Source organism: Nicotiana sylvestris, chromosome 9 (assembly GCF_000393655.2).
Source record: "Nicotiana sylvestris chromosome 9, ASM39365v2, whole genome shotgun sequence".
NCBI classification, from domain to species: Eukaryota; Viridiplantae; Streptophyta; class Magnoliopsida; order Solanales; family Solanaceae; genus Nicotiana; species Nicotiana sylvestris.
This window is the reverse complement of record NC_091065.1, coordinates 31,773,262-31,917,440: the sequence shown is the minus strand read 5'-3', so window position 1 is coordinate 31,917,440 and position 144,179 is coordinate 31,773,262. Positions and strand designations below refer to the sequence as shown.

Sequence of the window (144,179 nt, the reverse complement as noted above, 5' to 3'; positions counted from 1 at the left end):
AAAGACAACTAGATTTCATTTTTTTGGGTGAGCTAGTTCTTGGATGGGTAGGTAATACAACGAAACCCATAGGAAAGTTTATTTTCTATCTGGAGGCGAGGAAAATGATAATAAAAGGGTGTATTTATCATATTGTGCGAGTTAAAGATGCAGATGCTGAGATACCTACACTTCAGTCTATTCCAGTAGTAAAGGAGTATGAGGATGTATTTCCATATGAACTTACAAGTATTCCTCTAGAGTGAGATTGATTTTGGCATCGATTTACTTCCGGGAACGTAACCAATATCCATCCCTCCGTATAGAATGGCACCTACCGAATTGAAGGAGTTGAAGGAGCAATTAAAAGATTTACTGGAGAAAGATTTCATCGGACCTAGTACCTCACTGTGGGGGGCACCAATACTATTTGTACGGAAGAAAGATGGCTCGTTGAGGATGTGTATCGATTATAGGCAACTGAACTAGGTAACTATTAAGAATAAATATCCACTTCAAAGGATAGACGACTTGTTTGATCTGTTGCATGGAGCTAGATACTTTTAAAAAATAGATTTGAGGTCAGGGTACCACCAGGTTAGAGTTTGGGAGAAAGATATTCCGAAGACAGCCTTCGGGACCCGCTATGGCCACTTCGAGTTCCTTGTCACGTCTTTCGGGTTGACGAATGCACCTACCATATTTATGGACTTGATGAATAGTTTATTATGGCCATATTTGGATCTATTTGTGATAGTCTTTATTGATGATATTCTGGTTTATTCACATTCAGAGGATAAGCATGTGGGTCACCTGGGAGCGATGCTCCAAACTCTCCATGATAATAAATTGAATGCTAAGTTTTCTAAGTGTGAGTTCTGGTTGAAGTCCGTATCATTCTTGGGGCACATTGTATCCGAAAGAGGTATAAAGGTAGACACTCAGAAGATTGAGGATGTGAAATTCTAGCCTAGACCTACCACTCAGACAAAGATTTGTCGCTTTCTAGGCTTAGCAGGATATTACCAAAGGTTTGTAGGGGGGTTTTCTTCTCTTTCAGCACAATTAACAAAGCTGACATAGAAAGTGACTAAGTTTCAGTGGACAGAGGCCTGTGATCAGAGTTTCTAAGAGCTTAAGAACAGGTTGACCTCAATGCCAGTTCTAGCACTTCTAGAAGGTCCAAATAGTTATGCCATGCATTGTGATGCCTCAGGTGTCGGGTTAGGATATGTCTTGATGCAATATGGGAAAGTAATTGCGTATGCTTCAAGGCAGTTAAAAAAACATGAGCAGAATTATCAGAACCACGACCATGCACTTAAGATATGGCGGTATTATTTATATTGTGTTCATGTTGATGTGTTCATATATCATAAAAGCCTTCAATATATCTTCAAGCAAAAAGAGTTGAATTTGCGACAAAGGTGATTGCTTGATTTATTGAATGATTACGATGTTAACATTTTCTACCATCCAGGGAAAGCTAATATTGTAGCAGATGCCTTAAGTCGTCGATCTATGGGTAGCTTAGCACATATTGAGGCCGAGAAAAGACAATTAACAAGAGAGATTCATCAATTGGCTTGGTTGGGGGTTCGGTTAATAGACTCTGGCAATGGAGGACTTGTACTCCAAAATAGTGCTAAATTATCTCTCATAGCTAAAGAAAAGGAGAGGCAGTACGAGGATCCAGAGTTAGTCAAGTTGAGAGAGCGGGTTCCACAATAGAAGAAGTCGTTGTTAGAACTCAAAGGAGATGGGTTTCTCAAATACAGGGGTCATTTGTGTGTTCTAGATGTAGCAGGGCTACGAGACAGGATTATGTCAGAGGCACATTATTCATGGTATTCCATTCACCCTGGGTCGACAAAGATGTATCATGGCATTAAGGATGTGTATTGGTGGAACGATGTGAAGAAGAACATCGCTGAGTATGACGCTCAATGCCCTAGTTGCCAGTAGGTGAAAATAGAGCACCAGAAGCTCGGAGGGCTAATGCAGACTATAGATATCCCGACATAGAAATGGGAGGCGATAAACATGGACTTTATCGCAAGTTTACCTCGTTCCTATCGCATATGGGTGATAGTCGATAGGCTCACAAAATCAGCTCATTTCCTACCGGTTAGATCTACATATACATTAGAGGATTATGCAAAATTATATATTAAGGAGATAGTGAGACTACACGGAGTAACTGTATCTATTATATCTGATTGTGGGGCCCAGTTTATAGCACATTTTTGGTGGTCATTTCAGAAAGGTATATGGACTAAAGTAAATCTCAGCACAACTTTTCATCCACAAATGGATGGACAAGCCGAGTGCATGATTCAAATGCTCGAGGATATGTTGCGAGCATGTGCTGGATTTTAAAAGAAGTTGGGATGAACATCTACCCTTTATCGAGTTTGCATATAATAACAGTTACCACTCCAGTATCAAGATGGCTCCGTACGAGGCTTTGTATAGGCGCAGGTGCAGATCTCTTATAGGGTGGTTTGATGTTGGAGAAACTGGGTTACATGGGCCAGACCTAGTTCAGCAGGCCATAGAAAAAGTAAAGCATATCCGAGAGCGAGCCTAGTTGGTCGAGATACAAAGCCTAGTATAGCCGAGCGTCTATGAGCAAGCCTACTACGGCAGAGCAGATATATAAATATATACCAAGCCTTATAGGACCAGACAACTATTTTACTCACTATATTGAGAGAGTTGAGTCAGTATCAGCTGATGAGCATATCCTCAGATTATCTTTGATCCCCAGTTTCTTTCAGTTATTATATTATCGGTTCAGTTTTAGCTTTAGTATATTGCCTTACATACTCGGTACATTATTTCGTACTAACGTCCCTTTCTGGGGGTGCTGCATTTCATGCATGCAGGTTCGGACAGATAGACGAGTAGACCTCCCCAGTAGGTGTTTGCTAGAGTTTAGCTTTATCGGTAAGCTCCCCGTCCTTCGGATTACCGGGTCTAGAAGTTTAGGTATGCATCTTGTGTGTATATATATATATATGATATGTGTAGGTCGGGGCCCTGTTCCGATCACAGTACATCTATCAGTACAGGCTTGTAGACATATCCTTTCAGTTAGTGCAGTTTGTTGGGCCTGTAGGCCATGTATGTATATTTTGTTGGCTTGTCAGTTGTAGTAATTATGACAGCCTTGCCGGCCCAGCCTTATGTTGACATTTAGTCAGCGTTATTCTCTATTCAGTTTTTATATTTTGCATCGCACATTATTTTGTAATGTTGCCCATGGCCAAGGTGTGACATTACATGTTCAAAGACTTTTAGTCGCAAGTGATACGCAAGGATAGGTGAGGCACTGAGTGGCGGTCTCGCCCCTAGGCTTTGGGCGTGACATGTGAAATTTGGTGAGAAACGGAATTGGTTTGACCTGATACGGACATCCAGTTGAGAATTTGAAGTTTCAAAGTGTTGTTGAAAATTTTATTCGATTTGGTCCTAAATTCGTAGTTCTAGGTGTTTATTTTGGTGATTTGATCATGCGAGCAAGTTCATATGATGTTTTAAGACTTGTGTGCATGTTTGGTTTGGAGCCCCGAGGGCTCGGGTGAGTTTCGAATAAGCTTCGGAGTGGTTTTAGACTTAGGATCACAGCTGGTGCAAGCTTTATCTGGTACTAGATTACAGACTTTGCAAATGCGAGGTCTGGCTCGCAAATGCGAGCCTCACTTTTGCGAAGGACACTTCACATTTGCGAGTATGGGATAAGATTAGGATTCTTGCATTTGCGTGGTTTCTACCGCATTTGCGAAGGCTGCAGAGATGTGAGGAGTTTGCATTTGCGATACTTTTCTCGCATTTGCGAAGCCAATGTCACATTTGCGACATCTGCAGCTGTGTAAAAATGACTTAGATGGGAATTTTCTCCCATTCTTCAAATTTTCAAAACCTAAATCACAAGAGGAGATTTTCCAAATAACTTTTCTTCTCCAAATTGTCGCGCCCCCTTTTTCCTTTCGTAGAATCGAGTTTATGACATTTTGGGACAACTCTTTCCTTATGGGAAATGGTTTTGCAATTTTTAAGAGTCGACACCTAATGATTTTAAGGCGCGTTAGGGGACCGATAGGGTTCATTTCTAACTATGTTTGATAACCATAGATAGGGTAAGAGCTTGAAATTATCCTAAGGGGAATGTGCTATGCACCCCTCAGGATCCACTAGTGTGGTTCCCGACCAGACAGTTTTTGTGTATTTGTGCAATTAGCAAATAGACAAGTAGGGCTCAAATAATAGGCAATTTAAGTTCACATACACAAATGTTTGAAAACAAGTAGTGAAAAGCGAAAAGAATTACAATCTAGGTAAGCTTATGAATTTAAACGGGGTATCCCAGGTTTGTTTGTAAAATGGATCATATCAATGCAATACCCGGTATGACACTCCTCAAAAGAGGGTCTACACATGGTATTATCGCATTGGTCATCATATCCATATCTACCCTTTTCCGGCCGTGAAGGTAATTAAAGCGAGGGTTGGTCTCGACCCCTATTGCATGCTATTACACGTCCCTTCCTATCATTCTTGGAGAAATTTAGGACTCCTATCCTAAAAGAAGGAGGTTCTAGGTAGACCCTCAGATTTAAAGGCAAAATACTAAGGTGACATACAAAACAGGTAGGACTGCATTTAAAAGAGGAAAACACATAAACGAGTAGTAGGCTTAGATATACCTCTACAAATAATGCACATAGACAACATGACTTATACACAATTAAGGTCTGAATTTGAAATCCTAAAGCAGGGTGTTTAAGTGATAACATCAGAACCAAATTTATCACATGACTCAGAAAAAAAGTCTGAATCAAGTTTTCCTACTGATTTTAACAATTGATAATTAAACAAAGGCAATTCTAGTTTTATTCAAGTTATTACCTAAGGCTTCCCTAGGTATAAGTAATGTGCAGTAGTTATCCCAAGTTATTAAAACAGTTTGGAAATTATTTTACCCTAAGAGCATGTTGTTCTAGTTGATACGAATGCAGAGACTATTACCAGTTATTTTAAACGGGATAATCAAGTGTGAAGTTGTTTTTACCCTTTTTATAATCAGTAGTTTACACTGAGTGTGAATGTAAGTACAAATGATATCCTAAAAACATGGTATCTAATATGTATGTATAGAACTCATGATGCGGAATTCCTAAAGCAGGATTTCTAAAAGCATATGGTAGGATTGTAGAATTTTCTAAGAGCAGGATTTGTAAATGAATATGGCAGGATAGCAGAATTTCCCAAGAGCAGGATTTCTAAATGCATATGACAAGATTGCAGAATTTCCGAGTAGGATTTGTAAATGCATATGATAGCGTAGAACATAATAGTAAAGTGTTGATTATTAGCAGATTTTAACACATGATTTTTGTAAAGGTGCAAATGCTGAAACAATAAACACGAGACCTAAGAGCATGGTTTCTAAATGCACAATTAGGAAAGGGTCCCAAGGCAAGGCTCACACAAAAGGGGCAGAACCTAGTGATCTAAAAGTATATGTGAGAATGCTTGACATAGATTTGAAATAGTGTAGTTGGAAAACAGTTTGAATAGCATGTTTGAAATAAGCTTGCAAAAGTACAGAAGATTTTGCCTTAGGGAGAATTGGTTTTGGAAGGAGAAGGGAATAGGAGTAACAGTAACTTAGAACAAACCAGCACAAACAAGTCAAATTCAAAGAAATAGGATCATTTCATCATTCACAAGCGGGGAAGTAAGGGTTGGGGACATAGAGGGACCAAATCAGAAACACATAATCATGGCTGAGAGGAGAAGCACATAGACCAACGAACACAAGGGGTGATTAGGGGGGTTGATTGGTCTTCAGATTACAAACAACTACTTCAAGGGAATCATGAGTAACCTAGTGCTCTGATACCAACTTGTCACGACCCGGATTTCCCACCATCGGGTGTCGTGATGGCGCCTACTATCGGAGCTAGGCAAGCCAAATATTTAAAACACCTTTCCTGCTTTCTTTCAAACAATATAATAAACGAGACAAAATTTAAGCGGAAGACTTTAAATCTAAAGCAACTGAAAACCAAAAGTGCGGAAGTTTAATACACATCACTACCCAAGGTCTGGTGTCACTAGCTCACGGACTACTAAAGAATACTACAAACAATGTTTGAAAGGAAATACATCATGTTTGTCTGATACAAGATAAACAAACGAAAAACATGGAATGGGACTTCGGCCTGCGAACGCCAGCTAGGCTACCTCGAGAGTCCCTGGACTGAAGATAGCTCCCAGAAATCCTACTGCTGAGGTCCGTAAGCTGCTCCCTGATATGTGCACAAAAACAATGCATAAAGTGTAGCATCAGCACAACCGACCCCATGTGCTGGTAAGTGCCTGGCCTAACCCCGGCGAAGTAGTGACGAGGCTAGACAGTACCTACCACAATTAACCTGTACAGATATACATACAACAAGTGCAAGAAAACAATAACAGGATAACACAAAGTAAAACTGAGAGGGGACATGCTACCGGGGAGTAACAGATAAAAATGAAATATCGGAAATAAGCAGAAGAGACTCCGGTTCCCATGATGTATATATATATATAAGTGGACGGCGTGCCACACGATCCCATAATATCATATATAAGTGGACGGCGTGCCACACGTTCCCATAATATCATATATATAAGTGGACGGCGTGCCACACGATCCCATAATATCATATATAAGTGGACAGCGTGCCACACGATCCCATAATATCATATATTAGTGGACGGCGTGCCACACGATCCCAATTCATCTTTATCACAGTGCATAATATGTCACCGGCAACAGAGGCCAATAACCAAGTGGACGGCGTGCCACACAATCCCATAATAACATATATAAATGGACGGCGTGCCACACGATCCCAATTCATCTTTATCACAGTGCACAATATGTCACCGGCAACAGAGGCCAATAACCAAGTGGACGGCGTGCCACACGATCCCATAATAACATATATAAGTGGATGGCGTGCCACATGATCCCAATTCATCTTTATCACTGTGCACAATATGTCACCGGCAAAAGAGGCCAATAACCAAGTGGACGGCGTGCCACACGATCCCATAATAACATATATAAGTGGACGGCGTGCCACACGATCCCAATTTATCTTTATCACTGTGCACAATATGTCACCGGCAACAGAGTCCAATAACCAAGTAGACGGCATGCCACACGATCCTATAATAACATATATAAGTGGACGGCGTGCCACACAATCCCATAATATCATATATAATATCTGACTTCATATAGTAGACCCTTTCAGGGAAGAATAACAACTCAATACCTTTAACCCGGCAAGGGTACAGCTAACAACCCAAAATATCCCGACAAGGGAGAATATATATATATATCAGTCTACACATCCCGACAAGGGAGTATTCATAACACATTCTCCTTTTAAATCATTCTTCCTCAACCATTCACATTATATGAAACTTATCAAATAAACAAGGAGCTTGTGTCACATTATTCGAATTAAAAACAATCAAGACTCACGGTCATGCTAGACTCTGGTGCATAGATAACCGTCACCATGCCTATACACCATACTCCATACTAGCAAGTAGCAAATATCATCCTAATCCTATTCCCTCATGCCAAAGTTAGAACAAACATTTACCTCGAATGCTCCAAACTCAACTCACGCTTCTAGTACGGCTTTACCTCTTGATTCCACGACCAAACCGCTCGAGGGAATAGGATTAGGATACAAGAACGATGAACTTACGATACAAGAATGATGAACTTGGTCGACCACAATAGAATCACCCACCGGTGTTGACACATAAATAGGAATACTCAACGAGTCACTAGTCATAATCGAATACGGTGCAAAATAGGACGACACATATGAATACATAGATCCGGGATCAAATAGCATAGAAGCATACCTATCACAGACCAGAATAGTACCTGTAATCACAGTATCTGATGACTCAGCCTCTGGCCTGGCTGGCAAAGCATAACAACAGGGCTGGGCCCCACCTCCTTGAATCATATCCCTGGGCGATCTGCTGCTGGTTGACCCCTACCTCTAGCGGTCTGAGCTCTACCTCTAAGACCTCTACCTCCACCTCTATGTCCTCTACCCCTGCATCTAGCTGGCTGGACAGGCTGTGGGGCAACTGGTGCCTAGATCATCGGGCGAGGTCCCTTCTACTGAGAGATGCCGGAAGCTCGAGGGCAATACATAGGATCAAGCCTCAAACACATGATTTTCTTTCTTCAACTTTCATAACTCAAACTCTCCATTTTTAGTCCGAAACACGTCATATGATGTCCGGTTTTAGCCAAACTTTACAGATAGTGCTTAACACATATTTAAGACTTGTACCGGGCGTCGGAACAAAAATACGAGCCCGATACCTATATTTTCTAACCCCTTTTTCATTTCAAATTTTCATATCAAATTTCAGAAAAATAATTTCTTTCAAAAATTCATTTCTCGGGCTTGGGACCTTAGAATTTGATTCCGGGCACACGCCCAAGTCCCATATTTTTCTAAGGACCCTCCGGGACCGTCGAATCACAGGTCCGGGTCCGTTTACCTAAAATGTTGACCGAAGTCAACATTATGCATATTAATACCAAAATTCATCAAATGTTTCACATGATTCACATATTCTAACATAAAAACTTTCCGGCTACGCGCCCGAACTGTGCACGCCAATCGAGGCAACTAAAAGCGAGGTTTTCAAGGCCTCAAAAGTGCGGAACAAGGAAGAACTACGGTGATGACCCTTTGGGTCGTCACAATAGGGACAAGGTATGTGAGCAGTCATGCAGGGGAGCAATTACACATAGTCAGTCATGGATGAGTGATAATCCAGTACATTAGGAGACATACTAGTTGTGGGACATAAACAGTAACAAGTAAACATGCTGATTACATTTAAACAAGGGAGGCAGAATTTTATGCATGCAGAGTAAAGTAGTAAACAAGAAGTGCAATTTAACAACATGAGTCATTAAGTCAGTGCAGAAAGAGACAGGGATTGGCAAATAAGGGATTACATAGGGTTGACTTTCAGAATTTGAACTAGGAACATACCAGTTGAAGAAGCAAAGTGCAGAAAAAGTAAAGCAATCAGAGTTCCACAGTCTAGCCTTGGCCTTCAGCCGGCAAGACAAGCGGTAGCATAAGTAGTAAAGAAAGAAGAGAGAGTTTGAGTGTGTGTATGTGTGTTCTGAACTAATTCTTCGTCTATATAAAGAAGCCAGAATGAGAGTTTATATAGCACTTTAGAAGTAGAACTAATAAGGTAAAGAGAATCTGAGTTCAATCAATTAAGGACAATCACAAAAATTGCAAAATCAAATCACCTAAAGGGGTTCTGAATAGACCCCATTATTTGGGGTAATTGATTAACGGTACTAGTAGGGATCTAATTAAGGAAAGAATCCCAATAAAACCATGCAAAGGAATCAGTAAGAAACCACAATTATACAGGCAATCAAATAAGGCCAGTGTGACCAATTATGGTCATAAACAAGGAACCACACAAGATTCACGCATATGGACTTTTAACAGGTTAAATCAATCAGCCAAAACCTTTTTTAAAAAAGTAACACTGATTTTCAAAAATAAATGCTCAACTTCCATAAACAAAAATTATGCTAAGTAAAATCTCACAAAGATGCAGAAATTAGCCGGATTCGAACCCTAATAGATATTAATTAGTGAAAAACCTCAAAAGTACTGTACTTAACAAGGAAAATACTTAATAATACTTCAATCATCTCAGATATATAATTATTTATGAAGAATCGAGCAGTAACAAGCAAGCTTTTTAGGATATAGTAGAGATTAAGAGAATCAATTAAAAACTCATGGATTCAAATGAAAAACAAGAGAAGATCCTTAATAGAAATCACTTAGTATGTTGGGTTGACAAAAAAAAATAACGGAAAAATATTTGAAGAAAATCATTGCAACAAATAGATACATCTAGGTTTCAAGTATATACACGAGAATCAATCAAGATAGTGAAGAAACAAAGTACTGAAAAGTTAGAAAGAACCTTTTGAAAACACTTAGGGCGAACCCTAATTTTAGAAGAGAGTGAATGGAGTTGAAATAGTTAACAAGAATAGGAGAACTTCGAGAGAAAGTGACAGATAATACTCGAACCCTTTTAGATTTACAAAGATCTGAATGAATTCGAGTAGTTGTGAAACTAGGGTTTTCAAAAACAACTGAGATAAAAGAAACTCGATTAAAACCCATAGATTCGAACTAAAACGGAAGGAAATCAGTAATCACAACCACAACCAGACTCTTGGAGAGTTTTGAACAAGGGGAGTTAGGCTTGAATTAGGTTTCAGAGAGAATTGGAGAGGAAAGAGGATTCAAGGGTGGCGGATTGTAACAAATGAGTTAGGCTAGGGGTCGTTTGGGTTAAAAATGGTAAGAAGACATATGGACCGTTGATCTGGGAGATCAACGATCGAGATTAGAAAGGCTAGGCGAGGATCCGGGTTTGAGTATGGGTTAAAAGGGTGTGGGTCGTATTTTAATTGAAATTGGGCTGGGAAATTGGGGTCCAATTTTGGCCATAATTAAAAGCCAAATTTGACTAAAATTTAAATAGCTAGTTTTTCCTATTTTATTTATAAAAAAATAATAAATAGTTTCTGAAAAACTAATTTAAAGGGATAATATTATTTATAATACCTAATTAACAATTTAAAAACACAAGGTCCAATTTTATGCATATAAAACATAATTAAACCGTAGAATGACTAATATTGTAATTATGTGCATTTTAGCCTTAAAAATACTAAATGTAACTGTAAAAATATGTAAAAATTACTTCAGCCATATTTTGTCATAAATATAGAAATCCAATAGAATACTTATCAAAAATAATAGTCTTGAAAATAATTATTGGGAATTTTATGGATTAAAAGGGAGAAAATAAATCAATTGAAACCTTTAAAATAATGGAAAAAATAATAAAACACTTGGACATGCTTACATATGCATATATATGCTATTTTGAAGGTATTTTGCATATTGATAATATATAGGGAATATTAGGTATAACAACTGTCCCTCTTTACCCGGGAAAGATGAAAGAGTTTTCGGGTAAAGAAATGATGGCCAATTTTGACCGAGCGAAATGATTTGGGAAGATTTAGGCCGCACCTCGGCTTCTGAGCTACCTACATATCTCTGGTTTTACAGGAATCAGGTCATATGTAGTTCAGGATTTACCTGCAGAGTATACTGATGAGGCAATTTCAAGAACGGACGCAACATCTAGGGCTGGGTGAGTGGACGGTTTACGGGAATGGTTAGGTGTAGTATGAGGCGATCTTTCAACCATGCAGGTGTAATATGTGGCGATCTTTCATTCTTGCAGATGCAGTATGGGGTGATCTTTTAGCCGTGCAATGCAGTATGCGGCGATCTTTTATCCGTGCAGATGTAGTATGTGGCGATCTTTCAGCCATGTAGATGTAATATGAGGCAATCTTTCAGCCATGAAGGATGCAGTATGTGGTGATCTTTCAGCCATGCAATGCAGATGGAGACAACTTTTAGTCTCGGAAGGTAGAATGGTAGCCTTATGCATATTGGAAGGCAGAATGGTAGCCTTATGCAATGCAGAGGTTGTTGGAGGTAGAGCTTAACCTCGGGAGGCAAAATAGTAGCCTTATGAAAATTGGAAGGAAAAATGATAGCCTTATGCAATGCAGATGCAGTTGGAGGTAGAGCTTAACCTCGGAAGGCAGAATAGTAGCCTTATGCAAATTGGAAGGCACAATGGTAGCCTTATGCAATGCAGATGCAGACGGAGACATCGCTTAATCTTGGAAGGCAGGATGGTAGCCTTATGCAGATTGAATGGCAGAATAGTAGCCTTATGCAAGAAATAAAATAGGAAATGATAGTAGACTTTTCTTAGCTGATAGCAGATTGTTGCGTTATGATTACTGGGAGCATTGTGACATAAAACATTACTGGTGCGTGTTGATAGCAAACATTGGCCAGTGCAATGGTTTGTAGAGTCGTATTCTTGAATAATGTTTGTTCCATAGGCGTACAATATGTTTTAATGATTTCGCAGTCCTATTTCCTGCATCTAAAGACAAATCGTGAGTTTTGTAAAGGGGGAAGCTTAGTTCCCATCCCCGCTGGCTTTACTTGACTCGTTCAGTTTTGATCTGGCGATACCATTTGTATCATTGGTGTAGCATTGCTAAATAAAGCGGTTTCATTAATAGACATACATGATTTTTAAAAGTATGACATAAATGTATAATTAAAAATAGTTTTTAGATGAACCGACAACTGTGACATAGTTCAGGAGATTGCAACCTCTCCTACTGCGGAATTTTGACGGTCCTCCTCAAAATTCTGCCCTAGTTTGATGTGTTGACACTTCTGATTGTTGCTCGTACGACAATCGACTGAAATTACTTCGGAATTTTGAGGGTCTTCCTCAAAATTCTGCCCCAGTTTCCAATTTCGGGGGGAAATGAAATTTTTATTGAATTGTGATCGAACCCATAGGGCTGCTACGTATCCCCTCTTAAACGGGAATCATGTCAGGCATAGTTCAATTTACATCATATGAGGAAAGCATAAAGATTACACATACTAACGCTTGACTGCATCTGAATTTATCGGCTTTGGCCAGACTTCTCCGTCCATTTCTGCAAGTATGAGGGCTCTTCCCGTCAAAACCCGGTAAACCATGTATGGACCCTATCAGTTGGAAGAGAATTTCCCTTTGGTTTCATTTTGATGCGGAAAATTTTTCTTTAACACCAGCTATCCCGGTGTGAATTGTCTTGGCTTGACTCTTTTGTTGAAGGCTCTGGACATTCTGTTCTGATAGAGTTGACCATGGAAAACTGCATTTATTCTCATTCCGTCTATGAGGGCTAGTTGCTCATATCGACATTTTACCCATTCTACGTCGTCGAGCTCAGCTTTTTGTATGATCCTTAGTGAAGGAATTTCTACCTCAGCGAAAATGACAGCCTCTGTACCGTAAACCAGCATACAGGGGGTTGCCCCAGTTGATGTGCGGACTATGGTGCGATATCCCAGTAGAGCAAATGATAACTTCTCATGCCACTATTTATGTTTCTCTATTATTTTCCTCAGTATCTTCTTGATATTCTTGTTGGTGGCTTCTACAACTCCATTCATTTGAGGCCTATAGGTTGTTGAATTCTTGTGCTTGATTTTGAAAATTTTGCATATAGCTTTCATCATGTCGCTATTGATATTGGAGCCATTATCAGTAATGATTGACTCTAGAATACTGAATCGACAAACAATGCGGTCGCAGATAAAGTCTGCCATGACTTACTTAGTCACCGCTTTGTAGGATGCTTCTTTGACCTATTTAGTGAAATAGTTTATGGCTACTAAGATAAACCTATGTATGTTGGAAGCAGCAGGCTCGATTAGTCCAATAACATCCATTCCCCAGGTGGTGAACGGCCATGGTGAGCTTGTTGTGTTGATATCGCTTGGAGGTACCTTTATCGGTGGCATTTTTGGACATACTGGATGCAGTCTGTTTCCATAGTCATCCAAAAGTAACCAGCCCGGAGTATCTTCTTTGCTAGGACAAAACCGTTCATATGTGGACCACAAGTCCCAGTATGAATTTCTTCTAGTAGCCTAGATGCTTCCTTTGCGTCGACACATCTCAATAATCCTAAATCAAGAGTCCTCCTATACAGGATTCCTCCGCTGTAGAAGAAGTAGTTGGACAATCTTCGAAGTGTGCATTTCTGAGTATGATTGGCAAACTCAGGGTACTCTCCTTTTGCCAAATATTCCTTGATATCATGAAACCAAGGCTTTCCGTCTGCTTCTTCTTCAATATGGGCACACTAAGCTGGCTGATTATGGATCTTTACTAGAATGGGATCAATGAAATTCTTATCGGGATGTTGTATCATAGATGATACGGTTGCCAATGCATCTACAAACTCATTCTGGACTCTAGGAACATGCTAGATTGAACCTCTTTCTTAACTCCTGTACGTGATGAAGATATGGGAGTATCTTGGAGTTCTTGGTTGCCCATTCCTCTCGTACCTGATGTATAAGTTTGAATCTCCAATCACTAGTAGCTATTGAACATTCATGCCAATGGCCATTTTGAGTCCTAAGATGCAAGCTTCATACTCGGCCATAATAGTAGTGCAAGGAAGCTTGAGTTTGGCAGACACTAGATAATGCTGACCGGTTTCTAATATAAAGACTGCTCCTATTCCAACTCCTTTGAAGTTTGCTACTCCATCGAAGAACATTCTCCAACCGTCATAGGATTTTGCAATATATTCTCCTATGAATGATACCTCTTCATCAGGAAAATATGTTTTCAGCGGTTTGTATCCCTCATCCACGGGGTTTTCAGCAAGGTGGTCTGCCAATGCCTGTCCCTTGACCGCTTTCTAGGTCACATAAACAATGTCGAATTCACTCAACAGGATTTGCCATTCGGCTAGCTTGCCAGTGGGCATGGGCTTTTGAGAGATTTACTTCAAAGGATCCATTCTCGATATGAGATATGTAGTATAGGCACAGAAGTAATGTCTCTACTTTTGAGCTACCCAAGTCAAAGCACAATAGGTGCATTCCAATAGAGAATATCGGGCCTCGTATGAGGTGAACTTCTTACTGAAATAATAAATGGCTTGTTCCTTTCTCCCTGTTTCATCATGCTGCCCCGGAACGCAGCCAAAAGCTCCATCTAACACTGCAAGGTAGAGTAATAAGGGTCTACCTAGCTCGGGCGAAACTATGACTGGTGGTGTTGACAAGTACTCCTTGATTCTATCGAAGGCCTTCTAGCAACTATCAGTCCATTTGGTAGCGGCGTCCTTCTTTAATATCTTAAAGATTGGATTACAGATAACTATAGAATGTGCTATAAATTGGCTGGTGTAGTTCAGCCTTCCTAAGAAACTCATCACATCTTTCTTGTTATTTGGCGGTGGTAGTTCTTGAATGGCTTTGACCTTCTATAGATCCAGTTCTATTCCTCGGCAGCTCATAATGAACCCATGCAATTTCCCAACAGTAACCCCAAATGCACACTTTGCGGGGTTTAGTTTCAAGTTGTATCTTCGCAACATATTGAAGAACTTCCTCAGATCTTCAATGTGGTCAGTGGCTTTCTTAGACTTGATAATAACATCATCCATATATACATCTATCTCCTTGAGTATCATATCATGAAACATGGTAGTCATGGCCCTCATGTAGGTAGCCCCTGCATTCTTCAAGCCGAATGGCATCATCTTGTAACAATACACTCCCCACAGTGTAATGAAAGCTGTTTTCTCGGCATCTTCCTCATCCATCCAGATCTGATGATAACTAGTGAAGCAATCTACGAATGACTGTAGTTCAAGCTTGACGCAATTGTCAATCAGGATGTGTATATTTGGCAAAGGGAAGTCGTCTTTCGGATTGGCCCGGTTGAGATCCTAATAGTCGACACAGACTCTGACCTTCCCGTCTTTCTTTGGTACGGGCACAATGTTGGCAAACAATATCAGGTATTCTACTACCCTGAGAACCTTAGCTTTGATCTACTTGGTGACTTCTTCCTTGATTTTCAAACTCATATCAGGCTTGAACTTTTTGAGCTTTTATTTTACCGGTGGACACATTGGATCGGTTGGCAGTTTGTGGGCCACAATAGATGTACTCAGACCAGTCATGTCATCATACGACCAGGTCAATATGTCCTCATACTCCTTTAGAAATTTAGTGTATTCTTTCTTCTCCGATGGCGATAGGTGTATGCTGATTCGTGTTTCCTTGACATTTTCTGCATCTCCCAGGTTGACAATTTTGGTCTCGTCCAGGTTGGACTTAGGTATGTTCTCAACTTCTTTGATAATCTTGTCAGGTGTGTCATCTTCCTCTGAATCAATGTTTGTTTATTGCTTTATCTCATTGCATGTCACAGTCATTAGTTCATCAAGATAAGTAATAGTAATGTTGTATGGGTAAAGTGAGGAGGAAAACGATGGCAATAAATATTAATTCATAAGAAAAATAAAACATGCTTTTGATAGATTGAATAATCATTTTGAACATTAAAGATCTTATTGCGGAAATTGAAAAAAATGTGAAAAAGAAAATCATTTAGTAAATAAAACAGTGAATAATGCTTGTTTTAGCCTTGCTACCCCGAGGCTCGTCGGGCTCTGGTTATTTTGATGGTTTAATTCTTGAGATGTAACCTTTTCTCACAGCCTGTATGGAAAGGGCCTTCCTCCCCCTGCTCCTCGAGAATAACACAACAATCCATATCAGTACCCTCTAGAAACAGGTTCTTCACTGCTGCGAGTGCTTCTTCTTCATCTGACCCATAAATAATGTCGGCCTATTGGAAGGTCTACTCCAGATGCGGTATTGGCTTCTCTAATTGGTAGTAAGGACCGTGCCATGGTGGCGACCAGCTATTGAATTCTTCCCAAGTGTATTCATATCCCAAACCGAATGTAGTGCTATGTTTCTTGAGTTTTATGGGTTTAGAGATCCCTTGGAGGTTCTTGTCGAGCCCTTTGCCAGGTTTGTACCCACTCTAATTCAGTATACTCTTGATTTTGTTATCCCACCATTTGTCTTTGTCAACATTATTGACCCGCTTGATGTGGTGGTAAGTTTCTCCACCCAGCCTCCTTCTTCCCCCAATCATCGGAATAGTTTGGCGACTGTATATAAGGTTGCTGTCGTCGCCGTGAATGATCACTTCCTGGTGATTCCATTCAAATTTTACTATTTGATGCATTGTTGATGCTATGGCCCCAGCGGCATGAATCCATGGCCGTCCCAGTAGCATGTTGTAAGATGATGGTACATCTATCACCTGGAAATCGATCTCGAACCAAGCTGGTCCTATCTAGAGGCATAGACTAATCTCACCAATGGTGGATCTCTGAGAACCATCAAAGGCTTTCACATTGATTGCTCCATCCTTTATCTCATACAACCCTTTAACCAACTTTTTGAGTGTTACCAATGGACATATGTTAAAACTGGAACCTGTATCGATTAGGATTCAGGTGATGAAATAATCTTCGTATTACACAGTGATATACAGTACTTTGTTGTGACCTAGCCCTTCAGGTGGCAACTCGTCCTCATAAAAGGTGATCTTATGGCTTTCCATCACTTGTCCCACCATATTAGCCATTTCCCCGCCAGTGATGTTACTTGGTACGTGCACTTCACTTAGCACCTTCAACAGAGCATTCTTGTGTGTCTTGGAATTCTGCAACAAAGAGAGGACAGATATTTGTGTTGCCGTCTTGTTTAACTGGTCGATGATCGAATATTCCTTGGCATGTATTTTCCTCCAAAGCTCGTCTGGACCTGTCTCAATGAGGGTGGACAATTGGAGGCCTGCTTTATTGATTCAGCTAGATGTTCAGGGGTATAGACTCTACCAGTTCTTGTCATACCCTATGCTGCGACAGTTTCTTCAATTCTGACCTTGCCTTTCCTTTTTGCCTCGGCTGTATAATCCCAGGGTACAACATTTGTATAGAATGGTGGCATGGTTGAAATCGCCATTCGGATTGGTGCAGCTATCCTCGCTTTGAATGAAACATGTGGCTCGGGTGGCAAGACTACAACCTCAAATGGTGCGGGTGCATTATTCGGAGATGTGAATTTAGCCTCTATTGGTGTCGGTGCCTTTGCGGATGGTGCTACATCAAACTCAAGAGGTATTTACATATTTACCTCAGCATCCTCAGACAGTTAGATCTGGACTATGATCGGATTGAGAGTAACTGTTGGTTTCTTTGGATCATCACCTTCTGCGATTAACCTGATGGATCCCTCGGAATCCCAGTCATCTTCTACTTCAATCATGTGATTACCTCCACCCTTATGGTCTAGCAGAGGGTTGTTGTGGACGTTTGGAATGGGTTCCATTGCCACAATGATTTTGTTATCAATCAAAGACTGTACCTCATCTTTCAAGGAGCGACATTCATCGATGGTGTACCATTACATGCCGGAGTGGTATGGACAGGACTTATTGGGTTAACCCACTGAGAAGGATTCTCAGGGGTTGTAGAAAGGATGGGGGTGACATAACAAGTAGCTTTGAGCCTCTCATACAGCTGGTCGATGGGTTTAGCGATGGTTATATATTGTTTTGGAGGTCTGCGATCAATATTAGGTCAGGGTCTAGGGAAATTTTGGCGTGCATGGGGTGATTGATAATGGGATGGTTGATCATTGTAAGTTTGGTAGATATGAGCAGGTTGGGAGAATCTAGTTAAGGTAGGTTGGTATGTAGGAGGTGGGGGAGGCTTATAAGTTGGCGGTGGAGCTTGGTATGAGAGTGCTTAGTAATTTGGGGTTGGCTGGTATATGAGTGGAGGTGTTGGATAGGCTTGGTATTTAAGGGGAGATTTGATCCTTTGTGAAACCATCACGGCCCTTACATCCCTTTTCTTGGACACACCATCGGACTATAAAGCCTTATTTTTAGCTTTCAAGGCCTCAAAGTTTGTCCATATCGCTTTTAATACCTTCTTCAATTCTTTCACCCAGTTTGATAATGTCGGAAAACTTGTGGTTCTCAATCATCATCAGTCGTTCAGAGTACTGTGGGTCTTGAGCCCGGATAAAGAACTTGTTCATTTTCTCCTCTTCTAAGGCGGGTCTGACCTTAGCAGCTTTAGACCTCCAGCGAGTAGCATACTCACGAAATGTCTCCATGGGATTCTTCTTTAGATTCTAGATACTGAACATGTCTGCCGCATTTTCTGTATTAAACTTGAACCTGTCCATAAAGTCAGATTCCATACCTACCCAGCTCTACCACTTCTTGGTATCTTGGCTGATGTACCAAGATAACACATCTTCTTTCAAACTCATCATGAACAGCTTCATACGGATCCTTTCATCTTTTCCTACTCCGACTAGCTTGTCGCAATATGTCCTCAGATGGGCCCTTGGATCACCCGTACCATCAAACATTTCGGACTTAGGAGGTTTGTACCCCTTAGGAAGTTCGACATCAAGCTGTATGCAAAGATCTTCATAGTTCAACCCATCGATTCCTTTGCTTCCCTCAACGCCTTGAATCCGACTAGTTAGTTTATTAAGTTCCTCAGGTAAACTCCTAATAAGAAGATCCATTTCATCAGACTTACGTGTGCAAGATGTAGGTTTGGTGGAGTGTGGCATGGTCTCCACGTAGATGGGATTGTTATGGTGGCCTGGTGTATGGGCGTGGAAATGGTCGTTTATGGAGTTTTTAGGTTCTATATGAGTAGTGGAGTGTTGTTTGGGGGTATGGAAGGTGTTACATTGGTTCTTTGGTTGAGAAACGGGATAATTTTGTTGTTATGGGATATTTTGAGGAGGTGTAGGGTTTTAAACATTGGGGAAATTGGTATCTGGGTTGCTGAGTAAAAATGACAGGTTTGCAGATATCGAACCTGATCGAGATCTTCCTGGAAGTTCAACAATTTTTGTTCAAGTTGTGACACATTCTCGTTAGGAACCCGAATACCATGGTCATCAGTGACCTCTACCCGTTCCGCAGTGTTCTCTTTCCTGATGTTGTTCAAATCTTCCATCTTGCCTTTGTTCTTGCTTTTAACAGGACTAAGAGGAGAAGTGGGTGGAAGGCGCCTGGATCTCGTGGAATAAGATGATGATGCTAGAGTGCACGAACTAACCTTTGGGGAGGAGAATAATAAAAACAAAAATAAAACAAAAGGTAATCAAGTTAGTGACGATTATAAAAAGTATTCTGATATTTAAACACATAGTGTAGGAATGTAGAGCGTGCCCTAATTTGGGAACCTCTTTATGCCCGAGGTAGGCCTAGTGACAAATTGATTTGGAGAACTTAGAATGCTAAATGCCTCATTTTATTGATAAAATAGGCGCATCCCAAAATGACACTAAATAAATAAGAAATAAAAGTCACTAATGACCGTTGGCATTATTACATTTATAAAGGTGAAAAAGTAAATTCCTATCTATTTGGTCCCAGAAGGACCTTCAGCAGATCCAGCATCCTTGGCTCCGTCGAACAGCTTCCCCAATTCACGAAGTCCCAACAGCAGGTATGCTCTGGCTAGATGTCCACCTTCGGTCCCTATAGCATTTTGACAGTCTTCAACCCTCTTGAGAAATTTTCCCTCCAGTTCTACTATGCCTCACTCCAAGTATCCTAGCTTTTTATTGGCACTGATAGCCATGTATTTCCATTCCTCGATCAGCTTCTGGTTGGATTCTTTATCTTGCGGTGTTCACTCTCGCACTCACGGATCCTTTTGCGCAGCTGGTTGTACTTGACTTGCACCTCGGCCTTTTCATCTATAATTCTGTGACCCTGAACAAACCCTGGCTAGCCCAGACCATCCTAATTGTCTTCCAACCAACCTAAGTAGAAAGGGGTACAACCGACATGATATCTGTCTGACTCGATGGTGTCATTCCCCATTACGATCTTGTAATGCCACATGTGTTGGGCTTGGTATTTGTAGGGACTATCACCATTTTGGAAGTTAGCTCGAAAATGGATCATCTTGTTGACCCTGGGTATGACTTGTTTCCTACCTGCTTGCCTCATAACTCGAAGAGGGACGTAAGGGTATGTTCCCCTTAGACCAATCAGTATCAGGAAAGGTGCATCTCTGGATCGGGTGATGAACTCCTCTGTCGGAAACCACTCGAACATCCATTGAACTTGTTCTTCAGTCAGATTATCAAAGAGCTCAACCCATTCCTTGGCATACTCAAGCTGAGCGAACATGTCAGGGATGTAATTCATTCGCTTTGGGTGGTGGAAATCGATGTGATCGTCCCAGTCCCTTCGCTGAATTTCTTATCGGTATTCGCCCTTTTAGAGATGCTCCATGAGCCAAAGTTGAAGTAGTAGGTTGCAGCCTTCGAAGTGTTTCGCTCCTCGTTGTCACTTCTCTAAGGCTCGTTATATGTCTGCAATGATCATGGGTACAATGTTGAATGCCTGCTAACCAATCCCCTCCATTAGGGTCCTAGTTACCATAGCCAGCCAAGTATGGATTCTCCCTTTCTTCATTGGAAACACGATCAGACCCAGGAAGCAACATATGAAGATGAAAACCCTACGATGGATATGTCCCAAGGATATGATGGCAAACTCACCATGGTAGGTACGGTATAATTTACTATGACCATACCTTTCGTACAAGTAGTCAAAAGGGATATATGATTTTTTTAGGCATACCAATTCTGAATTTTTCTTCAAACCCGTCATTTTAAGGATACCTTTACCTGTGCGGTTCGCGGGCATTAGCAAACACGGAGTTCCCACACTAGACCAGCAAGTCCTCCTATCTCCTCTAGAAAAGGTGTCATCTCGATGTTCCCAAAGTGGAACACGGCCCTTTCACAATCCCAAAATAAGGTAGCAGCTTCTACTATCCTTTTATTGGGCTGGATCTCTAGGAGAGATGATATATTACGTAGATGTTTTCTAATGAGGGTTTTGCCACTAGAATGTAAATCTTCCCACCAACTTAGCAATCTTGGGTGGATGTTGGTGACCATGCCGAATTTGGGGACTTCATGCCTCATCTCTATGCAAGGCAAACAAGGTTAGGCCCTTACCCCCACCAGACTCAACTATTTAACATCAACAATTAGCATGAAGTATTTAGTTCTCTAAATAAATGCACAGAACGTGATGATGTCAGTTTGGGTTTGGGAAACCCAATGGACTTTGGACAAGGTTATCTTAAAGGATCATTATGTGGACAACATAACTGACCCGGCTAGGTTTGACCATAATGCATGCACAATTTAAACAGAGTAAGGTTTCTATGGGGTTTTAGACGAGTACACTTGAGCGGAAAACTCAAGGGGTAAGGCACAGAACTGTCGACTGCACCGTTAATCGACTAGTTTTACCGCAAATAAGCCTTTCCGAATTTAATGGGTAATAATATAGGAAGAGCGCAACCGCTCATCAAATGTTTCTATAGTATTTGTTTGGCACAAGTGGAGTATGATATTGAGCATGATTATGCAATAATTAAAAGCATGTTGACACATATTTGCACATTAAGAAAGTGATAAATACAGCAGTTTCATAATTTGAAGCAGCAGTTAAAAGACAGAAACAAGGAAGATATGTCAGTTTTTATTTTGAAGAAGAAATTAAATGCTTAAAGAAATTAAACAAATAATTACACATAGGAAGGGTAAAAATTCACAAGAACAATCTGAAATGGTAAAAGCCTAAAAATCCCCAACGGAGTCGCCATGATGTCGCGCCCCCTTTTTCCTTCTACGAAATCGAGTTTATGACATTTTGGGACAACTCTTTCCTTTTGGGAAAGGGGTTTTGCAATTTTGAAGAGTCGCCACCTAACGATTTTAAGGCGCGTTAGGACACCTATAGGGTTCATTTCTAACTATGTTTGATAACCAGAGATAGGGTAATGGGCTTGAAATTATCTTAATGGGAAGGTGTTAGGCACCCCTCAGGATCCACTAATGTGGTTCCCGGCCAGACATTTTTTGTGAATTTGTGCAATTGGCAAATAGACAAGTAGGGCTCAAATAATAGGGGATTTAAGTTCACATACACAAGTGTTTGAAAATAAGTAGTGAAAAGCGAAAGGAATTACAATCTAGGTAAGCTTATGAATGTAAAGGGGGTGTCCTAGGTTTTTTTGTAATATTGATCACATCAATGCAATACTCGATATGACACTCCTCAAAAGAGGGGCTACACGTGATATAAGCGCACCGGTCATCATATCCATATCTTCCCTTTCCCGCCCGTGAAGGTAATTAAAGCGAGGGTTGGTCTCGACCCCTATTGCATGTTGTTACTTGTCCCTTCCTATAAGTACCTAAGGAATTTAGGACTCCTATCCTATAAGAAGGAGGTTCTAGGAAGACCCTCAAGTTTAAAGGCAAAATGCTAAAGCCACATACAAAACAGGTAGGACTGCATTTAAAAGGGGAAAACACAGAAACGAGTAGAAGACTTAGATATACCTCCACAAATAATGCACATAGACAACATGACTTATACACAATTAAGATCTGAATTTAAAATCCTAAAGCAGGGTGTTTACATGATAACATCAGAACTAGATTTATCACATGACTCAGAAAAGAAGTCCGAATCAGGTTTGCCTAGTGATTTTAACAGTTGATAATTAAACAAAGGCAATTATAGTTTTATTCAAGTTATTACCTAAGGCTTGCCTAGGCGTAAGTAATGTACAGTAGTTATCCCAAGTTATTAAAATATTTTGGAAATTATTTTACCCTAAGAGCATGTTGTTCTAGTTTATACGAATGCAGAAACTATTACCAGTTATTTTAAATGGGATATTCAAGTATGAAGTTGTTTTTACCCTTTTTAGAATCAGCAGTTTACACTAAGTGTGAATGTACTTAGTACAAATGAGATCCTAAAAACATGGTATCTAGTATGGATGTATAAAACCCATGATGCAGAATTCCTAGAGCAGGATTTCTAAATGCATATGGCAGGATTGCAGAATTTTCTAAGAGCAGGATTTCTAAATGCATATGGTAGGATCGTAGAATTTCCTAAGAGTAGGATTTCTAAATGCATATGACAGGATTCCAGAATTTCCTAAGAGCAGGATTTCTAAATGCATATAACAACGTAGAACATAATAGTAAAGTGCTGATTATTAGTAGATTTTAACACATGATTTTTGTAAAGGTGCACATGCTGAAACAATAAACACGAGACCTAAGAGCATGGTTTCTAAATGCACAATTAGGAATATAAACCTAATAACATGTTTTCTGCCCTTAACAATTATTGCATGCATATTCTCCCATCCCTTTTCACTAGCCACCACAATTCTTGTTTACAAATTATTACAGAACATGTGATTGAATTACATAAGCAGAAATGAAAAATAAGAAGTTACAACTATAGGAATCCGGTTTCGGACTTCGTTTATGAGTTATGTAATAAACCACCTCAAATGCCAATATTGTTCATAGCTTTCCCTCATATCTAGGTGTGTCACAGTTCTCTGAGGACCTCAAGGGATCCCGAGCAGTGCTCACACCCAGATTATATAGCCAAGATAGAATAAGTGCAGTGTGGAAAGGCCAACTTTCATATGTCCAAGTTTAGAGGGAGCTCAAGAGTCCCAAGGAAAGGCTCACATAAAAGAGGCAAAACCTAATGATCTGAGAATATATGTCATAGTGCTTGACATAGATTTAAAAGAGTTGAGTTGGAAAATAGTTTGAACAGTATGTTTGAAATAAGCTAGCAAAACAACAGAAGATTTTGCCTTAGGGAAAATCAGTTTTGGAAGGAGGAGGGAATAGGAGTAACAACAACTTAGAACAAATCAGCACACACAAGTCAAATTCAAAGAAATAGGATCATTTCATCATTCACACGCAGGGAAGTAAGGGTTAGGGACATAGAGGGACCAAATCAGAAACGCATAATCATGGCTGAGAAGAGATGCACATAGACCAACAAACACAAGGGGTGATTAAGGGGGGTTGATTGGTCTTCAGAACACAAACAACTACTTCAAAGAAAACATGCTTGAAATAATGACAGTAATAAAACATAGGGACAAGGTATGGGAGTAGTCACGCAGGGGACCTATTACACATAGTCAGTCATGGATGAGTGTTAATCAAGTACATTAGGAGACATACTAGTTGTGGGACATAAACAGGAACAAGTAAACATGCTGATTACATTTAAACAAGGGGGGAAGAATTTTAAGCATGCTGAGTAAAGTAGTAAACAAGAAGTGCAATTTAATAGCATGAACCATTAAGTTAGTGCAGAAAGAGACAGGGATTGGCAAACAAGGGAACACATAGGGTTGAATTTCAGAAGTTGAACTAGGAACATACCAGTTGTAAAAGCAAAGTGCAGAAAAAGTAAAGCAATCAGAGTTCCACAGTCTAGCCTTGTCCTTCAACCGGCTAGACAAGCAGTAGCACAAGTAGTAGAGAAAGAAAATAGAGTTTGAGTGTGTATGTGTGTTTTCTGAACTAATTGTTCATCTATTTAAAGAAGTCATAATGAGAGTTTATATAGCACTTTAGAAGTAGAACTAATAAGGTAAAGAGAATCAGAGTTCAATCAATTAAGGACAATCACAAAAATTGCAGAATCAAATCACCTAAAGGGGTTCGGAATAGACCCCCTTATTTGGGTAATTGATTAACGGTATTAGCAGGGATCTAATTAAGGAAAGAATCCCAATCATACCATGCAAAGTAATCAATAAGAAAACACAATTATACGGGCAATCAAATAAGGTCAGTGTGACAAATTATGGTCATAAACAAGGAAACACACAAGATTCACGCATATGGACTTTTAACAGGGCAACTGAATCAGCCAAAATCTTTTTTTTTTAAAAATAACACTAATTTTCAAAAATAAATGCTCAACTTCCATAAACAAAAATTAGGCTAAGTAAAATCTCACAAAGATGCAGAAATTAGCCAGAGACATAGATTCAAACCCTAATAGAGATTAGTTAGAGCAAAACATCAAATGTACTGTACTTAAATAGGAATATGCTTAATAATACTTGAATCATCTCAGATCTATAAAGATCTGAGAAGAATCAATCAGTAGCAAGCTAGGTTTTCAGAAAATAGTAGAGATAAAGAAAATCAGTTAAAAACTCATGGATTCAAACGAAAAACAAGAGAAAATCCTTAATAGAAATCACTAAATATGTTGGGTTGACAGAAATAAAAAAATAACGGAAAAAGATCGGAAGAAAATCATTTCAACAAATAGATACATCTCGGTTTCAAGTATATACAAGAGAATCAGTCAAGATAGTGAAGAAACAAAGCACTGAAAAGTTAGAAAGACCCTTTTGAAAACACTTAGGGCGAACCCTAATTTCAGAAGAGAGTGAATGGAGTTGAAATAGTTAACCAGAATAGGAGATCTTTGAGAGAAAGTGACATATAATACTCGAACCCTTTCAGATCTACAAAGATCTGAATGAATTCGAGTAGCTGTGAAACTAGGGTTTTCAAAAATAGCCGAGATGAAAGAAACTCAATTAAAACCCATATCTTCAAACTAAAACGGAAGGAAATCAGTACTCACAACCACAACCAGACTTTTGAAGAGTTTCAAACAAGATCTGGACTCGATCTATTCGAGTTCTTTCCACGAAATCACAACAACGAGCAACCAGGAGACATAAGAGACGAGTACACGTATCAAACAGCCATGGGAGCCCATGGATCGAGTGAGGATTGAAGGGATTAGGGTTAGTTTGGGTGGCAGCAGCTTGGGTATGAGTTAGTTTTCATAGAGAATTGGAGAGGAAAAGGGATTCAAGGGCGGTGGATTGTAACAAATGAGTTAGGTTAGGGAGTCATTTGGGATAAAAATGGTAAGAAACAATGTGGACTGTTGATCTGGTAGATCAAAGGTCGATACTAGAGACAGTAGGTGGGGATCTGGGTTTGGGTATGGGTTAAAAGGGTGTAGGTCGGATTTTAATTGAAATTGGGGTCCAATTTTGGCCATAATTAAAAGCCAAATTTGGTTAAAATTTAAATTGCCAGTTTCCCTATTTTATTTATAAAAGTTAGTAAATAGTTTATGAAAACTAATTTAAAGGGCTAAAATGATTTATAATACTTAATCAACTATTTAAAAACACAGGATCCAATTTTATGTGTATAAAACATAATTAAACCTTAGTGTTACATAAAACTTAAACCTAGGCAGAGATTCTCTCTCTAGGCAATTTTGGCAATACAAGAGAGACCACCGGCAATTTGCCAATAATGGCCAATCTGGCCGGCGACCAGCCTTCAACTATGGCTAGTCAGCCCTCCCAACCTTCCCCCATCGATTCCCAGCCTCAAACACAAACAAAAACACCCATAGATTACTCAACGCTGCTTAAACCTAGTACCATTAATGTGCCCATGCACGTAAATAAGACTGTGCATGATACTGTTAACCCCATTCCAATGAGGCGACCTTCGTTTGTCAATGGGTAGCCCTTAATCAAGTTCACAGAAGCAGAAGTGGATCACATGAATATAATTGAAGGATTGCAGTATGCTGTGGTGCGTAAATTTGCATATGGATGGCTTGAGTTGCAGGAAATTCGTCGCATTGTTCCATCTCAATATGGAATAAAGGGTGAATGCAACATTGGGTGGCTTCTTAGATACATGCATGTTCTTATTCATATGACATTATGGTAGGATTACGTGGAATTTGTGTCGAAGGGTGCATAGTATGTTAAAGATAAATATGGCAGTGAATATCAGTTGCATCCTCTAATTTCTGATGCAAAATTTAAAGCTGGAGAAGACACTCCAATGGCCATGGCATGGATTTCATTCCCAGGTTTGTTACCTACATACTTTGTGAATGAAGTGTTGTTTTCACTAGCTTCAACTATTGGGAAACCAATTCATCTTGATTTGGCTACAATAAAGAAGACCAGGCCTAGTTGTGCAAGGGTTAAGGTGCTTGTTGATTTACTAGTTGATCATCCTAAGATGGTGAGGATGGATATTGACAATGAAATTACCAGAGAAATAAGGACTGAATGGGTTAATATAAAGTATGATATGATGCCTAAATACTGTAAAGAATGTAGGTTGCAAGGTCATGACATGTTTGAATGTTGGAGATTACATCCTGAATTGTTGCCTAATGATCAAGGTAAGAAAGTTATAGAAACTAATAAGGAGAAGAACAAGGAACAACAAAATCAACCTTTGATGATATTGTCAAGTGGAAGGGTAGTTGGGAACGTGAATCCTACTGGTGAACAATGGAGGGAAGTCAGGCACAATTGTGTTAGAAAGAATGTGCAGCAAGTTGATTTTCAGCCAACTAATGGGAAAGAATTGGTGCCTATTGATAATTCTAATGTGCAGCAGGTTCCAGGTGCTACCAGTATTAATAATGATACTGTAGGAAAGGAAATTGTTCAAACTAATGCTAATAGGCAACATAATAAAGGGGCTACAAGGGTAGAAAGATTAGATACTGGTGTCGATCAACAAATTCAAACTGCCAATAAATTTGTTGCGTTGCAGGAAGTTGATGGTGAAGCAAATAAAGAAAATCAACTGGCTATTGTGGTAGAACAGGAGAAGAGGAGTCCTATACAAACTATTAAGGAGGCTGGTTTTTTAAATTCTGATACAACTCTTTTCACTCCTAGGTCTGGGGTGGCCTCATACAAGAAAGGAAAGGGTATTGAGACTACTGGGATAAAAGATGCAGTCAATGTAATACCAAAGGAGTCAACAACACAATGGGTGAGCAGGACATTTGCAGATAATGTGGCAACCAACCAGTCTTGTCAGGAAATCCCTTCTCAGTCAATAGAGTTTGATCCTGTAGAATGGGTGTCTAAAGATGAGAGATTACAAATAAGTGGAAACAAATTGTGGCTTGAACAAACTGAAGAGGACTCAGAAGAAGGGGAGTTACCAATTGGTGCCATTGGAGAAGGAGAATCAGAAGATGAGGAGAATGATCAAGAGGAACAAAGTTTTAACAAAGGAAAAAATCAACAATCACAGGAAGATAGCAGAGTCAATGAAGAAGCGGTGCATCAAGGTGAAGGGGGCCAGATGGTTGCAAAAGTTGAAGGTGATCAACAAATGTTGAGTCCTGATCCTAATAAGACTTTACCTTCAGCAAAGCACAATATACCTCCTGAAAAACCAGTAGGAGGAACTGATGTGTCAGGTGGTGTGTCAAGAACATGGGAGAATGCAGCCGAACAGATTACAATATCAGGAACAAAACAGCAGGAAAAGAAGAATGCAACATTGGTAAACACTATAACCCAACAATATCTTTCAGAACCAAGGGATCAACTGGGAGCAGACGATGTAGCAGGTGATGTAGGCATAGGTAAGGATTATAATGAAGAAGCTACAACATAGAATTTCAAGAATGTGGCAATACAAGGAGACCTGTCACCTAGACACCTGGATACAATAAAATCGGCTGGTAGGGGGAAAAAGAAAAATTCAAAAGACTCACAAAGTATAGTACCTGGGGTCCAAACAAGGAGGACTCTATCTAAATCTCACAATTAATGATGAATGCTATAATTTGGAATGTGAGGTCAGTAAAGACAATGCAAGCTTTTGAGAGACTAATCTTAATGCAAAGACAACATCATTTCCAATTCATAGGAATTATGGAGCCAAAGCAAAAGAGGAAGAAGCTGGAAAGATATAGAAGAAGGATAGGTATGCTGCAAGCTTTCTCTAATGTTTCCAACAAAATTTGGGTATTTGTGGATGATGATCATAGAGTGGAAATAGTATATGACCTGGAACATCAACTAACTTTGAAGTTTACAAAGTTGGACACACAGCTATCTTTTATTGTCACTTTTATATATGCAAAATGTGACTCAATAGAACGTATTGAATTGTGGGATAGTCTGTACAATTTGGAAAAGGATATGTCTTATCCTTGGATAGTAGGGGGGACTTCAATGTTATTTGGGAAGAAAAGGAAAAATTTGGAGGTTTGCATGTGTCATTGAATGAGATCAATGATTTTAGGCATTGTATCAACATCTACAATCTCAGTGACCAAGGATTCAAAGGTAGTATTTATACTTGGTGGAATGGGAGAGGTGGATAGGATTGTATTTTTAAGAGGCTTGATAGATGTTTGGGGAATTTGGAGCTTCAGCAGTTGTATCCTACTATAGAAGTATCACATTTATCAAAAATAGGGTCTGACCATAGCCCTATGATGATAACCTGTAATACAGATGAGGTCACAATCAAAAAAGCTTTCAAATTTCTCAACTTCTCGACAAAACACAAAGCTTTCATGGAAGTGGTTAAGGAAAATTGGAAATCAGATTTTGTAGGGGACCCTTTCTTTGTGTTCAATCAGAAGCTAAAGAGACTGAAGAAGGCTTTAACTGTTGGGAGTAGGGCTACTTATGGGGATATTTTTCAGAAGATAGCAAGTTTGGAAGAAGTGGTCCTAGCAAAATGAAGTAGAATTTGAAAGGAACCCAACATTTTAGAATAGAGAGAGATTGCAGAAAATTCAAGCTAAATTGATCAGATACTTAGCTTTGGAAGAAATATTCTGGAAGCAAAAAGCTGGTATGAACTGGTTCAAGGATGGTGATAAAAACACAAAATTTTTCCATGCACAAGTGAATGGTAGAAGGAAGAGGCTACAACTGAAAAGGATACAGAACAATGCTGGCAACTGGTTGGAAAATAATGCAGACATGGCTGTTGAGGCAATCAGATTTTACCAAGCTTAATTCCACGAGGAGTCAGTCCCTATAGCATTTGGAATATTGGATTATGTCTCTTCCATGGTGGATAATTTTCAGAATGCACAACTGGTGTAACAACCTACTAGAGAGGAGGTTAAATTTGCAGTTTTTGGCCTAAATGGAGAAAGTGCAGGAGGGCCAGATGGGTTTTCAAGCTGCTTTTTTCAGACATGTTGTGATGTAATTGGAGATGACATAGTAGAGATGGTAAAGGCCTTTTTCAATAGACATGAACTGCCCAGATACATTACACATACAAACGTGGTTCTGTTACCTAAAAAAAGGAAGTTGTATCATTCTCTGATATGCGACCTATTATCCTAAGTAATTTCATCAATAAGGTTTTTTCCAGAGTAATTCATGAGAGGCTAGTAGGTTTACTACCTAACCTAATATCAGATGAGCAAGCAGGTTTTGTAAAAGGGAGAAGTATGGTTGAAAATATCTTGCTAACTCAGTAGATAATCACAAACATTCGTTTGAGAACCAAGGCAGGACCAAATGTTGTCATAAAGCTTGATATGACAAAAGCTTATGATCGATTGTCATGGTTATTTCTAACAAAGGTACTGAGGAAGATGGGATTTGGTGAGAGGTTCATAGGCTTGGTATTTGGGATAATATCAAACAACTGGTATTCTGTTCTTTTGAATGGACAGCCCCATGGTTTTTTTAGATCAACCAGAGGTGTGAAACAAGGTGACCCATTGTCTCCTATACTGTTCATTCTCGCAGCTAAAGCAATGTCTAGAGGATTGAATGCCCTACACAAAAATCTATACTTTTGTGGTTTTGGGATGCCTAAGTGGAGTCCAAAGATAAATCATCTTGCTTATGCAGATGATACAATTATATTTTCCTCATCTGATGCCACTTCATTGCAGCTTATAATGGAGGTGTTAGCAGTGTATGAAGCAGCGTCTGGTCAGTTTATCAATAAGAGTAAATCAATTGTCTATTTGCATCATTCTTCTAGTGATGAGGTAGTGGACAAGGTTCAGAGAATTACTGGTATTCTTAGGAAAGATTTACCATTTACATACTTAGGTTGTCCAATATTTTATACTAAAAGGAGAATGGATTACTACTAAGGGCTCATAACAAAGGTGATGGATAAATTACAGAACTGGAAAATGAAGCTACTATCTATTGGAGGGAGATCTGTTATTATATCGCATGTTCTTCAGAGCATGCCCATTCATTTACTGTCTGCAGTAAATCCCCCGGCAAATGTGATTAACATGTTACATAAAATCTTTGCACAATTTTTTTGGGGCAATTCAATTGGTGTTGCAAGTAGACATTGGGCATCCTGGAATACACTATGCTTAACATGTGAAGAGGGGGGGGTGTTGGTTTCAGATCACTACATGATATGTCCACAGCTTTATTCTGCAAGCTGTGGTGGAATTTCAGAACAAAGCCAAGTTTATGGAGCTCCTTTATGAGCCAAAAATATTCCAAAAAATCAATCCAATGGTGGTGCCTTGGAGATATGGATCACATGTTTGGAGAAAGATGTTGAAATGTAGGGAGATCATTGAACACCAGATCTTTTGGCAACCTAAAATGGGGTCTTCTTTGTTTTGGTTTGAGAATTGGACAGGTCTAGGTGCTTTGTACTTTGTAAAACCACCATATTTTGTGTGCGATGAAACAATTAATAACATATATGATGTGGTCTATGATGGGCAGTGGGATGAAGATAAGATCAGGGAAATTTTGCCAAAAGATCTTGCTTCACACATTCTGGACAACATACAACCACCTGTGTCAAATGGGAATCTGGACAAACCTGTTTGGATGCTAGAAACTAGGGGTGAATTCTCTGTTAAGTCAAGCTGGGAATATTTAAGAAGAAGACAAGAACCATGCAATGCATACAGCAATATTTGGGTCAAAGGTTTTCCTTTCAAGATTGGTTTTTTTATGTGGAATCTATGGAAGAATAAATTGCTTTTTGATGATTTTTTCAGAAGACTAGGATACCTGATGGCATCCAAATGTTGGTGTTGTAGTGAGCCAAGGGAAGAGACTACGCAACACCTTTTTTACATTCTATGTTGCTAATAGAGTATGGAAGTTTTTTCTGGGACATGCAGGTATTGCTGTGGAAGGAATCACTTTGCATCAAGCAATTGTTAGATATTGGACTGCAGATGTTACTCATAGACTGAAGCCTATTATGCAAGCTCTACCATCTGTGATCGTATGGGAATTATGGAAAAGAAGGAATAGTTATAAATATGGGGATGCAGTCACAATTAATAGAGTAATATACCAGGTATTTTCTACCATTCAATCTCTAATCAAGCTAAGGAAGCCAGGAATTCAAAATGTTCCCCCTCGATGGCTAGATATGCTTAAGATGATGGAGGATTACACTCCTATCTTGAAGTATACTAAAGTTTTGTGGGAACTACCTAGCCAAGGGTGGATCAAAGTTAACACAAATGGAGCAGCTAGAGGCAATCCAGGTAGAAGTTCTATTAGATATGTGTTGAGGAATGAAGAAGGAGATGTGGTGTACGCCTGTGGTAAGGAGATCCCTGAAAGTTCGAATACAGTTGTAGAAGCAAAAGCTGTATATGAAGATCTGAAGTTTTTTCTAGACAATGACTATGTCCTAATTGACTTACACACTGACTCAATGCTTCTAAAGAATGTAATAACTGGAGAGTGAAAGCCTCCTTGGGCTATAGGGGTAATTGTAGAGGAGATTAGGGATCTCATGAGTAGAGGCAATGTAACAGTATCATACACCTTTGGAGAAGGCAATAGGTTAGCTGATCATATGGCAAATTATGCACTGGATGTTGGGCCTGTAGAGTGTCATTATTTTGAGGATCTGGATACACAAGGAAAGAGGTTGGTAAATAGTGATAAATTATAATGTCCATATATCAGAGCTTCAGTTGCAAGAAATTAAGAAAAGGGGAATAGGAGAAGACAAGTAATAAGGGGCTGACAGGAGAATATTTATATGATCATCATGTTCAAAATTTGTTGGTGGAGAGCATGATGAGATCCTTTTTTACTAACATAGTTTTCTGTTTTGCAGGTGAAAAGTCTACATCTATGCTCTACTCTCTAATGGATATTCAATTGGTGGTATTAGTGCAATGCACTCATTCCACTGGGGGAAATTAGAGGTAGGCAAAAGCATAGAATCAAGGTTGACTACTCGTTTTGCACTATTCAGGTGTGAGCAGGTACTCTTGGTAAGAAACACAAGAACTACTGGGGTGTTTTTGACCAACTGAACACCTCAAGAACAGCTGGCAAAGAGAACACAATGTAATGGCATCAGGTAAAATCAATGAGGTGCATAGCTAGTACAGACCAAGCTAGTGGAACAATGCAAGATTGCAAGACGATTTTAGCCCTACATACAGGGAGCCAAGCAAATGTGACTGCAGAAGAAGTGGATGCTGCAGAACATCATATCCAAATCCTTAGGGAGAAGGATGTGATGACCACTCTTATTGCTAACTCTATCTTCTTTTTTGCAGGAAAAGCTACTGTGTCCATAACCTATTATTGGTTACAAATTCTAAGGGTGGTATTAGCATTTAATGCTCATTCCCTGGAAGGAGTACTAATAGTAGGCATGAGTATGGAAGCTAAGAGGAGTATGCTCAGAACTTGGAAGTATGTTTCTTTGTGGTTATTTCTGGGCGTAATGGGAGCATTTTATAGTAAAAAACTAATTCTTCCCAGTAGATTTGCATCACAAGAATGGAGTATATCAGTGGTGGTAACACAACTCGGCTGGAATTCATACGAGATCAACAGCAAACTGGGCATGAACAGTTTTCTACCCAGTTTTTGGGTCACTCATCTGCGCGAATGGTACTCTTGGATCAGTGATGTATCATCTCAAGAAGAGAGTCAACTGATGGTTTCAACACAAGAATGCTAGAATTCAAGCGATTATGTCGTACAACAGTACAGTCTCTCACATGATCGACAAGGTTGGAACTTATCTATATTAAGGAAAGCGGGCAACTGGCTAGGAGGTTCATGTAAGACAGTTGAATTGCTGGAGCATATACATTTGATACATTGCTAGAAAAAGGTTCAAGGTGTTACTAAAGCAAAAATTTAGAAGCTTATCAAGTTGGAAGATATCACATGGCTAGTTTTTATATCTTAGTTACTGTTTCTTATTAGACTACATAAGGTGATATCAATGTTGAATACACTCAACATTGATAATATGATATATGTACTTGTCAAAGTTTATTTCTTTCATCGTGTAAGACCTCCAGACATGGTGTTTTATCTTTGATTTAGATATATATAAAATAGCCCTAGGCAATATGCCTAGTGGATTCTGCTAAAAAAAACCTTAATGTTTACCGTAAAAATGGTAACGACAATTAAATTTGTAAAATGGGACTCAAAATATACGTGATCTGTTCCCGAGCTAGTTGTTAGAGCAGATGATGCTATTAATATGAAACTTAATAATGGATCACGAGCTAAAACGAGATAATGATCGAACCGAAGGGCCTGCTACCCGGATGTAGGCTTGGCCGATGGGGACTTCGAGGTCGACTTCGAGGTCAAATTTGAGCTATCGGGTATAGTCGAGGATGGGATAATAGTTAAAGATATAATCAAACAAGGCTCTTTATAGCCAAAACTAAGTTATACGATGAATTACACCTATAAAAGCGAACGATATCGAGGTATCCTCAGGCCAATATCAAATAAAGAATAGATAAGGAGACAAGTAAGCTAAAATGACTTCGAGGCAATAAAGATAAATGGGTTAGAGAAAAGAAAGAGAGAGAATATATTATTGCACTTTGAGTAGAATGTTTTGAGCTCTGCCTTTATACGGTATTAATGACTCCCCTTTTATAAGAATGGGGGAGCCCAAACTTAGTACAAGATAAGTTGCGTTATAAAGGAAATGGGATGGGATAGCCAACTAGTTTTATGATGTGTGCGTGGGCCGCCGTTGAGTTGCTCAAGTAGACTTAGTGGACCTCGGATACGTTCTTCGGGAACTTCCTACGTTCGTTGGGGTTTCGGTCGATGTTACCTTCGACTGGGTGTCGATAGATCTTTGAGGGAAGTGGCCGGCTCGAGGTCTCGGGCCTCCGAAGTGATCTTTCAACTCATTCTGCCAATGAGAAATCGGCCCTCTAATTTCACCGTGCACAGATAGTCTCCGCATTTCTTAGAGGGAATCAATAAGAAATGTTTGTGACACCCCATTTCGTGAGCTCTTGAAATGACATCGTGCTGATGGCGCAGCCCCCTTTCACAAGTGTCGAGGCGTTCCACCTTTTCGCTTCTCCAGGGTCATTAGAAATATCATGACTCCTCGCTCCTCGAGGTCATACTGCTGCTATCGATTCAGCTTCCATGAACGCATTAATTGCGCCTGCTGTTACGCTTTTCGAGGGCAGTAATGGCGCCATCGGTTACTTTGGCCTCCCCCTATATATGGGGGCTTCTTATGATCAGCTTTTCATTCAAAACTTCCTTCGATGCACATACTTCTCTCCTTTCCTTCCATTTTTTAGGCTTTGTTGTCTCGCTATGTTTGATGCCCACGGCCTCAAGATCTTACGTCATGTGTGCCATGGCCCAACTCTCGATCCTTCTCTGGTTGGATGAATTTGTGTCGGTGTGATGCTACTGTTGTTGTTGTTGTTGTTATTGCTGTCCCCATTGGCTCGAGGCGATGAAGTAGGGGGTCGATTTCCTCCGAGCCAGTGAAAGACTCGGATTATGCACTGCTGCTCAAGAGGGGGCTCAAATTATACACCGTTGCTCACCCTCCTTCCTTGGCTTGGCGTGTTACACCCCCTTTGGATTCCTTGGGGGTATGGTGATAGTCTTCGCTGGCTGTTGCCTCCCGGGCCGAGGCAACGTCTCAAGAAGTGGCTTCTAGATGGGAGTGCTGGCGGAGTTCGTACTAGCAAAATTTTTCACCCAGCCATTTCTCGTTTTCTTCCGGCATCTCCTTCATCATTTTGCTCTTCTCCCCTGCCTTCCTCTTCTATATCATCCCTTTTGAAGATGCCATTCTGGGAGGATTGGGATGAGGTCCCCGAGGGGATCGGTCTTGAAAGATATTGTCTTTGAGGTCAAACGCCTAAGAGGATGATTATGGAAGCGCAACATAAATAGGCTAGACCATTAGGCTTGCATATTACTTGTATTTCTTTGACCCCCCTCCCCCTCTTTCTTTTTGTAAAGGTTTCCTGGGGGCTTTTGTAACCGTGTATAATGTAATCATATGTAAGAATCTCTCGAGGGTCACCGTAAGCGAATACTTGTGCAAATATAAAAGACATTTTCTTTGTTTCTTCATTCGATATTTTCCGTGTTCCTTTATATTTTTCGTAGCTTCGAGTGCATGGTCCTGTTTTGTCACCTACGATATTGGCCTCGGGCGCGAGTATTGCTCACAACATTTTGTTGTCGAACTGGCTTCACGCAGGGTCTTTTTGTGACCTTTCAAATCGGGCCCAAATTGGGCCAACAACCTCGGGCCGCCAGGACCTTTTATCCATGTGAAATTGTGGTCGAGGTCTTTGGGCCTCATAATGGACGTTAAGAAGAGACTCGCATGAGGATTCGTGGTCTCGGAACGCCGGTAACTTCCTGGAGGTAATCTCTGAATGGAGGTCGAGCTGGGCCATCTTGGCCATTACCCGGAGTCTGTTTTGTACGGCGTTTGTTAAGGACGCCCCTTCCTTTGTAAATTAGCCTTCTATAGCAAAGGCATCCTAGGGTTGTACACCAATTTGGTGGAGACATTGTTGGTTTGCCTTGGGCATTGTCTCGCTATGGCGGAGATCCTCGGGGTCGAGCATTACCTCGGGGTCGGAGTTGATGCCGAAGGTCAGTGCCTTTGATTGGCGCTGGCTCGTTCTGGCCTTTTCATATGTGCTTGTGAAGTTACTTCCATCTCCCGGGGATCCTCGGAGGTTGCTAATTTTACGGTGCTTGGCGGATCATGCCCTTAGCAGCTATTTATTCGGGGTATAGAGAAAACCGGACACGACAATAGATGAGATATGTGTTGCATACTTGTGATGGAGTTTTCATTGAGGTGAGACTGGCCCGTTCCTCCGAGGAGAGTGCATCATCTGAACCTGATGTTTTTTGGAGCGGTTGTTCTTTTGGGCCAACAAGGGTTGGGCCACTAGGAGGGTGTTTGGTCGTTGAGTAAGCTTTGCCGGCTTCACTTCGTGGCAGGTTTTGGCATGATCCCTCCGCACATTGGATCTTTGAGCTTCGATCCGAGTGGATATGGTTGTGGAGCTATAGCTTGATTCTTCGAAGAGTCCAAATCGGGAACAGCCGGTGCCTGGACTGGCATAGCACTAAGCTTAACCGAGGATGATGAAGGAGTGGTGATTTATCACTGATGATTTGAGCTAGGTCGGAACGGACCTTCGAGGGGAGTGTTTGCTCGCAGGGACTCATGTAGGGGGTACCGTTTTCCCGGAAGGATTTGCTTGAGCGAGGGTAGCTGGGCATGGTGCCTAATTTGTTTACTGCTGATGCCACGAAGAACGAGGTTGGGCCGATAGGCCACCATTTTTTGGAGCGTCGAACTTGCCACTTTGTATTTTGCTTTTTACAGACTATGCTTGTAGATGGAGAGCGTATCTTTTGCGCATATATATATATATATACATAAAAAATGAGAGAAGTCATGAAGTTTTACCTCATTTGTATTGCTTTTGATCTGGCGAACTGGTTTCTATGTTTCAGTGGGACCCTGTGGGTTCGGAACCGATCTGTTAGGCCAAGGAACTTTTAAGTGCGATTGCTGACGTGAGCAAGCATCAGAACCTTCATGTTTTGTCCCGCTATTTCAGGCTTTGAGTAAGGCTTTTATCGAGCCTGCCTGTCCTTCTGTCTTTGTGTGCCGGTGCGGGTGATTGGCGACTGTTCTCCTTTGTTGCCCTTAAGTATCTTGTCATACAAATTATCTTGGGTTTAGTCTTTGAGTTGTGTCGTGCTTCAAGAATTAGCTACCCCTTAAGCTTCTTCCTGCCTGCTTGGGCGGATGGCGATGGCCTCTCATACTTTGGGTCGCAATGACCTTGTAAGTGGGTGTCCCGGAGGCTCACTTGTATGAAGGTCGTAGTGTTTATGCCATGCCCTTAGGCATACTGTAGTTTTGTGCTTATTGTGGGTCCAGTCTTCGAGTCACTTTGAAATTCGAGCTATAATTGACCCTTAAGCTCTTCCCTGCCCACACGAGCGGGTGATGGGTGCCATCTTTGCCTCGGGTTGAAGTGACCTCATAGGCGGGTGAACCGGAGGCTCACTCGGCTGGCGATCATGGCGTCTATGTCGTGCCCTTAGGCATACTATAGTTTTATGCTTATTGTGGGTCCAGTCTCCGAGTCACTTTGTGATTCGAGCTGTAATTGACCCTTAAGCTCTTCCCTGCCCGCAAGGGGTGGGTGATGGTGGCCTTCTTTGACTCGGGTCGAAGTGACCTTATAGGCAGGTGACCCAGAGGCTCACTCGGCTGGCGATCATGGCGTCTATGTCGTGTCCTTAGGCATACTGTAGTTTTGTGCTTACTGTGGGTCCAGTCTCCGAGTCGCTTTGCGATTCGAGTTGTAATTGACCCTTAAGCGCCTTCGATTTCCCGAATGGTGGTAGTGCTTCGTATGATGTTTCGGTCGTAGAGACCTTTCCATATGTGGCCCGGAGGCTTGCTTAGTTAACTATTTTAGATCCGGTCTCTGAATTGGGTTATGATTTGAGCTCACTTTAATCCTCAAGTTGTCAATTTTGGCTGGCGACAATGGCTCTTACGTTGTTTGGTCGTAGATATCTTTTGATGTGTAGCCCGTAGGCTTGCTTATCTAGCGACAATAGCTCTTACGTTGCTTTTTCCCGTGGGTTTTTTGTAGGCTTTGTTTTCCGCTCGTTAAGGTCTTTTGAAAGATTTTTGCCTGACCCGTCGTCTGTTCTGGAGGAACCTCGATTTCAAGTCGTTATTGGCGATATTTCGATCACCTCGAAAGGTTCATAGCTCGGAGGCTGAGTAGATCGAAGCCTTTTTGATTTGGAGCTGACATGGTTGAAGCTCGATTTTGCCTGTTGAGGGAAGCATGTTTTAACCGGTTCTTTCCAAAGTATATTCGAAGTAGTGGCCTGTAATTTTGTTTAGTAATGGTCGGGCGTCCCCGAGTCACATTATTTTGACCGTAATCATGTGCATTTGGCCGTATCCATTTTCGATCCTGAGTGATATTATAGGCTTCTACACCGAGGGTATGCCCTTTCGGGCTTCTTACAAATGCGACGTGTAGCCTAAATTTCGTGATTTTCATACCTGTTGAGGTCTTACAGTTTGTCATGCCTATTGAGGTCTTACAGTTTGTCATTCCTATTGAGGTCTTACAGATTTTTAGGTGATGTAAAATGGATCTGGTTATGCCGAGTCTGCCCGCTAAGGGTCTTACAGTTTTGGATTTTTCGGTGTATGGCGATTGTCGTCAGTCTTCGAGTCATCAAGTTGTTTAAGCGTGAAGACTGCTTCTTGTGAACTCGGAGCTGCGTTGTATGGCCTTTATGAGCCGGAGTTTCGACCATGGGGTCATGCGAGTGCCAAGTTGTTGTCACTAAGTCTCCGAGTGTTTCGGGATGCATTTGTTAAAGAGACCCCTACCGGGAATATATTGTGACTTCCCCGTTAAGAGAACAGAGTGCTAGAAGACGTCCTTTAATCCGTTGCCACAATATACCTGGTTGTGTTGGTTCGACCTATATCGGGCGAAAGCTGATCGCTTGCGGGTTTGCCCCGCCTGGAGAATCTTGTGGTTTCATAGCCTCGACCCGGAGGCCGTTTGGGGTGTTTTGAACTGCTGGCACCTGTTCCTGCATTTTTTGAGGTGTTTCCGGGGATAAGATTTGTTACCTTACTCTGAGAAGGAGTTCCCTCCTCCCTTTTGACAAAAGGTATTTTCTGATTGCTTGATACAATAGTACATGTTTTTGCCGACGGGGCCTAATTACACTGGTGTTTCGATGCAACGTTTTCTTACAGGGAACCTTATCTGGCATTTTCCAAAATTCCTACGAGCGGGTCGCTTTCCGGGGGGAATGCCCTCTCGCTTTTTAAAAGCCAGCTGTGGGGTTTGTTTTAAATATTTTGCGGAGCTCCCTTTCCAGTGTCTTGCAAATGTTGCCTCGTTAAAAACCTTGCCGGTAAAAACCTTTAGGATAAAAACTCGTTCGAAGCAAAAGAGTGCAACGGTTGCGCCTTTGGGGCTTCAAGGTTCTGTAGCAGTACTAACGTCCCGGCAGCTTCCGGTTGGGTGCCTGCGCAAAGGTTGATGCTGGATTTAAAAAATAACATAAGAAAAGAAATGATGGTACCTTAAAGTTAGATATGCAGGCGATGTCTTGGTTTTGGCCTATTATATTTGCCCAAGAGCGGAGATGCGGCGTGAATCTTTACTTTGTTTTGTTAAGTTCAACCAGGGGCGAGACCTGGTCTGCTCGTGATTTCATTCAGGGGCGGAGGTGTGAGAGGTAGTACCACATCGCGTATAGCAAACATTTCTCTTGCCGCGTGCTGTTCCTCGTAGATGGATTTGATCTCGTCCTTTTTCTAGAATTTTATCACCTGATGGAGGGTGGATGGTACTGCTCTTATGTAGTGTATCCAAGGCCATCCAAATGAGGCATTATATCTCATATCTCCATCGATGACATGGAACTTGGTGTCTTGAGTTGTTCCGGCCAAGGTAACCGGAAGGATTATTTCTCCCTTCGTTCTTTTGCTAGCCATGTTGAAACCGTTGAGGACCCGAGTGGCGGGCATGATTCGTTTGAGCAGCCCGAGTCGTTCTATCACCTTCGACCTGATGATATTGGCGGAGCTACTTGGATCTACGAGTACACGTTTTATCTGAAATGAATTTACGAGAAAGGAGATTACCAGGTAATCGTTGTGGAGTTAAGACAGGGCCTCAGTGTCTTCTTCGCTGAACGTGAGGGCGTCTTCGGGGATAAATCCCCGTGTCCATTTTTCTTTGGTGATGGATATCTTTATTCTTCTTACTAGGGGTTCCTGCAGTGCATCCGCGCCCCTCATGATCATGTGGATGACATGTTGCGACTCGTTTACCTCATTTTTCTTGGTCGCCTCCCTCTCACGGAATTGAGTTTTGGTCCGATCACTGAGAAATTCCCCGAGATGACCTTTGTTGAGTAGTCGAGCCACTTCTTCTAGTAGCTAATGGCAATCCTTGGTCCTGTGACCGTGCGTGTTGTGGAACTCACATACTAGGTTGTAATTTCTCTGCGAATGGTCTGACTGTATCGGTTTGGGCCACTTGGCGTCCTTGATTTTGCCGATAGCGAACATGATATCTGAAACATCGACGCAGAAGTTGTATTCCGATAGGTTGGGTACGTTTGCTGGTGCTATGCTTCGATCGAACCTGGTTCTGTTGACGAGTCCTCGAGGGTCATGTCCTCGATCGTTCTTTCGATCGTTGTGAGGTAGGTTGCGTCTTGCGACGTTCCTCCTGTCTTTGAGGTACGGCTAGTACCTTTCTTTGTTTGGTCTTGATTATTTTACCAGGAGTTTGCTTGGGTATACTAAGCTCGAAGGGGCTTCCCATTTGGTCGTCCTCGGCTCTTATCTTTAACTGGTACTAGTTGTGGACGTTCGACCAGGTCACGGCTGGATATTTGATCAGGTTTTGCTTTAGCTGTTTCGAGGCCAGTGAACTTCATTCTTTTAGGCCTTAGGTTAAGGCCTGTACCGCCCAATCATTGGAGATGGGTAGCAGCTCCATTCGTTCCATCTGGAAGTGGGTCATGAATTCCCGTAGCATCTCGTTCTCTCTTTGCTTGATTTTGAAAATGTCGGACTTCCTCGTTTGTACCTTGATGTCTCTCGCATGTGCCTTTATGAAGGAGTCTGCTACCATAGCGAATGAATCTATGAAGACAGGAGCCAAGTTCTGATACCACATCATGGCCCCCTTAGAGAGTGTTTCTCCGAATTTTTTCAGCAACACGGGCTCGATTTCATCATTTTTTATATCGTTGCCTTTTACAGTGCAGGTATAGGCGGTGAAGTGCTCATTGGGATCGGTGGTACCATTGTATTTGGGGAGTTATGGCATCCTGAATTTTTTAGGAATGGGCTTCGGGGCAGCTTCCTCGGGGAGCGGCCTCTGTATGAATTTCTTCAAATCTATACCTTTTAGAACCGGGGGCGCCCGGGATATGATCCACTCGAGAGTTGTAGGTCTTAACTTTTTTATCGTTGGCTGCAATCATTTTTTCACCTGATTCGGTCCTTTTGGTGAGATCCTCCAGCATCTTCACTATGGTAGGGTCAGCTACTGACCTGTTATTACTTGATCTTTCGGGTATTTTCATGGCGGGGGGAGCTGTCTCCGGTGCTAGTGTGCTTGGAGTTCTTGGATGGCTTTGCAACTGAGCAATGGCCAGTTGTTATGCCTGATACATTTCAAAAATAATATGAAGACTAACTTCCTGTTCTTCTCGGGCTGGGGTTTTTGAACTTCCTATTGGTCGTTGTGTAGCACATTTCTGTCGGTGTGAGAAGTTTCGTTGACTTGTTGTGCGTCCTGTGAGTCCGCGTTTGCTAGAACAGGTCCAGGCAAGTTATCGGGAATCTGTAGTGGTTCTCCGGCGGTCGGGATAGCTACACCATTTTCCCCGTGATCTTTGAGGTGATCGTTCTCGGCTCGGTTTACTGAGCCAGACATTTTGACCTGAAATCAAAGGATCTTTGACAAGAAAAAGTGTGAAGGATAATATGCGTTTTTGTAATACAACTAGAAGAAAATAATCACTATTATTTTTATCCCCACGGTGGGCGCCAAACTGTTTACCGTGAAAATGGTAACTATAATTAAATTTGTAAAATGGGACTCTAAAAATACGTGATCTATTCCCGAGCTAGTTGTTAGAGCAGATGATGCTAGTAATATGAAACTTAACAATGGAGCGCGAGCTAAAACGAGATAATGATCGAACAGAAGGGCCTGCTACCCGGATGTAGGCCTGGCCGATGGGGACTTCCGGGTCGACTTCGAGGTCGAATTCGAGTTATCGGGTATAGTCGAGGATGGGATAAAAGTTAAAGATATAATCAAACAAGGCTCTTTATAGCCAAAACTAAGTTATACGATGAAGAACACCTATAAAAGCGAAGGATATCGAGGTATCCTTGGGACGATATCAAATAAAGAACATATAAGAAGACAAGTAAGCTAAAATGACTTCTAGGCAATAATGACAAAGGAGTTAGAGAAGAGAAAGAGAGAGAATATATTATTGCACTTTTAGTAGAATGGTTGGAGCTCTGCCTTTATAGGGTATTAATGACTCCCCTTTTATAAGAGGGGGGATCCCAAACTTAGTACAAGATACGTTGCGTGATAAAGCAAACGGGATGGGACAACCAACTAGCTTTATCACGTGTGCTTAGGCCGACATTGAGCTGCTCAAGTAGACTCAGTCGACCCTGGATACGTTCTTCGAGAACTTCCTGCGTTCGTCGGGGTTTCGGTTGATGTTACCTTTGACTGGGTGTCGACAGATCTTTGAGGGAAGTGGCCGGCTCGAGGCCCCGGGCCTCCGGAATAATCTTTCGAAGCATTCTGCCAATGAGAATTCGGCCCTCTGATTTCACCGAGCACACTTAGAATGGATAATATTGCAATTATGTGCAATTTAGCCTTAAAAATACTAAATGTAATTGTAAAAATTACTTCGGCTATATTTTGGCATAAATATAGAAATCCAATAGAAGACTTGTCAAAAATAATAGTCTTGGAAATAATTATTGGGAATTTTATAGATAAAAAGAGAGAAAATAAATTAATTTAAACCTTTAAAATTATGGAAAAAATAATAAAACACTTGGACATACTTACATATGCATATATATGCAATTTTGAAGGTATTTTGCATATTGAAAATATATAGGAAAAAATTAGGCATCAATACAAATAATATGTAAGTAATTCTAAACTAGTTTCTTTCAATCTTTCACGACATTTTACAAGATTTCAACCTAGAATCTAAGGTTTTCATCGTGGAATTGGAGATTTTTGGGTAGAAACTAGGGATTTTAAAATTTGGGGTTTTAGACCTCAAATTGATGTCGGATACCAAAACCAATTATATATCCGTGCTCGGGGGTGAATATGTAATCAGGTTTAGGTCCAAATTTTGGGTTTGGACCAAGCAAGCCCGGTTGTTGACTTTTGTTGACTTTTACAAAAATGGCCTAAATTGAACCCTTTGCTATCGTGGGTAGTTCCTAAGGATTTAATTGAATCATTTGGTTGGTAATTTGCTAGCATCTATTGGTCTAGAGGCTTGTGTGAAGGGAAAAGTGGTGGCTGAGCTTTGAGTTGGCCGTTTGAGCAAGGTAAGTGTCGTGGTTAACCTTGGCTTTAGAGATTAGGTCTTAATTGCCTATTTGCTACGTGTTTGAATGCTGAGTACAACGTATAGGTGAGGTGATGAGTACCTATGAGTTGTTGTCGAGTTAATAGCATGCGAGTGGGTCCTATTCTTGTGGTTGTTGCTTTTCTTGATCATACTATCCATGTTTAGACTTGCTACTTGTTATGTTGAGCACTCTTATCATGTTTATGAACCTTGGAATTGAACGAGTATTGACTCAAAGTTAAGGTTGATATTGTGGAACCAAATGTTGAAATAAGACTTGTTATTGTCATTTCTATCTCCCTATCATTATTGTTCCTTGTTTTGGTGAGGGAGAATGTTAAAGTACGAAGTATGATGCCATGCCATGTTTTTGTGAGTGATAATGCATGGAGGGTGATGATGTGCTAGATTGTGAGTGTTAATGCACAAATGGTGATGTCGTGCCGTGTTATGAGATAGGTATGCACAAATGGTGATGTCGTGCCGTTTCTATTGTTTCATATGGTGTGGTTGAGAGTAAAAGCATGAAGGGTGATGTCGTGCAGTTTCCTTTATCACTTACTTGTTCTATCTCTTTAAGGCATATTGATTGGTCAAGTCTTTATCACTGCTTTGATTCCTTATTGTTTACCTTGAAAATGGTAATAACAATTAGATTTGATTTTGTGGTTCTAAAAATATGTGATCTATTTTTATGCTAGTTGTAAGGCAATAGATGCTAAGTGAGAGATTAGAAAATAGGATAATAGCTTGTAGATAGTGTAATAATCAAATCGAATGGCTGGAAATTTGGGCCTCGAGCATACGTTTATGGGGCCTCGAGTTCGAGTCAGATGCCCGGCTAAGGGTAGTCGATGGAGGATTAACAGTTTCCATAAATTTGATGGCGGCTCTTTATGACCAATAATGAGAAATAAACGAAGAAGAATAAATAGAACACAATGAATATAAACAACAAATGTACGTATTAGAATCAAGATAGTACGTTTAAGTTAGAGAGCAGAGAGAATGTTCTTGTATTGAATGTTGTGAGTTATATATCTCCTTACAAAATGACAAGGGTCCCCTTTATATATGAGAGGGAATCCCAACATAGTACAAATGCATTTATTACAAAGATATATGGTCGATACAACCATTTAATGCCACGGAACAGGCTAGAACTAGCCTAATAGACTTGATCAGCTTTAATAATGTGCCTTGGGAATCTCCAACTCGTCCATCATAGCCATTGATTTATTCTGTTCCGAGGTCAAGAATATAGGATCCTCGGGTTTGAACCTCAAACTGGACTCGAGCACTTTTGAAATGGGTTGTGGAATATCGTAATAATCCTAAAATCAGGCTCTCCAATTTTAGCCATTTACAAATAGTCCCCGCGTTTCTTTGATTAAAATGATAAAAACTATTTTGATGCTGATCTCCTCAGGCCTCTTCTGTTGACATCACGCTTATGACATGATCCTTTGTGATAACCAAGATATCCCATCGGTACATCTTTCCAGAAGCATTCAATGTCGTGCCGGTTTATTCTCTCAAAGCAATAATATCGTTACCAATCCGTCTCCCAAAAAATCATTGATTGTGATTGCCGATACATTTCCCAAAGGCATTGATTACGCCATCGGTTACGCTGCCACCTTCCTATAAATGGAATCTTTCTTGAATCAAACTTCATTCAATCATCCTTCTATAGCCTTAAACTCCTCTCTTTTCTTCATCCTTATCCGACTCTATTTCCCATGTTTAAAGCCCGTGGCCAAAAGGTCACACGGCATGCCTTTGCCAGTTACGTTATGGCTCTTCATCAGAGCTTTCCCCTACTGAATGGGATCACACTGGTTTTTTGTTGTTGTTATTATTGTTTTTTTTTGCCCGAAATAATGAGAGAGGAATCTCAAATTATCTTTGTTTTAGAGGATATGTGGACCGTGAATTGCTGCTCATCTCTCTTAACTTCCACCTGGTGGGGCACTTTACTCTTTTTGCTTTCCATGGAGTAAGGTGGTGCCATCTACTAACTGTTGCATCCCACACCTGTTTTATGTCTCAAGAAGTGGATCCCCAATAGTAGTGTTGGCGAGACCCATACTTGCCAAATTTTTCACTCAGTCACTTCTTCATCTTTTAATCTTTTTCTACTTCTTCATTTTTTTCTGCTTCCTCTTCATCGTTTTCTGCTTCTTCTTCAATCTTGAAGATGTAGTTTGAAAGACCGAGATGAGGCCCCCAAGGAAATGGTTCTCGAAGAGTCCCCGAGGGTGTACCCCTGAGAGCAGATAAGACTTTTAGCTATTATATATATATATATATATATATATATATATATATATATATATATATATGTATGTATGTATATTTTTGCTTCTTTGTTCCTTTGTAAGGACCCTTCATGGGCTTTTGTAATCATGTGTAAGGACCCTCTATGGGCTTTTGTAATCATCATTTGTTAATACAAAATGCTTCTTCAATTTGTCTCTGATTTGTGCTGAATTTCCCTTTATTTATGTTTGTGAAGAATCTGAGCACATGACTCCACCGATTGTTCCGAATACCGGGCCAGGGCATAGGTATTCACTCGGTTCCTGATGATTAGTATGATATTCCCTGGAACCCTTTACCATTCCTTGTACTGAGCTTGAATTAAATTGATGCGAACTTAGGCCGCTGGGACCCCCAAATTTGGATTGAGAGAGAATATGGCTTCGAATTTTAGAACGAAACTTAGCCTTTTAGGCTCTGGTGATAGTCTTCGAGGGGGATTAGCACAAACATAGCCCTAAGACTTTCACAGACAGTCCCTGATTGAGAGTTAGCTCGGGCTCGAGCGGCCTAGAAAACCTTATTTGAACTTGGAGTGAAGATAGCCTTAAGGCATTGTTGATAGACCCCGGATGAGGATATGCCTGGACTCAGATGGCCCATAGGCTAAAGTAACCGAGAGGGTGTTTGACTTTACTGAAGGATAAAATAGCTCTAAGTCTTTATTAGCAATTCTCGAGTAAGAACTGGCTCGAGCTCAGGTTGCCCAAGGGCTAAAGAATCGGGTGAACAATAAGCGATCATAATAGCAGAGGCCCCTTATATGGGGTACCACCTCGGGGTCAGATTTATATGGATAGCTCCTTAGAGCTTATCTTTTTTTGTGACAGAGATCCTCGAGATCGGGCACCATCTCAAGGCATAGAATGATTTGATGGCTCCTTAGAGCCTACCTTTGTTTTGATAGAGATCCTCGAGATCGAACACCATCTCGAGGATTAGAATGGTTTTGATGGATCCTTAAAGCCTACTTTTGTTTTGATAGAGATCCTCAAGATCAGGCACCATCTTGAGGCTTAGAATGTTTTTGATGGTTCCTTAGAGCCTACTTTGTTTTGACAGAGATCCTCGAGATATGGCACCATCTCAAGGATTGGTTGATATGGGGTCTTTTGATCCCTCGAACATTGTTTGTCAGTTTTTATCTGATGATATGATTGAGGTGATCCTAGTGTACATCTTCCCCAAGTGATAATGGCTTAGTCAGTATTTTTAATTGTCCTTTGAGGCAGGCGGACAGTCACCGCTTGCTCTACATATTGGTTTATCTTCCCTCCTTTGGCTTAGTCAGTATTGATGATGAGATTCTTTGCGGAGGAAGCAGGGCTTGAGTTCACCCTTAGTCATCTCATCAGGTTGTACCGACCTTTTCACCACCGAGGCTTGCTAACCCTATGATGTCGATCCACCAGGCTCTTTGTTGTCGATGATAAAGAAGATGGGGATCGGGGATGGATGATCCGATTTGTCCGAGTACGGACTATTGACATTATCTCCGCGGAGTTTCTGCCATTTGCCGAGGAATGGAATTTTATACGTAAGTGGTACACTTGAGCCTTCGTTGTTTTGCTTGTGGCGGAGGCGGGCTCCGTAAATGCGCCTTTCTTTCTCTTTCTACACTGATTCCATGAATTCCATACGAGGTCCCCGACCTGAAAGATTGGGCTTGAAAGTTGGCGACCCACTCGACTTACGATGTACGTAAGTGGCGAGACTTGTCTAAGGGTAGATGGGAGGCAAAACACCACAGTACGTGCTATGTGTTTTGCTCCTTTTTTGAAAGCCACTTTCTTTTTATGAGTACTAACTTCGTCGTCATAGGCATTGGGGAGTTCTTTGAGGCGAGATCGTGCCCTCTTGGAGAGGGAAAAGGATCGACAACTATGGGGCTGAGGAATAATAATAAGAAGAAGAAAAAAGGGCCTTCGTAGGGCGACGATGCTTATAGCAAGATGAGTCCAGCCCGGAGGCCCAGAGAGGATGTATCAGCTGAGTCTGCAGCGCCTGAGATCTCTGGCTTTAGAAAAACGGTCCCTCCTCTGCTGCCATCTTCTTTTCTCGTCGAAGGTACCTCGAGGAACGAGGGTTCTCTACCGCCAACTTCTTCTCTTGTCGAAGGAACTTCGAGGGATGTTCGAAGATAGAGGCCGCATATATCAAGCGACTATATCCCAACCGGGATCAGTTCTACTGGGGTTGATGGAGCCAAACTAGTAGATGTGCGCTCGAATTTTGAGGAAGCTTAGCGGCTCTACTCCTTGGTGAGTTTTGGCCGATTGTACTAGTTTTATAGTTTTTGCAATTTTTACTTTCACATTGAGTTTCTCCTTCAAGGGCTTCTAACAAGCTCAAGTCTGAGATGCTTCATCGTGAGGCCAGGATGTGAAAAGTCGTGGATGGGGAGAAGTCCCTCAGGCTTCTTTATGATTAATGGGAAGACGAGTTGGAATACTTGCGGTATAAGTCGAGTCAAAGTCTGAACTACAAAAGCTACCTCGAGGAGCAAGTAATTTTTGCACCAAGGGAGTGCATGTTTCTTCTTCTATCTTCAGAGGCTAATGTTTCATTTATTTCAGTTGCAGAAAAAGACGGAGGATGTGGAATGCCTTTAGAGCAAAGTTGGTCAAGCCAAGTGTGAGTGTGATAAGCTGAAGGCTCGGGTGGATGCCCAGGTTGCATCTAAGAAGGATGCTTTGGGCAAGGCTTCTGCCCTTAAAGTAAAACTTCGCAACGCTCGTGAGAACAGCTCGGTCCGAACGTACAAGATTACAAGGCTCGAGTCTGAGCTTCTGAAGATGAAGGCTGAAGTTGAGGATGCCCGGGATGAAGCCAAAGCGGTCCGAACTAAGGCTGATAAGAAAGTGGTCATTTATTTGAAGGACACTGCTGATGCTCGAGCTGAGCTGAGAGGGGCTCTTTGTTACATCACGTACTTTAATATTAAGGTAGATTGTATAGAACTCCCAAAAAATTAAATTTCTACAAAGATTCTTATAGTGACAACACTTTCAGATTACATAGAAAGGAAAATGACTGATGGAATATCTTTTATTAGATCTTATATTCCTTTTAGGACTTTTTCCAATCCAATTATTGATTTCAAAAGTGTGTTATTATTAGTTTAGGAATTCTCGCCAAAGCTTAAAGGAAAAAGGGAATTATGGACTACTAATTTTTGGGGTGTGGGGTGAGCTTAGGTTTTGTTTTTCTTCCCGAAATAATTTAACAATAAATATATATAGTGTAAGTCAAAGGTAGTGGGTGCGGCTATGATCATATATAATGCCTACCCAAAAGGGGTCGGATTGGTGAGTGGTGTCAATTTAAGTGTTTAAGATAAGTATTTTAAAATCAATTAATGTATATAAGCTTTTCTTTTTAATGACGATTAAGGATATAAAACTTCTTTTTGTATTCGCTTGAGTTTGATAAAGATCATATTCTTCTATGCCAGTTAAGATGCAGAGTCACTATAGTGCATTTGTTAGTTTGAACAGAGTAAAAGAAAGTTACCATTATTTTTAAACTTTAAATAAAATGGAGCGACATGGTATGAAATTTAACAAAATACTTGTGTCAAAAATTGAGATTTTTATTTGTGATTATGTTATTATAAAACACCATAAGTTTAACAACCTTGATGTCTTCATATACATTTGATATGATATTTTGAGTGGAATATTTTTGTAAAAAGTTTGAAAAATATGATTTTATATAGTTATTAATATTACTACTTTCAAATATGCTTTAAATTTTACACATATATATTATGAGAAAGCTTATGAGATTTTATTTATTGTAAAGATAGAAATTATTTTATCACGAGAAAAGAAGGTTAAATTTTTACCATTTCAAGAATTAAGCGTATGAAAATTTGTACTCTTTATATGAAATTAGGGAAAATAGAAATTGAGAAAATATATGTATTTTTACATGGATGTTTTAATAAAATAATACTGTATGTATTTATTTTATTTGGTACCACATGACCATTATAGTAGGGTATATAAAGCATGTTAAAAGTGGATAGTATATTAAGTAATTGAAGATAATTTTTAATTATGTGGATAATTGGGTAATTAATGAACTTTAGTGGAAAATTAATTAAAACTCTTCGGATAAAGATAAATACTCTCACATGTCAACGTTGCCATAGAAATATTGTGACTCTTATATTCATTAAGCTAGGTGGCATGAAGTAAGATAAGACTTGGAAAAGGGATAATAGGTGGAAGCAACTATTTGGGACTTTTTTAGTTTATTTATTATTCTTTATAATTGGTTATGTTTGTTAACATTTTATCCACCAGATTTCTCCTTCTAAGGTATTACGGTTAATTTTTGCATGGCTGACTTGCTATTCCATTGAAAAGATCGTTCCTTTTCCGGTAGTGAAGATCTTTCCTTTTATTTTTATACAATTGTTGAAACAATAGCATTAGGAGTTCCACTATAGTCAAATTCTAGTGAATATGTTTACAAAGGGATGCCAAGAAATGATTCAGTTTGATATGATGCAAAGTGAGTACTTATGAAATAAGAGCTTCCTGTTTAAATGACTTTGGTGGTTTGAGAATTATCAAGGTTATTTGCGGGAGGAGGCGATCAATATTAAATATGGAATGAAGGGTTTTCGACTCAATAATTATCCTTAAGGGTTTGCAGTTAGAAGGTTAATGAACAAATGGGATTTACTTACAAAGTGAAATAAAATTCTGTGAGGACAGCAGAAAAATCAGGTATTTTAAGGCTAAGCTTTTCCTTCATTTTGGCATGATCTCATAATTACACAAGTTTGATAACAAGGTATAAAGAGAAATTCATATTCCTGAATTTATATATATTTTTCTAGTCTCATAAGTTACAGTATTCTCCCTTATCATATTCAATTGAGTATTGTCTGCTTCCAGTCAAGAGAGCATAGAGCCTATATATATATAGTATTAAAAGTATTTTCATTACCATCGAGATATAATCGATGGGCAGGCCTCTATTGGGCAATCTCTAATCAGATGGTAAGTTATATACCGAGCCTACTGTGGCGAGCACTTATGAGCGAGCCCAATTGGTCGAGATATAGAGCCTAGTATGGCCGAGCGCATATGAGCAAGCCTACTATGGCGGAGTAGTTATATATACACCGATCCTACTATGGCCGAGCGCCTATGAGCAAGCCTAGTTGGTCGAGATACAGAGCCGAGTATGGACGAGCGCCTATGAGAGAGCCTACTATGGCAGAGTAGTTATATATATATATATATATATATATATATATACCGAGCCTTATAGGATTGGGCACCTATTTTACTTACTATATTGAGAGAGTTGAGTCAGTATCAGCAGGTAAGCATATCTTCAGATTATCTTTAACTTCCAACTACATGCAGTTATTATATTATCAGTTTAGTTTCAGCTTTCAGTATATTTCCTTACATACTCGGTACATTATTTCGTACTGATGTCCTTTTATTGGGGACACTGCTTTTCATGCCCGCATGTATAGACAATCACTTTGACGATCCCTCATAGTAGACGAGATTGGCATTCAACAAAGGATCGGTAAGACTCCACCTCATTAGGAGTGTAGTCGAGTCTATGAGTTGTCATGTCAGAGCTTTACTACATACTTATGGCTCAACCGGTACCCTGTTCCATTTGATGTCAAATACTCTTAGAGGCTTTGTAGACATATAGAGGTTCATTTTGTACAGTATGTCAGAGACCTTGATGGTCCATATGTAATAATGTTTTATGAACGATGGTTCATTAATATAACATTTGCCAACTTACTATTGTACATTGCGACTTGTGGCAATATTGGCCCATGATAGTTAGAAGAAAAATGAGTTATAGGGTGGTTCTCTCGAGACAGTACGGCACCAGGTGTCAGCCACGCTTGCCCAGGTTTGGGGCGTGATAAAGTGGTATCAGAGCAGTTCGTGTCCTAGGGAGTCTACAAAGCTGTGCCTAGTAGAGTCTCACTTATGGGTGTGTTGCGCGCCACATTTATAATTGAGATGCTATAAGGCCTTTAGGAAATGTTACGCTTCTTTTAATTCCGGATCGTGCCATAGAGCTGAGTCGTAAGAAGTCAGTATGAAGCTTTCGCCAAGTTTCGTATGCACCAAAGGTACAGGTATTACAATAGAGCCTTCAGGCTTAATTCCCACTTATATGGAAGGAAAGTTATGAAAGAAATAGAAGATACGACTCTTTGAAAGATAAATAATGTAAAGGTGAAGAATATACGAGATACTCAACTACAAAAGGTTGTACATATTCGAAACTTAAGATGGAGGTTGAGTTTTAGTTTAGTTTACACAGAGGGCCCTAGTGAAAAAAATTGTAAATCCCTAAGAGTTAACACTCGAGGACGAATGTTTTTAAAGGGGGAGAGGATGTTACATCCCGTACTTTAATATCAAGTTGTATAGAACTCCAAAAAAATTTGAATTTCTACAAAGATTCTTATAGTGACAACACTTTAGGATTACACGGAAAGGTAAATGACTGATGGAGTATCTTTTATTAGATCTTATATTGCTTTTAGGACATTTCCGGTCCAATTATTGATTTCAAAAGTCTATTATTATTAGTTTAGGAATTCTCACCAAAGCTTAAAAGAAAAAGGGAATTATGGACTACTAATTTTTGAGGTTTTGCTTGAGCTTAAGTTTTGTTTTTCTTACCGAAATCGTTTAACAGTATATATATATATATATATGGTGTATATCAAAGGTAGTGGGTGCGGCTATGATTATATATAATGCCTACCCAAAAGAGGTCGGATTGGTGAGTGGTATCAATTTAAGTGTTTAAGATAAGTACTTTAAAATCAATGAATGTATGGAAGCTTTTCTTTTAATGACAATTAAAGATTTAAAACTTCTTGTTGTATTCGCTTGAGTTTGATAAAGATCATATTCTTCTGTGCCAGTTAAGATTCAGAGTCACTATAGTGCATTTGTTAGTTTGAACAGGGTGAAAGAAAGTTACCATTATTTTTAAACATTAAACAAAATGGAGCGACATGGTCAGAAATTTAACTAAATACTTGTGTCAAAAATAGAGATTTTTATTCGTGATTATGTTATTGTAAGAACCCATAAGTTTAACAACCTTGATGTCATCATATACATTTGATATAATTTTTTGAGTGGAATATTTTGGTAAAAAAGTTTGAAAATTATGATTTTATATAGTTATTAATATTACTACTTTCAAATATGCTTTAAATTTTACACATATATATTATGAGAAATTTTATGAGATTTTATTTATTGTAAAGATAGAAATTATTTTCTCACAAGAAAAGAAGGTTAAATTTTTACCATTTCAAGAATTAAGCGTATGAAAATTTTGTATCTTTATATGAAATTAGGAAAAATAGAAATTGAGAAAATATATGTATTTTTACAAGGATGTTTTAATAAAATAATAGTGTATGTATTTATTTTATATGGTACCACATGACCATGATAGTAGGGTATATAAAGCGTGTTAAAAGTGAATAGTATATTAAGTAATTGAAGATAATTCTTAATTATGTGGATAATTGGGTAATTAATGAACTTTAGTAGGAAATTAGTTAAAACTCTTCGGATAAAGATAAATACCCTCATGTGTCAACGTTTGCCTTAGTAATATTGTGACTCTTATATTCATTAAGCTAGGTGGCATGAAATAAGATAAGACTTGGAAAAAGGGATAATAGGTGAAAGCAACTATTTGGGACTTCTTTAGTTTATTTATTATTCTTTATAATTGGTTATGTTTTGTTAACATTTTATCCACCAGATTTCTCCTTATAAGCTATTAAGGTTAACTTTTGCATGATTGACTTGTTGTTCCATTAAAAGATCGTTCCTTTTCCGATAGTGAAGATCTTTCCTTTTATTTTTATACAACTGCTGAAACACTTGCATTAGGAGTTCCACTATAATCAAGTTCTAGTGAAGATGTTTACAAAGGGATGCCAAGAAAGGATTCAATTTGATCTGATGCAAAGTGAGTACTTATGAAATAAGATCTTCTTGTTTAAATGACTTTGGTGGTTTGAGAATTATCAAGGTTATTTGTGGGAGGAGGCGATCAATATTAAATATGGAATGAAGGGTTTTCGACTCAATAATTATCCTTAAGGGTTTGCAGTTAGAAGGTTAATGAACAAATGGGATTTACTTATAAAGTGAAATAAAATTCTGTTAGGACAGCAGAAAAATTAGGTATTTTAATGCTAAGTTTTTCCTTCATTTTGGCATAATCTCGTAATTACACAAGTTTGGTAACGAGGTATAAATAGAAATTCATATTCCTAAATTTATGTACATTTTTCTAGTTTCATAAGTTACAGTATTCTCCTTTATCATATTCAGTTGAGTATTGTCTTATTCCAGTTAAGAGAGCATAGAGCCTATATATATACAGTATTAAAAGTATTTTTATTACCATCAAGCTATAATTAATGGGCAGGCCTCTATTGGGCAACCTCTGATCAGATGGTAAGTTATATACTGAGCCTACTGTGGCCGAGCGCTTATGAGCGAGCCTAGTTGGTCGAGATACAGAGCCTAGTATGGTCGAACGCCTATGAGCGAACCTACTATGGTAGAGCAGTTATATATACACTGATTCTACAGTGGTCGAGCACCTATGAGCGAGCCCAATTGGTCGAGATACAGAGCCGAGTATGGTCGAGCGCCTATGAGCGCGCCTACTACGGCAGAGCAATTTTATATATTTATATATACCGAGCCTTATAGGACCGCACACCTATTTACATACTATATTGAGAGAGTTGAGTCAGTATCAGCATGTAAGTATATCTTCAGATTATCTTTGACTTCCAGCTACTTGCAGTTATTATATTATCAAATCAGTTTCAGCTTTCAGTATATTGCCTTACATACTCGGTACATTATTTCGTACTGACGTCATTTTATTGGGGACGCTGCGTTCATGCCTGCAGGTATAGACAATCAGTTTGATGATCCCTCATAGTAGACGAAATTGACATTCAGCAAAGGATCGGTAAGATTCCATCTCATTCAGAGTGCAACTGAGTCTATAAGTTATCATGTCAGAGTTTTACTACATACTTATGGATCAGCCGGTACCCTGTCCCATTTGATGTCAAATACTCTTAAAGGCTTTGTAGACACATAGAGGTTCATTTTGTACAGTATGTCAGAGTCCTTGATGGCATATATGTATTAATGTTTTATGAACGATGGTTCATTAATATAACATTTTCCAACTTACAATTGTACATTGCGAGTTGTGGCCATGTTAGACCGTGATAGTTAGAAGAAAAATGAATTACAGGGAGGTTCTCTCGGGCCAGTATAGCACTAGGTGCTAGCCACACCAACCCTAGTTTGGGGCATGACACTCTTGACCATGAGAGAAGAATCAAGGAGTATGCTCAGTGCAAATCTCGAAGGGAAACCCTCGAGGAGATCTATGCTAGGGGCGTTGATCTCTCGGAAGAGATAAAGTAGGCAAAGGCGGATGAATATGATTCCAAGTTCCTTCTGCCCGATGTCGAAGACAATAGGGAGGAGGCCGGTGGGCCACAGTCCCTGAAGGGAACGTAGGCTTAGGCTTTTTTCTTTTCAATCTTGTGTATTGTGTTCCTAGAAGACTTTGTAAATGAAGCCTTACATAATTACAAAAGGAAACCCTTTGGTTCCTTTTTTCTTTGCATGTTTATGTCTTTCTTTGCTTTCAATTTCGATGCTTTGTCAATGATTGGTCGGGTAGTTGAGCCTTGGGGTAAAAAACCCTTAGGCTTTCAATATGACCTCGAGACTCGTCGAGCTTGCCCATAGGCTCTTACGCGTTTTCCTTTAGGCATTTTTTACTGTGTTTGGGTTTGGTCTTCAAGTCGGGTTTCGACTTTAGTTTATTGATCTTCAAGTTTTTGAATTTTAAGCTGGCACTTAGGCTTTTTTGCATTGGGTCGGTACGACCTTTTAATATAATTCGGCGTTTTAAGATCATATGCTTTTGCTCTTAGGCATATTCAGTTAACTGTTTCGGGTTCAGTCTCCTAGTCAGGTTTTGACTCGAACTCATTTACCCTTGAGTTTTTGAATTTAAAGTTGGCCCTTAGGCTCTTACGGGTTAGGTCGGCGCGACCTCTAATATGAGCTGGCGGCAGTGGCTCTTATGCATTAGGTCGGTACGACCCTTATATAGGCTGGCGGCAGTGGCTCTTACGCATTGGGTTGGTACGACCCTTTATATGGGCTAGCGGCAGTGGCTCTTACGCATTGGGTCAGCAAGACCCTTTATATGGGCTGGCGATAGTGGCTCTTACGCATTGGATCGGTGCAACCTCTAATATAGGCTTTATTATTCCCTCATTAAGGACTTTTTTTAAATTGTGTTTGCATGAATTTTCGACTGTTCGATAAAAAACCTCGATTGTGAGTCATTATGTGGCGATGAACGAGCACCTCGGGAGGTTTTTCTCGGTGGCTGAGTGTTTTGAAGCCTATAGTTTGGAGTTGACATGGTCGAAGCTCTTTTGCCTATATCGAGGGTAGCCTGTTTAACAGGTTCTTTTCGAAGTACTTTCAAAGTAATTGAAGGCTTGTGATTTTATAGCGACAGTCGGGCATCCTCGAGTCGCATTAGTTTGGCCGAAGCCTTATGAGCATAGCTATTTATGTTTGGATGTAGCATTTTAGTTCTCGAATGAAGTACTTTTGGCGTCTATATCGAGGGTATGCCTTTTTAGGGGTCTTAAGTGTTCGAATATATAGCCTTAACTTTAAGATTGGGGTAATGCCTTTTTTGTAAGGTCTTATAATTTTTACATGCCTTGCTTGAGGTCTTACAATTTTGGTTACTTGGTACAAGTATGATTCATGCCTTGTTTGAGGTCTTACAGTTTTGGTTACTTGGCACAAGTATGGTTCATGCCATGCTTGAGGTCTTACAATTTTTGGTGTTGCCTTATAAAGGTCTTACGAGGTCGAGGTTGCCATATGGGGTCTTATGGACTTAGGTTTTGATAAGTCGATGGGATGGAAATTGGCGGCAGTCCCCGAGACATTGAAATTTTTCATGGCTCTGGAGCCATTTTTGTAGACTTGACGTTGCCTTATTGAGGGCTTATGAGTTTGAGTCTTCCGACGCGGGGGTCATACGGTTTTGAGTTTTTGACATTAGTCCCCGAGTTTTCGGGACGTTTTTGGCTTCTGGAGCCACTTTTGTAACCTTGGTGTTGCCTCATTGAGGGCTTTACATGTTCGAAGCTTCCGACCCGGAGGCCATTCGGCTTCGAGTTTTTGATGTCAGTCCCCGAGTGTTCAGGACATTTTTGGCTTTGGAGCCATTTTTCTAATAAATACTGGACTTCTTTAAAACGTGAAATGCTTTGATGGAGGGAAAGGTATTCTTTGATTACTTGGTACAAGTATACACGTTTTTGCTGTCAAGGGCTCGGTTATTCTATACGGACATGGTTCGTTCAACCGTTTCGCCCAGTACATCATTTTCCTATCGAGACCCCATTTAGCATTTATTGGCTTCTTTGAGGGGGTGACCATCCGGGGGGATGCCCCCCCCCAGTATTCGAGGTTGATTGAAGATAAGCCTTGAATACTTGTTGAGTCTTTCTTAGGTAGCATATGGATGTTGCCTCATTAAAAACCTTGGTAGTAAAACCCTTCTTTAAATAAAAACCCAGTCGAAGGAAAACAGTGCAACGTATGCTTTTGGAACCTAAAGCCTTCAAGTTGGAAAGCACTTCGGCTATTTCAATCGGATACCTGCACACAGGTTAGTGTAAAATGTAACTAAAGAGGGAGATGACTATACCTTAGTGCCGATGGCACCTTGGGCCTCGATATGCTTCGATGGTTTGTTCTAGGGACGCGGTGTGGTCCTTTACTTCCTTAGTTGGGTGTAACCGAGAATACAGCTTGTTATTGTTATTTTGCTATTTGCTTATCCTTTGGCTCCTTTGATGGTGGAGGTATTGGCCCCTATGCCACATCGTGCAGCTCAAATATCTCTTTTGCTGCATGTTGTTCCCCGTAGATGGTTTTTATCCCATCCTTAGTCTGGAATTTCATCATTTGATGGAGGGTGGATGGTGTCGCTCTCAAGTAGTGTATCCACTGCCTTCCGAGCAATGTGTTGTACCTCATGTCTCCTTCGATGACATGAAACTTGACATTTTGGGTTGTGCTAGCCACATTGACCGGGAGGTTGATTTCACCTTTCGTTATTTTGCTTGCCATGTTGAATCCGTTGAGGGGTCGAGAGGCGAGCACAATCTGGCCGAGCAGTCCGAGCTGCTCCACCACCCTCGACCTGATAATATTGGCCGAGCTACCTGGATCTACAAGCACATGCTTAATTTAAAATGTATTTACAAGGAAATAAATTACCAATGCATCGTTATGAGGCTGAGATAGAGGCTCGGCGTCTTTGTCGTTGAATGTGAGGGCATCCTCGGGTATGTAACCTCGAGTTCACTTTTCCCTGGTGTTGGATTTTTTTGTTCTCTTGACCATGGGTTATTGTGGAGAATCGATGACTCCAAAGATCATGTGGATGACATGTTGTGGCTCATCTATTTCATTCTTCTTGGTCGCCTCTCTTTCTCGGAACTGATTTTTGGCTCGGTCGCTAAGGAATTCTCGGAGGTGACCTTTGCTGAGTAGTCGGGCTACTTCTTCCCGGAGTTGTCGGCAATCCTCGGTCTGGTGACCGTGTGTGCCGTGAAATTCACACACTAAGTTATGGTTCCTTTGCAAAGGATCTGATTGTACAGGCCTTGGCCACCTGGTATCTCTTATTTTACTGATGGATAATATGATATCTGAAATGTCGACGTTGAAGTTGTATTCCGACAAGTAGGGTACCTCTGTCGGCCCTGTGTACTTATCTATTTACTGTGAAAATGGTAATAACAATTAAATTTGTTGATGGGACTCTAAAAATATGTGATCTATTTTTATGCTAGTTTGTTAAGCAGTTGGTGCTAAGTGTGTGAGGTTTAGAAACGAAATAGAGTTAAGGAGAGAGCTATAATCAGACCGGTGGGTCAAGTATCGGGGCCTCAAGCGTGTCAATTCGTGGCCTTGAGGTAGACTCTGCAGTCCGACTGCGAGCTATCAAGGGGGTCGAAATATGACTAATAGTTAGAATAAGATTGATGGAGTCTCTTTATGGCCAATGACAAACAATAAATGATGAACAAGTGTGAAGATAATAAATGAAAGCAACAATATCAAGAGAGTATGCTAGAGAACAAAGAGAATGTTCATGTATATTTCATATGGGATAGTTGGAGCAACAAAGTTTACAAAATGAGAAGGATCCTCTTTATGTAGGAGGGGGATCCCCCGTAGTACAACAAACATTAATTAACAAGGGTACGGAGATGTGACAACTAGATGACACCCTGACTCGGGTCTTAGAGTAGCTCTCTAGGCTTCGTCTGTCCTTGCCGCGCGCCTTATGAGCTTCCCCGTTTCTTCCGTGGTCGTGGTTGACACTATCACAAGATCGAGTGCTGTGAACCTCAAGGGAGGAGTCTCGATCGCAGCCTTGTAGCCTCGGAACTTCGAGACACTCTTTTCAGGTGCTTTGATAATGAGAAATAGGAACCTCTAATTTCACTGTATACAGATAGTCCCTACATTTCTTAGAAAGGAGTGATAAGAAATGATTTTGACACCCAACTCTTCGGACTTCCTGTAGTGATGTCATGCTGACGATATCATACTTACGATGTAAGTCTCCCCGATAATCGGTGCATCCCATAGACTTGTCTTTTTTGCATCATTCAATGGGTTGTCGGTTCTAATTCTTCAAGGTGACCGTATTGCCGTCGATCCAGTTTCCAATGGCGCATTGATTGCTTCTGTCGATACGTATTCCGAAGGCATTGATGGCATTGTAGGCCACACTATCATCCCCTGTAAATGGGCCTTTCCATGCTAACTTTTCATTCAAGTGTTTTTCAACATCTTTCCATTCCTCTTTTTTCATTCTCATTATCCTTCTCTTATTTCTATCCTCCATGTTTGTGGTTTCCTACCTTAAGATTTTACGGCGGCATTCTTACCAGCTGCGCCATGGCCTCCTACCTGGACTCCCCTGTGTTGAGCGAGATTATACTGTCTCGTTGTTGTTGTTGTTGTTATGGCTATCGTTTTTGTCATCGTTGGACCGAGGTGATGAGTTAAATGGAGTTGGAATGTTTCAACTTAGGAGGACATTCAAACTCTACACTGCTTCTTGGGAGAGTGTTCGGATTATACATTGTTGCTCACTCTCCTACCCTGGCATGGTGTGTCACTTCATCCCTCGAGGTTTTTTCCCAAGGGATAAAATGGTGCAACCGGCGGTGAAGCTCGCACGGCATGATGTCCCGGAAGGTGGACTCGAAGCGGCCATGCGAGTAGGGTTGAGGCCCACCTAATCTTCAACCTTTGGCTTCGGTGTGTTGTGTCTCTTTTTTCTGCCTCTTCTGCTTCACCTTCCCCTTCTTTGCCTTTCCTCTTTCCTCTTCTTCATCTTCTCCCTCGGAGATATTGCTCTTTGGGATTGAGTTGGGAACCTAGAGGAGGTGGCAGTCGAAGATATTACCGCCGAGAGTGCATGCTCTAGGAGGCGGTGCTCAAAGATGCTGCTACCGGAAATGAACCTTTGATAGTAGGCTTAGTTCTAGGATTTTATTACATATGTACCTTCTTGCTTCTTTGTGTTTGTGTAAGGACCCCTCGTGGGCTTTTGTAATCATATGTAAGGACCCCTTGCAGGCTTTTATAACTGAATTTTCATGAATACAGAGATAATTCCTCAAATTTGATCTTTGATGCTTGATGTATTCTATTGCGTTTGTGGAGATTCTGCGTGCATGACTCTGTCTATTGTTGCTAATACCGAACCCGAATGCAAGTATTCTTTCCAGCCTTTGGTTGATAAAAATGGCTTCTCGGGGGATCTTTTTCCGTTCCTCAAGCCAAACCCGGATTGATCCGATAACCTTGGGACGTCGAGAACCCTACTTTGAGTAGAAAAGAAGTAGAGCTTCGAACCCCTAAACTGAGACTCAGCCTTTAGACCTTCGAGAACAGTCCACAAGTGAGGGTTGATCTGGGGCATTTGGAGACTTGTCTTAAACTTAATGTATGCAATCTTAAGGCATTGCAGATAGGTCACGGATGAGGGACTGCCCGGTTTAGGATGATATCTGTAATGTTGTTTATGGATTCATGGAGCTTAAAACTTTTTGGGTGGAGATCCTCGAGGTAAAATAGTACCTCGATGTTGGCGATGATGTCGTTGGCCTTTTAAAGCCTGGCTTCTTTTTCTGATGGAGGTCCTCGAGGTTGGGTACCACCTCGGGACTAGAGAAGGTGTTATTGGCTTCCTAGAGCCTAACCTTGTTCTGATGGAGGTCCTCGAGGTCGGGTACCACCTTGGGACTGGAAAAAGTGTTATTGGCTTCCTGGAGCCTAACCTTATTCTGATGGAGGTCCTCGAGGTCGGGTACCACCTCGGGACTGGAGAAGGTGTTATTGGCTTCTTCGAGCCTAACCTTGGTCTGATGGAGGTCCTCGAGATGGGGTACCACCTAGGGACTGGAGAAGGAGTTATTGGCTTCTTGGAGACTAACCTTGGTCTGATGGAGGTCCTTGAGGTCGGGTACCACCTCGGGACTAGAGAAGGAGTTATTGGCTTCTCGGAGTCTAACCTTGTTTTGATGGAGGTCCTCGAGGTCAGGTACCACCTCGAGACTGGAGAAGGTGTTATCAATATACAAATAGGGTTGTTTCTGCTTTTTTGAGGGTTTCCCCACTTTGAGCAGTTGCCCTTCTTTTTATGCGCCAGCCTTTCAGCACTTCAGCACTAACGCATCTGCACATACTCCTACTTTTTAGTTCTCTAATTTCGCCACCATCATGACCGATATGTCAGGGCAAGTCCGACAGGGAAAGGAGAGCTCCGCCTTCGGTCTTCAGGATCAATGAGAGTACGCCTTGAAGACCACTTCATTGATAGGAGAAGAGCATCTTGAGTTAGTGAGAAAATACTGTGGATGGGGGGGAGAAAGTGATGTTATAGGCATTTTCCCCAGGTGAGGGCATCACGGATCATACCGATGGTTTTTTTAACAAGTACATGTATCCTTTCACACTGGGCCCCCTTGATATAGTTGTGTTCGACTTCTGCTTAGAGTATCGGGTTGCCTTGGCACAGGTCCATCCATCGTTTTGGAGAACAGTGTTGAAGGTGAGATTTTTCGTGGAGAAAGCGGGGCTTGAATTTTCACTTAGTCATCTTATTAGGTTGTACCGGCCCTTTTACTATCGAGGTATACTAACCTTGCGATGTCGATCGACCACACCCTTCATTGTTGATGACAAGGAGGATGAAGATCGGGGATGGATGGGTCGTTTCATCTGAGTGTGGACCGCTGACATTATCCCCATGGGGCTTATGCCATTTCCTGAGGAATGGAATTACTCATGTAAGTGGTGCATTTTGCGCTTTCTCGATTTTGCTTATAGCCAGAACTGGTTTCAGAACCGTACCTTCCCTTCTTTATTAAGTTTTCTTTTATAGGCATTAGACAAGCTTAAGTCCGAGCTGCTTCGTTGTGAAGCCAGGTTACAGAAAGCTCTAGATGAGGAGAGGTCCCTAAGGCTCCTTTGTGATAAAAAAAAAGTCAAGTTGGTACATTTGCAGTACGAGGCTGGCCAAGCTTGAATTACGAACACCACCTGAAGGAGCAGGTAGTTTTCTGTCCCGGGTGAGTGTGCATTCCGCCTCCTGGATCCTGGAGCTAAACTTAGTTTATTTCAGTTGTAGAAAAGGATGGAGTCCCTGGAACGCCTTCGAGATAAAGTTGGTCGGGCCAGGCGTGAACTTGATGAGTTGAAAGCTCAGGCGGAGGCTCGGGCTTTATAGGGGAAGGATGCTCTGGCCAACATTCCTACTTTTGAAATTCAGCTTCGCCTAGCTCATGACAATGTTTTGGTTCAGATAAAAATGATTGCAATGCTCGAGTCTGAGCTTTCGAAAGTCAGGGCTGAGATCGTTGATGCACGGGTAGAAGCTACAATGAGTCGGGTCAAGGCTGACCATGAGATGGCGATCTATTCAAAGGATGTTGTTGATGCTCAAGCCGAGCCAAGAAGGATCCTCGACTGTGAAGAGAGGATTGAAGGATATGCTTGTTTCAAGTCTCAGAGAAAGACCCTCGAGAAGATCCATGATAGGGGTTTTACCCTCTCGAAAGAATTGGCACTAGCAAGGGCGGATGAGCATGATGGTCGGTTGATTTTGCCCGATGCCGAGGAAAGCAAGGATGAGACCGGCAGGCCGTAACCCCCAGAGGGAGGGCATAGATTTTGTCATCTGTATGTAGCATTTTCAAAGCAAGTTTGTAGCTGGAGGTTGTTTTTCTTGCATGTGTATGAAAGAAAACCTAGCGGCTTTACTCCTTTAGTATCTTTTTCCATCTTGATTTTGACCAGGGGAGCTGGTTTTTGCATTGGTAGGAATCCTAAGAGTCGTGATGTGGCCCTGGGGCTCACTTAAACCGGCCCGCAAGCTCTCACGTACTTTCGCTCTTGGGCATATATTAGGCCACCAGTTCTGGGCTCAGTCCCCGAGTCGAGCATCGACTCAGGCTTATTTGACTTTTGAATGGAAGAATTTTAAGCTGCCGACAGTGGCTCTTACGCTTTTGGTCGATGCGACCTTTTAGTGTTTAAGGCCTTGAGGCTCATTAGGCGACGACAATGGCTCTTACACTTTGGGCTGGTGCGGTCTTTCAATGTAAGCTGGTGATAATGGCTCTTACGCTTTTCCCTTAGGCATATATAGTTAACTATTTTGGGTCCAGTCTCCAAAATGGGTTACGACTCTAGCTCGTTTTGACCCTCAAGTTTTTAGATTTTAGGCTGGCGACAGTGGCTCTTACGCGCTTGGTCGATGCGACCTTTTGTGTGTGAGTCCCTGAGGCTTATTAGGCTGGGGACTATGGCTCTTACGCGCTTGTTGTATGCGACCTTTTATGTAAGCTTTGTTTTCCTCTCGTTAAGGGCTTTTGAAGTGAATTTTTCCTGCCTCGTCATCGGTTCGGGAAGAACCTCAATTTCGAGCAACTTACGGTGCGAGCACCTTTGGAGGTTTGTCTTGGAGGCTGAGTAGCTCGAAGCCTTGTGATTTAGAGATGACATGGTTGAAGCTCTTTTGCCTGTGATGAGGACAGCCTGTCTAACCGGTTCTTTCCGAAGTAGATTCGGAGTAAATGAAGTCCTATATGGGTTGGCGACAATGGCTCTTATGCTTTATAGCAACGGTTGGGCATCCCTGAGTCGTGTTATTTCGTGATTTCCGTGTTGCCTTATCTGAGGGCTTATGATTCTGTAGTCTCGACCCAGAGGTCGTTTAGGTGTTGAATTGTTGACGCCAATCCCTGAGTATTCGCGACATTTTCAGCAGAGGACTTATTTTTGCGAAGGTGCATAGCCTCTTTTGGAGCATGAGATACTTTCATAAAAAATATTCTTCAATTGTTTGGTGCAATTGTACACGTTTTCGTCATCGGGAGCCCAGCTATACGGACATGGTTCATTCGATCATTTGGCCCGGTACATCATTTTCCTATAGGGACCCAATTCGGCGTCTTTTGGCATTTTCGAGCGGATGACCGTCGGGGGGTGCCCCTTAGTGTTCGAAGCTGATTGCAAAAGACGCCTCAGACACTTGTTGAGTCTCCCTTAGTAGCATGCAGATGTTGCCTCGTTAAAAACCTTGCCGGTAAAACCCTTATTGGGACAAAAACTCGGTCGAAGGAAAAGAGTGCAATGAACACTTTAAAACCCTAACGTCTTCGAGCGTAGGTTAACGCTTTGACTGATAGATTAATGCTCTGACTGCTTCGATCGGGCGTTGCATAAGGGTTAGTCTGAAATATGAAATAAAAAGGGAGATGGTTATACCTTAGTGCAAGATGCACTGACGATGTTTCGAGGACCAATATGTCCTAATCATTCGATAAGAGGATGCGGTACGGTCCTCCACTTTGCTTACTTGGGCTTAATCGAAGGTGTGGCTTGATTACCCTTTGGGCTCTTTTGCGAGTGGAGGGGTGAGTTCCGGTGTCACTCGTGTACCGCGAGCATTTCTCTTGCCGCATGTTGTTCCCCGTAGATAGTTTTAATCCTATATTTTGTTGGGAATTCCATCATTTGGTGTAGAGTGGATGGTACTACCCTCATACAGTGTATCCACGGCCGTCCTAATAAGGCATTATATCTCATGTCTTATTCGATGACATGGAATTTGGCGTTTTGGGTCGTGCCGGCCACGGTGACTGGGAGGGTGATTTCTCCTTTTGTTGTTTCACTTGCCATGTTGAATCCGTTGAGGACTCGAGTGGAGGGAACGATTTGGTCAAGCAGTCTGAGCTGCTCTGTCATCCTTGACCTGATAATGTTTGTCGAGCTACCTGGATCCACGATTACACGTTTTATTTGGAAAGAATTTACAAGGAACGAGATTACCAGTGCATCGTTGTGAGGTTGAGACAAGGTCTCGGTGTCCTCTTTGCTGAATGTGAGGGCGTCCTCGGGTATATAACCCCGGGTTCGCTTTTCTCTGGTGATGGATATTTTTGTCTTTCCCATCATGGGTTCCTACGAGGCGTCGACACCTTCTAAGATCATGTGGATGATATGTTGTGGCTCGTTGTGTCACGCCCCAAACTTGGGGGGCAAGACCGGCACCAAGTCCCTCACCTATCCTTGCATACCAACTTGTAACTAAGGGACTCTGAACATATGATATCATACTTTTGGCCATGGGCCACATTGCAAGACGACAGCGAATGCAGACTAAATATCAATATAAAACTTGGCCGACAAGGTCGTCATATTTATTACAGCTGACAAACCAACCATATATACATATAAGGCTTGAAAGCCCAACGTACTGCACTAACTGACAAGATATGTCCACAAGCCTCTACTAATGGATATACTGTGATCGGAACAGCTCTCCGACCTACTCATGACATATATATGTTTATATACAAGATATACATAAAGCTCTAGACCCGGAAACTCTGAAAGGCGTGGAGCTTACTGATCAAGCTGAACTCGGGCAACACTTATTGAAGAGGCCTACTCGTCAGTCTGTCTGTCTGACCTGCACGCATGAAATGCAGAGCCCCCAGAAAAAGGACGTCAGTACGAAATAATATACTGAGTATGTAAGGCAATATACTGTTATTGAAACCAAACTGATAATATAATAACTGCAAGTAGCTGGAAGTCAAAGATAATCTGAAGATATGCTTACCTGCTGGTACTGACTCAATTTTCTCAGTATAGTAAGTAAAATAGTTGTCTGGCCCTATAAGGCTCGGTATACATATATATCTGCTCTTCCGTAGTAGGCTCGCTCATAAGCACTCGGCCATACTAGGCTCTGTATCTCGACCAACTGGGCTCGCTCATAGGAGCTTGGCCACAATAAGATCGGCATATAACTTACCATCTGATCAGAGGTTGCCCCATAGGGGCCTGCCCATCGATTATCACTCGATGGTAATGAAAATACTTCTAATACTATATATATATATATATATAAACTCTCTTCTCTCTTGATTGGAAGAAGGAAATACTCAACTGAATATGAATTCCCCATAAGGAGTATGGTAATTTACAAAACTAGAAAAATATACGTAACTTGCGAGACTAGCAAAATATAGGTAAATTTCGCGATGTGAATTTTTCTTTATGCTTCATTATTAAACTTGTGTAATGACAAGATCATGCCAAAATGAAGTAAGATCTTAGCCTTAACATACCTGAGTCGATTCTCTTAACAATTCCTCTAACACTGTTGATTCCGACAACACGGATTGCACGCCTGTGTATAGTGCAACGCAAAATGGCACTCATACCAGGTTGGCTTTTCTAGAGGTACTAAAGTGCTATGTTTCACCTCTCGGATGGTACCAATAGAATCAATACATAATACTTCTGTATCTATTTTCTTTTCTTCCTGAGCCATCTTAGCCAAAGAGCAGTAAAGAAATATAGCAAACTTTCTTCTTATACTTGTGATTTAAGAAAATCGGGTAGAAGAATCTGACAACCTCTTAGATTTCTAATCTTAAATTGCTCCAAATTAGCATAAAAGTGCTAAAAGGTCAATCTCTTGGCTGCAACTCCTTTAAGGAAATTTTATCGAAATGGTTAGTGGGGAATGACCGTTGTGGTCTAGTTTTATATTGCCGATAGATATCCCTTTCTCCATGTCTATTTTGGTCATGCCACATATCCACACTAACTAAGAGTCATTGTTTGGGGCGGTTCCATGCTGCAACGTTGGGTTAGGGATGGTAAATTAATCTTATCCCATAATTAATTAATTAATTAGATAATATCCCGTTATCCGTTAATTGACCAATTACCCGCATAATTAAGAATTATCTCAAATTACTTAAAACTATAATTTTTTAAAATATATAAATTCTGATTTTTTAATAAAATATATATATTTTATACATCCTACTATCATGGTCATATGGTACCTTGTATGGTACTAATCCATAAATATCGGGTATTTTAGCTCGGGCCGTATTTTATCCCAAAATGCTAAATTTCAACGGAATTCATTTCCTTCAATTTGCTTACCCTTTGACCTTTACGAATTTACTCATCACTTGTTTGAAATAGCATAATCCTTATAAGCTCCAAATAATCTTTTCCTTGGACTGATGTCAATTACCTTATGACAAATTCAACGTACAATACTACAGGGTGCAACACCGTCATAATTTTATATTGCGAAGCGTAACATCATCATAATATAATAATACAAGGCAAACCATCATCGTAATATAATACTGCGAGACGTAATATCGATGTAATATTGTGGGGCGTAACATCATTCCCCCCTTTTGGAACATTCGTCCTCGAATGTTGACTGATACTATTATCATTTTCATAATTTATAGCTCTCATGAATACCTCAATACTCTCTTTGACATTTAGACATTTGTTCTGTGAATAAATCCAAAGGCCAGGGCATTTCCCCCTTTAGGCCTCTTTGCCACCACATGACATGTGATCGAATTCCTTTCAATCTCGTAACTATTTCTACCTTTTATCATGTAGCCTCTACGATACTGACCTTGTAAGTGTGCCTATGCCACTCTTCTCTCCTTTTTCCTCCAGCTTTTAGCCAATCTCTAGGACTTTGTAAATATATATAATGTTTAATAGGAGTCCTCTCTGACATCTATAGGTGTACTGAAGTTCTTCGCTCGTTACTTTGTAGAATTTGCAAATATGGCCATATCTTATTTCATAGATCTAGTTATCCATTCGTATGACTTTATCGTTATTGAGGTCAACTACCGAACTTACAGGATACTTTTGTTACATATCCCATATGTATAAATCTAAGTCCTTTAATGCTTTCTTATTACTTGTTCATCTTAAGAATGGCGGCCTAATCTCACCTCATACTTTGTGACTTTTGTCCACCCACTATTGATTTACCTTAATATTGATCTATCATTTACCATTGATAACTTGATCTCTTATGTAACATTGCCGCTCGGGCTCATGTCTCATCTGGGAACATCTAAAATAACTAGACTGATCCACTTGGGGCGATACCATGCTTCCACATCCGCATTTCATAGCATCCCAATGTAATTCGTCTTACGTGGGCATTCCATATCCGCATTTCATAGTATGGCAAGCTCTATCGCTTTACCATATTTTAGCTCGAGACTTACACATTTCTGTGTATACTACTCGCAACCTTCCTTCAACTTGTTTGCACTATAGATCTCCTTATGTTATTCTGGAACAGTAAGCAAGACATCATATCGTCTCTAACTCTTCTTTACTTTCTTGTCTTGGCCTCTTGATACCTAGAAATCATAGGCTGAAAGATATGCCACTGACGATGCTGCTATCATTCCTGGATACTGAATCCCCCGCGCTTCTAGCCTTCTATCTGCAATACGGACTATTCACATCCTTCTGCATTTAAGTATCTCATATATTGTTCACTTTTACCTTACTTACCTTAAAATCTCGCATAACATTTTCTATTTCTTTCATGACCTTATTTCCATATAGGCATAATTCATATTTACAACTTGAAGTTCTATTATAATACTTGTACGTCTGGTGTATACACAATCGGGTGAGAGCCTCATACAGACTTCTTATAAGGCTGGTACTTCTTTTACTAGCTTTATCATAGAGCCGTTAAAGAATATGGCTATTGTATTGTTTTTCTTGTATCTCTGATATTAAGAGTGATTTTGCAATGTTCTCAATCACGATGTCCATAATTTTCTGGGTTCAATAATCAAATTTCTGATTTACTTAGTTGATGTAACTCTTTAGTTTCCTCTTCCTTCTGATCAACCTTTATGTAGGCTTAAGCTATCTTCCAATCTTCAGCTCATTGTATTAGTTATTACTTTAGCCTTCCGTGAATGCTATGGAATATCCATGACATAATCTTCTAACAATTCATTCCGTCTATGACCTGGGCTCCATTCTTTCTTTTAACATATACCGGAATCTTTTACGGCTGTATTATTGTCAACATATATGCTGCATGTATAAGAATCACAAACTCTTAAGTACGTTCATAACGTCACCAACTCGGGATCATTTATCAAATAATTCCTTTTGTTCCTTCTCAGCTTTCATTTTACGTAAGCTATTACCTTTCCTAATCTGTCTTCCCCTTGTTGCATTCATAATTAGTTTATCTTAGCTCCCACGCATGCCAGAATTTCCGTACAACTCATATGATCGTCGAATATTTCTTTTGATTTTTACTTCTCGTTCACTAGCCACGATAGATTCCTCTTTCTTATGGAGGACGTACAATGTTGTTGTGAAACTGTTGTTATAAGACCATTTCCTCTTTAGGTCACTGTGCTTAGGTAGAAGCCTTCTTCCTCACTTCCTCAGGTAGTCCTTCACTATAGTACTTAGAGAGGATACTCTGACTCTTGTAAATATGTGAGCTTATTATATCGTATTCTAGATAGAATTTGTGATGTTCGTGCTCAATTGTAATTATCCTTAATTGCTTACCACCGTGTCCTTGTGTTTGTAGGGTTGCTTCTGAACTGATATTTTGACTGTCTTCCCAGTGGCACTTCCTTTTATCCCTGTAATACTTATATGGTACCTTTGACTACTCTGACTCCTATTTGAATATATCTCAAGTATTATAATGATATTCTTCGAGGCTGAATTATCCATATTGGGTTCTACTATGTTTATCTTACACGATCTGATGACTTGTATATAACCTCCTATTTAGCCATAAGTAGGATCTTTCTGACCAATTACTAACTACTCGTTGGCACATTCTCATATCAATATTCCTCCTAAACTTTCTTGGGTTATTTCCTTTGTCTTAACTTTCGTCTCGCACTGGCTCCTTAATTATTAATAATAGTTCGGGCAGGAACCTTTACTTCTTCTCCTTGACGTCGCATTTGCATAACGTTCTAGAATCATAGCATATCTGTAGCATTTAGATAAGTGCAATCTCATTCTTTTCTCATTTTTATTGCATTCTTCCTTTTATCATTCCATATTCCCTCCTTTAGGAAAGTACTAAAAGTTGGAGCTATGATGACCTGCCTATATATGTTTCACCTCTTCATCTTTGGCATCCTTCCATATCATCGATGACCATTACTCGCCTTGTGGTAATCCTTCTGTACCAAGGATAGTAAAATTGCTTACTCACGAGGGTGAAACTTAGTGTAACTGGCACATACAGTCCCATAAACTGAACTTTGCTCACATTGCTTGCTGTGGGGAAGCGTCTTTCTGAATGACCATTCTCTGAATTCATCATGAATCCTTTCCTATGGTCCATTCTATTACCGTCAGAACAAAATCTAAAATCCCCCATGATGCCGAGTACTTTCCAATCATTCAGTCCCTAATTCATATTTGGTTTATCTTGTTTACTAGTCCATACTGATTTCTGGTACTCTGGGGATTAACTCTCTCATCTGGTAGTCGCGTTGGAGTCACGAACTTATTTCTCGAAATGAGGATATAACCTTATGGCATATACTCTTTTATTGTCTTAAGGCCCATCACCTTTTGTCTCTTCCTTCATTTGACTATAGGTTCTGTAATACTCTACCATTTTCATCCATGTATCACACCTTATTCATAATGCTTCCTTATCTCTCTTCTCATTACTCTGCTAATATTTCTGCATATCCCCTTTCTTGTAAAAACTTCAACACGACATTCTTTCACTTTTAGCTCTCCTTGCTTATTTTACTTCTTGAAAGTATTGTCTTTCACCATAAAGGTGGATAAATATTCTTGCCTTAAGGTTCCTTATCAAGAGGCTTACACTTTTTAGTACGCACATGATCTGCTGAAGACCTCACGGTTACTCATCATAAGCATGATGTAAAGTCGAGTTCCTTTGACTCAACTCTTCCATAGCCATATCTTTTATCGAATGTCTTTGTGGATGTAGGTATCATCTTATTACGAGTAAAATAGAAGATAGGAATTTGAATTCTTACAACTGAGCTCTACCACACGATCTAGAGTAAGAAGAAAGAGTGACAGTCCTAAATGCCCCGTAGCCTCCTACTTAAAAGTGTGGTGCATGACACACCCATAAACAAGACTCTAATAGACACGGCTTGTAGAATCCCTAGGACATAACTGCTCTGATACCACTTTTGTCATGCCCCAAACTTAGGGGCGAGACCGGCACCCAGTGCCTCACCTATCCTTGCGTACCAACTTGCAACTAAGGGACTCTAAATATATGATGTCATACTTTTGGCCATGGGCCACATTGCAAGAAAACAATGAATGCTGACTAAATATCAATATAAAACTTGGTCGACAAGGCCGTCATATTTATTACAGCTGACAAACCAACCATATATACATACAAGGCCTGAAAGGCCAACGTACTGCACTAACTGACAAGATATGTCCAAAAGCCTCTATTAATGGATATACTATGATCGGAACGACTCTCCGACCTACTCATGACATATATACGTATATATACAAGATATACGTAAAGCTCTAGACCCGGAAACTCCGAAAGGCATGGAGCTTACCGATCAAGCTGAACTCGAGCAACATTTATTGAAGAGGCCTACTCGTCTGTCTGTCTGACCTGCACGCATGAAATGCAGCGTCCCCAAAAAAGGGACGTTAGTACAAAATAATGTACTGAGTATGTAAGGCAATATACTGTAGTTGAAACTAAACTGATAATATAATAACTGCCAGTAGCTGGAAGTCAAAGATAATTTTAAGATATGCTTACCTGCTGGTACTGACTCAATTCTCTCAATATAGTAAGTAAAATAGATGTCCGACCTTATAAGGTTCGGTATACATATATATCTGCTCTGCCGTAGTAGGCTCGCTTATAAGCGCTCGACCATACTAGGATCTTTATCTCGACCAATTGTGCTCGCTCATAGGTGCTCGGCCATAGTAGGATCAGCATATAATTTACCATCTGATCAGAGGTTGCCCAATAGTGGCCTGCCAATCGATTATAGCTCGATGATAATGAAAATACTTTTAATATTGTATATATAAACTCTCTGCTCTCTCGACTGGAAGAAGAAAATACTCAACTGAATATGAATTCCCCATAAGGAGAATATGGTAATTTACAAAACTAGAAAAATATATGTAACTTGCGAGACTAATAAAATATACTTAAATTTCGGGATGTGAATTTTTCTTTATACTTCATTATAAAACTTGTGTAATGACAAGATCATGCCAAAATGAAGGAATAGCTTAGCCTTAACATACTTGAGGCGATTCTCTTAGCAATTCCTCTAACACCGTTGATTGCGACAACGCGGATTACATATCTGTGTGTAGTGCAACGCAAAATGGCACTCATACCAGGTCGGCTTTTCTAGAGGTACTCAAGTGCTATGTTTCACCTCTCGGATGGTACCAATAGAATAAATACATAATACTTCTGTATCTATTTCCTTTTCTTCCTGAGCCATCTTAGCCAAAGAGCAGTAAAGAAATATAGCATACTTTCTTCTTATGCTTGTGATTTAAGAAAATCGAGTAGAAGAATCTGACAACCTCTTAGCTTTCTAATCTTAAATTGCTCCAAATTAGCATAAAAGTGCTAAAAGTTCAATGTCTTGGCTGCAACTCCTTTAAGGCAATTTTATCGAAATGGTTAGTGGGGAATGACTGTTGTGGTCTAGTTTTATATTGCCGATAGATATCCCTTTCTCTATGTCTATTTTGGTCATGCCACATATCCACACTAACTAAGAGTCATTGTTTGGTGTGGTTCCATGCTGCTATGTTGGGGTAGGGGTGGTAAATTAATCTTATCCCATAATTAATTAATTAATTAGATAATATCCCGCTATCTAGTAATTGACCAATTACCCGCATAATTAAGAATTATCTCAAATTACTTAAAATTCTGATTTTTTAATAAAATATATATATTTTATACATCCTACTATCATGGTCATATGGTACCTTGTATGGTACTAGTCCATAAATATATGGGTATTTTAGCTCGGGCCGTATTTTATCCCTAAATGCTAAATTTCAACGGAATTCATTCCTTCAATTTGCTTACCCTTTCACCTTTACGAATATACTCATCACTTGTTTGAAATAGCATAATCCTTATAATCTCCAAATAATCTTTTCCTTGGACTGATGTCAATTACCTTATGACAAATTCAACGTACAATACTACAGGGTGCAACATCGTCATAATTTAATAATGCGAAGCGTAACATCATAATAATAAAATAATACAAGGCATACCATCATCGTAATATAATACTGTGAGACGTAATATCGATTTAATATTGCGGGGCGTAACACGTTGGTTTCATTCTTCCTGGCCGCCTCTCTTTCTCGGAACTGATTCTTGGCTCGGTCGCTGAGGAATTCTCGGAGGTGACCTTTATTGAGTAGCCTGACTACCTCTTCCCGGAGTTAGTGGCATTCCTCTCTCCTTTGGCCGTGAATGTTGTGAAACTCGCACGCTAAGTTATGATTCCTTTGTGAAGGATCCGATTGTATAGGCCTGTGCCACTTTGCGTCTCTAATTTCGCTAATGGCGAACACGATGTCTGACACGTCGATGTTGAAGTTGTATTTTGATAAATGAGGTGCCCCGTTGGCCCCGCGTTGTTATCGGATCTGACTCTATTGGTGTGTCCCCAAGGATCCTGTCCTCGGTCTATCCTCCGATCATTGCGAGGTGGGTTGCACCTTGATTGTTCCTACTATCTTCGATGTATGGCTGATATCTTTCTTTGTTTGATTTTCGCTCCTTTGCCAGGAGCCTGCTTGGGTATAGTGAGCCCTAGGGGGCTCTTAACTGGTCATCTTCAGCCCTAATTTTTGACTGATACTGGTTGTGGACGTCCGACCAGGTCACAGCTGGATATCGATCAAATTCTGTTTCAACCATTTTGAATCCACCGAGCTTCATTCATTTAGACCTTGAGTGAAAGCCTACACTGCCCAGTCGTCGGAGACTGGTAGTAGCTCCATCTGTTCCATTTGGAAGCGAGATACGAATTCTCACAGCATCTCATTCTCCCTTTGATTTATCTTGAAAACATCGTATTTCCTCGTTGCTACTTTGATGGCACCGGCGTGTGCTTTTATGAAGGGGTCTTCTAGCATGGCGAATAAGTCTATGGATTTAGGAGATAAGTTGCGATACCACATCATGGCCCCGTTCGAGAGTGTTTCCCCGAACTTCTTTAGTAATACGGATTCGATCTCACGTTTTTTATGTCGTTTCCCTTTACTGCATAGGTGTAGGACATAACGTGTTCATTGGGATCTAAGGTCCCATTGTACTTTGTGAGTTCCAGCATTCTGAACTTCTTCAGAATAGGTTTCGGGGCCGCTTCCTCGGGGAACGACCTTTGTATAAACTTCTCTGAATCCACAACTTTCATGGCCGGGGGTGCGCCCAGAATTTGGTCAACCCTGGAGTTGTAGGTTTTGACCTTTTTGTCATTGGCTTCTATAATTTTCTCACCCGATTCGATCCTTCTGGTGAGGTCCTCGAGCATTTTTACGATGACAGGGTCGGCTATCGACCCATTATTGCTCGATCTCTCAAGTACTTGTTCGGCTGGGGGAGCTATCCATGGCGCTACCATGCTAGGAGTTTTCTGGTGACTTTATAGCTGGGCAATAGCTAGTTGTTTTGCCTGCAACATTTCAAAAATAACATGAAGGTTAACCTCACGTTCTACCCGAATTGGGGTTTCCCGTGCTTCTTGTTAATCCCCTCGGTGCACGCTCCTATCAGTGTGGGAGTTTATGTCGATTATTTGGGCATCACGTGAGACCGTGTCCATGGGGATTGGCCCCGGTGCATTCCCAGGGTTTTGTGGTGGCACAACAACACCTGGAATAACCACACCGTTTTCCCCATAGTCCTCAAGATTGTTGTTCTCATCTCCATTTACCGAGTTGGACATTTTAACCTGAAATTGAAGATCTTGGACAAGAAAAGCATGCAAGGCAACTTGCATTATGTAGTAAAACCAGCAAGAAAATAATCACTATTATTTTTAGCCCCATCGTGGGTGCACAACTATTTACCGTGAAAATGATAATAAAAATTAAATTTGTTGATGGAACTCTAAAAATATGTGATCTATTTTTATGCTAGTTTATTAAGTAGTTGGTGCTAAGCGTGTGAGGTTTAGAAACAAAATAGAGTTAAGTAGAGAGCTATAACCAAATCAGTGGGCCAATTATCGAGGCCTCAAGCCTGTCGATTCGGGGCCTCGAGGTCGACTTTGGAGTCCAACTGCGAGCTATCAAGGGGGGTTGAAATATGACTAACAATTATAATAAGATTGACGGAGGCTCTTTATGGCCAATGGCAAACAATAAATGATGAACAGGTATGAAAGTAATAAATGAAAGCAACAATATCAAGTGAGTATGCTAGAGAGCAAAGAGAATGTTCATATATATTTTTTGTGTGGGGTAGTTGGAGCAACAGAGTTTGCAAAATGAGCAGGATCCCTTTTATATAAGAGGGGAATCCCTTCGTAGTAGAACAAGCATTAATTACAAAAGGTACGGAGATGTGACAACTAGATGATACCCTAACTTGGGTCTTAGAGTAGCTCTTTAGGCTTCGTCAGTCCTAGCCGCGCGCCTTGGGAGCTTCCCCGTTTCCGTCGTGGCAGTGGTTGACATTATCACAAGATCGAGTGCTGACGAACCTTGAGGGAGGAGTCTCGATCGTAGCCTTATAGCCTCGGAACTTCGAGACAGTCTTCCTAGGTGTTTTGATAATGATAAATAGGACCCTCCGATTTCACCATATACACTATCCAATCCAGCTCTGCTAACGAGTCCCTGAGGATTCTGGCCTTGATCCATCATCGGTCATTGTGGGTTACGTTACGCCTCGGGGCATTTCTTCTATCTTCAGTGTATGGTTGGTATATTTCTTTGTTTAGATTTGGCTCCTTTGCTCGAAGCCTGTTAGGATATACCGATCCCGAGGGGACTCCTAGTTAATCATCTTTGACCCTGACCTTTGATTGGTATCGGTTGTGGACGCTGACCAAGTCAAGACGGGATATTCGACTAAGTTCTACTTCAGCTGCTTCGAAGCTACCGAGCCTCGCTCATTCAAGCCTTGAGTGAAGGCATGTACTACCCAGTTATTGGAGACCAGTGGTAGTTCCATTCGTTATATTTGAAAGCGAGATACGAACTGTTGCAGCATCTCGTTCTCCCTTTGCTTGGTTTTGAGGACGTCGTATTTCCTTGTAGCTACCTTGATGGCACTAGCATGTGCCTATATGAAGGAATCTGCCAGCATGGTAAATAAATCTATCGAGTTTGGGGATAGGTTGTGATACCACATCATCACCCCTTTTGAGTGTCTCTCCGAACTTTTTTAGTAGGACGGATTCGATCTCGTCGTCCTTTAGGTCATTGCCCTTCATTGCAGAAGTGTAAGCAGTGACGTGCTCATTGAAGTTCGGGGTTCCGTTATACTTTGGAAGGTCGGGCATTCTGAACTTCTTTGGGATGGGCTTTGGAGCGACATCTGATGGGAATGGATTTTGCACAAATTTCTTCGAATCAACACCCTTCAGGACTGGGGGTGCGCTCAGGATTTGATCGGCCCTCGAGTTGTAGGTCTCCACCTTTTTGTCGTTGGTTTCTATCATTTTTTAGCCCGATTTAATCCTTTTTGTGAGGTCCTCGAGCATCTTCATATTAGCAGGGTCAGCTGCTGACCCGTTGTTACTCGATCTTTCCAGTACATGTTCAGCTCGAGGAGCCATTTCTGGTGCTACTGTGCTTGGAGTTTTTTGGTGGCTTTGCAGTTGAGCAATTGCCAGTTGTTGTGCCTGTAACATTTCAAAAATAATGTGAAGGCTAACCTCTTGTTCCTCTCGAGCTGGGGTTTTTTTGGGCTTCTTGTTGGTCTCCTTATCATATGCTCCTGTTAGTGTGGGAGCTTATATCGACGTGTTGGGCATTGCGCGAGACCATATCTGCGGGGACTGGCTCTCGCGTATCCTCAGGGTTTAGTGGTGGTGCGCCAATACCTGGAACAGCCACGCCATTCTCTCCATGGTCCTCAAGACCGTTATTTTCATTTATTGAGTTAGACATTTCGACCTAAAATCAAAGATCCTTGGACAAGAAAAAGTGTGAAAGATAACTTGCATTATGTAGTAAACCAGCAAGAAACAATCACAATTATTTTTAGCCTCACGGTGGACGCAAAACTGTTTACCTTGAAAATGGTAATAACAATTAGATTTGATTTTGTGGTTCTAAAAATATGTGATCTATTTTTGTGCTAGTTGTTAGGCAATAGATGCTAAGTGAAAGATTAGAAAATAGGATAATAGCTTGTAGATAGTGTAATAATCAAACAGAATGGATGGAAATCTAGGCCTCGAGCTTGTGTATATAGGGCCTCGAGGTCGAGTCAGAAGTCTGGCTAAGGGCAGTCGATGGAGGATTAACATTTACGATAAATTTGATGGCGGCTCTTTATGACCAATAATGAGCAATAAACGAAGAACATTAAATAAAACACAATGAATATAAGCAATAAATGTATGTATTTGAATCAAGATAGCAAGTTTAAGTTATAGAGCAGAGAGAATGTTCTTGTATTGAATGTTGTGAGTTATATATCTCCTTACAAAATGACAAGGTCCCCTTTATATATGAGAGGGAATCCCAACATAGTACAAATGTATTTATTACAAAGATATATGGCTGGTACAACCATTTAATGCCACGGTACGGGCTTGAACTAGCCTAATAGACATGATCAGCATTAATCATGTGCCTTGGTAATCTCCCACTCGTCCATCGTAGCCATCGATTTATTCTGCCTCAAGGTTGAGCATATAGGATCCTCGGTTGCGAACCTAGAATTGGACTCGAGCCCTTTAGAAATGGGTCGTGGGATATCATAATAATCCTAAAATCGGGCTCTCCGATTTTAGTCGTATACACTTATATTGTGATCCCCTCAGCATGTATCCCTCCCAATATTTCATGTCTTGTTTCTTTTATTATTTTTATTTGTATATGTATGGTTAAATTGCACAGGTTGTTTGTGGGTGTCTTGTCTTAGCCTTGTCACTACTTAACCGAGGTTAGGCTCGACACTTACCAGTACATGGGGTCGATTGTACTGATATTGTACTCTTCACTTCCTGTGCATATTTTAGTGTAGGTTCAAGTTTATCTCGAGACTACTTGCTGACTTCATTCCATAGGAGACCCAAGGTAGATCTGTCGGCGTCTGTAGACCCTGGAGTCCCCTTCAAGCTATTTCAGTTTACTGTTTCTTTTAATTCGAAAATGATTTACTTTCTTTCAGTTAATCACTAAAAGGTTTAAGAATTTGGCTTGATAATCTCTAATGTTGGCTTTCCTAGAAAGTGAAATGTTAGGCATCGTCATGGTCCCGACGGTGGAAATTCTAGGTAGTGACAAGTTGGTATCAGAACACTAGGTTGTCTAGGTATCATAATTCACAAACAAGATTAGTAAAGTCTAGGGGATTAGTACGGGGACGTATGTACTTATCTCTCAGAGGCTATAGAGTTTTAAGAACAATGTCACTTCTATTTTTCTCTGTAAAGCAATTTTGTTATCTCGGTGCTAATCGGACTCTTCTACTCTTGTTCTTTCACAGATGGCGAGAACATGTACCGCATCTTCAGATGAGCAACAGCCAAAGCCCCCAGTGGCAGCTCCTACGAGGGTCAGAGGACAAAGAAGGGGCAGGACTCAGCCTAGAGCTTAAGCAACAGCACCAACGATGGAGCCTCGGGTAAAGTTTGATGAGGAGGTTCCTGCCCAGAACGTTCCTCTAGGACCAGCTCATGTCCTAGAGGGGTTCATCGCCACCCCAGAGTTACAGGATGCTTTGGTTCATTTTGTGGCCAGATGGAGAGTGTAGCCCAGACTGACACTTTTCCCATTGCACCAGCTAACTCTCAGGCTGGAGGAGGAGCATAGACTCCTACTACTCACACCTTGGAGCAGGTGGATCCCCAGTATCAGACTCCAGTAGCTTAGCCAGTTGGAGTAGTTCAGCCAGCTATTCCAGCATAGGCCGATGGTGGACATGCTATGACCCCTGAGGGTTTATTGAGATTGGACAAGTTTACCAAGATCTTTCCAGTTCAGTAAAGTGGTGCACCTTCTGAGGATCCCCAAGATTATCTTGACCGCTGCCATGAGGTGCTGCGGAACATGGGGATAGTGGAGACCAATGGGGTCGACTTTGATGTGTTTTATATGACTGGTTCCGCTAAGAGATGGTGGAATGACTTTGTATTGACCAGACCAGCTGGGTCACCTGCTTTTACTTGGGACAAGTTCTCTTAGATATTTCTTGAGAAGTTCCTTCCAATCACCCTGAAAGAGGACTGTCGTAGGCAATTCGAGCGTCTCTAGCAGGGCAGTATGACCATCACTTAGTATGAGACCTGTTTTGTGAATTTGGCATGTCATGCTATTCTTCTCTTTCCTACCGAGAGAAAGAAAGGGTGAGGAATTTTATTGAGAGACATGATCATCCTATCATATTGTAGATGGCTTAAGAGACTAGGTGTGAGATTTATTTTCAGACGACTGCCTATATTTCCAAGTGAGTCGAGATGGTTTTAGCTTAGGGGAGTGGTCAGGTGTCTGACAAGAGGCCGCATCACTCCGGTGGATTCAGTGGGGCCTCATTTGGAGGCCGAGAAACTTTCGGTAGAGGCCATTCTCCCAGGTCATTTAATTCAGCACTCCAGGCATCCCATGGTGCTTTAGGTGGTCGTGGTCCTTGTATGCACTATCCTGATTAGCTAACCTATAGTGCACCACTAGCTCCTATTAGTGCACCTCCGCTCCAGAGTTTTCAAAGTGTTTACTCGTGCCGATAAGGTTAGTTCCAGGGTCATCAGTCACAGCAATCGAGGTCATGTTATTCTTGTGGTGATCTAAGGCACATTTCTTGATTTTTCCCTCGTCGATCGAGCAATTCGTAGCACCTAAATACCCACTTAGCTAGCAATTCTCGTGCAATGGTTACGGCATCCGGTGCTTCACTGCCCGTTCAGCCAACTAGAGGTAGGGGTCAGGTAGTCAGAGGTGGTGGTCAAGACATTACAGGTGGAGGTCAGGCTCCTAGATGTGGAGGCCAACCAGCTAGGGCCTGTCCTAGAGATGCACTCCAAAGTGTTGGGGCCCAGCCCTGATGTTATGCATTTCCAGCCAGGCTTGAAGCTGTCTTTTATCGGTGTCATCATAGGTACGGTTTCAGTTTGTAGTAGAGATGCTTTAGTTCTATTTGATCCAGTTCTACTTATTTGTATATGTCCTCCTATATTGTGTTATATTTGGTTGTGCCCCATGATTCTTTGAGTACCCCCGTGTATGTGTCCACACCTGTAGAAGATGCTATTATAGTAGACCGCATTTATCATTCATGTGTTTACAATTGGGAGTTTTGAGACTAGTGTGGACATTTTGCTTCTGGATATGGTATACTTTGATGTTATATTTGGTATGGATTGGTTGCAACCTTATTATGCTATATTGGATTGTCACACCAAGATGGTGACCTTAGCCCTGTTGGTGTTGCCTCAACTAGAGTGGAGAGGGACTCCTAGTCATTCTACCAGCAGGGTTATCTCTTATACGAAGTCTCGGTGTATTGTCGAGAAGGGGTGTCTAGCTTATTTGGCTAACATCCGCGATTCTAGTACGGAGGTTCCACTCATGGATTCTGTACCAATTGTCCGAGAGTTTCCAGAGGTATTTCCTATAAACTTGATGGGTATGCCACCGAACAGGGATATTGATTTCTGTATTCACTTAGTTTCGGGCATTTAACCCATTTCTATTCCTCCATATCGTATGGCCCTGCCAGAGTTGAAAGAATTGAAAGAGTAGTTGCAAGATTTGTTTGATAAGGGCTTCATTAGACCTAGCATCTTACCCTTCGGTGCGCTCGTGTTATTTTTGAAGAAAAAAGATGGGTCAATGAGGATGTATATATACAATTGGCAGTTGAATAAGGTCACTATCAAGAACAATTATCTATTACCGAGGATTAATAACTTATTTGATCAGCTTCAGGGTGCCAAGGTGTTTTCAAAGATCGACTTGAGGTCTGGCTCCCATCAGTTGAGGATTAGGGCATCCAATGACCCCAAGATAGCTTTTTGCACTCGATATGGGCATTACAAGTTTTTAATGATGTCATTTGGCTTGACAAATACTCTAGCAGCATTTATGGATTTGAAGAACTGGGTGTTCAAGCCTTATCTGGGTTCGTTTGTAATTGTGTTCATTGAAGATATCGTGATATACTCCCGTAGCCGAGAGGGGCACGAGCAGCATCTTTGGATCGTACTTCAGACTCTTAGAGATAACCAGTTATATGCTAAGTTTTGAAAGTGTGAGTTTTGGTTGGACTCAATAGCCTTTTTGGGGACATTGTATCGGCATAGGGTATTCAGGTGGATCCTAAGAAGATTGAGGATGTTTAGAATTGGTGTAGGCCTACTTCAGCCACAAAGATCCATAGTTTCTTGGGATTGGCAGGTTATTACCGTCGATTTGTGGAGGGGTTTTCATCTATAGCAGCTCTATTGACAAAATTTGACCCAAAAGGGTACCCTGTTCAGATGGTCAGACGAATGTGAGGCATATTTTCCAAAGCTCAAGATAGCTTTGACTATGGCGTCGATGTTGGTATTGCCACCAAATTCAGGATCTTATACGATATATTATGATGCATCTCATATTACCCTGCACGTAGTATTGATGCAGGGTGGCAAGGTTATTGCATATGCTTCGAGGCAGCTGAAGGTTCACGAGAAGAATTACCTCGTTCATAATCTAGAGCTGGTAGCCATTGTTCATGCGATAATGATTTGGAGGTACTATCTTTATAGCATACCGTGTGAGGTATTCACGGATGATCGTCGTTTGCAGTATCTGTTCAAGTTGAATGAACTCAATTTGAGGCAGAGGAGGTGTTTTGAGCAATTGAAAGACTATGATATCGCCATCTAGTATCATATCCAGAAGGCCCATGTGGTGGTCAATGCTTTGAGTAGGAAGTCAGCTAGTATGGGCAGCCTTGTACATTCCAGTCGGTGAGAGACCGCTTGCATTATTCAGTCCTTGACCAGTCAATTCATGAGGTTGGATGTTTCCGAGATTAGCCATGTTCTAGCTTGTACAGTCGCTCGATCTTATTTGTTAGAGCGTATTAGAGATAGAAAGTATGATGACCCTCATTTGTTTGTCCTTAGAGACATATTGCGGCACGGTGATGCCAAGCAGGTTACTGTTTTAGATGATGGAGTTTTGAGGATGCAGGGTCGTGTTTGTGTGCCTAATATGGATGGACTTTGTGAGTTGATTCTTAAGGAAGCCCACAATTCCCGGTATTCTATTCATTCGGGGCCCGCCAAGATGTATCAGGACTTGCGGCAGCATTATTGGTGGGGAAGAATGAAGAAAGATATAGTTGCATATGTGTATCGATGTCTAAATTGTCAGTAGGTAAAGTGTGAGCATCAAAAACGCGGTGGTTTGCTTCTAGTGTTAGAGATTCCTGAGTGGGAGTGGGAGCATATCACTATGTATTTCGTTGTTGGACTCTCATGGACTTAGAAGAAGTTTGATGCAGTTTATAGAACAATGTCACTTCTAGTTTTCTTTGTCATGCGATTTTGTTCTCTCAGTGCTAATCGAACTCTTCTACTCTTGTTCTTTTGCAGATGGAGAGAACACATACCACATCTTCAGATGAGCACCAGCCAGAGCACCAGTGGTAGATCCTTCGAGGGGCAGAGGACGAGGTCGAGGTAGGGATAGGGTTCAGCCTAGAGCTCGAGCATCAGCACCAGTGGTGGAGCCTCAGGTAGAGTTTGATGAGAAGGTTCCAACCCAGACCGTTCCAGCAGGACCAGTTCAGGTCCCAGAGGGGTTCATTGTCACCCTAGTGCTAGGGAATTCTTTGGTCAGTTTGGTGGGCTTGATGGAGAGTGTAGCCCAGACTGGCAGTTTTCCCATGGCACCAGCCATCTCTCAAGTTGGAGGAGGAGCACAGACTCCTTCTACTCGCACCCGGAGTAGGTGGCTCCCAAGTATGAGACTCCAGCAGCTCTACTAGTTAGAGTAGTTTAGCCAGCTATTGTGGCACAGGCCAGTAATGGATATGATATGGCCCTCGAAGGTTTATTGAGATTTTACAAGTTAACAAAACTCTTTCTAGTTCACTAAAGTGGTGTACCTTCTATGGATCCCCAAGATTATCTTGAATGCTGCCATGAGGTGATGCAGAACATGGGGATAGTGGAGACCAATGGGGTCGACATTGATGTGTTTCATATGACTTGTTCTGCCAAGAGATGGTAGAATGACTTTGTATTGACTAGACCAGCTGGGTCTCCTGCTTTTACTTCTGACCAGTTCTCTCAGATATTTCTTGAGAAGTTCCTTCATGTCACCCTGAAAGAGGACTATTGCAGGCAGTTCGAGCGTCTCCAGTAGGGCAGATGACCGTCACTCAATACAAGACCCATTTTGTGGATTTATACAATCATGTTATTCTTCTTCTTCCCACCAAGAGAGAGAGAGGGTCAGGAGGTTTATTGAGGGACTTACTCAGCCTATAAAATTGAAGATGGCTAAGGAGACAGTGAGTGAGATTTCTTTTCAGACGGTTACCAATATTGTCAGGCGAGTCGAGATGGTTTTAGCTTAGGGGTCTGACAAGAGGCCGCGTCACTCCGGTGGATTCAGTGGGGCCTCATCTGGAGGCTAAGGTACTTTTGGTAGAGGTCATCCTCCCAAGCCGTTTCATTCAGCACTCCAGGCATCCCATGGTGCTTTAGGTGGTCATGGTCTTCATATGTACTATTCTGATCAGCTATCCTACAGTGCACCACCAACTCCTATTAGTGCACCTCCGCTCTAGAGTTTTTAGGGTGGTTACTCGGGCCAGCAGGGTCAGTTCCAGGTTCATCAGTCACAGCAGACAAGGTCCTGTTATACTTGTGGTGATCCAAGGCACATTTCTAGATTTTGCCGTCATGGCTCGACCAGTTCTCAACATCAAGGTTCTCGTGACATAGTCACGGCACCAGGTGCTTCACCGTTCGCTTAGCCAACTAAAGGTAGGGGTCAGGCAACCAAAGGTAGTGGTAAGGCCATTAGAGGTATAGGTCAAGCTCCTAGAGGTGGAGGCCAACCATCTAGGGCCCGTCTTAGAGATGCAATCCAGTATTGTGAGGCCCAGCCCCGATGTTAAGTGTTTCTAGCCAGGCCTGAGGCTATGTTTTTTGACGTCGTCATCACAGGCACGATTTTAGTTTGCATTAGAGATACTTTAGTTCTATTTGATCTAGGTTCTATTTATTCGTATGTGTCCTCCTATTTTGCTTCATATATGGTTGTGCCCCATGATTCTTTGAGTACCCCCGTGTATGTGTCCACACCCGTGGGAGATGCTACTGTACTAGAGCACATTTATCGTTCGTGTGTGGTTACCATTGGGATTCTTGAGACTAGTATGGACCTTTTGCTTCTGGATATGGTAGACTTTGATGTTATATTGGGTATGGATTGGTTCGAGGCACTCAGCCCATTTCTATTCTGCCATATCGTATGGACCCGCTAAAGTTTAAAGAATTGAAAAAGTAGTTAAAAGATTTGCTTAATAATGGCTTCATTAGACCTAGTGTTTCACCCTATGGTGCGCCTGAGTTATTTGTGAAGAAGAAAAATGGGTCAATGAGGATGTGTATAGACTATCGACAGTCAAACAAGGTCACTATCAAGAACAAGTATCCATTGCCAAGGATTGATGACTTATTTGATCAACTTCATGGTGCTAAGGTGTTTTCAAAGATCAATTTGAGGTCTAGCTACAATCAGTTGAGGATTCGGGCATCCGATGTCCCCAAGACAACTTTTCGGACTCGATATGGGAATTACGAGTTTCTAGAGATGTCATTTGGCCTGACAAATGCTCTAGCAGCATTTATAGATTTGAAGAATCAGGTGTTCAAGCCTTATCTGGATCCCTTTATGATTGTGTTCACAGATGATATCTTGATTTACTCCCGTAGCCAATAGGGGCATGATCAACAACTTCAGATCGTACTTCAAACTCTGGAAGACAACCAGTTATATGCTATGTTTTCATCATGCAAGTTTTGGGTGGACTCAGTCGCCTTCTTGGTGCACGTTGTATCACTATAGGGTATTCAGGTAGTTCCTAAGAAGATTGAGGTCGTTCAAAATTGGCCTAGGCCTAGTTCAGCCATAGAGATCCGTAATTTCTTGGGATTGGCGGGTTATTAGCATCGATTTGTGGAGGGGTTATCATCTATAGCGGCCCCGCTAACCAGGTTGACCTAAAAGGGTACCCCATTTAGATGGTTAGACGAGTGTGAGGCAAGTTTTCAAAAGCTCAAGATAGCTTTGATTACGGTGTCGGTGTCGGTGTTGCCCCCAGATTCAGGATCTTATCGATATATTGCAATGCATCTCATATTGGTCTAGGTGTAATACTAATGGAAGGTGGAAATTTTATTGCATATGCTTCACGGCAGCTAAAGGTTCACGAGAAGAATTACCCCGCTCATGATCTTGAGCTGGCAACCATTGTTCATGCGATGAAGATTTAGAGGCACTATCTTTATGGCATGCCGTGTGAGGTATTTACAGATCATCGTAGTTTGCAGTATTTTTTCAAACAGAAGGAACTCAATTTGAGGCAAAGGACGTGTTTGGAGCTATTGAAAGACTTTGATATCACCATCTTATATCATCTCGGGAAGGCCAATGTGGTGGTTGATGCTTTGAGTATGAAGTCACCTAGTATGGGTAGCTTTGCAAACATTCCAGTCGGTGAGAGACCGCTTGCATTCGATGTTCAAGCCTTGGCCAATCAATTCATGAGGTTGGATGTTTCTGAGCCCGACCATGTTCTAGCTTGTACAGTCGCTCGGTCTTCTTCGTTAGAGCATATCAGATATCGGCAGTATGACGACCCTCATTTGCTTGTCGTTAGGGATATATTGCGGCACGGTGGTGCTGAGCAGGTTACTGTTGGAGATGATGGAGTTTTGAGGATGCAAAGTCATGTTTGTGTGCCTAATGTGGATGGACTTCGTGAGTTGATTCTTGAGGAGGCCCACATTACCCGATATTCTATTCATCCGGGCGTCGCTAAGATGTATCAAGACTTGCGATAGTATCATTGGTAGAGGAGAATGAAGAAATATATAGTTACATATGTGTCTCGTTGTCTAAAATGTCAGCAGGTAAAGTGTGAGCATCAGAGATCCGGTGGTTTGCTTCAGAAGTTACAGATTCCTGAGTGGAAGTGGGAGCATATCACTATGGATTTCGTTGTTGGACTCCCACAGACTTGGAAGAAGCTCAATGCAGTTTAAGTCATTGTAGACAGGCTGACCAAGTCAGTGCATTTCATTCATATGGCAGTTACCTATTCTACAGAGCGATTGGCAGAGATTTATATCTGTGAGATCGTTTGTCTTCACGATGTGCTCATGTCTATCATTTCTGATCGAGGTACGCAGTTCACCTTGCATTTCTGGAGGGTAGTGCAGCATGAGTTCGGCACACAGATTTAGTTGAGCACAATATCTCATCCTCAAAAGGACAGGCAGTCCGATCGTACTATTCAAATATTAGAAGATATGCTCCGCGCTTGTGTTATAGACTTCGGAGGTTCGTGGGATTAGATTTTGCTACTAGCGGAGTTTGCCTACAATAATAATTGTCAGTCGAGTATTCAGATGGCTCCCTATGAGGCATTATATGGTAGGCAATGTCGGTCGGATGGTTAGAGCAAGGGAAGGCTCGGTTGTTGCATACAGATTTAGTACATGATGCCTTGGATAAGGTCAAGATTATTCAGGATCGACTTTGCACAGCTCAATCTAGGCAGAAGAGTTATGTCGAACGCAGAGTCCGTGAAGTTGCACTCAAGGTCAGAGAGAGAGTATTGCTCCGGGTGTCACCCATGAAGGGTTTAATGAGGTTTGGAAAGAAAGGCAAGTTGAGCCCTAGGTATATCGGGCCTTTTGAGATTGTTGAGCGAGTGGGAGAGGTGGCCTTTAGACTTCCATTGCCACCTGTATTATCAGCAGTTCATCAGGTGTTCCATGTGTGCATGCTCGGGAAGTATGAAGGCAATCTATTCCACGTGTTAGACTTTAGTACTATCCAGTTGGACAAGGATTTGACCTACGAGGAGGAGCAGGCAGCTATTCTAGACCGGTAGGTTCTCCTGTTGAGATCGAAGAGTTATCCTTCAGTTCGGGTGTAGTGGAGAGGTCAGCCTGTTGAGGAATCTACTTGGGAGTCTGAGCCCGATATGCAAAGTAGATATCACCACCTTTTCACCAGCTCATATACTTTTTTATGTACGTTCGAGGACGAACGATTATTTTAGAGGTGGAGAATGTGATGACCTTATAGGTCATCTTATCATTTTGAACCAAACTCTATGTTTTGAATCCTTTATAACCTTATTCTAGCCTTCCTCGATTTGCGTGCACATTTCGGGAAGGCTTATATGCTAACAACTAATAAAAATAAGATTTTTTGCCTTAAAAGTTAATTTTAGTTGGCTTCGGTCAACATTTTGAGTAAACAGATCCGAAACCATGTTTTGACGGTCCCAGTGGGTCCGTAAATATGGGACCTAGGGGTATGCTTGGAATCAAATTCCGAAGTCCCTAGCTCGAGTTATGAATTTTTGTTGAAAATTAAAAGTATGAAAATATAATGGTTTTAAAGAATTGATTGTGTTTGACCTTGTTGATATCGGATCTGTATTTTTGTTCCGGAGCCCGATACTAGTCCAATATAATATTTATAACTTATCTATGAAATTTGGTGAGAAACAGAATTGGTTTGACGTGATTCGGATGTCCGGTTGAGAAATTAGAAGTTTCAAAGTATTCTCGAAAATTTCATTCAATTTGGTGCTAAATTCTTAGTTCTAGGTGATATTTGGCGATTTGATCGTGCGAGCAAGTTCATATGGTGTCTTAAGACTTGTGTGCATGTTTGGTTTGGAGCCCCGAGGGCTCGGGTGAGTTTTGGATAGTCTTCGGAGTGGTTTTGGACTTAGGATCACAGCTGGTGCCAGCTTCATCTAGTGCTGGACTGCAAACTTTGCAAATGCGAGGTATGGCTCGCAAATGTGAGCCTCGCTTTTTCGAAGGACACTTCACATTAGTGAGCGTCGGTTGGGGCTGGTATTCTTGCATTTGCGAGATTTCTATCGCATTTGCAATGGTTTCATGTTCGCAATTAGGAACAAGTTGTTCGCATTTGCGAAGGCAGTAGAGATGCGAGGAGTTCGCATTTGCGGTACTTTTCTTGCATTTGAGGGCTTCGCAAATGTCGCATTTGCTACGCCTGCAGCTGTGTAAAATGGACTAAAACGGGATTTTTCTCCCATTCTTCAAATTTTCAAAACCTAAAATACAAGAGGAGATTTTTCCAAGAACTTTTCTTCCCCAAATCATAGGGAAGTGATTCTAAACTAGTTTCTTTCAATCTTTCACTACATTTTTCAGGATTTTAACCTAAAATCTAAGGTTTCATGGTGGAATTGGAGATTTTTGGGTAGAAACTAGGGATTTCGAAATTTGGGAATTTAGACCTCAAATTGAGGTTGGATTCCAAAACCCATAATATATCCGGGCTAGGGATGAATGGGTAATCGGGTTTTGGTCCAAATTTTGGGTTTGGACCAAGAAAGCTCGGGTGTTGACTTTGTCAAAAATGACCTAAATTGAACCCTTTCAATCATGGGTAGTTCCTAAGGCTTAAATTTAATCATTTGGTTGGTAATTTGCTAGATTCTATTTGTCTAGAGGCTTGTGTGAAGGGAAAAGTGATGGTTGAGCATTGAGTTGGACGTTGGAGCGAGGTAAGTGTCGTGGTTAACCTTAGCTTGAGGGATTAGGTCTTAGTTGCCTATTTGGTATGTGTTTGAATGTTGAGTATTGCGTATAGGTGAGGCAACGGGTACCTATGCATTGTTGTCAAGTTATAGCATGCGAGTGGGTCCTATTCTTGTGGTTGTTGCTTTCCTTAATCATATTATCCATGTTTAGACTAGCTCCTTGTTATGTTGAGCACTCTTATCATGTTTACAAACCTTGGTATTGAACGAATATTGACTCAAAGTTGAGGTTGATATTATGGAACCAAATGTTGAAATAAGACTTGTTATTGTCATTTCTATATCCCTATCATTATTGTTCCTTGTTTTGATGAGGGAGAATGTTAAAGCACGAAGGGTGATGTTGTGCCATGTTTTGTGAGTAATAATGCACGAAGGGTGATGTCGTGCCAGATTGTGAGTATTAATGCACGAAGGTCGATGTCGTGCCATGTAATGAGAGAGGTAATGCACAAAGGGTGATGTCGTGCCATTTCTATTATTTCATATGATGAGGTTGAGAGTAAAAGCATGAAGGGTGATGTCGTGTAGTTTCCTTTATCACTTTTATTTGTTCTGTCTATTTAAGGCATATTGATTGGTCAAGTATTTATTACTACTTTGATTCCTTATATTGTGATCCCCTCAGCATGTCCCCTCCCAATATTTCTTGTCTTGTTTCTTTTATTACTATTATTTATATATGTATGGTTAAACTACACAGGTTGTTTGTGGGTATCTTGTCTTAGCCTCGTCACTACTTCGCTGAAGTTGGGCTCGGCACTTACCAGTACATGGGGTCGGTTGTACTTATACTGCACTCTACACTTCATGTGTAGATTTTGGTATCGGTCCAAGCTAATCTTGAGACTACTGATGTTCGATCAATGTTGAGAGGTGCTTGCGATCGAGAGAGCAAAAGCAATGAGTATGCTCGGTGCAAATCATGGAGGGAAACCCTTGAAGAGATTCATGTTAGGGGCTTCGATCTCTCGGAAGAGATAGTGCAGGCCAAGGCAGATGAATACGACACCAAATTCCTCTTATTTGATGTCGAAAATAGTGGAGAAGAGGCTGATGGGACCATAGTCCCCGAGGGAAAAATAGACTAGGATTTTTCTTTTTGATTCTTTGTACAGTGTTCTCAAAGAAATTTGCAAATGGAGTTTTTTGTACTTTTTTCGCGTATGCGTACAAAAGAAAAACCTTCGGTTTCATCTTTCATGCATTTCCCTCTACTTGTGTATGTCTTCTTTTGTTTTGAATTCATATTTTTCTCGATGATTAGCCAGGTGAACTGGACTTCGAGTAATGACCCTTGGGTATATAATTCGTCTTGTGGGCTTTATTAGGCTATCCCGTGGGCTCTTACGCGTAAGGTCGGTACGACCTTCGATATAAGCTAGCGACAGCTGATCTTATGTGTTTGCCCTTAGGCGTATTTAGTTAATTGTTTTGGGCTCAGTCTTCGAGCCAGATTTCGACTCGAGCTCATTGACTCTTAAGTTTTTGAATTTTAAGCTGGCCCTTACGCTCTTACACGTTGGGCCGGCATGACCTCTAATTTAGAGCTGGCGATAGTGGCTCTTACGTATTGGGTCGGTACAACCTTTATTATGGGTTGGCGGCAGTGGCTCTTATGCATAGGGTTAGTATGACCTGTTAGTGTAGGCTGGCGATAGTGGCTCTTGCGCATTGGGTCGGTATGACCTCTTAGTGTAGGCTTTATTTTTCCTAGTTAAAGACTTCTTGAAGTTTTTGTATTCGCCCGACTCTTCGACGGCTCTATATGAACCTCGATTGTGAGCCGTTATGTAGCGATAAATGAGCACCTTGGGAGGTTTCACTCGATGGCTGAATTGTTTCGAAGCCTATTATTTGGAGCTGATATGATCGAAGCTCTTTTTTCTTATGATGAGGGTAGCTTGATTAACCGGTTCTTTTCGAAGTTTTTTCGAAGTAATTAAAGGCCTATGATTTTATAATGATGGTCAGGCGTCCTCGAGTCGCATTAGTTTGGCTGGTACAGCCTTGTGACCGTAGTCATTATGTTTGGTCGGAGCCTTTCAGTCCCCGAGTGAAGTAGTTTCGGCGTCTATATCAAGGGTATGCCTTTTTAGGGGTCTTATAAGTTCAGATATATATCCTTAACTTTAAGATCGGGATCATACCTTTTGTAAGGTCTTACAAATTTTAACATGCCTTGCTTGAGGTCTTATTGATAAGTTACTTGGTACAAATATGGTTTATGCCTTGCTTGAGGTCTTACAGATAAGTTACTTGGTACAAGTATGGTTCATGCCTTGCTTGAGGTCTTAAGGTTTTGGTGTTGCCTCATAGGGGACTTACATTTTCTATTATTTCCATATGGAGGGCTTTCGGACTAGAGGTTGCCAGCTTGGGGCCTTACGGCCATGAGTTTTTGATGCTCGATGGGATGATAATCGACGACAGTCCCCGAGACGTCGAAAGTTTTTTGGCTCTGGAGCCATTCTTTGTAAACTTGGTGTTGCCTCTTTGAGGGCTTACGAGTTTGAAGTTTCCGACCGAGAGGTTGTATGGCTTTGAGTTTTTTGACGTCAGTCCCCGAGTGTTCAGGAAATTTCTGGCTCTGGAGCCGTTTCTTGTAAAAAATATCAAACTTCTTTGAAGCGTAAAGCCTTTTGATGGAAGAGGAAATATTCTTTGATTACTTGGCACAAGTAGACATGTTTTTTCCATCAGGGGCTCAATTATGCTATGCAGACATGGTTCATTTGACCATTTGGCCTAATACATTATTTTCCTACTGAGACCCTTTTTCGGCTCATCTTGACTTCTTCAAGAAGGTGATTTTCTGGAGGGATGCCCCCCAGTGTTTGAGGTTGACTAAAAAGAAGCCTTGAAAAGTTGTGAAGTTTTCCTTAGATAGCATATAGATGTTGCCTCGTTAAAAACCTTGTCGGTAAAACCCGATCGAAGGGAAAGAGTGCAACGTATGCTTTGAAACCTTAAGGTCTTCAAGCTAGAGGGCGCTTCGACTATTTTGATCGGACATCTGCGCAAAGGTTAGTATAAGATGTAAATAAAAAGGGAGATGTTCATACCTTAGTGGCGACGGTGCTTCTAGCCTTGATATGCCTTCAATGTATTCTTAGTGGATGCAACACGGTCCTTTGCTTGTTTTATTTGGGTATATTCGAGAATGTGTCTCGTTAGTGATATTTCATTGTTCGCTTATCCTGTGGATCCTTTGATGTCAAAGGCGTCGATGTCGGTGCTACGTCGTGCACTGTGAACATCTCTCTTGCTGCGTGTTGTTCTCCGTACACGGTTTTTACTCCGTCCTTTGTCGAAAACTTCATCATTTGATGAAGGGTTGATGGTATTGCCCTCATGCAGTGTATCCATGGCCTTCCAAACAAGGCATTGTACCTCATGTTTCCTTCGATGACATGTAATTCTACATTGTGGGTCGTGCCAGCCACGTTGACCGGGAGGGTGATTTCCCCTTTCGTTGTTTCGCTCACCATGTTGATTCCGTTGAGGACTCGGGAGGCGGGAACGATCTGGTCGAGTAGTCTGAGCTGCTCCATGACCCTTGACCTGATAATATTGGTTGAGCTACCTGGATCCACAAGTACACATTTAATTTGAAAAGTATTTACAAGAAAAGAAATTACCAATGTGTCATTATGAGGCTGATACATGGTCTCGATGTCCTCGTTGCTGAATGTGAGAGTGTCCTCGGGTATGTAACCTCGAGTTCGCTTTTCCTTGGTAATGGATATTTTTGTTCTTCTGATAGTGGGTTCCTGTGGGATGTTGACTCCCCCGACAATCATGTGGATGACATGTTGCGGCTCGTCCGCTTTATTTTTTCCTATTCGCCTATTTTCCAGGAACTGATTTTTGGCTCGGTCGCTAAGGAACACTCGAAGGTGCCCTCTGCTGAGTAGCCAGGCTATTTCTTCTCAGAGCTGTCTGCAATCCTCGGTCCTATGACCGTGTGTGCTATGAAATTCGCACAATCAGTTGGGGTTCCTCTGTGACGGATCTGATAGTACAGGTCTTGTCCACCTAGTGTCTCTGATTTTACTCATGGCAGATACGATGTCTAAGACGTCAATGTTGAAGTTGTATTCCGACAGTCAGGGTGCCTCCGTCGGTCCTGTGTGCCTATTGAATTAGACTCTACTCACGAGTCCCCGAGGGTTCTGACCTTGGTCTGTCCTTCAATCATTTCAGGGTATGTTACACTTTGGGGCATTTCTCCTATCTTCGGTGTATGGTTGGTACATTTCCTTGTTTGGCTTTGGCTCCTTTTCCATGAGTCTGCTTGGATATACCGAGCCCGAGGGCCTTCCCAGTTGGTCGTCCTCAACCCTAATCTTCGATTGATACTAGTTGTGGACATCCGACCAAGTCACGGCGGGGATATTCAACCAAATTCTGCTTCAGCTGCTTTGAAGCCACTGAGCTTCATTCGTTCAAAACTTGGGTGAAGGCATGTACTAACCAGTCATCAGAGACTGGTGGTAATTCCATTCTCTCCATTTTAAAATGAGATACAAACTCTCGCAGCATCTCATTTTCCCATTGTTTGATTTTGAAGACGTCAAATTTCCTTGTAGCCACCTTTATGGCATTGGCATGTGCCTTTATAAAAGAATCTTCCATCATGGCAAATGAGTCTATTGAATTCAGAGCTAGGTTATGATACCACATCATGGCCCCTTTTGAAAGTGTTTCTCCGAACTTCTTCAACAAGACAAATTCGATCTTATCGTCCTTTAGGTCATTTTTCTTTACGGCACAAGTGTAAGTTGTGATGTGCTCACTAGGATCTGAGGTTCCATTGTAGTTCAGTAGATCGGGCATTTTGAATTTCTTCGGGATGGGCTTTGGAGAGGCATCTGATGGGAATGGTTTTTGTACTAATTTCTTTGAATCAACACCCTTCTGGATCGAGAGTGCGCCCGGGATCTGGTCGACCCTCGAGTTGTAGGTCTCTGCCTTTTTGTCATTGGCTTCTATCATTTTTTCACCCGATTCAATCTTCTTTGTGAGGTCCTCGAGCATCTTCATGATATCAGGGTCGGCTGTTGACCCGTTGTTACTCGATCTTTCCAGTACCTGCTCGGCTCGAGGAGTCGTTTCCGGTGTTGTTGTGCTTGGAGTTTTTTTATGGCTTTGCAGTTGAGTAATCGCCAGCTATTGTGCCTGTAGCATTTCAAAAATAACATAAAGGCTAACCTTTTATTCCTCCCTAACTGGGGTTTTCTGAGCTTCTTGTTGGTCTCCATGTCGTACGCTCATGTTAGTGTGGGAGCTTACATGGACGTGTTGAGCATCACATGAGACCACATCTGTGGGGATTGGCTCTGGTTCATCCTCAGGGTTTCATGATGGTACACCAATACCTGGAATAGCTACACCATTCTCTCCATGGTTTTCAAGATCGTCGTTTTCATATGCATTCACTGAGTTAGACATTTTGACCTGAAATCAAAGATTCTTGGACAAGAAAAAGCATGAAAGATAACTTGCGTTATGTGTTAAACCAGCAAGAAACACTATTACTTTTAGCCCCACATTGGGTGCCAAACTATTTACCTTGAAAATGGTAATTACAATTAGATTTGATTTTGTGATTCTAAACATACGTGATCTATTTTTATGCTAGTTGTTGGGCAAAAGATGCTAAGTACGAAACTAGGAAATAAGATAAGAACTTAAAAATAGTATGTTTAAGCAAACCAGGGGGCTGAGAATCGGGGCCTCGAGCCTTGTTATACGGGACCTTGAGGTCGAGGTCGAGGTCGATGCTATGCTGTGGGCAGCCGATGAAGGACTAACAATTTTGAGAGCTTTTATGAAGGCTCTTTATGGTCAATAATGAGCAATAAATGAAGAACAATTAACAGAACACAGTAAATGTAGGCAATATATATAAGTAGTGAAATCAAGAGAATATGTTTAAGTTAGAGAGCAGAAATGTTCTTGTATTGAATATTATGAGTCATCTCTCTCTACAAAATGACAAGACACCCCTTTATAAATCATGAGGAATCCCAACATAGTACAAATGCATTTATTACAAAGATGTATGGTTGGTACAGCCATTTAATGCCATGGTACGGGCTTGAACTAGCCTAATAGACTTAGTCATCTTTAGTCACGTGCCTTGAAAACTTTTCGTTAGTCCATTATAGTCGCTGATTTGCACTGCCTCGAGATCGAGTGTATGGAAGTCCTCGGAGTCGGGCCTCAAAGCTGGCCTCGGGCCTTCCGAGAACAGGCTGCAGGATATCATAATGATCATTAAATCGGTCTCTTCGATTTTAGTTGTATACAATGGGACATGGGCATATGCCCGGATTTGATTTCTGAGGTCCCTATTTTTGTTTGACGTTGAAAATCTAATAGTTTTAAAGAATTGATTGATGTTTGGCATTGTTGATACTGGTCTGTATTTTTGTTCTGGAGACCGGTACAGGTCCAATATAATATTTATAACTTTTCTGTGATGTTACATCTCACGTTTTCATATGCTAAAAGTTTCGTCTTCGGTTAATTGACGTAGACTCGGAGATGAGATCATCTTGACATTAACGTATTTACGCTATTTATAACGAGCGATAAATAAGTTTCATGAAAGATAAAGGATACACGAATTAGAGTAAATGAGTTTTGTTGAAAATGGCTAATTTGGGATAAAATACGGATCAAGTGCTAATACCCGATAATTATAAACTAGTACGATGCGAGGTACTATATGACCACTGTAGTATAATGTATAAAATATATATAAAGTATATTAAAAATAAGTGTAATTTTAAGTAATTTGGGGCAATTTTTAAATTATGTGGGTAATTGATTAATTGCCGGATAACAAAACATTACCCAGTTAACTAATAAGTAGATAAAAATTTATAAATTATTCCCAATACGTGGCAAGGATCCACACACCAAGAAGTAACTAAGTAGTCACTTATGCCTAGGTGGCAACCTAGGCTTAAAGGGAATAAATGACTATCCAAAGTCTTGTTTACATTTCCTAATGGAAATGAGAACAAGTAACATGGTAATTCAAAAAAAAGCAAGAAAGAAATTCTTTCTTGATTTGAAAATTTCAAAGAATAGAATCAAATAAATTTGCTCAATATCTCAACAAGCATGAAGCTTGACGTTTCGTTCAAGAAATTCGAAGAAGCAAAAGCTTAATCCGATTTTTGCGGTTCTAACGAAGTATGGTGTAACCTTTTTCCAAGGATATCATATGGATTTTCCCTACTCCGGGTATGTTAAGGCTAAGCATTCTTTCATTTTGGCATGATCTCGTAGTTACACGAGTTGATAACGAAGCATAAAGAAAAATTCATATCCCGGAATTTATTGTCACGACCCAAACCGATGGGTCGCGACGGGCACCTAGTACTTTACTCAACCGAATACCACTGTAACGTATCTTTCTTATTACATCATCATATACACGTGACATACAGGCCTAATAGGCCAACATAATCATTTATAAATTCAAAACATAGACAAGGCCGTACAATCTTTCACGTACAAGACATATGTCTACAAGCCTCTAAGAATACATAAATGTCATAAAGGTCGGGACAGAGTCCCGCCATACCAAACAATACACGTCTAAATCATACTAACCAAACGAGCAACTCCGAAGCAAATGGAGCACACCAACATCTTTCGCTGAGCTGATAGCCTACTTGGAGGGCTCTCGACCTGTCTATCGGGACTTGTGGGCATGAAACGTAGCGTCCCCAGGCCAAAGGTACGTCAGTGCGAATAATGTACTGAGTATGTAAGGGACATAAATATATACATAAGAGACATGGAAGACATATAGAGTACATGACTCAACCTGTAAGTCTGAATAACTCTGTAAATCATGAAATACTTTTAGCGTCATGCATATGTGTATGAATGTCATATCGTGCATAGGTACATGTCTCATAACATCATCAGCCTCTGAGGGCATCCCATCATATCATACGGCCACTGTGGGCAAAATCAACGTATACCAGCTGATCAGGTAGTGGTGCATATATAACGCCATAACCTTTCCTTTATCCCATATACATATATATACATACATATATACGCGTATAGCACCGTTTGAATTTATACATATATATATGCGTATATAACGTCGTTTGAATCATATTTCAGCCACTATGGGCAACATCATCATCATATACCAGCTGATCAGGTGGTGGTGCGTATATAATGCCGTAACCTTTTCCCATATTCCATATACATATATTTAAATATATACGCGTATATAACGCCATCTGGTCATGGGTCAATGCACAAGAATGCAATGCATGAAAAGTACGTTAATAAAATCTTTTGGAATCTGATAAGACCATTTTGCCTTTGAGTAATATCATAAAGAACTCTATTTTGTATTTTTCTGAGACCCATGAACAGATGATAAAATATTATGACACACGGAAATTCAAGAACATAGATGTCTCACATACTTCTATGAATAGAGTCATTCATGGAATTTGTGCATTTGCACGCTTCATCTGTATCGTATGGATCATGCCAAAAGAAGGAAGGGATAGCCTTAACATACATGTTGCTATTATAATATGGAATGACTATCGTCCTTCGCTTTGTATTCTGAATAATTTGTTTGCCGACTGAACTTTGGTATTCAAGATCAGAGTCCTTTGCATTTTCATAACTCACCTACGAAAATGGGTTCTTGATATTCATTCAAGATTAGAACCTTCTGCATTTAACGTCTTATTTATTTCAATGACCATCTTTAAATACATAGGTGTGTGTATTTGGAGCAAATCAGCAGAATTTACTTGCCTCGTTATTTTCTTTGGCTAGCCACCAACACAAGAATATCATGACTTATTACTAGACCACACGGATTTAGCCTTTAGCTTTTGCAATCAGTATTCCAATTATTTTGAAAAGGTCATTTCTTAGTCAACTTTGGTTTCCAAGTTACGAATGTATAACCCCACTTTCCAAATGTTTTTTTTTTTATTAATTCAAGACAAGGTGTAGGGATAAGTATTAAGCCCTCTCTTTCCATGTGTTACCTTAATAGCTTGGCCAACGTCAAGTCATCCCACTCCTCCTTTACTTGATGCCACATGGGGGGTGGGGTTTAACCTTATCCCCAATTAATTAGGTAATGTCCTGTTACCCGGTAATTAATCAATTATTCGTGAAATTGAGAATTATTCTCACTTACTTAAAATATTACTCACTTTTTATATACCTTATACACCTTACTATTATGTTCATGTGATACCTTGTATGGTACTAGTGCATAAATACCGAGTATTTTAGCTTGAGCCGTATTTTATCCCAACATGCCAAACTTGAACGAAAATTCGTTTTCTTTGACTTGATTCCCCTTTTACCTTTACGAATTTACTTACTACTGGTTTGAAATAGCATAATCCTTATAATCTCCAAATAATCTTTTCCTTGGACTGATGTCAGTTACCTTATGACAAATTCAACGTACAACACTACAGGGTGCAACATCGTCATAATGTAGTACTGCGGGATGTGACATCTCACTTCCGGGCTCTCATTAATTTATTTATGGCATATTTTCATGTACGAAAATATGGGGTGTAACATTTATGTATATTTTGCTAGTCTCGCAAGTTTCTTTCAACGTAGTTAAAAGTATTTGTTATTTCAATTGGTCCATAACTTTTGCACGTTTGAAACGTATGTATGATTCAATTATATCCTAAGCTTCAATGGCACGTTGTGTATGATCAAGTGAAAGGACTATTAATAAATGTCATTCTTTTGACAGAACCGAAACATGCTTAAAGTAGCAATAAGAAAACTAGACATTATCATACAAATGGTGATAATTCATACCTAACCATTTATCTATATTTCTATTCAAGCATAAATAAATGACATGCACTCTGCAGTTATCCTTACATTTTGTATACAAGTAAAATGTTATTATCCTCAATGAATTCATTTTTACAGCATCGGGACTTCATATTCAATTGATATTTCCTTCTTCCAGTCAAGAGAGCAGAGAATTTATATATACAGTATTAATTTAGTTTCACTACCACCGAGCTATAATCGATCGGCAGGCCCCTATTGGGCAACCTCTGATCAAATTGTAAGTTATATACCGGGCCTGCTGTGGCCGAGTGCCTATGAGCGAGCCTACTACAGCAGAGCAGATATATATACCGAGCCTTATAGGATCGGACAGCTATTTTACTCACTATATTGAGAAAGTTGAGTTAGTATCAGCTGATAAGTATATCCTCAGCTTATCTTTGATCCCCAGTTGCTTTCAGTTATTATATTATCAGTTCGGTTTCATCTTTAGTATATTGCCTTACATACTCGGTACATTATTTCGTACGGATATCTCTTACTGGGGGCACTGCATTTCACGTGTGTAGGTTCAGGCAGATATACGGGTAGACCTACCCAGTAGGTATTTGCCCGATTTCAACTTTATCGGTAAGCTCCCTGTCCTTCAGAGTTGTCGGGTCTAGAAGTTTTGGTATACATCTTTTGTATATATGTAGATAGGATATAGGTAGGTCGAGGCCCTATTCGGATCACAGTACATCTATCAGCAGAGTCTTGTAGACATAACTTGTCAGTTAGTGCAGTATATTGGGCCTGTAGGCCATGTATGTATATTTTGTTGGCTTGTCAGTTGTAGTAATTATGACTGCCTTGCCAGCCCAAGCCTTATGTTGACATTTAGTCAGCATTAGTCTCTATTCAGTTTTTATATTTTCCATCACACATTATTTTGTAATGTGGCCCATGGCGAATGTATGACATTACATGTTCAGACACTCTTAGTCGCAAATAATACACAAGGATAGGTGAGGCACTGAGTGCCGGTCTCGCCCCTAGGCTTAGGTCGTGACAAAAGAGGTATCAGAGCAGTTCTGTCCTAGGGATTCTACAATCCGAGTCTAGTAGGGTCTTGTTTATAAATGTGTGGTGTACTACATTATATAAGCAGGGGACTACAAGGCATTCAGGATTTGGTTACCCTTCTTTAAAATCTAAATTGTGTTGTAGTAGCACTGAGTTATAGGAAATTTGAGTTAAACCAACATGTTGACATTTGCATGCACAGATGACGGTAACTAGGAAGACTACGGCTAGCTAGATGAGGGAAACAATAGTAGGTGAGGGGACTAGCAGGGTACCCCCACCAGATGGGGCCCAATCGGAGTCACAGGGAGAGACTTCTACCCAACGATTACCGGATCTTCCGCCACCTGAGAAGATTTCTAGGGAGACAGCACATCCAGCTCTCCCTCCGCTTCCATCATATCAGGACTTGAGAAGTGTGGTACATTTGTTGGCACAATTGGTAGCTACCCAGCAACAGGCTAGGGCATCCACTAGTGTAGAACCTTCTGAGGGATCTGGAAGTTCAAGGGTCCGAGAGTTTATTGCTTTAAATCCCCCAGAGTTCACGGGGACAGATCAGAGGGAGGACCCGCAGGATTTCATAGATCAGCTTTATAGGATCTTTCGGGATATGCATGCCACAAAGAAAGAGGCAGTTGAGTTATCAGCTTTTCGACTCTGAGATATAGCCATCCTTTGGAACGAGGGATGGGAGAGGTCTAGGGGATGCACCTCCTACTATTTGGGAGAAATTTTCAGATGCCTTTCTTGACCAATACTTACCGCGAGAGATCTGACAGGCCCGACTCGATTAGTTTCTAGCCCTCAAGCAGGGCAATATGAATGTTCGAGAGTATAGTCTCTGTTTTGACTCATTGGCCAGATATGCACCATCCATAGTTGCTACTATGCAGGATAGGATCGATAGGTTTATAGCAGGGTTGGCCCTAAAGTTGACCGACGCATGTGCACCGCTGCATTATAGGATAGTATGGATATCTCTAGATTCAGGCATTTGCCCAAAATATAGAGAGGGGTAGGCGTCAGCAGCAGAGTATGGAGAGGACTAAGTCAAGGCAGCATAAGAGGATGAGATTTGTAATGTCTTAGGAGCAACCTCAGGGTAGTTACAGGCCCTAGTACTTTGAACGGCACTCCTAGACCTCGGCCACCTCAGCTACAGGGTTACAGGTATGACCGCTACTCAGTCAGGACCAGGTGAGAGCTCTCGGCATCAAGTTTGCAGCGACAATGTTGTTCGAGGCAGACAGGGCCATTTCCGCTGCGATATGCCATCTGTGGTCGATTATAGTTGGGCCAATGCCGAGCCAGTTCTGATGCTTCTTATACATGTGGACATCCAGGGTATATGATGTGAGATTGCCCAAATAGAGATTCTGGGGGTATGGTGCAACCAGCAAATTCAACAACAGTATCATTTATGTCTGTGCATCCTTCAGGGCGTGAGTCTTAGTCTTCGGCTGGTAGAGGTCGAGGCAGAGGTAGAGGGTCCAGTTCAGGTGGTAACCAGAATTGTATCTATGCACTAGCAGGTCGACATGACCAAGATTCCTCACCAGATGTTGTGACAGGTATGTTGACCATTTGTTCTCACGATGTTTATGCCTTGATAAACCCAGGATCTACTTTATCATGTATTAACCCATTTTTCGCAAGGAAATTTAGTATAGTGCCTAAAATACTAAGTGATCCTTTTGTAGTATCTACACCGGTTGGAGAATCGATTATCGCTAGACACGTATACCGAGGTTGAACGTTATCAGTCTATGGTCGTTAGACCTCAGCCGACCTAGTTAAGCTAGAGATGTTGGATTTCGATGTCATCATGGGCATGGACTGATTGGCAGCTTGTTATGCCACAGTTGATTGTCGAGTAAAGATATCTAGATTTCATTTTTCGGGTGAGCCAGTCGTTGAATGGGTAGGTAATACAGCAAAACCCAGAGGAAGGTTTATTACCTATCTGAAGGAGAGGAAAACGATCGCAAAAGGGTGCATTTATCATATTGTGCGAGTTAAAGATGCAGATGTTGAGATACCTACACTTCAGTCTATTTCAGTAGTAAAGGAGTACATGGATGTATTTCCCGATGAACTTTCAGGTATTCCTCTAGAGCGAGAGATTGACTTTGGCATCAATTTGCTTCCAGGAACGCAACCAATATCCATCCCTCTGTATAGAACGGCACCTTTTGAATTGAAGGAGTTGAAGGAGCAGTTAAACGATTTACTAGAGAAAGGTTTCATCATACCCAGTACCTCACCGTAGGGTGCACCAGTAATATTTGTATGGAAGAAAGACGGCTCGCTGAGGATGTGTATCGATTATAGGCAACTGAACAAGGTAACTATTAAGAATAAATATCCACTTCCAAGGATAGACGACTTGTTTGATCAATTGTATGGAGCTAGATGCTTTTCAAAAATAGATTTGAGGTCAGGGTACCACCAGGTCAGAGTTCGGGAGAAAGATATTCCCAAGACAGCCTTCGGGACCCGATATGGCCACTTCGAGTTCCTTGTCATGTCTTTCAGGTTGACTAATGCACCTGCCATATTTGTGGACTTGATGAATAGTTTATTCTGGCCATATTTAGATCTATTCGTGATAGTTTTTATTGATTATATTCTCGTTTATTCACATTCAGATGATGAGCATGTGGATCACCTGCGAGCGGTACTCCAAACCCTTCATGATAATAAATTGTGTGCTTAGTTTTCTAAGTGTAAGTTTTGGTTGAAGACCGTAACATTATTGGGGCACATTGTATCCGACAGAGGTATAAAGGTAGACACTCAGAAGATTGAGGCTATGAAATCCTGCCTAGACCTACTACTTAGACAGAGATTCGTAGCTTTCTAGGCTTAGCAGTATATTATCGGAGGTTCGTAGAGGGTTTTTCTTCTCTTTCAGCACCATACAAAGCTGATGCAGAAATCAACTAAGTTTTAGTGGACAGAGGCTTGTGATCAGAGTTTCTAAGAGCTTAAGAACAGGTTGACCTCAGTGCCTGTTTGTGCACTTCCAGAAGGTCCAGATGGTTATGCCATGTATTGTGATGCCTCAGGTGTCTGTAACACCTCCTTTTTCCATACACGAAGGTATAGATAGGGAGTTTTTCCACTTTAAGTAACATTATTCGAAATGGGGTTATTTATTTAATCAGAGTTGTCACTTGGGATAGTTTATTTGGTGTCCCAAGTCACCGGTTTATTTTAAATCCCAAATTGAGGAAATTCGGCTTTCCTTTTGAAGTCTGCGAACCAGAAATGCTGAATAAGGAATCATGTTAACCCGAGGGAAGGTGTTAGGCACCCCCGGATACCGCGGTTCTAGCACGGTCGCTTAAACTATCATGATTGGCCTATTATTTGATTTTAATAAATGTTTTAGCCTATGGTATAATTTTTTAACTTATTCACCACTTTTAATTATTTTTAGGAAGATTCAATGTCATCTAAAACACGTCTTGAACCGCGCCACATGAAATGCACCCGCGGTCCATGACACATTTTATTTAACGTTGTTGAGAATTGGAGTTGGGTCACATGAAATGCACACCCGAGTTTGAGAAATTAATTTTTAAAATAGCGCACCTAAAGCAACTATGCACTTTCAAATTTGCGAGGGCCATGGGAAATTCACTAATGGCACACCTCGATTTCTAAAGATTTAAACATTTTAAGATTTTATTTGACACGGCACACCTCAAACTATTAAAGAGCCTAGTTAATTAAAGAAGGCTTGAAGAAATTCTAATTACTTTAGGCTAAGGTTCAAACTTGATTCACTAAGTGGAAAGCCATAGCACTAAATGAAACTGTTCTAATTTATTCCATGGCCTGGGCCTGGCCTGGAGCCCAATAGTCAATTGCTGGTTACTTGAAAAAAACGAGAACATAATTGGGCTCAACATGAAGCCCAAACCGAAGACTGAATGGCAAGTGGGGAATTTGGCACAACTGGGCCAATGATGGTGGCCCAATTTAATGTTTCAGCATTATCAATTGAGGTAACACTACATCTTTCATCAAATCTTTGAATCTGAACCAAATATTGACTACCTTAAACACATGCGAAGCACATTTGAATACCACATACGTTCTATACTGAAAATATGATCCCCAACGTGATAACAAAACCTTTACACCAATTGTTCCTCATTTAATATCAGAAATTCAGAGATCAAAGCTCATGCTATATTCTTATTTCAGAACAACACATTTAACCAAGGCTACATGACTCTAAAGAAAACCAAATGTAAAGATTTAATCTAATTTTCAACCAAAAGATTGATATGATTTCAAGGAAACAACCCTACTAACATGGACTTGAACCTAACTAATTCTAGACTTTTGAAGAAGAAATTCATGCTTACATGATTTTTATCAAAGAAGAAGACCAAGTAGAAGCCAAACATTAAAATGATTAAAATTCAGTCTTTCATATAAGTCCCAATCCCCAGCTTCTAGGAAGCTTCCCTATTAATTTAGGAGAGATTCCCCAACTTAGAATTCCTAGACTACCCCTTAAAACCCTAAAAATTACCTTAGTGAACCCAAACGGGTCAGTGTTGACCCAAGGTTCAACTTCTAAAATTGGGCTAGCCAAACTAGATCGAATCCCTTTTGGGCTTCTGAATTCCAAAACCCAATTCAATTGGCAATCAAAATTACCCAACTAAATGACATACGGAGTCATAAAGACTCTTAAGGTCTTGGCCTAAAAGAAAGGTAGAAGCAAACAAAATTTAAACAAAAATCTAATACAAGAACGAAATCCTGCTAATTAAGACGAACTTAATAATAACATGCATAAACAATGACTCTGGAGAAACTGAGAAAGCAAGAGAGAATAATAAAGAAAGCAGAAGAAAAGAAAGAAGCAGAAGGTAATGAGATGAAAGGAAAAATCGAAGAAAATATCAAACAAAAGAAAAAAAAGGAAATACCTAAAATAGCTCGGACAGTAAAGAATGGCAACGAATCTTCAAATTTAGGCCGAATTTGACATTAATCGTGTGTTTCAAGAACACACGAATAATATCCAACTAGACCCCAATCTTCACTGAAATCTCGATCTTGAGGGTTTTGGGGATTTTAGGGTTCGACCTTCGATTTAAGATTCGACAGGTTCTGGCAAGATTCAAGGGAAAAGGAGTGAGGATTCGGAATGGGGAGGTGAAGGGGAGTCTGTGTTGTAGGTTTGGGGTGGATTGGATGTGGCGCCGCCACCGGAGGAAGCTAGGGAGGCACTAGGGTTGATGGTTGTCTCTGATGGTGGAGGAGATGAAGTGAGAGACGAGTTAGAGGGGGGGTAGGGCAACGTTCGGACATATATATATTAGAAGGGGTCTTAGTTCTGAGTCGTTCGATCAAGGGGAGATCAATGGCTCAGATTAAAAGCGACCGAAATGGAGTCGTTTGGTTCTGAGCAGGATTTGGATCGGATAGGGGGACGAGTTTTGGGCTGGTTTTGGTCGGATTTCAAGTGCATTTGATTTGGGCTTGGGAAATTTGATGGATTTGGCCCAAAATTCCGATTCTTTTCATTCTTTTCCCTTTCATTTTATTTCAAAAATCTTTTTCTTTTCAAAAATTGAAAATAAAACCTAAATTAATCCCTAAACCAAATTATTCTACCAAATTAAATTAATTAACTCTAAATAATGATTACCACAATTAATTAAAAACTAAATTAAAAGAAAAACTACAAAATTCGAAGCTAAAAATTAAAAAATGGAAAAATGAGTTATTTTTTGTTATTTTTCCATTTTGTAAAACAAATTAATTTATTAATTAATATAAAAATGTAGAAATTAAATCCTAAATGCAAATACAATGTATTTTTTGTATTTTTTGTATTTTTTTATGAATTAAACAAGATTAAACATGCACACAAAAATGCAAACAATCAGAAAATTTCTACAATAATTGTTAAAACAACAAATAATTAAAAGAAAAAATCTGATTTTGGGAATTCTGTGGGAGTAATTCATGTGAAGCAAAAATCATGTTCTCACAACTGCCACTCTTTGCTCGGAGACACGGAGGGTTTTCAGGAAAAGATAAAATGAGCAATTATGAGGGATTTCTGCCCGTTTGAAAACTTCATGAGAAACATTTTTTGAAAGAGTCTGACCGAACCTTGCTTCAGAGGTTGCCTACATATCCTTGGCTATAAAGGAATCAGGTTAGTGTAGTTCTGGAAGTTTTGATAGCTGGGACCACCGGGAAGCTGTGATTCCATTGTTGTTGCTGCTGCTACTGTTTGCTGAACTCCTTATTACACCAAAAAATGGAAAAAAAAATAAAAAGCTAAGCTAGCTAATCCTATCAGCTACGAGTTACAAGATTCCTATCTATAAATCTCTTGAAACTTGATCTTGAGTCTTGGCTAGTTCTCGCTGCAGACTCCAATCTGAATCTTGATGCTCGTCAGTTGTAGGTGCTGGTTCTTTCTTCAACTTTGGATCAAGGCGAGACATGCGAAACCTGTGATTTCAATCATATCTTGGGCAGTCCGTGTCTTTCTCCATTTCAGCATTCTGAGTTCACTTTTTTTTTATTATTATTCTGGATTGAAACTCATTCTTTTGGTCATCTCAAATCCTGTGCCTCGAAGTCAAACCTGCTCAGACACCAAAACAAACAAAAGAACAAATTTTTTCTTCCCCAGTTTTCACTAGGAAAATTTTGTGAGTTATTTGTAACAAAGATCTAAACCTTTTTTTTGAAAGCGATAAAATAAGGATTATATATCTTTAGGAGGAAATATTAGGGAGTGGAGCCCTAAATCTAATAATCTCAACTAGGAAATGGAGGCCCTATGTCTAAAAATTCTCAACTAGGAAATGAAGCCCTATGTTGGCAAAAGCCGACTAGGGAATGGAGGCCCTATGTCTAAAATCTCAACTCAGTGATTGGAGCCCTAATGTTGGCAAAAAGGCGAATAGGGAATGGAGGCCCTATGTCTAAAATCTCAACTCAAGGATTCGAGCCCTAATGTTGGCAAAAAGGCAACTAGGGAATGGAGGCCCTATGTCTAAAAATCCCAACTTAGGGATTGGAGCCCTAATGTTGGCAAAAGGTGACTAGGAAATGGAGGCCTTATGTCTAAAAATCTCAACTCAGGGATTGGAGCCCTAATGGTGGCCAAAGGCAACTAGGGAATGGAGGTCCTATGTCTAAAAATCTCAACTCGGGGATTGGAGCCCTAATGTTGGCAAAAAGGCGACTAGGGAATGGATTAGGGATTGGAGCCCTAATATGTGCAAAAAGGCAACTAGGGAATGGAGGCCCTATATCTAAAAATCTTAACTTAGGGATTGGAGCCCTAATGTTGGCAAAAGGTGACTAGGGAATGGAGGCCATATGTCTAAAAATCTCAACTCAGGGATTGGAGCCCTAATGTTGGCAAAAATGCGACTAGGGGATGGAGGCCCTCTGTCTAAAAATCTCAACTTAGGGATTGGAGCCATAATGTTGACAAAAAGGCGACTAGGGGATGGAGGCCCTATGTCTAAAAATCTCAACTTAGGGATTGGAGCGCTAATGTTGGCAAAAGGCGACTAGGGAATGGAGGCCCTATGTCTAAAAATCTCAACTCAAGGATTGGAGCCCTAATGTTGACAAAAGGCGACTAGGGAATGGAGGCCCTATGTCTAAAAATCTCAACTCAGGGATTGGAGCCCTAATGTTGGCAAAACGGTGACTAGGGAATGGAGGCCCTATGTCTAAAAATCTCAACTTAGGGATTGGAGTCCTAATGTTAGCAAAAAGGCGACTAGGGGTTGGAGGCCCTATGTCTAAAAATCTCAACTTAAGAATTGGAAATGTAATGTTGGCAAAAAGGCGACTAGGGAATGGAGGTCCTATGTCTAAAAATCTCATCTTAGGGATTGGAGCCCTAATGTTGGCAAAGCGGCGACTAGGGAATGGAGGACCTATGTCTAAAAATCTCAACTTAGGGATTGGAGCCCTAATGTTGGCAAAAAGGCGACTCGGGAATGGAGGCACTATGTCTATGAATATAAACTTAGGGATTGGAGCCCTAATATGTGCAAAAAGGCAACTAGGGAATGGAGGCCCTATGTCTAAAAATCTTAACTTAGGGATTGGAGCCCTAATGTTGGCAAAAGGTGACTAGGGAATGGAGGCCATATGTCTAAAAATCTCAACTCAGGGATTGGAGCCCTAATGTTGGCAAAAAGGCGACTAGGGAATGGAGGCCCTATGTCTAAAAATCTCAACTCAGGGATTGGAGCCCTAATGTTGGCAAAAAGGCGACTAGGGAATGGAGGCCCTATGTCTAAAAATATCAACTTAGGGATTGGAGTCCTAATGTTAGCAAAAAGGCAACTAGGGGATGGAGGCCCTATGTCTAAAAATCTCAACTTAAGGATTGGAGCTGTAATATTGGCAAAAAGGCGACTAGGGAATGGAGGACCTATGTCTAAAAATCTCATCTTAGGGATTGGAGCCCTAATATTGGAAAAACGGCGACTAGGGAATGGAGGACCTATGTCTAAAAATCTCAACTTAGGGATTGGAGCCCTAATGTTGGCAAAAAGGAGACTAGGGAATGGAGGCACTATGTCTATGAATATCAACTTAGGGATTGGAGCCCTAATATGTGCAAAAAGGCAACTAAGGAATGGAGGCCCTATGTCTAAAAATCTCAACTTAGGGATTGGATCCCTAATGTTGGCAAAAGGTGACTAGGGAATGGAGGCCATATGTCTAAAAATCTCAACTCAGGGATTGGAGCCCTAATGTTGGCAAAAAGCCGACTAGGGGATGGAGGACCTATGTCTAAAAATCTCAACTTAGGTATTGGAGCCCTAATATTGACAAAAAGGTGACTAGGGGATGGAGGCCCTATGTCTAAAAATCTCAACTTAGGGATTGGAGCCCTATTGTTGGCAAAAGGCGACTAGGGAATGGAGGCCCTATGTCTAAAAATCTCAACTCACTGGTTGGAGCCCTAATATTGGTAAAAGGTGACTAGGGAATGGAGGACCTATGTCTAGAAATCTCAACTCAAGGATTGGAGCCCTAATGTTGGCAAAAAGATGATTAGGAAATGGAGGCCCTATGTCTAAAAATATTAACTTAGGGATTGGAGCCCTAATAATGGCAAAAAGGCGACTAGGGAATGGAGGTCATATGTCTAAAAATCTCAACTTAGGGTTTGGAGCCCTAATGTTAGCAAAAAGGCGACTAGGGGATGGAGGTAGTCACGACCCAAACCGAAGGGCCGCGAGGGGCACCCGGTGCCTTACTCAACCAAGTACCAACGTAATATATCTTTCTTATCATACTATCATGAGTAAATGAGCTAGAAAACCCGTCATGAGATAACAATAATAAAACATAAGGGAATACTCAACATATGAAGACCCAACATAATACACAAACTTATATATGTACATACGGGCCTATAAGGCCAACATAACCATTTGTAAACTCGAAACATAGGCCGACAAGGCCATAGAAGTATCCATACACCTGACATCTGTCTACAAGCCTCTAAGAGTACATAAAATCATAAAGGTCGGGACAGGGCCCCGCCATACCAATCAATATATATCCAAAGCATACTGACCAAATAGGCAACTCCTGAGCAAGTGGAGTGCACCAATACCTTCCGCTGAGTTGATAGCCTACTTGGAGGAACGTCAACCTATCTATCAGGACCTGCGGGCATGAAACACAGTGTCCCTAGGTAAAAGGACGTCAGTACGAATAAAGTACTGAGTATGTAAGGCAGGAAAGCATAAACAAGAACAGTAATGTAAAGAAAGATAGATGAGATACAACCTATAACATCTGAGTGCCTCTGGGGGCTACTGACATGAAATGCATAATACATATATATACATAAACTTTTAAAAAGCATACGCCTCTGTAGGCATCATCATCATCATATCGTACCCGGCCTCAAAGACGACTCGGTAAAAATGTACCCGACCATCATAAGGCTCGGTAGAATCGTACCCGACCATGTGGAGCTAGGTAAACCCAACTGATCAGTGGTTGCACAATAGGTGCCATACCCGACCGACTATAGCGCGGCTCGGTAAAGTAAAATAGATACTATATATAATGCATGCTAGACTCATGGAATAACGTTCTAAACCTTTCAGAGCGACTTAAGGTCATTATGGACATCCCCACCATCAATATGAACCTTAGTAGGATTTAAGGATCATACACACTTGTTTAGAATATTTTTATAAGGAAAGAACAACATGGACAACCTTAGTTGCTAGGAGTAGAGTCATTATGAAATAGCGTATCATTTATGTTCATTTCATTTTAGATCATGCCAAAAGAAAGAAGAAAGTGTCTTAACATACCTTGTATGTGTACTGCCCAACCTCAAGCTATGCGAATGTCTTGACTCCTTAGTCTACAATAAGAGAAATGACACTATCGTTATCATTTAAGTGTCGTAACTATTATGTATCGACCACAACCTAATTTACAATGAAACGGACAACACCTCCCCTATATATATGACTTCACACTAGTCAAAACAATCACAAAAAGCCCAACATACCCCTATCACTTCATCCACAACACGACAACCATAATCGTGCCAAACAATCCGAAAATGTTACGACGAACGACCAACAAACAACCTTGCCATTATGTGGTGTTTCTCCACACCCTTCCTCCTCTCAACTTCATAAAAATAGTAGTAAAAGAGACAACCCAATACCAACACGAAACAGCCCACAAAACAGTCCCAAACGTTCATTAACTCAACAATAATTTTTTAGTTTGCTTAAACACGTTCCGACTTGTCTTTTCTTTCAAATTGAGAAACACAACCAAAAGTACATAATTGTACCTCTTATCAAATAAACCAGCCATGAATTCAACTTAAAATAAGTTCACAACCAGCCAACCTTTACACAAGAACAAACATCATACCATTCTTTCGAAACTAGCTAGGTCTATTTTTTACGATCGAGTTACAACTCGCAAACGCATAGCTAATGGAAGGAGAAGCATAAACTTACCTTGTACTGAGTATAACCCATGAAACCTGGTCCTTATTCATCAAAAATAAGTTCCTCAACATGGCTACAAGAAGGAGAAAGAGAAACTAGCAAGCTGTCCGGACTTTTCAGCACTAGAATCGCGTCGTAACACCCGGAATACCCTAGGGTTTGTGTGGGATTTTTGGGGAGGAGTTGCAGGGGTTCAATTTGGTTTTCTTGGTCTGAAATATAGGTGAAATAATTTAGTATATAGTCCCTTAAAATTCTCCTATTGTCCTACTTTGGGGCTTTTAATTTTGTCCTCTCATTTTGGCAAGTAGGTGATGCACCTACTTGTCACCTACCAATCTGTGCAGTCTCGCAAAAATGCGAGACTGCACTAAATGACTTGGGTGGGAAAAGCTGTCAAACTCTCTTTCTAGTTGGTATAAATGATCTTAAATATTTGTAACCTTCAAGTTAACATGATGAACTAACTTTGTAAACTTTTGAAAGATGATTCCATTTCTGAGCTTACATTAAATGACTTATGACGTACTCTTACATACGAAAACATGGGGTGTAACAGAGGCCCTATGTCTAAAAATCTCAACTCACTGATTGGAGCCCTAATATTGGCAAAAGGTGACTAGGGAATGGAGGCCCTATGTCTAAGAATCTCAACTCAGGGATTGGAGCCCTAATATTGGCAAAAAGGTGATTAGGGAATGGAGGCCCTATGTCTAAAAATATCAACTTAGGGATTGGAGCCCTAATATTGGCAAAAAGGCGACTAGGGAATGGAGACCCTATGTCTAAAAATCTCAACTTAGGGATTGGAGCCCTAATGTTAGCAAAAAGGCGACTAGGGGATGGAGACCCTATGTCTAAAAATCTCAACTTAGGTATTGGATCCCTAATGTTGGCAAAAAGGCGACTAGGGGATGGAGGCCCTATGTCTAAAAATCTCAACTTAAGAATTGGATCCCTAATGTTTGCAAAAAGGCGACTAGGGAATGGAGGCCCTATGTCTAAAAATCTCAACTTAGGGATTGGAGTCCTAGTGTTGGCAAAAAGGTGACTAGGGAATGGACGACCTATATCTAAAAATCTCAACTTAGGGATTGGAGCCCTAATGTTGGCAAAAAGGCGACTAGGGAATGGAGGCCCTATGTCTAAAAATCTCAACTTAGGGATTGGAGCCCTATTGTTGGCAAAAGACGACTAGGAAATGGAGGCCCTATGTCTAAAAATCTCAACTTAGGGATTGGAGCCCTAATGTCGGCAAAAGCATAAAAGATTGAGGTTGGGAATACTAAGCTATCATTTTTTTTTTTGAATTTTCTTCTTATCTCTTTTTTTCAGTTCAATTCATTTTTCATTGCATTTTCTCTTTTTTTTAAAAAAAATGCAGGAAAGAATTTGGAGGAAACTTCCCTTTCGGGTTGACTATTGTTGCGAAGCTGTTTCTAGCTCTTGCGCATCTTTTCCCTTTTGTTTGCACCTGCTTCTTGCACGGTTGCTTTGGATTGCACCTGTTTCAATTTTTCAAACAAAGAACAATTGTTAGTTTGAAACGGTGGTTGATTTTGTGGCCTTTATTGTTTTTGATCACTTGATCTCGGACCAACTCTTTTGGTGAGAACCTCCGCTGCTTGCTAGCTTTTCTGAAGATTAATCTCTCTCCTAAAATCGTGGAACTCAACTTTCCAAACTTTCCAGATGATGGTTCAACTATGTGGGGCTTTTGGCCCTTTCACCTTATTTTGCCTCTAGGGGATTTTGACCTTGTATTTCTTTTCATTTTTAATAACTCTAATTTCAGAGCATCAGTAATCATGGCTAGTCGGTATCGACTTGATGCACCCGCTGAGGCTGGGAACTTTTCTTTGGGCTTGGCTTTTATTAAGCAGAACCTTGTAAAACCCATATTGCCGCCTTTTCTTTGTATTAGTTTTGGAATAGAGTTAGACCGAAAGGGATTCAAGAAAAAATAAACAAAGGAAAAAAAATGAATTTAAGTAGAAGTGTCCCTTTCGGGGAGGAAAGAAGGAATTATCCGGGGTGCATCCAAACTTCAATAGACATGACATGCTTCTTGGACTGGATACCCGATTTGCACAACTATCCAACTTCTTATAAACCCATTGCGACCCGTGTTTTAAAACCGAGAAACCTTTCCAGGACTCTTTCAATACCAATGGTGGTGAGGGGTTTCTTCTTTTCGATCAAAGGCGCCCTCTGCGGGTTTTTGCCAATCAACCTCTCTCATTTCTCTTCTCACCGTTTCTTTATAGTGCTCTTTACGAGTTTTCACTGACAAAACTCTCATTTTCAATTTCTCTACTCAACGTCGACTTATGGTTCCCGTGGGTTTTCACCAATAAGACTCTCTCATTTTATTTCTCTCATCTTGATTGTATCGGATCCAAACAGTTGTGTTCTCCGATTTTGAAAACCTTTCGCAGATTGATCGGAAGGACTTGAACAAGGTTTGGGTAAAAAGAGCTATATCAAATTACAACTTTGAAACTGTTCAGGCGGGATCATCGCCAAACTATTATAACATCTACCCAGTTTAACTTTTAGGGAAAATTGGATTTTTGTTTTGGTGTGACTGAACCCCAGGAGAGAGGCTACCTACGTATCCTTTCAGAATCAAGTCGAACGTAGTTTAAGGAAACATTTTGTTTTGTTGTTTCCTTTTGTTTGTTTTTGTTTTGTTTTCTCTTCTTTTTTTTCATCATTTCATTTTTTTCATTCATTTTTTTTGTTACAAGCGTCTTCGAGTTCCAAAGAGAGGGTAACGAAAGAAAGGTAACCGACTCAAAGGGCTAGCAAAAGATTGGAGTGTTTGGGTAAGCAAGAATAAAAGCCTTCGTCATCTCAATCGGGTAATGTTGTTGCTGTAGAAGGATTAGGCATAATACCTTTTGACTGCATCTGCATTCACAGTTGTTTCAGGGTCATTCCCTTCAATGTCTCCCAGATACAATGCCCCCTTTGGCAACAATTTTCTGATGATGGGGAAGAATACGCCTTAAAACGAGTTGCCCCACTTCAAAGTTTCTAGGCCGCATTTTCTTGTTGTAGGCACGGGCCATTCTTTGTTGATACAACTGCCCGTGGCAGACTGCGGCCATCCGCTTTTCATCGTTCAGGGTTAACTGTTCCAAATGGGTTTTGACCCACTTACTCTCTTCAATTTTAGCTTCAACAATGATTCGGAGAGAAGGGATTTCAACTTCCGTGGGTATTACGCTTCAGTGACATAAACCAAAAGGTACGGGGTTGCTCTGACCGATGTGCGCACCGTGGTGCGATACGCCAATAATGCAAAAGGCAACTTTTCATGCCACTGCCTGGAACTTTGAATCATCTTTCTTAAAATCTTTTTGATGTTCTTGTTTGCTGTTTTGACGACACCATTGGCTTTGGGACGATAAGGAGTAGAGTTCTGATGTATTATCTTGAATTGTTCACATATCTCTCTCATCAAATGACTATTCAAATTTGCAACATCATCCGTAATGATAGTTGCAGGAATACCAAATCGGCAAATGAGGTTGGAATGTACGAAGTCTACTACAGTTTTCTTGGTGACAGATTTGAGAGTAATTGCTTCAACCCACTTTGTGAAGTATTCGATAGCGACCAATCTAAATATATTCCCATTTGAAGCTTTTGGCTCAATCGGCTCAATGACGTCCATGCCCCAAGCAACAAACGGCCAAGGTGCTGACATAGGATGTAGTTCCGTAGGGAGTGCATGAATCAAATCACCGTGCACCTGACATTGGTGGTATTTCCGAACAAAACTGAAGTAGCCTTTTTCCATAGCCATCTAGTAATAGCCCGCTCGAAGGATTTTCTTTGCCAAAACATACACGTTCATGTGGGGTCCGCACACTCCTACGTGCACTTCATACATGATTCTTATGGCCTCTTCGGCATCAACACATCTTAACAAATTGAGATCCAGAATCCTTTTGTACAAGACATCACCGCTCAGGAAGAAACCACTTGCGTGACGTCTAATGGTTATCTTTTGGTCTCCACTGGCTTGCTCGGGGTATTCGTTAGTTTTCAGAAATATTTTGATGTCATGGTGCCATGGCTGAATATTTGGTTCCGCCTTAACCATATTACAGTAACCGTGCCTTTCCCGGATTTGGATTTTCAAGGGATCAATATGGGCATTGTCTATGTATGGCAGCATCGAGGCTAAAGTAGCAAGTGCATCAGCTAGTTCATTGTGACAACTAGGGATGTACGTGAACTCTATTGACTTGAATCGTATGCTAAGATATTCCACATGTTGCCTTTAGGGAATAAGTTTGACATCTTGGGTCTTCCATTCTCCTTGAGCTTGTTGGATAATCAGATCCGAGTCTCCCATGATTAACAATTCTTTGACATCTTGGTCAATTGCCATGTTCATACCCATAATGCAGGCTTCATACTCGGTAGTGTTATTTGTGCAGAAAAACCGTAGCCGGGCTGTGGCTGGATATTGCTGACTAGTGGGTGAGATCAAGATTTCCCCGATTCCAACACCTTTTGCGTTTACTGCTCCATCAAAGAACATTTTCCAAGCATTAGTATCTTCGGATATTGCCTCAACTGAATTTACCTCTTCATCCGGGAAGTAGGTGCTCAAAGGTTGGTATTTATCATCAACCGGGTTTTCTGCCAGGTGATCTGCTAACGCATGGGCTTTCATTGCCGTGCGAGTAATATAGACTATGTCAAATTCAGTGAGTAGGATCTGCCACTTTGCTAACCTTCCCATGGGAATTGCTTTCTGGAATACGTACTTTAAAGGGTCCAACTTGGTGATGAGATAAGTGGTGTAGGCCAACAAGTAATGCCTCAACTTTTTTGCTACCCAGGTCAGAGCGTAACAAGTCCTTTCCAACAGAGTATATTTAGCCTCGTAGCTTGTGAACTTTTTACTCAAATAGTAGATCGCATGATCTTTCCTCCTGGTCACGTCATGTTGTTCGAGGACACAGCCAAAGGAGTTTTCCAAGACTGTCAAATATAGGAACAGAGGTCTTCCCGGTTCAGGTGGGACCAAAACTGGCGGGTGAGATAGATATACTTTGATTTTGTCAAAAGCTTCTTGGCACTCGTCTGTCCATTTGATTGTTGTATATTTCTTTAATAGCTTGAAAATGGTTTCACATGTAGACGTCGACAGAGCAATGAATCGGATGATGTAGTTCAATCTTCCCAACAAGCTCATAACATCTTTCTTGGTTCTTGGAGGAGGCAAATCTCGAATGGACTTTATCTTTGTTGGGTCCAGCTCGATGCCCCTCCGACTGACTATGAATCCTAAAAGATTACCAGATGGAACCCCAAATGCACATTTGGCTGGGTATAGCTTCATATCATATTTCCGTAGCCGCTCGAATAATTTTCTCAAATCCCGAACATGGTCATCCTGGGTCCTGGACTTGATGATCACGTCATCCTAATACACCTCTATATCTTGGTGCATCATATCATGAAAAATGGCAGTCATGTCTCTCATGTAAGTTGCCCCAGTATTCTTCAGACCAAAAGGCATAACTCTACAATAGTATGTGCCCCAGGGTGTGGTAAACGCTGTCTTTTCTACATCCTCTTCATCCATCAACACCTGGTGATATCCTGTGTAACAATCCACGAAGGACTGTATCTCATGTTTGGCGCAGTTATCAACAAGGATGTGGATGTTCGGCAAAAGGGAAATTATCCTTAGGACTTGCTTTGTTCAGATCTCTGTAATCCATACACACTCGGGTTTTCCCGTCTTTCTTTGGCACTGGAACTACATTGGCTAACCATGTGGTGTATCGAACCACTCGTATCACCCCTGCTTTCAACTGTTTTGTGACCTCTTCTTTAATCTTGTCACTGATATCGGTTTTAAACTTTCTTTGCTTTTGCTGGACAGGGGGATAATCGGGGTAAGTTGGCAACTTATGAACCACCAAATCAACACTTAGTCCTGGCATGTCATCGTATGACCAAGCAAACACATATTTGAACTCAAACAAAAGTTGGATCAATGCATCCCGGGTTTTTTCATCTATGTGAATTCTTATCTTAGTTTCCCTGATTTCTTCAGAACTACCCAAATTAACCGGCTCAGTATCATTTAAGTCCGGCTTAGGTCTATTCTCAAATTATTATAATTCTCGATTTATTTCCCTAAAATCCTCTTCTTCATCATATTCCGATTCTTGGTTCATTATTTCACAGTTACACAGCGTGTTTGAATCTGGGCTTGACGCAAGCATGTCATGTTATTTAAAGCCACATTATTAGAATTGAAAAAAGAAATAAAAGAGAAAAATAATAAAAATCAGAAAGAATAAAGAAAGATGAACGATGACATATTGATTTCATTTCTTTAAATTTGAAGATAACAGGGTTTACATTGGGAATTAAAGACAGGAAACTAAAGTAAACATCCGAGTTACAGCCTGAAATAACTCGTGATGCAGAAAAAGTGGCAGGACTGGACTACCGAGATTCCCTCCTGATTGGGAACGGAGTAGCCTTTCAATTTTGTAGTTTGGCACTGGGTCCCATGTATAGCACCTCAGCGGTGCTTGAGCCTTCCCCTGGTTGGACCATGTGGGTTCCATACAGCATTTGCCTAAGAGCCCCATAGATTTCATCAATTTCCTCGACCGTCCTCTTCCTCATTGTACTTAGGCTTGACAAATGTCCTATAAAGATGCGGAATCGGCTGAGGCAAAACCCAACCATTGTTCTTTCTTTCATCCGCCCATTTTCCATCAGTTGATGTGGGTTGGAAATCCACCCCAAAGAATTTCTCACTAGCAGCCAGAGTGATAGGTTCGGCAATTCCTTGTAATGACTTCTCGAGCCCCTTCCCGGGTTTGTAACCATGTCTGATAATTTCTTTGGCCACCATAATTGATGCATTTGAAAGAAAGGGTTGAGGGCAAGGGTCTCCTTCTTCACATTGGTCCGCGACCACAATCTCAAAAGCCTGATAGACTATATGTTCACTTCGTTCTCTAGCTTCAAGACAAGGGACTGACGGGTCCTGATAATTGATTGCTCATCTTCCCCGTGAACTACAATCTCCTGATCTTCATGTTCGAATTTCACCATCTGGTGGAGAGTAGAAGGCATAGCCCCTGTTGCGTGAATCCACGAACTTCCCAAGAGGAAATTATAGGAAGTATCCATGTCCAAGACCTGAAAGGTCACCTCGAAGTACATCGGGCCGATAGTCAGGATCAGATCAATCTCGCCTATTGTGTCTCTCTTTATGCCATCAAAAGCATGCACACAGACGTTGTTGGGTCTGATTCTCTCAGTACCGATTTCCATACATTGCAGAGTTGAGAGTGGGAAAATATCTACCCCACAACCACCATCTAGCATGACCCTTTTCAGATAATACCCTTCGCATTTAACTATCAGATGAAGGGCTTTGTTGTGTGCGGCCCCTTCCGGGGGCAAATCATTCTTGCTGAAAGAGATTTTATTGACTACATAAAACCTCTTTGCCATCCTCTCCAACTGTTCTACAGTGGTTTCAATGGGTACGTATGCTTCATTAAGAGTTTTGATCAACACTTTTTGATGCTCAGTTGAATTCATTAACAAAGATAACAAGGAGACTTGGGCGGGGGACTTGCCATTTTCATTTTTCGGAAAATTCTTCTGCTTCTTCAGCACTCACTGGCTTCTTGGGTGGGAAACGCTTCTTTGTGGCATTATTCACTTCCTCTAGATTGAGGTATTTTTCAGTCGGATTATTTTCCTTAACTTCTCCCGAGATCTCTTTACCTCTATAAGTTACTACCGCTTTGTTGTAGTTCCATAGAATGGCAATGGGATCTGTCATGGGCCTTTGCGGTGCGCGGCCAATGACCACGGGCTCATTCAACCTTGGTGGAATTACTGGCCGCCGCACCATGTAGGTCCCCTAAGGCTCATACATTTTAGATCCCTTGTTTATCTCAACCCTTCTAAGAGGGCTTAATGACATCTGTTCTTTCTTGTGGCCTCAAGAAACATAGAGAACGACATCTTTGGAGGGCACTGCCCTAGCTTCAGCTTCCACTTTCTTTTTTGTATTCTGGGTGGTAGGTTTGCTCTTTTACTCCCCTTTGTCTTCTTTTGCGATAGCTTTTGGCTTCTTTTCCACATCGGCTATGGCAATGATGGCTTTTAAAGCTAGATCAAATTCTTTATCTTCACAGATCATTCCAATAACTGGCCCGTTATTGTGAGCCAGTAATGGATTGTTGGTTACATTAGGAACATCTTCGTCCTTTAACACTATTCTCTTTTGTTCTATCAGATTTTCCACAGCCCTCTTCATGGTCCAACAATCATCTGTATCATGCCCTTCTGCCCTTGAATGGTAGGCACATCGAGTACCAGCTCTGTAAGCGGGCGATGCTGGGTTCTACCTTATTTGGGGTACAGGCTGCAACAAACCCATCTGGACAAATTTGGGGAAAAGGCTGGTATAAAACTCGTCAATGGGTGTAAAATTTGCCATCTTAGGTGGTTCCCGGGCACGGAAGTTGTTTTGTGGAGGTCGGGGATTGTACTGAGCTTGGTGAGGAGGTTGATTTCTGGGAAATGGAGCTCAGTTCTGATTGAATTGTTGTTGTAGCCTAACGTAGGGTTGTTATTCATCACTATGTATGGCTGAGGAACCATAGCATAAGCCATATCTTGGTGGGGATAGTAATGTTATGGGGTTCTTTCAGAGAAAAGCGGTCTGGGTGGACGGGGTTTTCTTGCACTTGAAGTTGCCATTGTTGTTTCTTCTTTCTTTCGGTTTGCTACTCCTCCAGACCCGCCTTGGATTGCTTGGGAGGTATCCCTTATAGCAGACTGACTCAAGATTCGCCCTATTTTCAACCCATTTTCAACCATTTCACCAATTTTGATGACTTCGACAAACGGCTTACCCATCGCAGACATCATGTTTTGGTAATAATCAGCCTCTTGGGCTTGAAGAAAGACACTGACCATCTCTGTTTCGTCCATTGGAGGTTTGACTCTGGCCACTTGTTCACGCCATTTGACAGCATACTCTCGGAAGCTCTCCGAGGACTTTTTCTTTGGGTTTGACAATGAATTCCTATCAGGGGCAATGTCAATGTTATATTGAAACTGCCTGACAAAGTCCCAAGCCAGGTCATCCCAAATATGCCAGCGAGATATATCCTGATCCATATACCATTCTGAAGCGATGACGACCAAGCTCTCTCCAAAGTAGGCCATGAGAAGTTCTTTTTTTCCGCCCGCTCCCCGTAGTTGGTTGCAGTACCTTTGAGGTGGGCAATGTGATCCATATGCCCATCATATTTTTCAAACTTCGGGGTTTTGAAACCCAAGGGTAGATGTACGTGTGGGAACATGCACAGGTCAGCGTAAGATACGCTCTTTTGCCCACTCAGACCTTGTATATTTTTTAGACTTTGCTCCATATTTCTCATCTTTCTGGTAATCTCCTCTTGTTCAGGGGTTTTTGCGGTTTTTTCCTACCCTACGGTAAACTCGTATCGAGGCTGTTGGGGGTAAGCATTGGTAGTAAACTAGGTTGGTTCCATTGGGAAAGATGGTGCTTGAAATGTAAAGGAAGATGGATCGAAGCTAGGCCTAGGTAAAGCAGGTTGTGCCGTAGCTGAACAAGGTGGTGCAGTGAATATATTTGAAGCCGCACTTGAAGTTAACACCTGGGGGCGGGCCTCAGAAGGTGTTCCAGCGAAGTGGGCTGAAATGGTAGGATATCCCAGTGGGGTATTTGGATAACTTATGGGGATGTTGGAGGTCCCACTTGCCCAGGGAAACAGCTCAGGGAATCCGGGTATTGCACTTGGTGGTTCTTTTCTGTTTGCCCAGGCATCCCACATTTCCATCATGCAGAGATGTAGAATCCTATTTTCTTCAGCAGTTGCTGACTCAGAAGTTGGAATGGCCGAGATCGAACTATCCTCCGGAATAGGAACTGTTGGCAGAGGAATTTCCGAAGACATTTTAACACTTCCTTTTGACCTCATGAAGTATGGATGTGAAGCCAGACTACCACAAAACCAACCACCTTACTATAGAACCTGGAGTTAACAGTAGACAACAAACCGGTCAGTTTGGAGCAGTTAACACATAGGTAATCGCACGTTGGGGGTGTGATGCACCTATATAGTTAAATGTATTTCTACATGTTTCCCCACGGTTGCATGTTTCATCCCGGCTTTGCTTACTTTTTCCCCAATTTTCTTTTCTTCCACTTTGGCTTTTTGTGCTTCTATTCCCATTTTCTGCTCTTTTCTTCCCTCTCTTTCCTCGCTTTTTTTTTCTTTTGGTTTTTCTTTGGCTCTCTTTTTATTTCTTTTTGGGTTTTCTTTCGGTTCTTTCCTTTCACATCCCTCTCTTATTTGAGTTATTTACAAAAATTATGACTGAATCTGATGAGAATTGCCTACGTATCACGACGCCGCATGAATCAGATCATTATGTAGTTCAAGAAAATAAATACAAAAAATAAAGAAACAATTTTTGGTAATTTTCAATTTTTATTAATAAAAACTCTTAAACCTTTCTATTACAAAAAAACTTTAAACTACTCAATTTTTTGGAATTTTAAAACTACAAACAGCCTCAAAAATAAATTCTAAACTAAAAACTGAAATACAGACTCGATAAATGAAAAATCATGAGTACATAAGTGCTTCGACTCCTGGGGCCCGTGGGACATCATTCGGTCTTGCCACGGGCCTACGTGCGAGATCCCCTTGAAGCCACTCCAAATCACTCATTATCTGGCGGACAAATGTCATTACTACAGGGAAGAAAGTGGTCTGAGTCATGTTCTCACATGCGTGGCATTTCATGACAATGTAGTTGGCAATGGCTCTAACCCTCTCTCGAATAATACCCTTTTTCCTGAAGCAGTCGCCCGATTTGCTGATTCCAAGCTTCCAACACTCCAATGTCATGATGATTTTGATTTTGCAATTATTGCATATCTTCCTCCATCTTGGCCATCAAAGCATAACAATGTTCCCTGTCGGCTTTAAAGTTCCTAGCTTGTTTGGCTGCCTCATTTTCAAAGGTAGTTAGCTTTCTCTTTAGATTGGTGACTGTCCCCTCATATTTTCTTTTCATTTGGCACAAACTCTGCCCGCCCTTCTGCATTCTTTGCCAATTGTGCTCGGACTTTTGCTAGACTGGCCTCAAATTTTTCTAGGTCATCTTGACACTCGAGTACTTTCTTTCTCAAACCACTTATAAGCCTTTCATCTGCTCGGCTTCTTTCCAAGTTTCTAGCAGCTATTCTCATTTTCTAGATCTGAGCTTTGAGGGCTTCGTTTTCCTGAGTTAGCTTTTTCTTTTCCCCTTCATCTGCGGCAGCTTGGATACTGTTGCCAAATTTGAGGTCCCTGATTTGTCCCTCTAATTTACTTATCTTGGCCCTATAGCTTTCTTCTTTTGCCGACCAGTCCCACTGCTCCCGCGAGTCGTTAGTGAATTGTTGGACATGGGGTCTCTTAGCAGGTTTCTCGGGCTCTCGAGGAATCTGAAACCTTTTACCGAACCAAATCATGTAATTGGGGTCTACCTCACCTTTAGCTAGATCCCGCACCATAGTCTTAGGTTCGAGAAATCTGCACTCATTCCAAACTTCGCGAACTCTCCCTTATGGAAATACAGCCTTTGGGCCCAATTCGATGACATGTCTACTCAAATCTTCGTCATGGGGAACGGTTTGAAACCTGCCCAGTTGGCGCAAAACCCTGTGAGGAGCATATGGTTGAATGCTCTGGATGCCCATTAGGAGAAGATAGCACACTTCGGCTGACATGTATACGACCTCGGTGGAAGGGAGCCATCCGAACGTCCACTCAATTTTATCCAAAGTTAAAGAACTCAAGTGTGCAAACCAAGCCTTGGTATCCTCTAGAAATTCAACCCCCACCACTCGGCTTTCAAATTCTTCGATGCAATCCAAACCGGTCATGCCGTAGTTCATATACCCGACACAGTGGCAGAGATGTTCCTGTATCCACAATTGTAGTGGTAGGTTACAGCCTTGGAAGAATTTTCCCCCTTCTCGACAGATGGTCAAAGCTCGATAAATCTCAGACAAGATCAGAGGAACCGGGTGCCATTAGCTTTCTTGATTGCGACATCAACCATTCCCACGAGGCCCAATTCTATGTTGCTATCTTTTCGCAAACAGATTATAATACCCAAGAATACTACTATAAAAACCAAACCCCGCCGTGCCTCCCATTTATCTTTATTTTCGGCATGGGTCAAACCAGTATTCGGTGCTTCAAAACCTTGGGGGTTGCCATAGAATTGGTACAAGAACTGGAAAGTGCAAAACCCTTCAAATAAATTCCCATCTTGGATATCCCGGCTAATACTCAACATATCCAAAAACTTGTGAGGAGATACTATTCTCGGTGACACCGGGTACCGACTTCTAAGGTTTCCTCTAAGGCCGGCGTAACCCACAATTTCCTCTAGCATGGGTGTGATCTCAAAATCAAAAAAGCGGAACACATTGCGAGTTGAATCCCAAAAAGGTATCAAGGCTTAAATCACGTCCAATCTTGGCTTAATGTTCAAAAGTCCGATAAGACCACCCAAAACCTTTACCACGATTCCTCGGCCGGCTTTTCCTAAGTCGTCCCACCACATGTGGAGCTGTAAAGGGATCTCCTTAAGAGCTACAAAGGGTTCATTTTCATTTGTGCTCATCCTGCACATTTATTAGGGTGATTTAATTAAAAGATCATGATTCATTTTGACTCGAGAAAAAGTTAACACTATTTTATTTATTTTTTTCAAAATTTTCATAAAAATCTGGTTTCGCAAACACGGCCTTTCAGCACTTCGGGGAAGAAGATTTTAAGGTTGTGTTTGCTAACCGGCCAAAATTTGAAAAAGCGACCAAGGTGGTTGTTCTTGCAAAAACCGCCTTCCGGCGCCCTTTTGGGGACATTCGGCTATTTTAGACAAGAATGGCACCACCTTACTTATTTACAATGAAAAAAAATAAAAATTTTGTTCTTTTTTGGACTATTTTTGCAAAAAGAAAGTTGGACCCGATGGGGGTTGCTTACATATCCCACATCCGGTGAGAATCAAACTGACGTAGTTCGGGCAGATTTGATAAAAATGAAAACATAACCAACTATTTTTAAAAACAAAATTTTCTCTTCTTTTTTTTCAAAATCTCGGCAGAGTTTCAAGATTTTCAAATACCTACCTCACTCTTTTTTATGATTTTCTTTTCATTCATTTTTTTATTTTCTTTCCCTATTCTAGAAGTCGGTCAACATGCAAGCCGAAACAAATAGATGCGCAATTAGCATATAAGATGCATTAGGATGGTCTTTTTAATTTGGGTACATCTGTCCTAGACGGACTCAACCCCTGTGTTGAGTCCCTTAAGTCAGATGCACGTGATGCAAACAAACGTACCTACCAGGGATCTGGCATGAGGTTATGTTATACTAGGTTTAAAACCTAGGTGTATTGTTCTAGACCAGGCTTACCCAAGCGGACAGCTCGAGCCGAGGGGGGCAGCGTACCGGGAATGCAGAAGCTTCACCGTCTTTGCAACTTGTCTGAACCTCGTTCTAAATTTGGGATAAGACTCAAACAGAAAAGAAGTCACACGAAGTGCACACTTCCCAGATGATTAAGAAGACTCAAAGAGAAGAGGGTTTCGTAACAGTTTCATATACAATTCACACAATATCAAAGCGGTAAAAATCGGCACTTAGCACATTAGGCTCAAAACATGTAAACATCAGATAATAAATAAAGCCAAGTATAACAGTTATTCTAAGCTCGAATTCTGAACCCTAAACCAGAGATTCTGGGTTCTTATCCCCATTAGAGTCGCCAGAGCTGTCACACCTTCTTTTTACATACCCGAAGGTATAGATATGGAGTTTTTCTACTCTAAGTGACATTATTCGAAATGAGATTATTTATTTAATCAGAGTCGCCACTTGGGATAGTTTATTTGGTGTCCCAAGTCACCGATTTATTTTAAATCCCAAATCGAGGAAATTTGACTTTCCTTTTGAAGTCTGCGAACCAGAAATTCTGAATAAGGAATTATATTAACTCGAGGGAAGTTGTTAGGCACCCCGAATTCCGTGGTTCTAGCACTGTCTCTTAAACTATCATAATTGGCTTATTATCTGATTTTAATACATATTTTAGCCTATGGTATAATTTTTTAACTTATTCACTGCTTTTAATTATTTTTTGGAAGATTCAACGTCATCTAAAACACGTCTTGAACCACGTCACATGAAATGCACCCGCGATCCATGACACATTTTATTTAACGTTGTTGAGAATTGGAGTTGGGTCACATGAAATGCACACCCGAGTTTAGGAAATTAATTTTAAAAATAGCGTTCCTAAAGCAACTACTCACTTTCAAATTTGCGAGGGTCATGGGAAATTCACTAATGGCACACCTCGATTTCTACAGAGTTAAAATTAATTAAGTGACGGCCATGCATTTTAAGATTTTATTTGGCACGGCACACCTCAAACTATTAAAGGGCCTAGTTAATTAAAGAAGGTTGAAGCAATTGTAATTACTTTAGGCTAAGGTTCAAACTTGATTCACTAAATGGAAAGGCATAGCACTAAATGAAATTGTTCTAATTTATTCCATGGCCTGGGCCTGGCCTGGAGCCCAATAATCGATTGTTGGTTACTTAACAAAAACGAGAACATAATTGGGCTCGACATGAAGTCCAAACCAAAGACTGAATGGCAAGTGGGGAATTTGGCACAACTTGGCCAATGCTGGTGGCCCAATTTAACGTTTCAGCATTAACAATTGAGGTTACACTGCATCCTTCGTCAAATCTTTGAATCTAAACCAAATATTGACTACCTTAAACACATGCGAAGCACATTTGAATACCACATATGTTCTATACTGAAAATATGATCCCCAACGTGATAACAAAACCTTTACACCAATTGTTCCTCATTTAATATTAGAAATTCAGAGATCAAAGCTCATGCTAAATTCTGATTTTAGACCAACACATTTAACCATGGCTATATGACTCTAAATAAAACTAAATGTAAAGATTTAACCTAATTTTCAGCCAAAAGATTGATATGATTTCAAGGAAACAACCCTACTAACATGGACTTAAACCTAACTAATTCCAGACTTTTGAAGAAGAAATTCGTGTTTACTAATTTTTATCAAAGAAGAAGACCAAGTAGAAGCCAAACATTAAAATGATTACATACTGACTATTAACCTGGAAATGAATCAGCTAAACACTTCAATGAAATGAAGCAATACATGACTTCAAATAGGACACTACAACCAATGATATGTATTCCAATTGAAAGCTTCTAGCCTCCAACCTACGCTTGGCATTTTTAGCAAATTCAGGCAGGAATCAATACCAAACAAACACTGGTTTAACGAAACCAAAATAGGTCTGAACCTTTTGTTGTAGTAATCTTAACATGTCTATTCATACAAACACAAAACCCAAACTAATCTATATTGATTGGCTAGAGCCCATGATTTATCAACATTACAAACCAAACATAAAACTAAAACAGAAAAGAACAAACATAACAAAGAAAACCAAACTAATTATAGAATCTGATGATTTTCAGGAATGTAGGAAACGACATTACAAACTAATATGACATAGATTTCAACTCAATCAAATAACTTCGTGTTCTTCCATTTCACATGTCAAAGAGATGAGAAATACCTGGTCACAACAGCAAAACAAACAAGAAAAATGAGCTGGGAGCAAACAGAAGCTGCAGCAGTAGTAAACTCAAATAAAGAGGAAACAACAGTAGGACAGCTCGAAAACCAGCAATGGAACAGTGATTAGACAGCCCTTAGACCATATTTGAATCCCCGAATAAGCTAGAAATCCGTTCAAGGTTTCAAAATGGAAAGAATAATTGCAGAACTATACTAATTGCAGAACTAGACCAATTTTCTACCAAAATGCAAGAGTTTTGAAGTTCTTTTAGCTCAGCCATTTGCAACTTTTTTCAGAATTTTTTTAGTCTCTCCCTTTTTTCTTGTAAGTGAAGAAAGAATGCCTTTATAGGCAAGCCTTAGGGCAGCAGAAAATGATTTTAGTTTTGCACTTAAATCCTTTTGGAATTTTCATTTTTGCTCTCATGTCCTTAGTTTAAAAATCAGTCTTTCATATAAGTCTTAATCCCAGCTTCTAGGAAGCTTCCCTATTTATTTAGGAGAGATTCACCAACTTAGAACTCCTATACTACCCCTTAAACCCCTAAAAATTACCTCAGTGAACCCAAACGGGTCAGTGTTGACCCAAGGTTCAACTTCTAAAATTGGGCTAGCCAAACTGGATCGAATCCCTTTTGGGCTTCTGAATTCCAAAACCCAATTCAATTGGCAATCAAAATTACCCAACTAAATGACCTACAGAGTCATAAAGACTCCTACGGTCTTGGGATCAAAGAAAGGTAGAAGCAAACAAAATTTAAACAAAAATCTAACACAAGAACGAAATCCTGCTAATTAAGACGAACTTAAAATAACATGCATAAAAAATGACTCTAAAGAAACTAGGAAAGCAAGAGAGAATAAGAAAGAAAGCAGAAGAAAAGAAAGAAGCAGAAGGTGATGAGATGAAAGGAAAAATCGAAGAAAATATCAAACAAAAGAAAAAAAAAAGGAAATACCTAAAATAGCTCGGACAGTAAAGAATGGCAACGAATCTTCAAATCTTCAAATTTAGGCCGAGTTTGACATTAATCGTATGTTCTTATCAAGAACACACGAATAATATCCAAGTATACCCCAATCTTCACTGAAATTTCGATCCTGAGGGTTTTTGGGATTTTAGGGTTCGACCTTCGATTTAAGATTCAACAGGTTCTAGCAGGATTTAAGTGAAAAGGAGTGAGGATTCGGATTAGGAGGTGAAGTGGAGTCTATGGTGTAGGTTTGGGGTGGATTGGAGGCGGCACCGCCACCAGAGGAAGCTAGGGGCGGCGCTAGGGTTGATAGATGTCTCTGATGGTGGAGGAGATGAAGTGAGCGACGAGTTAGGGGGGTAGGGCAATATTCAGACATATATATATATATATATATTAGAAGGGGTCCTAGTTCTGAGCCATTCGATCAAGGGGATATCAATGGCTCAGATTAAAAGCGATCAAAACGGGGTCGTTTGGTTCTGAGCGGGATTTGGATCGGGTAGGGGGACGGGTTTTGGCTGGTTTTGGTCGGGTTTGAAGTGCATTTGATTTGGGCTTGGAGAATTTGAAGGATTTGGCCCAAAATTCCGATTATTTTCATTCTTTTCCCTTTCTTTTTATTTCAAAAATCTTTTTCTTCTCAAAAATTAAAAATAAAACCTAAATTAATCCCTAAACCAAATTATCCCACCAAATTAAATAATTAACTCTAAATATGATTACCACAATTAATTAAAAACCAAATTAAAAGAAAAACTACAAAATTCGAAGCTAAAAATTAAAAAATGCAAAATGAGTGATTTTTTGTGATTTTTCCATTTTTGTAAAACAAACTAATCTACTAATTAATCTAAAATTGTAAAATTAAATCCTAAATGCAAATGCAATGTATTTTTTGTATTTTTTATGAATTAAACAAGATTAAACATGCACACAAAAATGCAAACAATCAGAAAATTTATACAATAATTCCTAAAATAACAAATAATTAAAAGAAAAAAATCTAACTATGGGAATTTTGTGGGAGTAATTCATGTGAAGCAAAAATCACGTGCTCACAGTGTCAAGTTAGGATGTGTCTTAATGCAACATGGGAAATTAATTATGTCTGCTTCAAGGCAGTTAAAGAAGCATGAGCAGAATTATCCGACCCACGACCTCGAATTAGCTACGGTTGTCCATGCACTTAAGATATGGCGGCATTATTTATATGGTGTTCATGTTGATGTGTTCACAGATCATAAAAGCCTGCAATATATCTTCAATCAAAAAGTGTTGAATTTGCGACAAAGGCGATGACTTGAGTTATTGAAAGGTTACGATGTTAACATTTTCTACCATCCAGGGAAAGCTAATATTGTAGCAGATGCCTTAAGTCGTCGATCTATGGGTAGCTTAGCACATATAGAGGTTGAGAAAAGACAATTAACAAGAGAGATTCATCAATTGGCTTGGTTGGGGGTTCGGTTAGTAGACTCTGGCAATGGAGGAGTTATACTCCAAAATACTGCAAAATCATCTCTTATAGCTGAAGTAAAAGAGAGGCAGTACGAGGATCCAGAGTTAGTCAAGTTGAGAGAGTGGGTTCCACAACAGAAGAAGTCGTTGTTAGAACTCAAAGGAGATGGGGTTATCAGATACAGGGGTCGTCTATGTGTTCCAGATGTAGCAGGGCTACGAGACAGGATTATGTCAAAGACACATTATTCATGGTATTCCATTCACCCTGGGTTGACAAAGATATATCATGACATTAAGGATGTGTATTGGTAGAACGATATGAAGAAGAACATTGTTGAGTATGTCGCTCAATGCCCTAGTTGCCAGTAGGTGAAAATAGAGCACCAGAAGCCCTGAGAGTTAATGCAGACTATAGAGATCCCGACATGGAAATGGGAGGCGATAATCATGGACTTTATCGCAAGTTTACCTCGTTCCCATCGTAAGTTTGATTCCATATGGGTGATAGTCAACAGGCTCACGAAATCAGCTCATTTCCTACCGGTCAGATCTACATATACAAAAGAGGATTATGCAAAATTATATACTAAGAAGATAGTGCGACTACACGGAGTAGCCACATCTATTATATCTGACCGTGGGCCTAGTTTACAGTACATTTTTGGAGGTCATTTCAGAAAGGTCTAGGGACTCAAGTGAATCTCAGCACAGCTTTTCATCCACAAACTGATGGACAAGCCGAGCGCATGATTCAGACACTCGAGGATATGTTGCGAGCATGTGTGTTGGATTTTAAAAGAAGTTGGGATGAATATATACCCCTTATCAAGTTAGCATATAATAACAATTACCACTCCAGTATCCATATGGCTCTGTATGAGGCTTTTATGGGCGGAGGTGCAGATCTCCTACAGGGTGGTTTGATATTGGAGAATCTGGGTTACATGGGCCAGACCTGGTTCAGCCGGCCATAGAAAAGGTAAAGCTTATTTGGGAGTGATTGTTGACAGCTCAGAGTTGTCAGAAGTCATATTCTGACGTGCGGCGATGAGATTTAGAGTTCGGGGTTAATAAATGGGTATTCTTAAAGGTGTCACCTATTAAAGTGTAATGTGACGACTCAGCTAGTCGTCTCACTAGTTACCACTCCGTTTCCCCCATTTCTGCTTCTTTAAGCTTCGTTATCCGAGTTTTGTGGTATCGGGTTGGTCGGATCGAGTCTAGAATGATTTTGGTAAGGTTTGAGACGCTTAGTCTCTTTTAAGGAAGTTTAAGTTGGAAAAGTCAACCGGATGTTGACTTATGTGTTAGAGGGCTTGGATGTTAGTTCCAATGGTTCGATTAACTTCGGGAGATAATTTATGAGTTAGGAGTATGATCATATGGGTTTTAGAGGTTCGGAGTATATTTAGGCTTGAATTGGCGAAGTTGATATTTTGGTGATTTTCGGTTGATAGGCGAGATTTTGATATAGGGGTCGGAATGGAATTCCAAGAGTTGAAGTAGCTTCGTTGTGTCATTTGGATGTGTGTGTAAAATTTTAGGTCATTCGGACATGGTTTGGTTGGTTTTTGATCAAAAACGTATTTCGGAAGATTTTAGAAACTTAGGCTTGAATCCGATGTGTTTTGGGTGATTTGATGTTGTTGAAGTGCTTCGATGATTGGAACAAGTTTGAATAAGGTTTTAGGATGTGTTTGTGCCTTTGGTTGAGGTCCCGTTGGCCTCGGGTGACTTTTTGATGGTTAATCGGATCATTTTGGAGTTTAGAAAATTGCAGAAAATCTGTTCAGGTGTTGCAGGGATTTTACCCTTCGCGTTCGCGAGTGGAGCCTCGTGTTTGCGAAGAGGCAGTTGAGGAAGGCAAGCATTAAGCCTTCGTGTTTGTGAGAAGAGCTTCACGTTCACGGAGGGCTGGGAAGTGGAGCATCGCGTTCACGAGAAGGTCTTCGCGATCGCATAGAGGAATTTGGATCAGATGAGTTCGAGGTCAAGTGTTCATCGCGTTCGGAATAGTGAGCGCATTCGTGAAGGGTAAGGTAGAGGAAGTATCGCATTCGCGATGGTCATGTCGCGTTCGCATAGAGCAAAAGTTGGTCAAAGTGAGTTTGTGCTTCGCCAACGCGAGGGTTTGACCACATTCGCGAAGAAGGAAATTAAGTCCTGGGCAGAATGTTTTAAACTTGTCTTGTCCGCGAGGATTGGGTTTATTTCCTCCATAGTTGGCCATTTTGGGAGATTTTTGAAAGAGATTTCAGAGAGATTCAAGGGGAATCGTTGGGAGGTAAGATTCTTGGACTAAAAACTCGATTATTATGTGAATCCCACCTAGAAAATCATGTAAACTAAGCCTAAAATTGAAGAACTAGGGCTTGAGAAATAGGACTTTTGATTTGGGATTTGAAGGATCATTTGGGGTAGGATTTGAGAACTTTTGATATGTATGAACTCGTAGGGAGATAAGGGATCTATTTATGTGAAAATTTCTGAATTTCGAGACGTGGGCCTGGGGGTCGGGTTTTGGTAATTTTGAGATTTGTGCCATTTATTGATTGTTTTCGCTTGGGCTTCGTTCCTTTGGCATATTTTGACGTCCTCGTTCTAATTTTGGATAGATTCGATGCGAGTGGAGGCCGATCGAGGGGCAGAGGCATCGCGGAGTAGTATTTTCATCCGTTTGAGGTAAGTAACCAATGTAAATCTGGAACTGAGGGTACAAAACCCCGGTATTTGACTTGTTTTAATAAAAGTGGTGGCGCACATGCTAGGTGACGAGCTTGTGGGCGTGCACTGGTAGGGATTGTGACTTAGTCCGTTCCATAGCGACTATTAAGCCGCGTATTTGATTTGGAAATATTATGTTATCCTGTATTTTGGATATTTATATTGTATTATGGGCAGTATGCCATGTTTGGAGCCTTGTGCCGACATGTAGCAACCCTTAGGGGCATTTTGACTATTTTCCTCACTTTACTTACTAGAAGCAAACCCTAGGTCATGTTTTACCTGCTTAAATGTTTAAAACTGGTTTTATTACTCTACTCCTAATTGTGAGGACTTTTGGGCTGAGTTCCCTAATTTCCATTGTTGTGCTCGAGAGGTTGTGAGGTTAAAGACTGAGAGAGGTTGAGAACCCAAATTGTGAGGATATATATATATATATATATATATATATATATATATATATAGCTGCACGTCGTGGCGATACTTATATGGATCGGGCTGCACGCCGCACGCCACACGCCGCTGCGATATGACGCTTGGGCTGTAGGATCCCCTCTGGAGTCTGCACACCCCTAGTGAACGTAGTCAACTATAAATATATGGATCGGGCTGCACACCGCAGCGGTTACTATGATTTCTATTATTATGAGATATAAATGAACTAAGTGCTGAGAGTGAGTACTGAGTGATGAGAGTTGAGTCACGAGTGACTGAGAGGCTGCCCGGGGGGGCCATATTCTGAGTGATTCCTTGCCCAAGGGGCCCTATTTTGATGTCTCCACTATTTTCACTCTTCTTCTAAAAAAGCCTCTGTTGGATATATTGCTAAGTAACTGATTTCAATGTTTTAAATTGGAAATGATGATTTTTATGACAGAACTGATTTTAAAGTTATATGTTTTTGAACTGCTCGTCATTGTTTTCAGTCCATTATTTACTTTAGTTACTTACTGATTTGGCGTACTCACGTTACTCTGTGCAACTTGTGTGCAGATCCAGGCGCCCGAGCGGCCGAGTGAGCATCTTCAGCTGATTCAGTGTCTGTCGGGGAATTCGAGGTAGCTGCATGGCATTCGTAGTCCTGTTTTCTCCCTTCTATCTTATTATTTTTTTTGCATTTCCTACACTATTGATGTATTAGGTGTTCAGATTTGTATTAGAGGCTCTAGACTCGTGACACCAGATCAGTTTGGGTTGTGTAGTTTATTGTTATTTTGACTTTCCGCATATCTTTTGCTGCCTTAATGCTTATAATGAATTTGGTATCTAAAACTTGCGCTAGAAAACGGCTTAATGTTATTAGAAATAGGGTTGTGGTTATTGATTAGTTGGCTTGCCTAGTAGTGTGATAGGCGCCATCACGACCGATATTTGCGGTTGTGACAAGTTAGTATTAGTGCCTAGGTTACATAGGTCTCGTAAGTCATGGCCGATTTAGTAGAGTCTCGCGGATCGGTACTGAGATGTCTGTATTTATCCTCGAGAGGCTGCAGAACCTTTAGGAAAAACTTCATATTCTTGAAATTCTTGTCATGCAGATCTGTTTGTCCACGTACTAAACTTCTGTTATTCCATTCTCTGACAGATGGTGAGGACACGTGCGACCGGGCAGGGCGGACGACTGCCAGTACCACCAGCTAGGGCCACCAGAGGCCGAGGTCACAGTCGAGGCCGTGGCAGGGGCAGAGCAGCTAGAGTAGCACTGACAGATCCACCAGCTGCCCCAGTTTCGTATCAGGTCCAAGTTGTGGGCGCTATAGCAGCACTAGTTTGGGCACCAGCTATGCCTATTGTGATCCCAAGTCTCTAGGAGGCTTTAGCTCAGATCTTATCAGAGTGTACCGGTTTGGATTAGGCGGTCTCAGCTACTACGGCTGCAGCTAATTCCCAGGTCGGGGGAGGCACCCAGACTCTCGTTGCTCGCACACCTGAGTAGGTTGTGTAGGGACTCTAGACACCGGGGGCACCTCCAAACTAGCCGATTGCACCAGCTCACGAGTTTGCGGTACCAGTTATGCCGGATGATGAGCAGCGTCGACTTGAGAGGTTTGGTAGACTCCAGCCTCCGATATTCAGCGGTGCAGAGGGCGAGGATGCCCAGGGTTTCTTGGATAAGTGTTAGCGGATGCTTCATACAGCAGGGATTCTTGAGACTAGTGGTGTGGCATTTACTACCTTTTAGTTTTCTGGGGTTGCCTTCACTTGGTGGGAGGTGTATGAGAGGTGTAGGCCTATTGGTTCAGCGCCCCTTACTTGGCAGCAGTTCTCTATTCTCTTCCTGGAGAAGTATGTACCACAGTCGCGCCGAGAGGAGCTGTGCAGGCAGTTTGAGCAACTGCGTCAGGGGGAGATGATGGTGATGCAGTATGAGATGTGGTTCTCTCTGTTAGCCCGTCATGTGGTTTGGATGGTTCCCACAGACTGAGAGAGGATCAGGAGGTTTGTTGATGGCCTCACGTACCAGCTTCGGATTCTCATGACTAGGGAGAGGGTGATAGGTGCTACCTTCGAGGAGGTTGTTGATATCGCCCGTGAGATTGAGACGATTCACCGGCAGGAGCGAGAGGAGAGGGAGGCCAAGAGGACTCGGGGATCTGGTAGCTTTAACAGGCCTTTTTCGAGGGGTCAGTTCCAGCAGGGCAGAGGCCGTTCATTTAGGCAGGCATATTCTGCTTGCCCAGGTTACCGTGGAGCATCATCAGGTTATGGCTTTCACAGCTCTTATCAGGGCCACTCATCACTTAGTGCCCTTCTAGCTCAGAGCTCGTCTCGTGCTCCATCAGTCCAGGGTTCTTCCATGCCAGGCCCTTCTACTAGTCATTCCGGTGCCAGGGGTTCCCTTCAGTCCCCATCTCCAACACTGGGGAGTTGCTATGAGTGTGGAGAGTTTGGACATATAAGGAGATAGTGCCATCGTCTTCATAATAGTCAATCTCAGCAGAGGGGTCAGCCCTCGACTTATGCTCCAGTTACTTCACCACCCGCCCAGCTAGCTAGGGGTCGCCCTAGAGGGGGAGGTCGATCAGGCGGTGCTCAGGCTCGTTTCTATGCCCTCCCAGGTAGATCAGATGTTGCTGCTCCAAATGCCGTGATTTCAGGTATTGTTTCAGTCTGCCACAGAGATGCCTCTGTATTATTTTGTTACATCTCGCATTTTCGTACGTTAAAAGTTTCGTCTTCGGTCATTAACGTATTAACAAGCAATAAATAAGTGTTATGAGGGATAAAGGGGTATGCGGATTAACGAAAACAAGTTTCGTTGAAAGTGGACAATTTGGAATAAAATACGGGTTGAGCGATAATACCCGAAAATTATAAACTAGTACTATGCAAGGTACCATGTGACCACGGTAGTATAATATATAAAGTATATATGAAGTATTTTAAAAATAAATAGAATTTTAAGTAATTTGTGATAATTTTTAAATTATGCGGGTAATTGATTAATTACCGGGTAACAGGACATTACCCGGTTAACTAATAAGTGGATAAATAATTAATAAATTAACCCCCTCCACGTGGCAAGAAGCCACAAAGCCTAGACAATGACTAAATAGTCATTATTCTAGGTGGCTACATATGAATCACTTAAAATCAAGTCTTAGAAAGACTTAGTAAAATCTATCCAAGAATCTGCCCCTAACTTCATTAAGAGTCTTTGGCTCATTTCATTACATTGGCTTGGAATCAAGAAAGGGTAAGTTCAAAAGCAAGACTTCAACGTTAGAAGCCTTCATTCCAAAATAAAGTCATATTTACTACAATTAGAAAACTAGAAGTTGGCTTTCAAATAAAAAGAGTCTAACGCTGCCAGAACCAAGAAATGACCAAAAATTCCTAAAGAACCTTTCTTTCTTGGTTCAAGCATTTCAACGCCAAATTCAGAAGCAAATTTCGTTTCAAATTTAGCGCAAAGGAAACGTTGAAGCAGAAGCAAATTTTGTTTCAAAAAAAGTATGAGCTTAATCCAATTTTTTGAGTTCTAAATTCAATCAACGAAGGTTTTCCAACGGGATATTATACGGAGTTTTCCCTACTCCAGGTATGTTAAGGCTCTCCCTTCTTTCTTTTGGCATGGTTTAGATTATACGAAAGAAACGAGCAAATACACGGTTTCTATAAATTATTCTATTCATAGAAATAGTAGGGTGTCTATATTCTTGATTCCCCATGAGAATTATTATTTTCTTCTGTTCATGGGTCTCAAAATAATACGAAGTTGGAAAAATTTATCCAGAAGGAATATTGAGATTATTACGTATTTTTCATGCATTTCGTACATGTGTATTGAACCATAACCAGATGGCGTTATATACGCGTATATTTGTAAGTATATGTATATGGGATATGGGAAAAGGTTACGGCGTTATATACGCATCACCACCTGATCAGTTGGTATATGATGATGATGTTGCCCACAGTGGCTAAAATAGGATTCAAATGGCGTTATATACGCGTATATATGTATGTATTCAAACGGCGTTATATACGTGTATACATGTATGTGTATATATATATGTATATGGGATATGGAAAAGGTTATGGCATTATATACGTACCACCACCTGATCAGCTGGTATATGTTGATGATATTGCCCATAGTGGCCGAGATGATATGATGGGATGCCCCCAGTGGCTTAATGATATTATGTACACCATACCTATGCATGGCATGACATTTACACGCACGTTCATGACGTCATAAACGTTTCAGTATTTACAAAGTTATTCAAATTTAAAAATGTGTTTCAGTATTCCATGTTTCATCTATGTCTTTTACGTACTAATTTCCATGCCTTACATACTCAGTACATTTTTCATACTGACGCCCTATTTCACGGGGCTTGCGTTTCATGCCCGCAGGTGCAGGTAGGCAAGCTGACGGTCCCCATTCTTAGGATCCCTAATCAGCGAGAGTTGGCGTGCTCCATTTGATCCGGAGCTGCTTTTGATATGGTACGATACGTTTGTACATATATATGTGTATGAGTATGACGTGGCTCAGTCCCATCTTTGTACAGTTATGTTTCTGTTAGAGGTCTGTAGACAGTATGTCTAGTTGGGTTGTATGTGGCCTTGTCGGCTTTCAGTTTTTGATGTATAGTTGTCTATAGCAGCCTTGCCGGCTCGCCCACTGTATTCTACCTGTATACGTGCATATTCCTTGATGGCAGGCTTCTTTCACGTAGGTTAATTTTGTAATGCAGCAGATGTTATTCAGGTTAATATTTTAGACGCATGCTTAGGGGTGTTTGACAGGTAAAACTCAGGCACCCGTCGCGGCCCATCGGTTTGGGTCGTTACATATTTGATCCTGGTTCCACCTTTTCTTATGTGTCATCATACTTTGCCTGTTATTTAGATATGCCCCGTGAGTCTCTAATTTCACCTGTTCATGTATCTACTCCTGTGGGCGATACTGTTGTTGTAGACAGTATGTATCGGTCGTGTGTGGTGACAATTGGGGGTCTGGAGACCCCAGTGGATCTTTTACTATCATGCTATTCTGGACTGACATGCTAAGACAGTCACATTGGCTATTCCGGGTGTGCCACGGATAGAGTGGCGAGGCTTGACTAATTATGTTCCCAACAGAGTGATCTCATTCTTGAAGGCTTAGTATATGGTTGGGAAGGGTTGTCTTTCTTATCTAGCGTTTGTGAGGGATGTCGGAGTCGAGGCTCCAAATATTGATTTTGTCCCAGTTGTGAAGGATTTTCTAGATGTGTTTTCTGCAGACCTGTCGGGCATGCCACCGGACAGGGATATTGATTTTGGTATTGATCTGGTGCTGGGCACTTAGCCCATTTCCATTCTGTCGTATCAAATGGCACCAGCGGAGTTAAAGGAGCAGCTTCAGGAACTCCTTGATAAGGGGTTTATTCGGCCTAGTGTGTCACTTTGGGGTGCGCCGGTTCTATTTGTGAATAAAAAGAATGTCACAATGAGGATGTGCATTGATTATAGGCAATTGAACAAGGTAACAATTAAGAACAAGTATCCTTTGCCTCGCATTGATGATTTATTCGACCAGCTTCAGGGAGCGAGAGTGTTCTCCAAGATTGATCTCCGTTCAGGCTATCACCAGTTGAAGTTCAGGGATTCGGATATTTTTAAGACTGCTTTCAGGACCCGTTATGGTCATTATGAGTTATTGGTGAACTTTTTTGGGCTGACCAATGCCCCAGTAGCGTTCATGCATTTGATGAACAGCGTGTTCCAACCTTATCTCGATTCATTTGTCATAGTCTTCATTGATGATATTCTAGTGTATTCGGGTAGTCAGGAGGAGCACGCGGAGCATTTGAGGGTTGTATTACAGAGATTGAGAGAGGAGAAGCTCTATGCAAAATTCTCCAAATGTGAGTTTTGGCTCGGTTCAGTGACTTTCTTGGGGTACGTGGTGTCCAGCGAGGGTATTCAGGTTGATCCGAAGAAGATAGAGGCAGTTCAGAGTTGGCCCATACCGTCCTCAGCCACAGAGATTCGCAGCTTTCTTGGTTTGACAAGCTATTATCACGGGTTTGTTCAGGTATGTTAAGGCTAAGCCTTCTTTCATTTTGGCATGATCTCATATTTACACGAGTTGATAACGAAGCATAAAGAAAAATTCATATTCCGGAATTCATGTATATTTTGCTAGTCTCGCAAGTTTCTTTCAACGTATTTAAAAGTGTTTGTTATCTGAATTGGTCCATAACTTTTGCACGTTTGGAACATATGTATGATTCAATTATTTCCTAAGATTCAATGGCACGTTGTGTATAATCAAGTGAAAGGACTATTAATAAATGTCATTCTTTTGACAGAACCAAAACATGCTTAAAGTAGCAACAAGAAAACTAGACATTATCAAACAAATGGTGATAATTCAAACCTAACCATTTATCTGTATTTCTATTCAAGCATAAATAGATGACCTGCACTCTACAATTATCCTTACATTTTGTATACAAGTAAAATGTTATTATCCTTAATGAATTCATTTTTATAGCATCGGGACTTCATATTCAATTGATATTTCCTTCTTCGAGTCAAGAGAGCAGAGAATTTATATATACAGTATTAATGTAGTTTCACTACCATCGAGTTATAATCGATGGGCAGGCCCCTATTGGGCAACCTCTGATCAGATGGTAAGTTATATACCGAGCCTACTGTAGTCGAGCACCTATGAGAGAGCCTAGTTGGTCGAGATACAAAGCCTAGTACGGCCGAGCACCTATGAGCAAGCCTACTACGGCAGAGCAGATATATATATATATACCGAGCCTTATAGGACTAGACAGCTATTTTACTCACTATATTGAGAGAGTTGAGTCAGTATCAGCTAATGAGCATATCCTCACATTATTTTGATCCCCGGTTGCTTTCAGTTATTATATTATCAGTTTAGTTTTAGCTTCAGTATATTTCCTTACATACTCAGTACATTATTTCATACTGACGTCCCTTTCTGGAGGCGCTGCATTTCATGCGTGCAAGTTCAGACAGACAGACAGGTAGACCTCCTAGTAGGTGTTTGCCCGAGTTCAGCTTTATCGATAAGCTCCCCGTCCTTCGGAGTTGTCGGGTTTAGAAGTTTTGGTATGCATCTTGTGTATATATGTAGATAGGATATGTGTAGGTCAGAGCCCTATTCCGATCACAGTACATCTATCAGTAGAGGCTTGTAGACATATCCTGTCAGTTAGTGCAGTATGTTAGGCCTGTAGGCCATGTATGTATATTTTGTTGGCTTGTCAGTTGTAGTAATTATGACAGCCTTACCAGCCTAGCCTTATGTTGACATTTAGTCAGCGTTAGTCTCTATTCAATTTATATATTTTGCATCGCACATTACTTTGTAATGTGGCCCATGGCCAAAGTATGACATTACATGTTCAGAGACTCTTAGTCGCAAGTAATATGCAAGGATAGGTGAGGCATTGAGTGCCAGTCTCGCCCCTAGACTTAGGGCATGACATGTGAAATTTGGTGAGAAACGAAATTTGTTTGACGTGATTCGGACATCCGTTTGAGAAATTAGAAGTTTCAAAATGTTCTTGAAAATTGCATTTGATTTGGTGCTAAATTCGTAGTTCTAGGTGTTATTTGGGAAATTTGATCAGGCGAGCAAGTTCATATGATGTTTTAAGACTTGTGTGCATGTTTGGTTTTTAGCCACGAAGGTTCGGGTGAGTTTCGGATAGGCTTCGGAGTGGTTTTAGACTTAGGATCACAGCTGGTGCAAGCTTCATATGGTAATGGACTACAGACTTCGCAAATGCGAGATCTGGCTCGCAAATGCGAGCCTCACTTTTGCGAAGGACACTTCGCATTTGCGAGCATGGGCTGGGACTAGGATTCTTGCATTTGCAAGGTTTCTGCCGCATTTGAAAAGGTTGCAGAGATGCGAGGAGTTCGTATTTGCGATACTTTTCTCGCATTTGCGGGTTTTGCATTTGCGAAGCCAAGGTCGCATTTGCGACATTTGCAGTTGTGTAAAAGAGACTTAGACAGGAATTTTCTCCCATTCTTCAAATTTTCAAAACCTAAAACACAAAAGGTGATTTTCCAAAGAACTTTTCTTCTCCAAATAATATGTAAGTGATTTTAAACTAGTTTCTTTCAATCTTTCACTACATTTTTCAAGATTTCAACCTAGAATCTAAGGTTTTCATTGTGGAATCGGAGATTTTTGGGTAGAAGCTAGGGATTTTGAAATTTGGGGTTTTAGACCTCAAATTGAGGTCAGATACCAAAACCAGTTATATATCCGTGCTCGGGGGTGAATGGGTAATCGGGTTTAGGTCCAAATTTTGGGTTTGGACCAAGCAGGCCCTGTTGTTGACTTTTGTTGACTTTTTCAGAAATGGCCTAAATTGAACCCTTTTCTATCGTAGGTAGTTCCTAAGCCTTTAATTGAATCATTTAGTTGGTAATTTGCTAGATTCTATTGGTCTAGAGGCTTGTGTGAAGGGAAATGCAGTGGTTGAGCTTAGAGTTGGTCGTTGGAGTAAGGTAAATGTCGGGGTTAACCTTGGCTTGAGAGATTAGGTCTTAATTGCCTATTTGCTACGTGTTTGAATGTTGAGTACAATGTATAGGTGAGGTGATGAGTACCTATGAGTTGTTGTCGAGGTATAGCATGTGAGTGGGTCCTATTCTTGTGATTGTTGCTTTCCTTGATCATATTATCCATGTTTAGACTAGCTACTTGTTATGTTGAGCACTTTTATCATGTTTACGAACCTTGGTATTGAACGAGTATCGACTCAAAGTTAAGGTTGATATTGTGGAACCAAATGTTGAAATAAGACTTTATTGTCATTTCTATCTCACTATCATTATTGTTCCTTGCTTTGGTGAGGGAGAGTGTTAAAGAACGAAGCGTGATGCCATGCTATATTTTTGTGAGTGATAATGTATGAAGCGTGATGTCGTGCCATGTTATGAGAGAGGTATGCACAAATGGTGATGCCGTGCCATTTCTATTGTTTCATATGGTAAGGTTGAGCGTAAAAGCACGAAGGGTGATGCCGATCAGCTTCCTTTATCACTTTTACTTGTTCTATCTGTTTAAGGCATATTGATTGGTCAAGTCTTTATCACTACTTTGATTCCTTATTGTTTACCTTGAAAATGGTAATAACAATTAGATTTGATTTTGTGGTTCTAAAAATATGTGATCTATTTTTAAGCTAGTTGTTAGGCAATAGATGCTAAGTGAAAGATTAGAAAATAGGATAATAGCTTGTAGATAGTGTAATAATCAAATCGAATGGCTGGAAATCTGGGCCTCAAGCTTGCGTATATGGGGCCTCGAGGTCGAGTCAGATGCCTGGCTAAAGGCAGTCGATGGAGGATTAACAATTTCGATAAATTTGATGGCGGCTCTTTATGATCAATAATGAGCAATAAACGAAGAACAATAAATAGAACACAATGAATATAAGCAATAAATGTAAGTATTAGAATCAAGATAGTAAGTTTACGTTAGAGAGCAGAGAGAATGTTCTTGTATTGAATGTTGTGGGTTATATATCTCCTTAAAAAAATGACAAGGTTCCCCTTTATATATGAGAGGGAATCCCAACATAGTACAAATGCATTTATTATAAAGATATATGGCTGGTACAGCCATTTAATGCCACGGTACGGGCTTGAACTAGCCTAATAGACTTGATCAGCTTCAATCATGTGCCTTAGGATTCTTCCACTCGTCCATCGTAGCTGTTGATTTATCCTGCCCCGAGGTCGAGCATATAGGATCCTCGGGTTCGAACCTCGAACTAGACTTGAGCCCTTTCGCAACGGGTTGTGGGATATCATAATAATCCTAAAATCGAGCTCTCCAATTTTAGCCGTATACAGATAGCCCTCGCGTTTCTTAGATTAAAATGATAAAAACGATTATGACACTGATCTCCTCGGGCCTCTTGTGATGACACCATGCTTATAATTTGAGACTTTGTGATAACCGAGACGTCCCATCGGTACATCTTTCCAGAAGCATGCAATGTCGTGCTGGTATATTCTCTCAAAGCAATAATATCGCTACCGATCCGTCTCCCAAAAAAGCATTAATTGCGACTGCCGATACGTTTCCCAAAGGCATT

The 144,179-nt window shown here is 40.9% G+C and overlaps 1 protein-coding gene across 1 annotated transcript; it reads left to right on the top strand.

The window, feature by feature from the left end:
* Window positions 1-87,425: 87,425 nt before the first annotated feature.
* Window positions 87,426-88,178, top strand: LOC138877400 (uncharacterized). The gene is made up of 2 exons (XM_070157008.1): window positions 87,426-87,866; window positions 88,047-88,178. The coding sequence occupies exons 1-2, from the start codon at window positions 87,426-87,428 to the stop codon at window positions 88,176-88,178; spliced, it is 573 nt and encodes a 190-aa protein (XP_070013109.1).
* The last annotated feature ends 56,001 nt before the right edge of the window (window positions 88,179-144,179 follow it).

Coding starts and splice junctions, on each gene's coding strand:
- LOC138877400 (XM_070157008.1), top strand. CDS start 87,426: ATGCCGTGTGAGGTATTTACAGATCATCGTAGTTTGCAGTATTTTTTC. Junction 87,867..88,046: donor TTTTGAGGATGCAAAGTCAT/GTTTGTGTGCCT, acceptor AAATGTCAGCAG/GTAAAGTGTGAGCATCAGAG.